The sequence below is a fragment of the Tyto alba genome, unplaced genomic scaffold (genome assembly GCF_018691265.1).
Source record: "Tyto alba isolate M040663 unplaced genomic scaffold, T.alba_DEE_v4.0 Super-Scaffold_38, whole genome shotgun sequence".
NCBI classification, from domain to species: Eukaryota; Metazoa; Chordata; class Aves; order Strigiformes; family Tytonidae; genus Tyto; species Tyto alba.
The window spans coordinates 21,498,809-21,642,987 of NW_024881313.1; the positions used below are offsets into that span (position 1 = coordinate 21,498,809).

The window sequence follows — 144,179 nt, forward strand, 5'->3', positions numbered from 1 at the left end:
ACTAGACATTTCATGTACCAGCAGACAAGCTTATAAGCAGATGGTCTTGGATTTATAGCTGCAAGAAAGAAAAATACATTTTGAGTGCAGAGTCCCATTACTATTGTGCTTGCTTAACAGTTTCAGATCAATTCTCTCTTTCAAAACAAATATAAATTATTTATATTCTGTATATTTTTGGCTGTAGACCTACCAGTTCCTGTATGTAATTGTCAGTGTGGATTTTCCTGAAGGTCCGCTAATTTTTAAGACATTGGTATCACACATCTGCATAAGCAGCTCTCCAACACAAAAATACACCTTCATTCTTCAACACACAAAATGGATAAGATGGCATAAGATTTATTAATATTTTCTTTTACTAAGGCACATGACGTATAGAAATACTGAGGTACAAAAATGCAGTTTCCTGCACATGAGATTTAAAACCCCATTTTGACAAAGATGAGCTACATCTCTTCTGCTCAAATATTCAGCTTTTAGCCATTTTTTTCTTTTGTACCAGTTCAACAAGCAACTTGTATCTTGCTATACACTCCTCCTAAAAGGAAACACAAAAGTGTTAATTAAAGTTTGATATTTTAGTATGGCTTTAAGACTATACATGCTATCTCGTTCTAGAAGAGCTAGGTTCTGAGGGTGGTGTGGGGCTTTAGGGGAATCTTTTTGGTTTTGGTGTTTTTTTGGGTTTTTTAATATCTTTTTAAAATTACACACCGAATTTCAGAAGGAGAGTCTGCACCTATTGAAGAGCAGTTTACAAAAATGAACTTGCAATTTGCGTTTCTTAGTGGATAATTTCTCTCTTTAAAGAGCACACAAATCCAAGAAAACAGTTGCCTGGTACTTCTTGACAATGACTGTAAAGGCAATTATTAAACAGTTGTACTGCAGTATCTATTTCAGCACAGTGACTCTGGTATGAGCCACGCTGCAGAAAGGTTAAGGCAAGCCTTAATGGTCACTGACACAGCACACACTGACACCAGATACTGTTGAATGGCTTCAGAGCCCGAGAAACACTCAAATCCACCACCCGCGTTTCCTGTTCTCTCACACTGTGTTTGGCACAAATAAAAGTAGGATGTTCTGCACCTACAATGACTGAAGCAAGCAATCTAAGCTATCTCAACTACTATGAAATCTAGCACAGACCAACTATACCAATGACAATGAATGCTATTTTAGAAAGATACTTACAAAAAGAACATTAGATAGATTATTGAGCATTTAACACTTGAAGATGGATTACTTATTTTGTTTGTTCATTGGGATGGGTTGAGAAAGGTACTGTAAAAGTGTAAGCAAAGCGGCTCACTAACATTACTAACTTTGAATCAAAATTTGTTTTAAAATCTAATTGTCCTGTAATTGAAGATCTGAAAGGCAGAGGTAGGTATTTTAAATGAAACAGGAGGTATCTCAACATTTGCTGTAATAGATCAAACAAACTGAATTAAATGAAAATATATTTTAAATAAAAACAACAAACATGGCAGTAAGGCTTTCTAGGTCCCTTATGTCAGCTGATAGGCTAAGTAGAGACCTAACCTTTCTGCATGGACCCTCAGTTCTTAAGCTAAATCATAAGTTGGTAGAAAATGTCTCCCCTCAATTTATACTATAGTTAAAACGAAGTATACCTTGCTTTTTCCAGGAACACATTTTGCTATTTTATCCCAGCGATCTGTGGTTCCCTTTGGATACTGCTGCAAGGCCATTTCAAGAAGTTTCTGTTGATTTTGAATCCACAGTTCTTCTGGGACACGGCTTTTCTCTCTTTTTCTGCTCTCATCATCACTCTCTTCCTCTTGCTCAGCGTTATCAAAATCTTTCTGGCGTCTTCCTCTGCCCTTCTCTTCTGGTACCTCTTTCGTTGCTGGTAGAGACATTTCAGGTGCTTTGACAACCTTTCGTTTGCGGTGTCTAGTTTCACTTGCAGTGGTCTCCTTTTGATCTATTTGGATATCCATCTGCTCTGGGATATGATCGTAGTTCCCCTCTTCCTCTTCCTCCTCCCTTTCTCGCTGGGTGATTATGTGGTCTGGCAAATTCACGTTGACTTTGACATTCTTGGAATTCTGGGCCAGTGTTTTAAGTTCAGAGAGCCTAATAATACCTGTTAGAAGTATTGTTGTTACACTTCCAAAATATAAAATAAACCACAAACAAGCAGGGAACTTCCTGCAAATAAAAGGTGCCCAGAATAGTACAGAGAGGAGAAAAAGCTCTTCTGGATTAAGAGTTTAGGGGAAATGCTTATTGAGAAATTGAGGTATTTGTTATCAAGCAATGAACTTTGCCATACATGGTATATGTGAAGTACTAGTAAACTACTGCACTGATATGAACAAACAGAACAGAACAGCACAAACAGATGAACAAAACCCACAGTAAACTGAGTAAGAAAGCCTGGGAGATGTAGGTAAAGGGAAACATTCCCTCAGAATGCCCATCAGCTCTTGTCTTTGCTCAGAGTAAGGCAAGGTTGCAAAAGTCTCTCTGCAAAGCACACCCCAAAAGGTACAGAATGCACTGGATTTGCATTGCTATAATCCAAATACAGTGCTTTTTGTAAGCATCAGTGAGGATCTAGTAGCACACACCTGGTGTATGTGTAACAGAATCCTTCAGTTGTTTGGCTTTCATGGTAACCTGCATGAAAACAACAAGAAAAGACTATTAAAAAATTACATTATTTGGGCTATTGAAGAATTAATTAGAAGCTTACTGCAAAATACCAACATTAAGCATACATTAGATATTGTAAGGCTGATGTTCTTCATCTGGATTTGTTCATGTAAGAATCCCAAACAGGCAAAAAGTAACTTTCTAGACTTTGTCCTTTCTAAAACATACTTAGCTTATTAAAATAATGTAAGCAGTGCTACATGTTTCTATTACTATCACCATTGTTAAACCCAAATTCTCTAATCTAAAAATACCACAAGGAGAGAGGGGGAGAGGAAAAAAAAGAGTTACCTTCTATGTATTAGTTTCTCACTACTGGACAAAAGAACAAAATAACCCACGTATATCCAGATGATGAAGCACACTAATGCACAGGCATTCAGTCCCAAAATAAAATGTAACAGTCTGACTGCCAAAGATAGCAAAGACACCTCCTAAGTCCTGATATTTCAGGAAAAGGTTTATTACTGAGAATCAGAACGATGGAGAGCTGCCTGCTTCAACCACGAATACCAAAATCTGTGTCCTGGGAGAAAAACATCACCAGATTTAGCATTTTCATTTTCACTTAAGTGAGGAAACAGACAGGCCTTCTCCCCACCCAAAACAAAGCGCTTCCCCATCCCAAATTTCTTCAACTCACAACGGATAACAAAGACAACAGGCTTCCTTTAAAATTAAGATCTTTTTAATCACTTAGTGTCTGTGTTATATCAAATGATCTAGAGCCCAAAATTCAAGTACCACCTAAAAGCCTCTTGAAAAGTAGTAGTACTCAAAGAAATACGCACACTTTTAAATTACTGAAAATGTTTTATGAATACCAGATTTCAATTTCAAGTTTTTTTGAATATGAGGTCTTGGTGAAAAAGCTAAAAATTGAAATCAAGTAGTCTGAGCCACTCAAATCAAATAAAACTTAAAATGTAAACAGGCAACGCACTGAATCAGAACTGATACTGCCCAGGGTGGGTAACCTGTGTTTCCTGCTATTTCAGATGTTAACATCTATTTGGTGTAAGGCACTTGGTAACGTGCTGCTCAGAACAGAAATAAAAACTACATCACTTGCCAAGTCAGAAATCCCTCCGCATGGAATTGTATTTTCCCACAATATGAATCACCCAGACCTTCAGAGCCACAGCACAGACCTCTCTTGTTTTAACTAACCAATAGTAACAACAGATTCGTATCTCCTGCAGAGAGAGCATTAGAGAGTGAACCTGCCAGCGGGTTGTACAGCTATTTGCTGCAAGAAGAAGAAACTATAAAGATTCAGGACTTCTATTCTATGACAAGATTCATGAGTACTTTGATAGTTGTGACGGGTTTGTGTGTGTGGCAGGTTTTTGGTAGCAGGCAAGGGGGCTACAGCAGTGCCCCCCTTGAAAAGCTTCTTCAAGCTCTCCCAGCTCCAAGCTGGCCCCACCTCTGGCCAAGGCTGAGCCAATTAGTGGCGGTGGCTTCGCCGCTGTGATAGCGTATTTAAGAAGGGGAACCTGAGAGAAGGAGTGGGAATTGTGAGGAAGAGATCTGTGCAAACACTGAGGTCAGCGGAAGAAAGAAGGAGGAAGGAGAAGGAGGAGGTGCACAGGTGCAGAGACTCCCCACCCTGTATCCCATGGTGAGATGGCAGGGCCCCTCCCCGCCACCCATGGAGGTCACTGGTGGAGCAGATGCCAACCTGCAACGTGGAGGAGCCCACACCAGAGCAGGTGACCGTGACCAAAGAAGGCTGGGACTCTGTGGGAAGAAGCAGCCCCTGCTGTTGTAGTTTGGCACTGGGAGGACTGCAACATGCAGGGGTGACCCATGCTGGAGCAGCTTGAGAAACACTGCAACCCATAGGAGGGACTCACATCAGAGAAAGTTTGTGGAGGACTGCCTCCAGTGAGAGGGGAACCACACTGGAGCAGGGGAAGAATATGAGGAGTTCCCCCAACCCTGAGGGGGAAGGAGTGGTGGGACTGACCACACCCTCTCATTCACTGCCTGCTGCAGGGGAGGAGGTACAGATATCAGGAGCAGAGCTGAGCCCTGGAAGAAAGGAGGGGTAGGGGGAAGATGTTTTCAAGATGTGGTAATGCTTCTCACTGTCCTATTCTGTCTGTTAAGCGCTGTTGTGTTAGTGTCTGAATTAAATTTATGTTATTTTTTCTTCCCCTAAGGAGTCTGTCTTTTGCCTGTGACTGTAATGGGTGAGTCAGCTCTCCCTGTCCTTATCTCAACTCCTGAGCCTTTTGCTTTATTTTCTCCTTCCCAATGCTGGGAGGGGGAAGGAGAGGAGCGAGTGGCTGCATGATGCTCAGCTGACCTCAACAATAGTTAAAATGCTTTGGTACTGTCTGCTTCTAGTCTAGTCTGTTTGGTTCCTCCCACCCACTTTGCCCATGAAATTACAGGACTTTGCTTTAAAAATAGTCAAGTGCTAGATCTTCTTAACAAAACGACAGGAAGACTTAACAAGGCAAAGTGGTCTAAGTTCCCTACAAATTAAGCCTCATTTTCCAGGATGGTTAAGTTTAAATGAAAACCCTATGAACAAAAAAACCCCAGCTCCAACCAAAACCTTTATCCAGAGGTAGACACCTGGCATAAAAAGCTCCAATTTCTACTGATGCAGTATAATAAAGTTTTAATTGTTCAAGGAGAAACCTCCAAATAGTAATACAAACAGGTAATTGTAAGTAGCACTAACACTTCTGTCTGTGATCTGTATGATCCTGATCTTGAAACAAAAGGATGGATCCTCCCTGAAACTGGTGATCCACTAGTAGAAATTTCCTTTTTTGAAGTGTTTCTAGTCTAAAATATTCCAAATTAAAGCATTGGCTCTGTAGAGACACTCTGCTAATAATAAAAATTGAACACTAACATTTTAAAAGGCTGAATGGAGAGGAATCCATTCTTGACTGCAGAGCAGAATGGTTCTTTAGTGGTCTCATGCTACGCATCTCTTAAATAGAAATTATGTTATATAAACTGGATTATAATGCATTATTTTAAGAAGAGTGAGAAGAACTTGTCATGAAAACAAGTAGCTGATCCTTTAGAGCTTACTGCAATGATGCAGTGGATTCATTGTGAACATGTAAGGCACTATCTATGTTCATGTATTCCAGATAACTGTTTCTAAACCATTTTGCTATTTTTAAAGTACTTATTTCAAGGATTTACAGCCTACTCGTAAGGCCAAGAAGGCAGGAAAAAGAAAGAAGAAAAGATTCCCTGAAGAAAATAGAGCAAAATAAATTGCAAGAGAAGACAAAGACAGGTATACCAAGTTGCTACCCCAATGCCCACTTTTCTCTATGTTGAACCTCTGACATTTTTGGAGGTTGGCAATTACAATTTTATCTTGCAAACTGAGACTACACATGCAACATAAACTTTACATTGCAAGTGGTGCAAATCAATATGCTGGATTCAAGCTTCCTTTACAAGACAGATGTTCCCAAATTAGGTTAGTATAGCTATCCCATAATAGATACAAATTTTGCTGCATATTATATCTAATTGAATCACAATCTAAACCAGCCCTCTCCATTAGAACAGTGAAGAATTTTGGTTTATTCCTAGATCCTAATGGCATTTTGCATTTCCTCCTGCATGCAAAAAGTTCAGAAGTAACAGTCTTGCCATAGCTTATCTTATTTTGGACAATAACTTGGTGAACCCAGATGTAGCGTTTGTACTAAGTTACTCCATTTATCACATCTAATATTTTCAAGACTTTCTCTTTTGAAAGCATCATGATATCTGTCCATATTTTGATGGACCTTCAATTTGAACATTCACTAGGTAAGCTGGAAATAACAACTGTGTGTATGCTTTAGATACTGAAAATCTACAATTTCAAACACTGAACAAGCACCTTCAGTTGACAGAAGTTTGACAATTCATCAAGCTTCTTGCTCACAGCTTTACTATCATAATTCACAAATTACATGAGATTATTTGTCTATTCTTCTCCTTTTTTTTTTGGTCATCTTTCTTCATCATACACATGATTTTGCAGGTCCTCTTCCAGGTTCTACGTACAGTTCATGTTTATTCCAGCTCTTCTCACTTAGAGTCCAGGTATCACTTATTTAGACTTAAGATTTATTTGTACATCTGCTTCAAATGTCACTGTCGTTAAAGATGCTGACACAGGGCAAGAAGCATAACATGTCAGTATTAAACTACTAAGGATTATTAGGAATCCAACCTATGGAATTTATGAAATTGTATTTCAATCTGATCTGTTTGAGTTTAATCATTGCTCTTGCCACTCAAATTTGCAGACTCTTCTGTTGCCAGTTCCTCCATACTTTGACACCTTTAATATCAATTTAAATTTCCTCTCCAGTGGTGAGTAGTGTTATCTAGTAGATAGATGTTAACAGTGATTTTTAAAAAAAATCATCACTAATTTATGCAATGTAAATTGCTCCATTGCTTTATCAATTTCTTATCATAACTTGCTTATAGTATTACTTTTTCATTAGGTGACAGATAACATGCTTGGAAATACTGTTATTCAAAGTATGAAAGAGTTGTAGAACTATTCTTCTAGTTATTATTGCTGATTGTTCCTGCATAATTCTTTAAAATTACTGTTTTCATGTATATTAAATTATGAGTTTTATCATGACTGAAAAGTTGTGCTAAAAGCCTGCTGTTATTGACATCAGCTTTCACCAGAGTATTAGCCAACCCTTAAGAAATCCTGGATCTGGGGACACCTTAAATAATAAGCCTCAAGACTATGAAATTGATTTAAAACAGAAGAGAGTAGATCCCATATCCCTGCAAGTGTCTGTACTGCTGAACAGACAAACTGCCTTACTTTATCGGAATCAACTTCAAACATTGCTGTTTCTATGCCCAAATAACCTAGGCATCCCTGTACTCCACCAGGGACAACAGAAGTCAGAAATGAAGTCAGGTAATCACATGCACAGTGAAACAGATTTCCTTAGACAGAGAAGGATGACCAAAAAAATAATGTTGGATGCAAGCAATCAAATTGCTGAAGTAGAAATCTAACCAACTTACTATGGGACCTACTGAAAGAAGCCTCAGGAACAGTTTGCTTCTGAGAACTCCCTTCTGGATTCAGTTTCAATAGCTCTTCAGCTACAAAAATATTTTACTGAAAGCAAACTGGATTAGTGGGATGATTTTATGCGATGAAAGCCAGAGAGAGCTGGTTTCCTCCTGTACTGCTGACAATTAGTCCAGATCACAAGACTAGTTGCTACTCAGCAAGACACCTAGTAGTAAAAACATTCCTCATCATGACCATCCAGATGTTAAATCTCTTGTTACCCTGGACACCTGCCACCTCTTTCAGACATGACAATTGATGCTTAAGAGATACAGAGGGGGAAAAAGAAAATTATTCAGAGTCAGCTTAAAAGACTCTCAGTAGCACAGGCAAAGCCAAATTTTGCTATCACATGAATGAGAGGCTAATCTTTATCCTGCAGGGAAGGCTGACATAAAAAAGCAAGGAATTGTGACAGACCTAGAGGAAAAACTCTGTAAAGTCAGATATAGAGATCTTTCTGATGCCAAACAGAGGGAAACAGCCTTCGGCAGAAGATGAAGAGCAATTCCCCATTCCCACAGCAGCAGCCACCAGCCCATCACTTCAACTGACCCGTCCAGCAGCATGACCACGCCAGCTCCACAGCACAGATGCCAATTTTGCTGTCTTCTGGCAATCTGCTGTGAGTAACAATCTACCTTCCTTCTCTGAATAGGTTATTATTTTGATCAGGACTGTACTAGACAATTACAGAAGTACAAACCTCTTGTGTTCTGACAATATTAGGAGAAAATACCGTGGGGTCTGCAGAGGTAGAAATAACCCACATCGCTTGGCTTCCCACCTGTATATAACCCTCTTCCAAGGAAAAATGACATGTTATTGTGCTACTAAAACCCGCAGGTTCTGATAAAATTTTTTACTATTCTTAACATCTTCCTGAGCAGAAGCTCTCTAAATATTTACTAAAGCTGCCACAGTTTCTCAGCATCAACTATCAGAAATTTGCTGTCCCAGTAGCAGTGTTCTGTTTATCCAGTTATCTTCCTGCATGCTCTGCATCCAGTTATGTCATGCAAAAATGCCAAGTTCTGTGGAATTCTACAAAAAAGTAACGTGGAGACAGCCTGTGAGTAGCTGAGGCTAATATGAAGCAATGAGGAATTTCTTGATTCTTTGAGGCTAATTTGAGTTAAATTATATTTTTCTCATAAAGAAAAGCCAGACACAGAAAGATTTTAATGTCTTCCTGGTTTTGTCATAGTAGGCTTTTGCAGATCTAACCTTCCAGAACAGCACAGAATAAATTGTCAAATCTGAAGTTCTCCCCTTACTACCAAGATATTATCTGCTGTAGGGAGTTGTTGTTCCAATCTATATCTAAATAGCTTTTTCATAGCAATCACAATTGTATCAAGAACTGTTTGACCCAAGTCAGACAGCAATAATGACCTATTCCTTTGTTTTCATGTGTCAGACTCAAAATTTGTTGCTTTATAAACTACCTACATACACTAAAAGGGCTGATAAAATGGTTTTACAGTTTTAACAGATTGGTGAAATTTCAAATACTGAAGCATCAAACCAAATCATTCTCCATTTTTGCAAGTATCCTAATCTACAACTTACCAGATCTCTTAAAACTAAATATTTAAAATCAGAAGATGCATCTTTGTTTTGACACTGCTTATAATAATTTGTTTAGTAGATTGTTACTGACTTTCCCAAAAGTATATATGACTAGTCTTTATCCACCAGGTAAATTACATGTTGGATTTAATGCTAACATAGCAAATGGGTAGTTAAGGACAATGTGCTTTTATTTTTGAAAGAACTAAGAGACATGTTATGAATTTAACTGAATTTGTTTAGGCCAATAAGTTGCAGCCAGCAACAGTACAATTTTCTTATGGTTATGGACTTTGAAGCCATGTGTGATTCTGAACTTTGCCATAGCAGATGGAGAGGAGGTAGATACCTCAACAGTAATCCCCCAAACAACTGTGAGTTTAATTTTGAGGCAGCAGAAGAAATGCTGCTTTTTTTCAGGACACAGAAAGAGTAAGAACTTGGCAACTAGAATTGTCATGGTTTTGAAGACTTCATAATATGCTTTTGTTTTGTTTTTGTGGGTTTTTTGGTCAGTTAAAATCCATGTTTGAGAGTCTTTAGCTCAATACTATGGGCACTCATGTAAGAGAAGAATTTGGCTCAAATGCCCATTGCAACAACTGCTTGGACACCTTATTTTGTGACTGCTGATGTAATGCAAAAAGCATTACCTTTCTTGAGAGTCAAAAGATTTGAATTCTGCAATGGAATTCAAACCCAGCTGACCAGGATGTATGTGGGACATTAAATGAATTCAAGCCACTCTAAGAAGTTGCAGCATCACTGGTCTGATGACCCCACAAGCCATCTATTTGAATTAAAAGTTGGTGTCCCACTGTCTTCTGTAAAAAGCTTTCTCCTTTAAGTGAGAAGAATGCTCTGGTCATGCTTTATGAGAAGGAAATCAAACCATTTTGCATTTGCGTATAAGATGCATTATGCTGCCCAATTCTGCAAAAACTGTAGGGGCGACTGTAGGATTTTACAGAAGAAAACTTTGTACATAGAGGGGATTGTAAACAACCACCACCTTTTCTTCCCCTCCAAGTATCAGCAAAGATATTCTGGTGTGTCTGTGGGATTAGAAAGGTGTTTCGAAGATTTCACACTCAGATTGAGGGATCTACATGACCTACATATGATCTAAATCCCATTTTAGATATTCATAATGTCTTTTGGATCTTGATCCAGAGCTAGGTCTTTATATTTCAGTAAGCAATTGGAAGAACTATTGATTACATAAATATATGCAAGCTACTAAGAGTGAATGTTTCAGAATATCCACAACTGGAGAGCACAGTAATTGGGTTAATACAGACATAGTATTCAAAGTGAAATGTAAAACAGATTTAGGAAAACAATCTCCAGAAGCAAAACCAACTAATTAATGAACTTTTACATATGGATCATTTCTCATATAGATGTTTTCTTGCTGGTAAGGTAATGAGCTTGCATTTGTCTAAAATAAGAAATCTATTTTAGAAAGACATATAAAGTACAATGAATAGAAACTCATGCAGTCAGACCTAAAGGCTGAACTTGTTGCTTGGACATACACAAGAGATCACAAAATAAACACCCCCCCAAACCTTATGCTTTCGGGTTTCATGGTAATTCAAAATGTCTGCTCAAATATAGCCACCTGTCTATTGTTTTGCTGTCTACCTTAGTGTTTTTCTCCACAGGCAGCAAATCCCAATCAGTCTGTTTTTGCAACACAAATGCATGAGATTAGTGACTGCAGGAGAAAACAGAATCAGTTTAAATCCTGTAAGACAAGTGAATGATATTACTTCCCAAGTATGAAATCTGAGATCTCTTTGCCTTTAATTTAAAAAACCTGTACCTAATAATCACATTAAAGTCTGTTTGGCATGCCAGACAGCTTTTACTTCCTCTGTTATTTTTACAATTTGAACGTCCTTTGTAGTTACTGAAATTAATTTATGCCTTTCAGCAAATATTTTTTTAAAACTTCTTATCTATAAAGGTAGGTATTGTCAACTACATTATAATTCTGTAATTTCACATCTAAGTGCTTTTTCTCAATTTTTGAATTCAGCAAAAGCTGACAATCATTATTACAAATCTTCATAAGGCTTAGCATTTGTTAAATCAAACAACATAATTTTTGCAGAAATAGTAGTCTTGAAACTCCGTTCCATTCATTATGTGTACTATGTTATAGTGTGTTCACAGTGCTTAGGAAATTCAAACATAACTTTTTATTTTGTTTTAAAGGGTCAATTATTTCCTTGAGTATTAGAGGACAGGAATGAGAACTAACCCTGGAGCAACAAATTCAGCAAGGAAAATGGGTCAAAGAACAGATGTTTAGAGGATGACAGAGAGCAGTGGTACAGGTAACCAGGTCAGCAGGCAGGAATCCTGATTAGAGTTAACTGAACTCCGTTTCCCTTTCATAATCAAAATACTTGAAAATCTAATTTATAACACCAGCCAATTGCAATAAAAATGACTTTAAAAGATGTAGAAGCTTTCAGTTGTGAAAGTAGTAAGATTTCATTATACTAAGCTGGCTGAAAATCATCTTTATGGGAAAAGATTTCTAAATTCCCAATATACACATATTAAAATGACAATTAGGAATTCAAACAATTAAACATACTGATAAAATGAGCACAACTTAACCTCATCTATTTTGGGTTGATTATTCATTGGCTGTTAAAAGATGTCTTCCTGAAGAGAGACAAGATAAACATCCTATATTTAACATGACAAAAGTTAAAGTAATAAGCCTTCTTACAGTATTGTCTGCACCATGGTTGCAAGCTTAACCTGAGCTGAAAAACTTAGGAATATGTTGCAAAGATACTGATGCTGGTATCGCATGAGGCAGCATAAACAGAAACAGTAAAGCTGAATGAGCTCAGGGGCATTACAGCAGGGACATAGCTGTTTATTGTTCGATTTTGGCTGGCACTCTCCCAGTGGCCTGCATCACATCATGTGGATGTACCTCTTTGGATGGGGGATCTGGTAGATGTGCCCATATAATGGGCCTTACAGAAATCCTTATTTGTGTGGTATTTTGGGAAATAACAAACTTAAATGTCTACAGCACCCCAATTTGAATAGTAGTAGAAAAGAAAAAAGATCTGAAAGAACACTTTGTTGGGAATTATTTAATTTAAAACCAGTCAAGCTAAGATATACACAGTGATTACTAACCAACTACGGTGACTATCTGGCTTTAATTTTACATTTTTTTAAAATGAGTTCACACATGCTTCCAATTGTAGAGAAGGTTTTGTTTCCTCCCCCTTTCCTCCTAGATAGCTTGCACTTGCTAGTCTAATCATAGCCCATATGAAGAGAAGGGCCTAACCTCGGGCAGAATCACTACACATGATGTTTCTTGCAGATGTTTGTGTAACCTCTTCTTAAAGGCTTGCAAATTTGGAGACTCCACAGCAGCCTACTCCATTGCTTTATCATCTCCACTGTAATTCTTTGCCCCTCAGTGTCTAACTCCAAAGTAATTACTTCTTGCCCTATAAAACTAATACAGTGCACAAGCCCCTTCCTCTTTACAGTTTTCTTTCTATGCAGTTGAATACTTATATCCTCAGTTCATACTTTCTTTCAGTTCAACAATATGAATTCCTTCACAGTCTTTCCTTGTAGTCATACTTTAGAGACCTATTATTCTCTTTATTCTCATCTGGTCTCTTTATATTGAATCATGTGCTTAAGTGCAATACTGAAAACTAGACACAAACTAAGGAGGTAGATGCAGGTTTACCATCCTCCTGCTTGCATATTCTCAGTAATATGCTTGTCTTTTTCACAACTCACTATTTGTTGACTTACATCTAGCTCATTATCTCTAATCCCCACATCCCTTTAACAGCTACCCCTAGCCAGTTGTTTGGCATCTTTTATTTGTGAACCTGATCACCATCTTGCTGTGTCCTTGCATATATTGTCTGTTTAACTCCACCCTATGTTCTCCATCTTATTTTTCCAATTTGTCCTGAACTTTTTGAATTCTACTTATCTTCCAATATACTTTCAGTTCCTCTTAGCTTTGTAAAATTTACATGTGCTCACCAGATTCTGAGGTATCAAAGTCATGTTCTAGCAAAAGCAAGGAAGAATTTTCCAAGCTGAACAAATCTCTCTGGAAATGAGTCACACAAACTTTTTGGGCCTTCTTTGTATGTGAAAAAGACCAGTATCAAAGCGCCAAGTATTAGAAGCTTTTCTTCATATTGTTCCAAAACTCATTAACATAATGTCAGGAGGAAAATTCAGAAATGTATTAAAAGAGCCTCCAAAACAAATGAACCCACAAAACTAAGTTAAAACAACACTGTGAAGCTGAAAAGTTCACAGAAGTCAAGGACAGTCTCCATTTCATCCTGCTTCAAAACTGCCAGTGGAAACAAATATAATTTGATGTAGGCATTTACTTTTTTAGAAAAGGAAGGAGTTTAAGACAATTTAAAATGGAATCTTTTTGGGGTGGTTAGAGGAAGTGAATTTCACTGATGCTCTTCTGGTATATATGAATGGTTCCAGCTTATTCTTTAAAAAGTATTGAAATATTTTTCTAACCTTTTTTTGCTGAGGAAGAAAACTTTGAGACAGAAGCAACAATGGAGAGATCATTTTGGACTGGATTACTCTGTACTGTTTTTATTAACATCTAATTAGCTAATATACTATTAAAAAGGGTTTGAATGCTTCTAATCACATGGAAACTAGCACACTGTATCTTGTCAATCCTATCATAGTTTTCTAACTGCGAAAAGAAAACCAATCCTTGCTGCTCTCAATACTTTACAGGAAAAGAAACTAGCAGAAAGCAAGTTTTTAAAAAGTATTCCCCGTGTCGCAGAAAATGTCAGAAAAACAAATTCAAATTTGCCCTTGAATATTTTTCTTTTTTAAGATATAGTGCCCTTGCCAGATAATACACACCTCAGTCTCTCTGACTTGACTAATGTTAAATTAGCTATAAGCACGGGATTCCCACACTGCTACACAAACTATTTCAAAACAGCACCTCATGCACCAAAAATTAACTCCCTGCACTTCTCCCAGTGGAAACAGGGAACAGTTGTTTGGGCAGCAAATGCTGCCTGAACATGCAAACACCTGTATTTCTGTGCACAAATTTTAACAAAACCGAAAGTCTTTCCTGAAGCTTTAGCATAACATTTCTTACTCAAGAAATTCATTGGTGATGTCTAAGCAAAATAAGAATTCTTGCTCTGTTCCATGTCATCTTTTATGTCACCTGACTATTCTATGTCACCTGCAACAAATATAAGGGATAAACTGTACATCTGGTTCAATACCTGAATGGATATATCTGAAGTAGTTCCCAGTTTCAACATTTCCATTTACTGATGCAATAACAGTTTGAGATCCAGATAAATTTCCAGGAAGCTTTTGTTTAAGTGTTTCCTCTTAAAACCTGATCACTGCAACTCTGTGCAATGCGATCATAAAAGTAGCAGAAACTCGAATAAGTACTCTATGTCAGGGAATCTGACCTAGCATTACCAGCAGTTGGAAATTTTTAGAGAACTAAAAACTCGCATAGGGAACACTTACATTAATCATATAGATGGAGGTCACTGGAAGTAAAAAGGATTACACGCAGACCTTTCTCCGCACATAAAAATCCCTGAAAATGCCTTTTTTTCATACAAGAAGATGACAGCTCTTAGAACATATACCTTTCTTTCATTTCTCTTTCGAATTCACTGAAAAGAAAAGCATGTTGCTCAGGACTTCTCACCTAATGGAAGAAGCAAGCAAGCTTTGATTTTTCTTTCCAGTACTGGATGTAAGTACGGTCACCAAATATATTACGCAAAGGATTCTTAATAAAGAATATTTTTACAACTACACCAAGGAATAAAGCAGAAAGTGGATGCAAAAGGCAATCTTAAGATAGTGTCAATTTTGTGATGGGTGTATGTGAAACCATTCTGCATGTCTGTGTTATAAGTATCAAGAAAATTAATCAGTTTTTCCAAAGTCATCTCAAAAGATCTTTCCCATACACACTGCATACTACCAAGCCTTGTGAAATATTTTTGCTCTTAATATCTACGCTTAGTAAACCATAGCACCTTTTTAATACACTCCACTTCAGTAGTACGAATACTTCAAGGAATATGATAAACAACATTAGGCAGAATAAACAAACAAAAAAAAGACTTAATTTCATTTGCATGGGAGGTTAGTAACTACTTGCTTACATCCACTTATATGCAAATAGCGTGTTGTTCTACAATGATAAGAATGCAAATGGCTTGTTTTCTAGTATACGTAACAATTGTATAGATGCATTAAATCTTCAAAAATAACTTCTAAAAATACCTTTTTGTGATTATATCAACAGGGAAAAAACCCCAAATACTTAAGAAGTATGTAAATTGCCCAGAAGGCTACAATGGCTTACATTTCACTCTAGCCAGAGCCTTTGTTTCCCATTATTTAAGATAATTCCTGAAATACAATAAAGAACATGTAATCTCAAAATGTACATCAACAGATTTAAACATTATTCTCATTAACCCCTCCAGAGCCTATAAAATAGGGTCATCTGAAAGGGCTTTCAAATGGTCCTCAGCAGACACTACATCATGTTCTAGTGATCTATTGCTTGAAAAGGAAAAGTCTTTTATAGCCTAACCCCTATGGGGTTTAAGATCATAACACTTGAAATCCATAAGTACAAGCTTTCTTTGATATCTGGTATAATAATATAAAATATGAATTAACAAGGATATTAATCATTTTTACACAGTATCCTTATTAACCATGGTATAATCCAGAAAAGGGGACCAAAATAGTATCATATGTATAACTTATTTTAAAGTTTGCAAAGATATTTCAGTTTAATTAATGGAAACCACCTGTCTAAATATCATTAGCTCATCTACATTTTTTAAGGACTGGCTTGAAACAGAAATGTAATCTTTAACCAAGTTGCACAAACATTCACTTGCAGTGAAAGGAGGTTGCTACAAAACCCAAAGTGCATTGTTTTTCTGTTATTGGGCTACAGTAGCTCAAGTCTGTAAGCACCAGAATCCCCCACCCAGCTGATCAGTTACAGCTGTTAATTGTGGAGGGAGAGACTGGCTGACATCTGCTTCTTGCATAGTTAGTTAATGGTTCACTTCCAGGTCCTAAAAGGATTGTAGCCTCTCTCAAAAGACAATGTCAGCCCCCACATACGTCTGCCTTCTACACTGTCTGTCTTGTTCTGGTTTGTCACTCTCTATACTATGCAAATCTGAGTGAACTCACATCTGCCACTGATCGACCCAATTCGTGAGCAATCTTTTCCCATCGACCTGGGGTCCCCCCTGGGAACTTAACCATACTTCTTGTCAGCTGGCTGAGGTCCTCCTCTGTCCATTCAGGTGCCTGTAAAACATTTGTAAAACATTCATTACACTGGAATATTGGACATATTTTTGTGAGGTAATATACTGAAAAAAACCCTTCAAACAAATTAATCAAATCATGTTAAAAGAAAATAAATTAATAGTTTCAATGATCTGGGTACCATCTCCCTGTACTGTTGCTGGAAACACACAAAACCAACAGACCAACAGGAAGATACCAAAAATTCTTAACCCTCCAAAAATGCATTTTGTATATTGTACACACTAACATATTTAATGTCTATGAACGTTTATACAATGTACCTAACACTATAAAATGTAGTAAAGGTAAAAAGCAACAATACTTTTATTAAAGATTAAATCACAGTTTAAGATGCAAAATTTTATACATTTATTTAATTGTACATGTAGGATTTTTCAATAAAGACAAAGAAAATTTCCTCATTTTTGCATTTCAAAAAAAGCTTCTAAATAAAACAGAAGAGTAATTTTATCTTTGTTGTCACCATAATCATCCTATGTTTTAGCATTCTGGAATGATTCAGGAATGAAATCTGTTGATTTCAATATTTCATTAATACTATTAAACACCATTCTCCCTGCAGCACGGTTATGCCACAAAACCAAACCGGATGCTTGTACTGCCCAATAACCAAAAGATATAAAAATGGTTTGCTCTAACTGCACAAGACAATCTGTTAAAAATAACTGTCTTCGCCATGGCCATATAGAAGCGAACAAAGCCAGGAACACACAGTTATAGCAATTTAAGGCACAAAATCACGCTTGCCTCAGAAGGCAAGACGCAGTAACCATCTTTGACATTTGCAGCATCTTTGGCAACGACCGCAGAGCCAAATCTTTGTTACCATCAGTGGTTTGCCATTTTATTTATTTTTAAGGAATTCTTTATGACATACCTCCTCTAATCACCATTTCCGATAATGAACAGCCACATATCAAGCGGTTTGCATTACAGAGCCATCAGCATAGAACAACAGTCAGAGGTGAGTGACCCCAGGGACCATCTCCACAACTACAGCAAAGCTTCTCCCTGACACTAATCCTGCCTGTCATTCTCCCACTGTGCTCTAACCACACTGACATCCGCCTGCCGCACTGCAAGCTTAACGGGGCCCTTCCTGACTTTTTACTGTCTCCCCCAATCAATGGTTCAAGCGTGCTCTTTTCACCATGTCCAAATGGCAGCTTCACTCATAATCAAAGTGCATTGCTCCTGTTAAAGGGCTTCCCGAAAGGCTCCACCATTTGCATTCATTTGCAAAGCAAACTACTTTTATTCACTTTGTTCTGCTATCAAGAGTGTTCCCTGAAGCAGATAAATTGGCATAAATACAACCTGCCACTTAAAAGACAGTAAATAATAGCCAATAGTAGCAAGGATTTCATCAATCGTCCTAGTTTGGATCCATGTAGTCCTTTATTCAGTGCTGAAAGCCTCAGACAGTCATATTCGGGTAGTTTTTAATATAAGTATTAAATGAATTAGCTATGATGATTCAAACGCAAGACACTAAGATAACGTGTGTGTATGTGAGAGATCTCGCACACGTTACACACATTATCATACAATTTGTCAGAAAGAAATAATAAATACACAGAGAATCTCCACATTGCACAATAACCTTATTACTTTCATTGTATTAAACAAGTTAATGTACTCCATATGGTTATTTATTATATTATACTCCATATATATATTTTATACTAAAATATTTCTCAGATATTTTTAAAATGGAAGATTTGGGGTACTTAATGTTCTATGTATAAAAATTTTCATCATTGTAATTTAAATAATGAATTCTTCTAAGATTTTTGGTTAAAAGCCTTTTGTTCAAAAATTAGTCAAACTTCATACCTCAAAATTTTCCTTAATATGCAGTTTACCATAATTTTCTATTTAACTTGTATTAAAACTTTTTACAGGGGGTGTCAGGGAACAGGGTGTGGGTGGGTGGGTTGGGAAGGTGTTTTGTTATGCTTTTGGTAGGTTTCTGGTTTTGTGGGGTTTTTGTTGTTGTGGTGGTGGGTTTTGGTTTTTGTTTGGGTTTTTTGTGTTTGTTTGTTTGGGGGGGGGGCGAGGTCGTGATTTTTTGTTTGTTTGTTTGTTTTAAACTAGGTTCACAGCTATTCTCTTACCATATCCAAAACCTATCTAAGCAATTACACACAGAAATCAAGATTACCTTTTCAGTGATGTACACATATCGGAAGCTTCCTGGTAAGTTTTATTTTCAGAATTTTTTGGTAAGCTTTGATTTTCCTATGTGGTCACAACTTTACTAACCACTTGTAAGTATTACAGAACTCAAGGTTATCTTCCTAAATAACAGACAAAACTACAATCATTCTGTAGATCTGTAGTTCATTACACAGCTAATTCACAGTACAAGAATTCATTAGCTACATTAAAATATCAACTTGTTAATCTTATTTCCAGCTAACAATAATTTTAGAATGTGAAGATCTAAAACATTTATAAATTTGGAAAATCTTTGAAAAGGCTTTTAGAAAATCCACTCTCATCTGCTAAAGCTGTAAAAGAGCTTTTGTGAATTTGCAATTCCTCAGCAACAGTTAATTGTGTCTTTAGATGCAACAGCGCCTACTGTGATCCAACTACTACAAGCAGCTATGAGGGTGGTCATGGTGTGAATGTATTCTCTCTGTTCTAATCTGTAGCCAACTGTAACTGCGAGAGTCAAATGAATGCATAAACATACTGCTTTGTCACCTAAAACCATGTGTGTCCAATATTACTGAAACACTGGGCCAAAATTCATCTCTACAGTAAAGCAATGGAAGATACCACATGGTGAGGGGACAGCTGTTGCTACTACACAAGCATTCAAATTTTGCATCAAAAAAAGCCCCATTCTGGGATTAACTCCCCATATTGAATACAAAAGTACAGAGTTATGGTCCACAGTCTTTAAAATGAAAATAAGCTACAAGTGTAGATACAAAAAATTCATAGCATTCCTATAAATAATCATCCTTTAACAAGTTTTACCATACATAGCTGGCAATATTGAAGGAGTCGTTCACCCAAACCACTATACACCTTCTGTAGAAAAGAAATACGAATGTGGTTTACTATTTACCATTACTCTTATATGTGCATCTGCACTTAGCATTTCCATACCACCTCTTTCAGCATGACAGATTCTTATATTATTAAGACTTTTCAAAAATATGAACAACTCTATTTTCAATTACATTAAAAGCAAATTTTTAGACAACAAAGCATTTCTTTTCAAGAAAACAGCCTGACTTGTTTAGACCTGTTAACATTAGCAAGTATAAAACTATATACCCGTCTATTGATAAAATTGGGAACTGGAGAATATTTGAGAGTTTATAAAGAAATTTTTAAAGTTACTAATATTGACTTGACAATATAATTGGATTTTTTTATATTAAATTTTAGCTTTAGACCGTTTCTTCCTTCCATCAATATACTGTATATTCAATTAAAATCACTGTGGCACGGAAGTTTGGCTAATGTTTTCAATCTGGCTAGGACTTTGCACTATGCTTCATCTTATTTTGGTGACTGACTGATTTGAGCATGTCTAGTCCACAATCTTACAAATAAACGAGGCAACATTTATCTAAAGATACCTATGCAAACATTGTAGAACAAGGGTCCTAGTAAAATCACAGACAGTTTTGCAAATCAGGAGACATTTAACCTACAACACGGTGGTGGTTTTATCTAGTAACTGTAAGAACAGAATGTAAAATTTTTCCTAATTTCTTGCCTGTATGTTCTTATTTTTCTTACAGTAGTATTCTATATTCTTACAATTTCTTGCTTTTCGTATCAGAAGTCTGAAGTCAGTCTTGTTTTACATCAAGTCTAATACACATCTGTTATTGTGATCCAGCTGTTGCTGAACACTAAGGATCTGCTACAGTTCTAAAGATCTCTTGTGAAGCTCTAAAGATCTGCTAAAGGGTATTAATGATCTGAACTCATATTCAAAACCACATGTTCATATAACCCTTTGGTCCTTCAAAGCTTTTACTCAAATCCAATTTCCACTAGTATAGCTTTTATTGAGTGAGCCAACAAAACCAAAGACAGCTATACTGTTTCAGAACAATGGTCAAGGTAGGCCAGTAAGTTCATCATTTGTACTCAGGGAACACAGCTGCAGAAAACTTTACTACATACTTTGTGATAACAAGAAAGATTATGTTTATAATTCATCCTTTCCAGTCCCTCTCTGCTCTGAAAAAATAGGGACAACAAGCAGATACCAAAAGTAAGAGGAAAGCAAGCGTATAGGTTACCTACACTTCCCCTAATATTTTCCCAGACTCCAATTATTTTCAGCTCAAGGAATTTCTCTAGGCTGATATATTTTACCTATTCAGTAACTCTCAATCAGTCTGTCTTTCAATGACTTTTCCAGTCTCCCCTGAAACTACGTAAACTTTCCGGATTTGCAGCATCATCTTCATGAGGAGTTGCACACATCTGCTACCCATTATACAAGGAACCACCTTATTTTGTCCATTTTGAAGCTGGCTCCTGCTAGCTTTGATGACACCCAGCTCTTGGCTTTGAGTGAAGAACCAGCAGAGTCTACATCTACTGACTTCCATGTCACTTACAACTTTGTTCAAAATACACCTCTACAGTATTCCCCCTGTAAATTCTCTCTTCCTGGCTAAAGGGTCCTAATCTACACAGCTGGTTTCTCATGTAAAAGCCATTTTATGCATAATATTGCCCATAATGCCTTCTTCTAAATGACCTGCAATTCCATTATAACCAACCTCTTTGAAATGAGTTGCCAAACTATACACAGCAGGATTAATCATAAATTTATGCAGTGGAATAAGGATTCTTCTGTTTTGCTCTTTATTCCTAACAATTTCTAACCTTTGCATTGCTTTTTGGAATGATCCTGAGCTGATGTTTTCAATGAATGTTTTCACTGATAACTCTTAAGATCTCACTCCTCAAGGATCACAGCCAGCTCAGAGCTCATCATCGTGTCCATGAAGTTAGGACAGTCATCCACTATATCAACATTTGCATCACTTCATACATACATACTGGGAAATTTTGCTGCCATTTTACTGCCCAAGCAGTCAAACTCATAAGATCACTCTGCAAGTCTTCAGTGTCTGTTCTCACCTTCACTATTCCAAGTAATACTTTAATTTTTAAACTCTCTCACCTCAAGTCTCATCTTCTTACCATATTATCATGTTCACTATACTATATGAATACACTGAGCAGCACAATCCCTAGCAGAAACTCAGCTGAACTCCACTGCTAACCTTGCTCTACTGAAAGAGCTATTTATTTCTACCCTCCATTCCCCATCTTTTAGCTAATAATTTACCTGGGAAAATATCCTTCCTCTTATCACATGACTGCTTTGTCTCCTTAAAAGCCTACACAAGCCTTGTTAAACCCTTCTGAAAAATCAAGCGGACTTTATCAACCAGATCACCTTCTCCCTGCATATTTGTTAATCCTTCTATGAAGCCCAGAGGGCTTAAGGCAAGACTTCCCTTTATAGGAGCAATGTTCAGGACTCCATGTAGGTCATATTTACCTGGTGCTCACTAAATCTGTTCTTTATTTCAGTATTTTATAGTCTTTCCTAAAGAGATGTCAGATGTACAGGCCTGTAAAGGTCCCTGAATTCCACTGACAACTTAATAAATAAATGACAAGTTTGCCATTTCAGTCCTCAGAAACCCAAGAAAATACTCAGCTAATTGAATTATTTAATCCTTAATTTTTCTTTGAACTCTTGGTTGCATATCCTCTGGTCCAGCAACCTAAATAATTTAATCTTAATATATTACATAGGTCTAAAAGAACATCACAGACTAATTTTAGAATTTTTCAGAGCAACTACATGTAAATATGAAGATAAAATTAATGATCTTCATTTATATCATAAGCTTGTCAAGATAATAACCTACCCATAATCATTTTTGTTTATACTATTCCTCACACAGGAATGCCTTCAGCATCAAAAGCATTAAAACATTAAACAGTATACATAAGCAAAGACAACAACAGCTCTTAGAGAAGAGTGAGAACCTAAGAACAGACACATTAAGTTTCATCTGCCCCAGTATCAAGTCTTCTACCACATGCAGCAGCAAATGTTTTAGGACAGAGAGATTCTTTTCCTCACAGCTGCTCCCAAACTGGATTAGGGATTTCCTAAGCATGAAGTGAAATCCATTTCTGCTCTCCTCATCTCATTTTTGCTCTTAATCAGCGTAAGTTGTACGGTTTCTTTAATTTCTAAACACACAGTTGAAGACCACTTTTCTGTGGTAGGAGAGTCCATAGGAAAAGACAGGGCTCCTCAGGAGAGATTTTTCTAGACTTTGCCTGTTTCAGAACGGGAATTTCACAGACATTTCAACTCATGCTGCCCTGAATAATTCTGCATCCCCCCTTGTAGTTCACCACACTACAGACTACTTCTAGTACTGAACAGTCTTGCAGATATACATTAAACTCCTCTAGTGACATTCTGCAACAACAAAATTGTATCTGTTTCCTGTTCTTTAACTAAGCATTACCCATAAGGTCTTCCATCTTTGTCCCTCCCGTTACTTTGTCTCTATAAGAAGTTTTGCTGACAGAACCTGTCAAAAGTTTTATAAAAATCCAAGTACACTGTAAAGCTCTAATAATGAGGCATAACTTTTCTTTAAATTCCCACTGACTTTTTACTATTATTTTTAAACTGGCGCATCTAATAGTATCATTCATTTAATAATTTCAAGCAGTTACCTACTATGGAATTCATGCTAACCAGTCTGTATTTTCCATAATCCTCAGTGAAGCTCAAAAATTGGTATTCTATTTCCATCTCTCATTTCAAGGCTCATTTAAGTAATTGCTACAATATCAACAGCAGTATTAAATAGATTTAATATCAGAGTTCTTTTTAGGTCAGCTAATGGTGAAGATCATCATTCTAAGCAATTTTTTATTTATCAACTTCAGATGAATGATTCAATCTAAAACACTTCCTCCTCACTTGCCTTTAATATATGATGTCAAAAACTCCCTAAACTCCTTTGTAGTAAACATGGGTGGAAAGGACTTTTAGCCCTAGCATCTTATTGAAATCACTTCAACAAAATCCTTGGCATGTATTTTCTTTGAAAAAAAGGCAATAATTTTTTGCTCTTGGGCTTATTTGGTCTTATGTTGGTCTTATTTTGGATTTGCATTTGATTTGCAAATCTTATGCTCTTTTGCATAAGCCTGTCCCTTTCTGAATCTTTTTTTCCCCTCAGTTAAGCATCTATCTTCATGTTTTAGTCTGAGACATGAATAGCTTAATTCCAGTAAAATAGGTATATTTGAGATTCTTCCACTGGCTACCATATCAGTTATTCACAATTTTGACAATTTTTTTAAAAAACTTCAAGCAGTTTGTTAACCCATCCTAACTGCATGTTAATAGATGATTTTTAAATATTAACAAATAAAATAAAATCTAAGTTCACTTTGAGAGTTTAAGCATATTAGAAACCAAAAGGCAAGTATGTCTATAAATGTATAATATCAATATGACCTTTCCCCCATGCTTTTGGGAAAGCAAAACCAGTTGCTATCTATTCACAAACATCAACTGAAATCGTTATTTACAAGTACATTTCACAGCTAACGCAGGTCAAAAAGGAATTACTATTCTGCCTTCTCATTCCTAAACTATGCATCTATATGGACCTATATATATTGCTTACTTAACCTCAGCAGGAAGCCTGCGTGAGTAATAGATTCTACCACCACCACCTTCTGCAGTACTACATGGTGCTGCCAGGCTATTCCTAGACTTATAATAAGCCATACCTTAACACTGAAAAATCTGTGTTCTAGCAGACAGATAAAAAGTAGGGGAGAAGGATGAGAAGTAAATATAAATCAAGTTAAGAACCAGCTACATGAAGCAGTAAGACAATTTTTTAAAGTTATGATTATATTCAGAAAGTTGCAGATACTCGAAAAACAGTAGTAATCAGTCATCTGACAGAAAAGATGGCAAACAGTGACTTAAAAATGAAGCACTGGATGAGCTATATACTCACAAGATGATTGCTATTATACTAGATTCATTCCAATGTCTCGGGTTTTCACTTTAGACATTGGGGCTTCTGTGTCTTCCTCCCAGACCGAGCAGCCCTTTAATGACAAGTATTTTCTCACATGAAGGCACCTGCTAAGTTAAAAGGTCACTCTTCAAGTATCAGTAGGTATCACTTCCAACCCTTGAATAATTTCTACAGATTTTCTTTATGACTGTTTTCCACCTTTTTCATGTAAATCCCCAAATTACACAAAGCCATTCAGAGCTGATGTTTCCTCCCCTTTCCTACTCATTATTTATTCCTACTTTGAGAATTCAGAGTCAAGAGCAGTTTTCAATATTTTTTTTGAAAGTGCTCCAGTTCTTCATAAAGAATCTGTAGATGAAAGCAATGCTGAGCAGTAATTTTCAGGTTTGGCAGAAAAAGAACACTTAAAAAAAAAAATCTCTAAATTACTTTAATAAAAATATTTTCTTGTCCATAGAGCTGAAATTGCTCTAAAATAATGACTTGTTAATGACTAGTCATTGATATAAGCAATCATCTGGTTAAAGCTACATTACCTGGAGAAACACAGGAGGTAGAAAGAATGAAAACACTTCAGTATTTTATAGTAAAATTATTTAGAAATACGACAGGAAAAGTGAGAAATCTTTATCAGGTGTCTATGGGCAAGATTTTGGTAGCAAGGGTGGCCTCTCTGGAAGGCAGTAAGGGGCTGCCCCATGCTGGACACAGCCAGCTCCACCCGGCTCCAACAGACCCACTGCAGGACACAGCTGAGCGCAACAGCCAAGCTGGTGGCACCTCTGAGGAAACATATTTAAGGAAGTGCAAAATTCTGCACAGCAGTGTGAGGAGTGAGGGAAAGTGAGAGAAACAGCCCTACAGACACCCAGGACAGAGAAGGAGGTGGAGAAGGTGCTCCAGGTGCAGAGCAGAAATTCCCCAGCAGCCTGTGGAGGAGACCATGCTGGAGCAGAGATCCACAATGCAGTCTGTGGAGGACCCCACAGTGGAGCAGGCTGATATGCCCGGAAAGAACCATGACCCATGGAGGACCCACAATGGGGCAGGTTTATCCTGAAGGACTGCAGCCTGTGGGGTCCCATGCTAGAGCCGTGAAAAGTGCGAGAAGGAAGGAGCGGCAGTGAGAAACTGTTACAGACTGACCAAACCCCTCATACCCCATCCCCTCTGCGCCACTGGGAGCAGGGAGGAGGTAGAAGAATTGGGAAAGGAGTGAAGTTGAACCTTCAGCTTCAAGGGGAGTGGGAGGAAGGTGTTTTAGGTTTGGTCTTTGTTTTTCACCATCCAACTCTATTTTAACTGGCAATAAAATTATTTTACCCACATCAAGTCTGTTTTGTCTGTGACAGTAATTGATTACTTGATCTCCGTGCCTTTACTTTGACCTACAAGCTTTTTCATCTTATTTTTGCCTCCAGTCCTGTTGAGGAGGGGGAGAGAGAGAGTGGCTATGTGGGCACCTGTCAGCCAGACAGTAAACTCAAAGAATTATGAAGTAACAAATTGCAACAGTGTGGTTTGTATTTAGGAGAAATTTTGGGGAAGAATTCTTTGGTGATCTACTACAGGAGTAGAAGATTGTCAGCATCTACAATTGCTACTGTTCTTTACAACAGCACAAATACCAGATTTAAAGTAAAACTCTGCTAATAGTACAGTAGTCTGCAAATCTACTTCCACAAGAAATAAAGTAATTATTATCTACTGGTTATAACATACAAATTGGTTGGCTTTCCCATACTAACTAATTTATTTCTCAAAAAATCAAATATACTTTTCCATCACGCAACCCAAACAAAAAATGTCACAACTGAATAGTTCATAAATATAACACTAAAATTACTATTTAAGTCAATATAATTGATCAGAAATTAAAATGTAGTTTTTAATTGCATACTACAACTTAAATGGTAGCACTTAGCAGAAAGTGTTAACATTTATTTTTAAATTGTTAGCTGCTTCATGGCAATTGTTTTAATGCAGAAAAAAGTGAGAATCTCTTCAGTAAATTTGACTGTAGGACACTCAGGCATGCAGATCAAATAAATTATAGATTGAATAGATAATTAGGTTTGGCCTGTGATACGTTAAAGAGGAAACAAATTCCCAAAGAAAGAGAATAAATATTTTTCATTTCATTTTTTCTTAAAACACTACTCTATTTGGATTTTTATATGCAGTTTGGAAAGTATTTCCATTTGATAAAGAACACAAAATTGCAAATCTTCCAGAGTACATAGATCAATGAATTCTTCAGGAAAATAATTTTTTAACTTTCATAAACTTCAATAAATAAATGCATAGGGTAGTAAGTCCTCAGACTGGATGTGGCAACTTTTTTCATAATTACTTGATACATTAAAAATCTTTGGCCATGCTACTACATTCATTAGAGAATGACACATAGATACATTAAAGCATATTATTAGTCTTTATTAGAAAAGAGTGTTTTTCCTTGCATGGTTATTATTTGTCTCATGGAATACTAAGCAGACTAAGCAAGTGTCAAATATTTAACAGCATTGGGCTGTTATATATTGGGCTGTACACTCTTCTTTAATTCACTTCAGTGTAACATGGCATGTTATAGGTATTTTGAAAACATTAACATATGGTATTAAAAAACATTCAGTACACTAAATCATCCTCAGTCTCACCAACTGTGCCATAATAAACAACATATTACTACACAACTAATCCTGCTGACTGCTCCACAGTGCTGTCCTCTTCTGTCTCGTCTGTCCTTTGTCTAGCTTTTCTATCTTGCTTCCTGGCACACTTTATCATAAGATACAGATCTTATCTCAATAACTTTGGGATTTTGTTGGGTTTTGTTTTGTTTGTGGGGTTTTTTTGTTTGTTTGGTTGGTTTTGTTTCTGTTTTTGTCTTTTTTTTTTTTTTTTTTTTTTTTTACCTTCATCTGTTGCTGGCATCCTGTTTCTCCTACCTTTATTCGCCTTAAATAGCTTATCCAAAATTGGGGTGGGGTGTTTGTCCTTTGCCTTCCTTCATAATATAGTTTCAACCATCTCCATCAGAAGTATTTCAACATCACAATTAATGTCTAAATAACATTCTCCCTTCCTCATCAAATGCAACTAAATTCTTTCATTGGCAATGCTATTGTGCTCTGTCAGTAATCAGTTACTCCCTAAAACAGCCTGGATATTCTGATCTCTCAATTTTTAACTCAAATACAGGAGGTACTCTGCATCCCAAAAATGCAAACATATTGCACAATTACAGAGCAATTACCTCCACCACTGGTATTCAAATATTTCTTCTATACTAAGTATGGCTCATCAAGTTAGGTCTACCAGTACGTTAAAAGCCAGAGGAAAAATCCAGCACTCTTCTCCAAATGGACAAGATGTCCAAAGATGATAAAATTCTGCTAAGCAGAATACAAAAACTTATTTGGTTTCAATATACCAGTTCTCTTTGGTGGAGAACAAAAATAGAGAATGGTATCTAGCCTACAACCTAACAGATGATTTGACATGGCTCAAGGCAGCTATGAATTTTGGCTATGAAGGCGAAAAAAAAAAGGGAAGTCTAATTTTGCAGATTATACCTGCAAAAAATCAGGAACAATATGCATTTAAGACCTTAAACAGGTTATCTGGAAAATGTCATGGACATGGCCCACACGGAACTAAATTTTCCATTCTGTTTTCCAATAGTCTGTGTCATGTAATAACATGATGGTGGGGCAGGAATCTGAGATGTTTTCATGAATTCCTCAAACACAGATCTGTGATGGCAACTTCAGGCAACTACACTGTCAAAAGAAACCCAAATTTTTAAATTGTTAATTATCATTAAATAGTATATGTGTAATGAAAAATAAAGGCAACACTACTTAAACTGCTTAACATATAAACATTGAATCTATCTGTCAAATTCCCAAATATAATCACTGCATTAGCGCAAAGTCTGGGCTGATTAAAACTCAAAGTTAGCCTTCATTTTTCTCATAAGCACAGCTTTTTCTTCCCATAATTTGTGGCCATTTGAAAATGTACCATAAACGTCAGTCTCATTCTTCCTGTGCTCACTTTCTCATTACTGGACAAGTCTTCCAAACAAGGACAATAAAGAAAAAGCAGTGAAATATTGCCGATACTGGTAGATATCCAGTCAAGACTAGCATAGTTAAAAAAACAAACACACATACACTAGAAGTTACTAAATTACTACCTAGTTTCTCTGTTGACGTTATTTTCTTTATAGAGCCGTTGCAATCCAGATTTCCAATGTGAATTACAAGTATCACCAGGTAAAAACTGAAGTATTATGTATTCTGTCTTCACGTGCATGTGTTTAAATAAAATAACAAATCGAGGCGCACAGTTTATCTCATGATTAAAAAGAGAACACTAGTAGGAGAACTTTGGATGGTCAGAATGCTGATGTTCCCTGAAAGAGGCCTATGTAAAAAATCTGATGCTATACAACACATCAAAGCTGCTACTTCTGTAAGTGAATGCGTGCTTACTTTGTGAAAGTCCAAGAGCTGCATCAAAACACAGAATTCTCAGTATTCTCACTCCTCTCTCCGGCTGCAACTGTGCAGGTTTCCCCCCCTCCTCCCCTTAAATATGTTATCCCAGAGGCGCTACCACCATCACTGACGGGCTCGGCCTTGGCCAGCGGCGAGTCCATCTTGGAGCCGGCTGGCATTGGCTCTGTAGGACAGAGGGGAAGCTTCTAGCAGCTTCTCACAGAAGCCACCCCTGTAGCCTCCCCACTACCGAAACCTTACTACACAAACCCAGTACAACTTAACTTCAAATACAGACACAACTCCTATTCTTTTAAACAGAATGCAATTGCATACTCAAGTGTGCTGAACTGGGGGTTTGAAGACTAAAGGTCATCTTTTTAAGACTGCATCCCGCCTGCCAAAAACTACACAGAAAATGGCTAGTAATTAGATTGAGATTCTCTTAAAATTCCTAGGTGGGAAAATGCTTATATCAGTAGTATTAAATCATTCCTTGGCAAGTCAGGACTACATATATATCTGTATTGAGAAAACAAAAGCCAAACATCTCTTACACATTGTTCATTTTATTTTTAGTTTCTGGGGTTTGCCCTAGATAACAATTTCTGGGAAAGTTCTATAAATAAATTTGACCAAACCCCACTACAGTCATGGCCTCAGGAAGAAAAGGAAAGCAGCAGCACTGGGCATTGTGAAAAAAGATAAGATGCCAAATCTAACTAGTATAAATTGGTTTGTCTGAAAAATAAGATATAGAAACTTCAATATTTATTTACATTAATAAACTAAAATTAGATTAATTTGAAGCTAACTTAATTCTCCAATTTAAAGACAGCTAAACTCTTACCAAGAAAAGTAACTATTTTACAACAGTCCATACTTTTCAAATTCATGTTGAAAAGCTGAAAAGGGCAGCACTACAGAAGTTGGTGCCATACACTGCAAATTCTTTCTGATTCCTAAATTGTAGATCCTGTGAAAATCCCATTTCAGTGATAGTTAACGTCCTTGCCTCTAATTTATTGATAAAATTCCAAGGCTACACTGTGTCAATGCTGGACTGCTCCCTCTCCCTTCTGTTGGATGGGCAGGAGAAAGTGGGGCAAGGTCACACTGATTAACCAGTTTTTACATTTTTCTCCAGCTTCTATCCCTTATGTGTGCAACTACAGTCTCTTCCTTCTGCTTGTCTAGGTCTTCCTTTCATAATTAAGACAGCAGTGATTTTGTTTCGGGAGGTGACAGGAAGAGAGCACTGCCAAAGAAAATCAGGATTTCTACCACCCCCTGACCCCAACTGGGCTAAATCGAGCAGTACCACTGGATGTTTTCCTACATCTCTTCCAGGCTGAGAGGAAGACAAAATCAGTGCAATGAAGACTACTATTTACAAAGGCAGTGCATGGCTTCTTGCAAATTTATGTGAAATGGATATCAGCTTCAGAACAGAAGAGACACTTTCAATGACAAGAGTCAGATTTTCAGCAGTTGACTGGGGAAGATCAAGTCCCTGTTTATTCTCATAGGCATGAAGTTTGTCTTACGTCAACTACCGTGTCTTCCCGTGATAGACAACTATCATGTTAATCTCGGAAATGAAGCAGGACTCAAGACCTGAGGTAAATTAAGAAGTCCAGCCTGAGTTAGAAAAGTTAATATAACTGAAGCTATATAGCCCTAGGTTAGACCCAGGCAGGTGTCTAAGCAGACATTAGAGTGCTGCTTGATGCAGACACAGCTGCATTTTAAAAACCATGTGTATTTGTCCACACAGATTAACACTTTGCACAATTAATTTGAGCTCTTGGGTAGTTTTCAGCTGACAGACTCAAAAAAATGAGGACTACATACATAAAACACGCACGTAAAACTCGTCAGACTGAATTATGGCAGCAAGTCACATCAATCACTTCTGTAATACAGATTTAGTTGAAAAACTACTGAAAGCTAGAATTTGACACCACAGCATCTATAGCATGGTGTTGAAATCAGTGTATTATTCTTGTCTGTACAAGACAAGAACCTATGCTACTGTATTTAATTAGACAGAACATTTAAAAACTCAATCAAGATCAGGAAATATCAGACAAATGTCAGCTGTATGGCCTTAATTCAATACATATGCGCAGCTGATTTTTTTTTAACTAGTGTATAAGTGTTTATATAACATACTGTTACTATCTTTAGGAAACATCCTTAGAGAAATATATATTTTGGCTGGTTGTTTCCTCTGCAATATAGACTGAACTTTAGTTGTGCTGTGAAACACTGTTTCCATAAAACTTTTTCCCTGGCTGTCATATCAAATAATTTCTCTATACCATTTAGATGGTTTTTAATATTCTCCTTAAAGGCTCACAGTATGACTTTCCTGCTTGCATAGGTTACACCACCTCTCCACCCAAACTATTTCTAGCCAGCCTGAGCATGGCACATTTGAGCGCAGAATATTATTGGATTACATATTCTATAAATACATCATTACTTTATATAAATACAAGAATAAATAAAGAAATAAAGTTTCCTATGTTCTGTTAAACTATTCAACCTAATAGGTCGAAGGCAGAAAAGGAAATACATAAATTCCATATTCTTACATAGCAGTTGTTCAGTTAGTGTTTATTCACAGTTTTTATATATTCCTGATCTATTTTAGGCAAAACTCCATAATTCCTGGTTTAATGCTTACTACTTCTGGCACTTGTCCCAGTCATAACTACTTTCTCTGAATCCATCACTAGAAGAATTTATTTGCTTCACTTTGTATTTACAAATACAATTTGTTCTTTGATGTATATCTGCCGTAACACTGAAAACACCAACTGGAGATGCTAGTCAAAGAATATATCATCATACTATAACTTTATTCTTACTCAAGAAAAGCTGAGGATTGAAAACACTGCATGTTTAACACTGCAGATGAAATTAGATTTCTGACCCTAATTATTTGATATTCACAGCTCAAAAGCAGAGAGGTCTTATTCTAGATTTAAAGATGTGGGTCATCCACTCCAAGGAAAACTCAACAATTATAAATAGTATTTTTTAAAAAGTCACATTTATTGTCTCCTTAGAGCTATTCAAGTCAAACATAAAGATCACAGAGGCTTAAATATTTAAGATAGAATACTGAATAGAAGGTTATTGTCTGCATTTAAGGAAAGATGATTCAAAGAGTACATAAACCTACTGTTTCTAAACAAAGTAAAAGATACCCCAATTGGCTAGAAATATGTTTAAATACACTAATTTGCTACCAATAGACTGCTCTGGTTAATAGTCACATAAAGAAACAAAAAGTTTAGCCATAAAACCAACAAAAACAATGGCTGTTAAGTATGATCCTTGAAAAATTCAAAAGTTTTTTCTAGTTTTCTTTTGTTCATTAGGCTGACTTGGTGGCTAGCAAAGAGGAAAAGAAACAGGAACAGAATCACTAGTATGTATGTATGGGACAAAAAAATTATACAAACATCTTAGAATAACCAATATGCCCATCTACTGGTAAATCAAGTCCTGTTCTCTGCTTCACACACACAGTATGTAACAAAAGGGTGCCTTCTCCACACAGTCCCAACAGTTATCAATATTTTATCAATGTAATTCTGCTACACAGAACAAACACATATACATTGGTCCATACCTGTTTACCAACCTCAGGCAGGAGCCTGAGTATATTACATAGACTTAAACGTTTGTTTTAAAAAAGTATGCATATAGGACAAACGTAGCTTTTTCATTAACACCGATAACTCTAATGCAAACATGATAACTGTAGGAGTTACCTATAGGACATAAACTGTAGAGTTATTTTAAAATGCAAAAACCAATACTCTATTCAGGCTGAGTGTACAATATTTACAGTGACATAAATTATAATAAACCACAGGAAAGCCTGGAGTCTTCTGACTTAACACTTTCAGTACCACTCTAATGCAAATTTTGGGGTGATTTTTTTTTTTTTTCAAATGAAGTATCTTTTCAGTGATATTACATTGCTTAGGAGCTTGGTAATAGAATACTGAGTTTTCACCTCAGGGTTACTAAATTCAATATAGCCCAGATCAATAGTGACTCAAAGTCATCACCATCTGATGAGAGTTTGGAGCTCAGGTTAAAATGTATTATGAACTTAGACTAGCTCCTAGTGAATAGCTTCATAACTGACACTAACAGGTATGGTTGCTGGCAGTCTCAATATAGAGCCTTAAATCCAATGGACACAGTGATTTACTTTCTCTACCTATAGCAATTCCTCTGGGTCAGGGATGAGGCACACAAGCAGGACACCATGAGGAACCTTGGACTGCTGGTTGCTTACCTGTACCTGCCCCAGGAATAACAAATTCAGAATACAGACATACTTTTCAGATGCCATATTTGTTTCACTACTTAGAAGAAGAAAATTAAGTTCTTTCAAAACTAGATGACCTCAGGTAGCACACTAAAACGGAATAACCCTTCCCCTTGAAGACTAATTTATTAAAACATCTGGTTTACACAGCACCTTAATCCTGCTAAGATACAAACTGCTTGCTTAAGGAATTAACATTTTTTAAAAGCCTGGAAACTGTATTCAGGTAATCCGTCATATGATGTCTGATTAGAACAAGTACCATGTTATTTGCTACTAAAGAAAAAGCATACTCAGATTTCAAAGCAGCACAGATGTGGGAAGATTCAAGGCAGAAGAGAGCAGGTGGCAGGCTAGCTGGCAATTATAAAATGTGCAAGATTATAAAATTACTACGATTTAATTGTCAAAACTATACTTTTTAAACTAACAAAATAATAATTTAGCATTTGTATAGCATTTTGCCTTTCAATGTTATAAATCAGAGAGCCCTCCTTTGTACATTTAACGTTGTTATTTTATATTGTAGCTCCATAGCCAGCTTTCAAATAAAACCTTCATGATTAAAAAGCACACTCGGTTATCAACATCCTATCTCTGAAACACAGTGCTTTGATGGCCCAGGCTGAAAAAAATAAAAACACAAACTGCATTTTAACCAGAAAAGCGTTCAGTACAAGATGACCACAGCCTACAGTTCAACAACTGGAAAAAAAAAAGTAACTACTATGTTTACAACATCTACCAATAAATCGTGTAAAAACAATGCTTACGTGAAGTTTTGTTTCACAGTATTTTTAATAATCCTAATCTAAGGGCAAAACATAAAGTGTATCAAATGCAGGAAATCCATGTTGTCTAAGCTTCCCAAGTTCTGTGCACAAAAATAGTTTTTACTACTCCTGTTTTAGTAAAAATCAAGCCAGGTGCTCCTGCAATATCAGAAAAACCCCAAATGCCAAGAAGTGCTGCAGGATAACATGAAAAACAAAAATAATGAGAAACATGATTTTCTATCCATACATCTGGTCCAGCTGGGATCAGGCACTGTCTTTTTCCACCTTTATCTCCCCTTTACAGAGCAAGCAAATATCAAAAGGTCAAAAGTATTCACCCCTCATTGAGGTAGAACTTGGAACTCTATCTTCAGAGACAAATGAGTCAAATAATGATATGGAACGAAGAGGAGATTCCAGTGGGAGATGATGAGGAATCTGTAAACCAAAAGGAACTATAATCCTGGTTGCACTGAAGATGATAAATCTCCCATTGATTTCTCAAGGGCCAAGATTTTCATGCAACAACAACATTATTCACATAAACAATGAACTCTCATGAAAACAACGTGTGTTACAAATCATGTAAAATCAAACCAGAACAAAGAATATGAAAGAAATCCCACTGGGAGAGAAATTACTTGGCAATGATTCATCAATAGAATGATTCCAGAAAGAGTAAATACATATATTCTTCCATGAATATTTGCAGAAAGGACAGAACAAGATGTAGCAAAATATGTCCTCTAATAAGTTGCTCTTTTTCCTTCCAGCTTCACATAATAGGTTGCCCAACAGGAAAGTGAAGTGTTAAATAGCTACAAAGTAACGCAATAATGGCTTAACAATATATGCAGGCTGAGCAATAATGCAACCTATAAGGAAGCCCAGGGTAAAACTCTCTCTAAATTTCCCTCAATTCCCAAGAAGCATACACAGAACACTTTTTCCAGTCAATTTTTGGTGGACAAATATAGAAAAAAAAATAACATCAGAAGCTCGAGCTAAATAAATTAAGCTACTTGTCTCCTCTTAACAACCTGAAAGAAGATCTAATCTGGGAGTACAAACATTCAGCAAACAAAAACGATTTTAGAAATAAAATTTTTCAGTATTTGATTTGAAGAGCTTTGTTATCAGCATAAGAATGAGCTTTCAGTAATTCCTCTCACCTCTACAGTCATACGCAGTTCACATGAATAGTGTAAACAGTGCTACATGAATATGCAATTTAGTGCTAGGTAAGTATATGATTTCCTATATAGAAAAGAAACCAAGAGTCTCCTTACGCTCTGAAATACAATTGAGTCTGCTCACACTTTTTTCAACAGATAGAGTTTAAGAACAGGATAGATGGTCAAAGAATGGTTTCATAAATTGTCTAGGTATCATGCTCTAGCTATGCACCTTTCCCTACATGTGTTCCTAAATCTGAATTTAAACACCTTGGCTTCAAATTAAATTCAGTATTTCTTTCTCTTGAAATTTATGAAAGGCAGTAAGTAATGTTTAATGATTATCGTTTTACCTAAAACAGACTGTAACGGACTGTAAAAATGATGCATCCAGGTATTCCCCAACAGCTTCCCTCTTCTGGTCTAAAACTCCATCTATTTAACCTTTCTTCATTAATACTATTTTCTAAATTCCTTTTATTGCTGCTCTAGTCTTTCTGTTAATTTTTCTTTTTTTCTGAAAAGTGAAACCATCAAAATTATACAAAAAGTTCTATGCCAGAAGGCCTGCGTGGATGAACGAGGCGCTCCTGGACAAACTTAAACATAAAAAGAACGCCCACAGAGGGTGGAATCAAGGACAGATAGACTGGGAGGAATACAGAAACACTGTCTGAGCAGCCAGGGATTGGGTTAGCAAGGCCAAAGCCCTGACAGAATTAAATCTGGCCAGGGACATCAAGGGCAACAAGAAAAGATTCTATAGGTACATTGGTGATAAAAAGAAGACTAGGGAAAATGTGGGCCCTCTCTGGAAGGCAACAGGAGACCTAGTTACCTGGGTTATGGAGAAGGCTGAGGTACTCAACGACTTTTTTGCCTCATTCTTCACTGGCAAGGGCTCCAGCCACACCACCCGAGTCACAGAAGGCAAAGGCAGAGACTGGGAAAGTGAAGAACTGCCTGCTGAAGCAGAAGATCAGGTTCGAGACCATCTAAGGAACCTGAAGGTGCACAAGTCCATGGGACCTGATGAGTTGCATCCGTTGGTCCTGAAGGAACTGACAGAATAAGTGGCTAAGACTATCCATCATATTTGAGAAGTCGTGGCAGTCCAGTGACGTTCCCACTGACTGGAAAAAGGGAACATAACTCCCATTTTTAAAAAAGAAAAAAAAAGAAAGACCTGGGGAACTACAGGCCAGTCAGTCTCCTGTGCCCAGCAGGATCATTAAGTGAATCTGCCTGGCAACTATGCTAGGGCACATGGAAAATAAGGACTGGTGACAGCCAACATGGCTTCGCTAAGGGCAAATCATGCCTGACAAATTTGGTGGCCTTCTGCGACAGGGTTACAGCACTGGTGGAAAAGGGAAGAGCAACTGGTGTAATCTACCTGGATTTGTGCAAAGCATTTGACACTGTCCCACATGACATCCTTGTCTCTAAATTGGAAAGACATGGATTTGACAGATGGACCACTCAGTGGATAAGAAATTGGCTGGATGGTCACACTCGAAGAGTTGAGGTCAATGGCTTGATGTCTAAGTGAAGACCAGTGACAAGTGGCGCTCCTCAAGGGTTGGTATCAGGACCAGTGCTCTTAAACATCTTTGTTGGCAACATGGACAGTGGGATTGAGTGCACCCTTCGGCAAGTTTGACAATGACACCAAGCTGTGTGGTGTGGTCAACACACTGGAGGGAAGGGATGCCATCCAGAGGGACCTTGACAGGCTTGAGAGGTGGCCCCATGCAAACCTCATGGAGTTCAACAAGGCCAAGTACAAGGTCCTGCACATAGGTCAGGGCAATCCCAAACACAAATACTGATTGGGTGATGAGTGGATTGAGAGCAGCCCTGAGGAGAAGGACATGGGGATGTTGGTTGATGAGAAGCTCAACAAGACCCAGCAATGTACACTTGCAGCTCCGAAAGCCAACTATATCCTGGGCTGCATCAAAAGAAGTGTGACCAGCAGGTCGAGGGAAATGATTCTCTCCCTCTACTCCACTCTCATAAGACCCCACCAGCAGTACTGCATTCAGCTCTGGGGCCCCCAACATAAGGAGAACATGGACATGCTCAAGGGGGTCCGGAGGAGGTCCATGGAGATGACTAGGGGGCTGGAGCACCTCCTCTATGAGGACAGGCTGGGAAAGTTAGGGCTGTTCAGCCTGGAGAAGAGAAGGCTTTGGTAAGACCTTATAGGGGTCTTTCAGTACTTAAAGGGGGCCTACAGGAAAGATGGGGACAGACTTTTTAACAGGGCCTGTTGTGATAGGACATGGGGTAATGGTTTCAAACTAAAAGAGGGTAGATTCAGACTAGATATAGGAAAGGAAGTTTTTACAGTGAGGGTGGTGAAACACTGGAATAGGTTGTCCAGAGAGGTGGTAGGTGCCCCATCCCTGGAAACATTCAACGTCAGGTTGGACGGGGATCTGAGCAACCTGATCTAGTTGAAGATGTCCCTGCTCATTGCAGAGGGTTGGACTGGATGACCTTTAAAGGTCCATTCCAACCCAAACTATTCTATGATTTTATAATTCTATAATTCTATTCCAAAGCTATCTCCAGATCATGATCAATCTTAATTCCAGGCTCTCTGCCCAATTCCTCTTGACCTATTTCTTTACATCAACATTTATCTTTTTCTACTATTCAGTTACAATATCTACTCACAAGCTGCACTCTATTCCTATACCTCCTGACTTATCATACTGATAAGATCAGCAAAAACTTGTGTTGTGGTTTTTGGGTTTTTTTGGTGTTTTTTTTTTTTGTGTGTGTTTTTTTTTTTTTTTTTAGTGTTTTTTTTTTTTTTTTGGAAGCCCAGGACACTGGCCTCTGAAGGCACTAATTATAAATTCATCAAATCCTTGACAGAAACACAAGTATACTTTTTTCTTTATAAAATACAGAATTCCAGTTATAATCAATGATTAGTAATATTTATTTTACAAAGAAAAATGTTGTTTTATTCTTCTGTAGTGCCAAAGCCACACTTTTGCTCTACAAATAAGATGCAGAGCTCTTATGTAACCTTAATGAAACAATAGTACTTCTGAAAGCCATTATATCTTCTCCATGGTTGCAAATCTACTTAACAGAGCTAGTTAGTCTATGATAATTCTAATTCTTAGATTAAATATCTGTCAGAAAAATATGTGGATTCCTGTTGCAGATGGAACAATAAAAATCTGAATTATTCTTTTATACAACTTTGATGCACTTAAATTCATAACCTTAGACTTCCAAATTCACTCTTCCAAAGAGTGCAAATGCACTCCTCCAAACTGGAAGAAACAATAGTAAACAGCTTACAGGACTGTAGCCCATGAGCCATTAAAGCTTTCAAAAAAACCAAAAACCAAAACATCAAAATGAAAGGGACCTAAGCATTTAAATATCATCATGTATTTAAATAAAAAAAGAATTAAAAATAAAATAAAATCACAGGGACCGCCGTCAAACTAACAACTGCACATAATATAAATTATTATCAAACTGGGCACTCTGCATGGTACAGCACTTCCAAACCACTAGTCTATGGATTACGGGCACCTCCTAAAGTATGAGTGTCAACAGTGCAAAGCAGTTCATGAGCAATATTAAATTAATTGTAATCATCAACAAGCGCAATACAAACATCAGGGACACCAACTCCAACTCCTTATTTCTAGATGAATGACATTGTAACATACTACTTTATCAAGCTACTTTGACCTTTTCACACAGATAACTGCTATCAAGCCTGGTTAGATGTACATAGTCCACATCCCTGAGCTATCATGAAAGAAAATGAAAAAAAAAAAGCTAACAAGCTTTTTCATGAGTGAAGTATGACAATCCCAAGAAAAATTCTGATGACAAAATGATTTATAGAAGAGTGACTTTTTCCTAAGACAAGAAGAACTGAGAGGTGAATGTTACACACCACTTTATTGCACATCCATGCAAGAAGCAGAATAGGGAGGTAGAAGAGGGATGCTGTCCCAGTTCACATCTATGATGTGTAGTGGAGGAAAATACATCTTTCTAAAATGGAAAATGTGTCGAATGACAGTTAGGAACAATTTACTTGTGGTACAGCCATTTTTCCAGTGAGCTTACTGCAAATCATATGACACAGGCATTCTCATATTGACATACAAATGACTCCTACAAGCTACTAGAGCCAGTAACATATATTCTCCATTTCTTTGTACAGTATATGAATCTGTTTCTCTCCACTACTGTATTAAATGTCGATGTTGCATTATGGTAACATATTAGCTGTCAAGGAAAGGAAGCACACCGCATCACAGTCTGTTCAGGTCAAACACTTTACCCAGACAGTATACCTGCAAATTGCCTGCTTGTCCCCTGTTTGTAACAGAATATATTCAAAAAAAAACAAAAAAAACCCTCACAAATTAAAGTGATGAGATGCAATAGTAAATGTCCAGGTGTAAGTAGAAATACAAATTACTTAGCTTTTAATAGCAATTTTTTGGTATATTTTAATTTCTGTGACTCCTGTTTCTGAAAGAATGTACCTACAACTTGTTCTCTTAGCAGTGTCTCTGAAGACACAACTTCTATATACTCTCTGTAGGATGTGTAAAATTACAGATGGAATAGGCCCAGTCTTATTCAATTCCTTCATTTTCATAGAAATCCAAAGAAAGAGTTTCCATTAGAGGGGAAGGTGAATTTGAGGATCCAGGTAGTCAAGCATGCAAACAACCCAAGCTACTGTAAATAAACATACATCTTTTCTCCTTTAATCATTTGCCCACGCAGCCTGGTAAGCAAAGCTGGTTCACAGAGATACAGCTAACAGGAATCCAATCCACGGGTGCTTCTTGAGTTAAGGGAAACAAAGCAATGACTATATATGCTCTTACCTCCTGGGCAACTCATCTACAGAATCAAGGACCTGAGTTTTTACTTGCCCCAAGTGTGTGAAAATAGGCTCCAGTGTTTAAAGATTCAGAGCGTCAATCCCTTACACAGAAGTCAAAAGCTACGTACATTTGCAGAATGGATTTCTTACAGAAATATAAAAGTAAACATAATGTAGATGTCCTAAGTAATATAGAAAGACAAAAGTAACAGCAAGAGAAAACTGACAACTAGGAAGTCGTGAAGCTTAGGAATTCAACAGTGGCAGATGATTAAACAGGTTATGCAAAATTCAAATTATTTTAGTAAAAATTTTAGGTCTGCCTAAAAATGGGAGGGAGTTTTTTTCACAGGTTTGAAAATAACAGAGTAAGCACATCTGCAGCACAGATGAATCAAGCAAATGGCAGCAGGAACTTCTTTCATTGTTTTGATGCTGAAGTCAATGTGTTGCCCTAACTCCACTCCAAACACACCATTCTTCTCATTTCAGTCTTTCAAGCAAGTCAGATTTTCAAGTCAGGAGACCAATCTATAACATTTGTCACCTCTGTACCTCAGTTCTAAAATGAAAACTGTGAATTTTCAAGCCAGTATGTTTTAATAAAATTTATCAGAAGATAATTACACTGCCACTAAGAACCATTATATCTAAGTAGAAACAACATTAACAATAGGCCTAAGTTGAATTGTTAAGACTTTTGCATAAGTCAGATGAAATGCACAAAGTACATAAGCAGCTCCATAATCAAAAGATACTACACCTGGATATTAAGAAGCAAATGTTTCTTTTTTTCTTTATCCCCCCCCCTTTTTTTTTTTTTAATAGAGAAGAATCTATTCTTGCAAGCAAAACGTTATTAACTGCAATTAAGAGAAAGAACCAAGCCTCATAAAACTTGACTGCATTATGTTATACTAATTTCTAGTGAGCAAGAACAGTATTTATACTAGAAACCATAGAGAGGTTTCAAATATTTTAATCAATGACATCCTATTATAACAACATTTCCAGTATCATTATACAAATTACATTGAACTTCAATATAATCTTTTCCATTATGTCTCTGCCTGACAATTAATACTTCTCTAGACTTCAATGGCATATGAATATTGTGGTGGTACACACACAATATTTCATTTTCTTAAAAAAGCAAGCAAATGAATCAACATTTAAAACATGTAACAACATGAAAGATTTTTAACTTACCTTCTTTTTTTGTGTTCTGTTCCTGCCTCCCAACCAATCATCCATCTGCTCCTCAATCTCTTCAATTGAAGCTCCATGATCATATGATGGTATGTATGCACTTGACTCCAGAACCGTGTATATAGGAAATTCAGATTTTGGTTTCTTGACTTTAGACTTCTTCTCCTCTACAGAAAAGTAAAAAGGAAGAAAATAGTAATGCTACTAATACAGCATTATTATATGAAGTATAATTCAGAAGCAGGCTTAGCTACTCAACCCTTAATGCCAAATTAAAATTTCCACTGAGAAAGGGACTTCAATTTCTGTGATAAAAAGAGAATTCAGAGTTTTGCATAATAATTATATTTTTAAGAAAAATAAATCACAATGTACCCACTTAGACCCTCTTCTATCTGAACTATGCCTTAAAGGGCCATATGAGGAGCCCCTCAAAATCACAGTTGGCTCATTACTCCTACACCACTTGGCAATTAAGGTTAGTAGAGACAAAAGCATAGGGAGCTGTTAAAAGATTTCAAAAGTCAAGCTGGCTTCAAAGAAAATGGCAAAGGTAGAAAGGTGAGTTTCAGACAATTTTGTATTACTTTACGATCAGCTATGCTGAGTAAAAGCTGCTGAGTCAGTAGATAGCTTCTCTGTTCCCAGATTTCTGTAACTACAAATAACTCTGTTCTAGCCCTTACAAATTTAGGAAAATTTAGGTGTTGGACCTCATTTCTCAAACTAACCACTGTTTTCTGCTCTCTCTCTGTCCTTCAAATTCATTAAATGGGAGCAGCAAATTTAGGGGACAGGAAGGAGGATGACAACAACCACCACCTAAACCCCAGCAACTGAAAACCTATCTGCTATATAAGGTGATCTCAAAAGAAAGATTTAAGATTGATTGAAAATTGCCAAAACTTGAAGAAAGACAAGAGGATGAGGATCAGAAAAAGAAGCCTGAACACTCAGAAAGCATCCAGAAACTTCAGGTATGCCAAGTAGGACTCCTGTTTTTTTCTAATTGTTTTAAAAATATGCCATATTCACAATAGCAGGATGCTACTAAACCAAAGGGAGCTGATCTAATGGCTGGCTGCAGCCAAAAGAGAAAAGTTCTACTGTGCCTCAACCTTTCTACTCTCTACTGCGTGCTTACGTGCTCTTCTCTCTTCTATTCGTGCTTCAACAGTCATCCATCCACTTAGCAAACTAATTCAATTTACTAATCTAGTAGAAAATTATTCCTTTACACTCAAACGAAAAAATCCAAGTCATTTAAAAGTGGTGGGCAAGGAAAAGGAGAACCATGCTTCTCAGCAGCAGTGGGCCATTAGATTAGCTTATCTGCCTTTGCTACCATGCCCTAATACTTTTCTGAGCATCAGAGGAGAAATGTCTATTTTTTTCCATGGAAACCTTCTTAAAAAAATTCCTAAAGATGACAGAAAGACTGTTCCCTACAGACTCTGAGGTAGAATTCATTTTCCTAACAGTATTTGTACAGGAACAGCACAGTGAAAAGACTCCACAGACTTGACAAACTCCTAGGAACTGACTATTTAAGAAAACTGAAAATGGAGAGAGAACTATTTCATAGTACCTCTTAAAAGTCCAAAAAGAACAGGAAATTCATACAGAAATATTTAACAGAATGACTACTGATCTTCTAAGCTTTTAAATGTACATTGTTCAGAGACCTGTTTTTATGAAGTATCTCTAACTTTGCTTGTAACTGTCAAATTACTAAATGAAATATTAAGTGAAAACTTGTATTTGAATTTTTTTTAGCATCATTCTATATTTATGCATCATCAATATAATGAAATTACATATACTCCCCCCCAAAAAAAAACAAAACTAAAAGAAAGCCCAAAAGCGTTAACCCGCATTTCTCTCATTGTTCAGATGTTATTAAAGACAATACTGGTGCAAAATTATTTTATCTATTTCAAAAGGTAATTTTTATAGTCAAGTCACATATATTAACCATTATCTCATTCTTCTCCACAGTTGCATATCTAATAGCTTCTGGAGTCAGAGTTAAGATATGCAAGGATAAGTAACAATGGCTTCACCAGCTATTTACTGCAAGCACATATACCAGCAAAAATATCCTAGGAAGTTACCTTAAATGACAATTTCCCCTACTGTATTTCAATCCTGCAAATAAACATGCACACTGTGTGTATTCATTTGGAATTACTTAACAGTGGAGACACACCGAGAAAGTTGGATTTTCCTGTATCTTGCACCCCATCAGCTACTGTTTGCTAATTTTCCCTCTCAAAATATGCAAAAAGTTAATGCCTGAATGCATCTAGCTAACATTTAAAAATGAAGGGCCTAGCCTGCAAATAGGTCATCTGGGTTCTTTCTGTAGTTTTAAAAGTAATTTTGTAACAGTCTTTCCAGAAGACACTGCACCCTACTTTAAAATGAGGTATCAAAGATGGTATCTAGGCTTTCTTCAGGCAGTTAAGTGAGAGAGGAAGACCTAACATAGATAAGAAACCCTGCTATCAAAGGAACGAGAAATTCCACCTAGAGAAGATGGCTGTACAACCTCAAACAAGCACTCAACCAGAATTAAAAAACTTGTCTCTACAGTCTCCCATGAATATACAAAAAGGTGAAGGAGTTCAGGATATCCCTTACATACCACAATGGTTGTCATATTGAATTGCAAAAAATAAGCAGAACTGAAGCCACTGTACCTTTGACATCGGGCTCTCAATAACCCATTGAGAAGAGTTTTATCTCAGGATTTTTGAAAGCCACTTTTTAGAATAGTGCAGCACATAAAAATGGTTTACCAGTAACATCATAAAGTATTTTAAATAGGTGAAGTTCAGAAGTTATGTTCAGAGGTAATGAGGTACACTATGAAACCTCAACTTAAGGCAGCAGAGTACTGTTGTTCTTTTAGGTGAAGATGGAGAAAGCAAAACAGATCACTGAAACAATTTCATCCAAACAACAGAGATCCACAGCAGATACCCAGGAAGAAAACCTCTCTCATGTCATCTTTTCATTATCAGCAATTCAAATGGCAGCCCAAAAGACACTCCCAAACTGACCTGGTGCTTTCCCTGAAGAGAATGAGGATCAGGTTTTCCAAACAGATGAGGCCTAAGGCAGCTGAATCCCACATCTGCTAAGGCTTGACAGCCAGGAAGCTGGTACTGCTGCCACCACCACAACCCAAAGCAAAGATGTGTTTGATGGTGCTGACAGTAGCCACAACTGCAGCTGTGATTCAGAGTTTTGAAACACGAATGTTCCCTTAATACTTAGTGTCATCTTCTAATGGTGCTGGGTTTAAACTATGCGGCCATCTGCTGTAACAGAACAGGCCTTTAAAATGCAATTTTCTCCTCCAGTCTCAAATATTTTTCTAGTATTGTTGTATATAAACCTAACTGAAATTCAGGGAAAACATACAGAAAAAAATTCACAGGTTACTCCCAGTTTTGTAACAGCCTACTCACTGTTCACTGGAGACACAATCTGACCACTGTATGGGCACGGATATTCAGTGAACCTTAACTATGATCAGTTACTGTTGCTCATACAACTAAATGTAGCGGAGAGAAATAGTCTTAGTGAAACCAGTGCCTGACTTCAAGCTCAATAGGGTAAATGAATAGCTTGCTTTCACCACTATTTCTGGAGAATGTTATGTATTTTAATTGCCAAATTACAGTGTAGCAAATTTTCTAGTTTATTAAATTAAAAAAACAGGTAACAGCAGAAAATAATTGGATAATCCAAGATCATAAACACTATGGAAATTGTTTGACATCTACCACTCCAATGTAAAATGATCAGTATTTTACATGATTTATGATTTTTACAGTGTTTCAGTCCTTCTGTGGCAGAAAAAAAATTTGGTTTGTCATTTGATGAATTTGTACTCCAATTATACTAATTTTCTGAGTATCTTCCACCTTTAGATCTAACAAGTTCTTTACCAGAAGACTAAATTTGACTGTGTATTTAACAACTTAGAGTAAAAAGAGAGATATAACTTGTCCCCTGTTTGAACAGCATATAAACATACCCATCACTGGGATCCCTAGACTTTAACAGATAACAATTAGCTAAGTCTCTTAAAGTACAGGACTTCATGTTTCTAAATGCCTCCAATACTATTCCAGTACCGGCTATACATTTTATTAGTTTATGGTGCCATGATCTGGGGTTTGAAGTTTGATGAATTACTTGCTCATAATCAGATACTTGGACCTTTCTCATTAGTCTTTCCACATTGTTACTACATTAATTTTATCAGTGGCAGAATTAATAGTATCTGGCTAATGGTTATTTGCTTTAAGATATATCAGCTGTCATTTTCAAACCATAAGGAATCAGCTAGCATTTTGGATTCAGTACCATGTAATAAAACAGTGGTGCTTTTTCCATAATAAATATCAGAGGTCCGTATTTTAGAGTTTTCAGAAAAGCATATAGTGATTTTACCTGCCACTTGATGTAATGTAAAGAATTCAGAGAATTTCTCACAGAAAAATTGACCACTTCATATAGAAAGATACAAAACAAAACGACGTGCTGAACTGTTGCAAAGTAAGTATGACACATCAAGCTGGAGCTCCCTCTCTCTGCAAGGTTTCTAAGCTTTAACTTTAAGCATGAACAAGAGTTCACAAAACATGGTCAAAAAAAGGACAGTGATGTCTTGTAAATCACAGAAAGAAAAGGGACAAACTGACTCATATCTCAGATGTTTATAAGCAAGAAATATGAACACACACAGAGGTAGACAGCAAATATCTTTTTGGAAAGTCATAAGATACTGCACTGAGATCTCCTTTTCTTTCAACGTTGTTCACTTACCAATGTAACTATGCAAGACAACCAAAGCATTAAAGCATTAAAATTTGTTTAACACTACAGATAAATTCACTTGCACGTACAACACAGTCAGATAGAATACAATAGACCCAAAAGTCTGGAAAAAATTATACTACGGCTTTGACAGTCTATTGAAAAAAATGGAGCAAACTATATTCAAAATTAATGCAAATATAGGGCAAACATATGTTTAAAATATATACATTTTTGTACTCATAATAAAGTCAATGGGATTACATGATGCATCACGAGTTAGAGACAGATATATATATATATATCTGTTATACTGAGACCTAGAGGCTAGTTTATTTTTGAGCAAACTGACAAAAAACATGCGGAGTGATGAATATATTCTCAAACTATAAAAAACTTTTCCACAAGCTGTGGGGTTTGATGTCTTTCATCCTTTTCTTTGAGTATCGATCCTCCCCAAAACTTCCTATTCCACCAAAATACCTCATCCACACAATATGAAAAGGTTAGAAATAAACCTTCAATATTTGAGAGCTAACTTGCCTTCCAACAAACATATAATGAAACATGTAAGCAGCTTTCAAATGAGCCTCATAACCCTGTAAATTAATGGAATATTTTCCATAAAATCTGAAGCAAGTTTTGTAGAAAGAGGCATCACATAGCCTAGTTGAAACAATTGGAAAAAGCACACAAGCTTGAAAGTTCAAAATCCTTTCAGCAGGCCTGCCAAAACAGTCAGTGAAACAGATGATACTTAGTTTGCCATAATTAGGCTTCAGAGGTAACAATTAAGTGATCAGAACATTCACACCCACGCCAACCAAAAAAGCATGCATTATATGAATTAATTCTCTCTGAACCTGCCTGTCAGCAAATCATTACTGAGCAGGCATGTGAACACTGCATTTTGGCAGGGATTAATACTAAATACAATTATCCAAGGTATTTGTCAATTATTTGGAACTAAATGTAAAGTCACCTTCAGTATAGTGCTAGATTACATAAATTTGGTCGAAATGGCTTACAGTGAAGAGGGAAGTACAGGAAGAAGTAGGAATATGGACTGGCTGGTAGTCTGAACCCATCAAATCAAAAGAATTTTTTAAAATTACACTTAAGAACCTTATGCCATATTTGCACTTATGAGGTACTGTGTGCAAGGAACCTTTGATGCAAGAGCTTGCAGTTATGGTGGACAAGCAATCTGAAACGAGCTATCAGAGCAATGGGAACTAAGGTAATCTATGATTCTGTAAACAGAATAGTAATATTAGAAGAAATGTGATTTTATAATCAGATGACAAACATTAGAACACTACATACAAATCCAGGGTTCAATACTTACAGCTACATTGGAAAACTAAGTAGATTACAGAAAATACACAGAAATTAAGGGCTAAAGAAACATTCTATATAAAGAAAATCTGCAGACAAATGAAACTTCTTTTTTTAAGCACAGAAAAATGCTAATAATGACCAACTGAGAGCTAAAACTAGATAAATCCACACTAAAATTAAGATGTAACTATATAACGGTAAAATTAACTGTCTGAACAAACCATGAAGAATGGAAGACATCTCAGGGTTTTCTAATCAATACTGTAAGTTGCATAACAAGATGCTAAAAGATAAAGTGCACCACTGGTACAGATCAAACAATACGATTCATAAGAATCAGTATTTTTCACTGATTTCTGCCTTCAAGGGTCTGAAATAAACACTTTATACTAAATGATCTAGGTTTCATGAAACAGTATTAAAAGCTACCCAAGGACTTGCTGTATTCGAATCTGTCTGGAAAAGGAGAACCACCAAGCCTAGCCAAACTTACTCAAATGGATTAAAGGTTTCACTACCGTTCTAGATTTTTCACAGCAAGCACTCAGGTCGGACATGTCTTACTATAAAGCACCATATATAGACATATAAATACCACTATAGATACCATTATAAAGCCCCAATAGAGAAAGATTAGACATGCAGCCATTGGGTTAGTAGCTGTATATCAGTTAAAGCTTGAATGATGGGGGGTGAGGAAAAACCACAAAACCCTAAGTACTATTCAACATGGTTTGTAACTAGAAATAAAATAGTTTATTGCCATGGATTGTTCCAGATGCCTTGTACATCAGAGAAGGAATTCTGGGTTTACAATGCAAATACTTTCGTAACTGGGATGCCAGTGAAGAGTTTACCTGCAATATCTAGCAGGCACTATTTCTTTAAAAAGGTATATTTAAAAAATAAATTTAAATCTTCATATTGAAGATCAGGAAAAACAAACATAAGAACAGAAAGTAAGAGAACTACCAAGGCTAAGTATAAAGAAAGAAAAATAGATGAGCTTTCCCCCAAAATGGACATGGTTGAAAGAAGTACTCGACGCAAGAATAGGACCAGTAGAGCTGCTAGAAACCTTACAATTTAAGTTTAAAAGCTGGCAGAGTCATCTGTCCTGATAGTGTATGCCTAAGTCTTCTCAGTTTAAGGACTAACTCAATTCAGTTAATACATACTCTATTTTACAACCCATGACTATGAAGAACTAGGCTATCTATTGTTACAGAATCATTCCGTGATGCACAGGTTATACGTATGTGTGACACTACAGGAGTGGGAGAAGTTAAAAGAAAGTTTATTAAAGCACTTTAATTTTAAATTATATTTTATGTTCTGGTATCTAAATGTGAAGAGGGCATCAGAAAATGTAAGGCAAAACACTTCCGGCTTTGTGCATAAAATGCACAGTTATCTGTAATTCCATACAAAACCACATTTCCTACAAACATAAGTTTCTACTTTTTTGTAAGGTAAAGTGGTAAAGCTGCTATATTTTACTAAGGTAGTAATGATATTTTTGAATGGATTGAGAAGTGATAAGAAACACTGAAAAAGTGCCACAAAAAAAAAAAAAAAAAAAAAATCAAAACTGTGCATAATCTTGACTTACCAAGAAATTACTTTTTCACATTCCATACAAAATATAGCACTTTAATGACATCTCAATACTGTCCTCTCTTGCCTACTCTGCAAATTATATTTTCCTCCTCCAGTACTCTTCTCTGGTTTTAGTTCAAGCTGCCTACGGAATACCACACAGTTTCAGCAGGAGAGCAGATAGACATGGGGGTAAACTAGCAATTAGGTCATGAAAAAACAAGCACTGTAAAACAGCTATTGCTAATCTGTATGAGATACATTTACTCAATTAAATAGATGGAACTGTTATGAACTTGCATTCCACGGGTGGTCTCTAAAATTAAGAAGAATGAGGGCAAACAAAATGCACATTTGTTGATTTACAACCTTTCTATGCTAATTGTCAAGTGACAACGGAGAAAAATATAATGAAATAAACAAATTTAACGGATGCTTTTCATGCAAGCCTCAGGAAAAAACTATTTCTTTGGGTTTTTTTTCTTTGCCTACAGTAACATAGATACATCTCTTGGGAGTCACATTTCATTTTAAAAAAGGTAACTTACAACTCATTCTGCTGCCCAACGATAGCACTGCTATGCCTGACCAAATTAATTCCATGCCAAATTTCAAATTCTGCTGATTACAGGTGGTGACGCTCAATCCTTCCTCTTGCTGCCTGCCAGCAAGCCTACCCAGGGAGGGCAGGATGCCAACCAGTGAGACTGGTGAGGACTGGCCCCTGCTCGCATGACATTAGGTCACCTGGCAGACATGGGGATAACACGCCGTGTTGCACCCAGCAGCATGGCAGGGGACAGTTTGGTGATTCTATGAGAGGTCAGGGGTGACCTGGAGGGGGAAGCACGCCAAGCCTGCACCTCACATATGAGCACTGCTACTGGAGGTAACAAAAAAAAAAGTGACTCTCATGTGATACCTGGCAGAGGAGAAATAATGAAAAGTTCACACGTGGTCCTTCAGTGAAACACAGGAACATGCACACTACAATTTTAATGACTTTATACTTTCACTTGCACTTCTCTTTTCAAAAACTAGTCCTTCTAAAACAGCAGCTCACAGATTTCAATGAAGAATGTATGCCAGCTATTTTGAACAATGGCAATACATTACTATCTGACAATTTAACAAGTTTTTAATAACCCAAGTCAAGACCCTTTTGAAGGGCCCATTTTGTGGTAGGTATCTCAAACATAATGGCAGGCCTCCCTAACAAGCATTAAGTGCACTCTTTTGCTAGATTTGGCCTGGGTCCACGATGCTCACTGAGGTGCTGAATGTCATCCATTTTCTCAAAATAGATTCAGCTACAGATAAGTTGGGAATTATTGCTGAAACTGGATCTCTTTGCCGATTTTACAAAATTAAGCTAATTTTGTAAATATAAATAATGCAGCTGTATTTTAAGTGCCTAAAGACTTATGCATACTCAAAGCTGGTAAATTATTATAGGGCACTCAATGCAGTTGTCAGAATAAAGGAACTTAAAAGCATGCACTTAAGTACAGTAAATAAAGCAAGCACGCACATACAAACACAGACAAAGAAAACTTTTTAAATTGTCTTCAGAAGAGGGTAGGTTTAATGACTGTCAAGAGCAAATAACTGAAAGAAGAAAAGAAAAAGTCACCTATAATTATTCTGAATACTTTATTAAGGAAAATGCTAATTGCCTTATTTGGTCTTTTATGAGAGTATAAAGACTTTAAGACATTTATTTCAACAATAGCATGAATCCATCTCTGAAGTCTGCATCCATGCTTTGGCAATTCAAATTACGTCCAATTTCTATCACAAAAATCAACTCAATACGCACAAAAGAATTATTAAACATATTATCTTAAAAAAATATTTGCGGACAAAGAGAATACGAGAATGCTCAAAATGCAAGAGGTCACTTCTGAAAATGTATACTTTAAGATCTATACATTTGAGATTTCTCCCTCCTGCAAAACAACATTTCCAGCACACTATGCTTTTCTTGTTAAGATATAACTATCATCTGAGTTTTATGCTTCTATAGGAACAAGCCAGCAGCCTACTGCAAAATTAGACACATAATTAAAAGCTTATTTAAATTTAACAGCATTACAGAAATATATAAAGTATGTATTTTAGAAGATTATAAAAATATTTGTTCATATACATCCTGTGTAGTAGGTATATCATATTACATCTTTATTAATACAGTGGTAAAAACTCACTCTGAAGTGTTTCAAGTTCAGCCTTAGCCAGGGCATCTTCTCTCGCCTTCATTTTTGTTTCTTTATATTCTACATATAATTGTCTGGCATCCTTTAAGAAAATGTTGCAATGGCATTAGCATCCTTATACAAACAAGTTATTGCAATGGCTCTGTTTTAAGTTCTCAATTAACCTTGCAAAAAAATTCAAGATACATTTGTTTCCTTGAGTTACAGCAATTTTCAGTATAGAAAGTATTTGTTTAGAATGTAGAATTTTTGTGTAATAAAGGCTCAAATGTAACAGCATTGACATTATAGACTATGATGCTCACTGACAACCTGAAAAGTAAGATGGTTAGAAAAACATTTCTTATCACTACCAACAGCTTTGTAAGAGGCCATGTACCCACTTTGCTTGTATCAGCAATCTAGAAGTTCAGGGAAGAAAGAGAAGTTTTTAATTAGAGTAGTGTGTGAAAGGACAAACCAAGGCAATTGCTAGGCAGCAGTACTCTTAGTGTGAACTCATTATGGTAACACTAACTGTATGTTAAAAAAAAATTATAACAAGTTGGATTTTGTAACTTTTTTTTTTTTTTTAAACAGCTTCTACATTGCTATTAAAGTGCTGAAAATATATATTAAATTTTTTCTCCAGGGTTAGATTCTAATCTGAAATCTATTTGGCAAATTTACACATAAAACCAGAAGTGTTGTCACAAATCTCACAATAAGGTACATATTTCCAAAATCTGATGATTTAGTAATTATAGATTTGTGCTGAAAGCTTTCAAATATGAACAACCAGATTACTCAAGTAAGAGGTATGGAGAGTTTTCTTACTCTCACTTACCAGTTTAAGAGATTCCTATACTCATTAAAACCCAACAAATCTATAATAGAAATGCTGAAATAGACATGGTATTACGTATAAAATTTTCAAGCATGCAGAATATCTATTGTATTAAATCAAAATTAATTATTAGACGAACATAATTTTAGTTCTTTATAGCCAAAAATAATTTTATTCTTGTTATTACATTAACAGTCCCATTTTTTACATATAAAGGATTAAAAAATTGATATAAAATATATTGTAAAACATAAGTAAATATTTTTATAATTTCAACTGTAATCCCATAAATTTGAACAAAACCTAGACTCATTAAAAATTAAGTAAAACATCTTAATAAATTCTGAAAATAAAAAACGGAGTTAAGCAGTCATTATTGCTGTCTCTAATGGTAGAAGTCACCCAAAACCATTGCTTCCTGCAAAGACACTACTACACAACAGTTGTTCTTTGCATTATACAGGCATCTATGCCTTTAAAGATATTTGAGGGAGGTGAGAAAACACAGGAGAGACTCGTGATCCAGTTCTGAGCAGAACTTTGTAATATTTTGGAGACATCTCATCAATGTAAGTCAGAGCTCCTGAGGACAACTCTGACAAATTCCCACAAAAGATCAGTAAGGTTTCATCTCCTTCCAAAATAACCATTCTTATTCTCTATTTGTCTTTACATTTGGGTATGGGAAATGGGAAGTTATATTTTTCTGCCAGGTTTATGTAGGAGATCACTGTGCACAGAAGAAATCTGAGAGAGTTTACATAACTTTTTGCTGCTAGAACATAACAGATGAGAGCATCTCACACTTTTGTTTTGGGGGACAGGGAAGAAGGGGGTTTTGGTGGTTTTAGTAGAGTCGGGGCTAAAAAAACATGTGTAGGTACAAGAGGGCTACCATTAACAGCAGATATGAAGGTTTTGAGGAAACGTATCCACTTTCTCTGTTAGAACACTGAATTAAAAAATTAGAAATCAACATTGGTTCTCTTTTCGATTTACCCAAAATATTAATTCCCTACCACATATAGAAGCTTTCCTTGTACTCTTCAGATTTGGCCTGTTTGCATTATTAAGAAACAGAAACAGCCATAATGTAATGGTTACCTTCTGCTATAAGTTTGAGACATTTTGTTTACATGGCATACACAGGACTCAGACATACTGATATCCAAAAAAATGCTTTTGTTTGAGGCTATGATTTCAAAATGGCTACAATTAACCAGCATTTAAATTTAACCCATTTGACACTGAAAGCCAATATTTGATGCTAAATTCTGGTGTAAAATCCATTATTGCTTGTGGGATCTCCAGACAGCAGGCACTAGGGGGTAACTGTCAATCTCTCCAGCATGTCAATCACAGAACAATTGGAAATGTTGCTCAGATGAAAATGAGACACACTAGCTGAACAACAAAGAAAACTAGTCAGAAGCACGTAAATGAAATTTAGTAGTATTGTTGCTTTATAGATATAAAATGGATTATCACTGCAAATGGATTAATATGAAGGTAACAAAGGCAATACCAGTCCTTTATCTTATTAATAACAGTTTGTTATGGCTGATACCATAATCACAAAAAAGGGGAGACTGCACATTTCTGAAGTAGACATAAAAAAATGTATACATATAAAATAAAGCAAAGAAAAAAACAACCAAAAAAAAATCTAATCAAAATGGATTTTTAAGATTTGAAAATCAAATCCTTCCCACAAAAGCGTAAGAAATAGCTCTACGGGTTGTAAAGAGAAATTAAAAGACACACCTGCGTAAAGATTTTAGCCACATAAACAGACTATATGGGTATTAAACCTTATAAGTAAAAATTAAAACACACTGGGAAACAGTTTAAAATAGGAAGTTCTTTGAAGAAAACTTCTGCCTTAACATACAGAAGCACATTTTAATTTGCTCCTCGTTACCTTTCAATAGTATCACTCTAAACAAGAATATGAGTTTTCAAGCATATTCAGTTTTGGTAATAGAGTATTTCAAAATAGATTTCTGTCTAGATTTTTTACTTTTCTAAAGTGGTAAATTTAAGCAGTCATTTCACCTCAGTACAAATATTTTAGGGCCCTAAAACCACTGGCAATATAGATAAAGCCTCTTCCCATCTAATGCTCATCCAAGATTCAGTAATTATTTTTCTTGTAGCAGATCTTTCCCCAAAGAGCTCAAAATATGCAAAATATCAAAATTTTATACGCGATGTATACTTCATCTTCAATCAGTAATAAACATAAGAAAAGCACTATTTTTGTCTTTCTGGGGGTGGGAAGAGACAGAGAAAGAGAGACACACAAATACAAAGCTTGGAACTGTTCTAACTAAAAGCTCCAGCCTACCTAATCAGAAATACTTTGTTCTCATTTGCAGGAGTTTGAGAAGTTTTCAAAAAAGAACATCAACACAAATACATTACTTTTCTTCACCATCAAAACAGTAATAGGCACGTAGTTAAGCAAACAGAATAATGAAGAGTGCTAAAATATGCTGGTCTATTATACTATGATTTCAAATATACGCTTTTCCAAAAAGGAACAGAATGAAAAAAGACAGTATTAGAAATGGAAAATTCTGCTATTAGTATTTCTAAATTGTGTTTCAGCTCCCATGTATAGGAAGTACCTGTGACTACCCTCATATTTAACCAAAATTTCAAGAAGTTTTGTGGAAGAAAAATAAAAATTGACAAACAACTAACATATTTTCAATATTTTAACCACAAATGAGAACCAAGAATACTGAAAAATTCTTGTATTTCAGTTCCTCTTTATATCAGTATCACCTCATGTTAATAAATTTGAGGCTACCCAGCCAAAGCTGTACTTAAGTTATGCAAAAATACAGAAATTCTTGATACTGGACTTTTAGGGTTTGTTGGTTTGTTTGTTTGGTTTTTTAATTTGTTTGTTTGGGGGTTTTGTTTTGTTTTATCTGTCTGGCTGCTGTTTTTAAACCAACTGATACAGTATTTATTCAAACCGTACTAATTCTGGAACTAAAAACTTCAGTTCTGACTAAGATTCAGTCACTCCGGCCTCTCCTTGAATTTTGCGTAGAGTGATGAGGTTTTGTTGGTTTGCTTGCTTTGTGTTATGTTTTGGTTTTCCCCTTCAGTTAATCTTCCCAGCTTTGTGGTCTACCTCAAAGATTAGAGGTCAGGAAAAATAGGGCAAAGGTTGGAAACAACTTGCTGTATTTGCCATATGTGAAACTATCACAAAATCTGTGATGAAGAATCAGCTTCATGTTTTAGTTCTCTGGGTGAGGGACTGATACAAACAGAATTTACAGTTACCTGAAAACTTTCCTACAAGCACTCTATGGAATTAAAGACAAATATTTGTACAAAGTTCTTGAACTAAATTTTTGTCTTTTTGGAGTACAGTGCTCTTGTACAACTGGTACCAAAAAAAGGGAGAGAAGCAGTAGTCAAATTAAAATTACCGCAACATCTGACATTCAATTTGCTATTTCTATGCAAGCCAGTAGACCACAGCAAAAACACTCATTTGATGGGTTCATAAACTAAAAATATCAATGTGTTACGGTAAGAAATAATGTTAAAAAAAACAGTTAAACATGATGATTTTTATTTCTCTGGCATTTTTACATGCTTACTCAAAGGCAAACTAGTAAATAAATAGGAGTTGCATTACTTCCTCCTTTATAATCAGAAAATTATGCTTTGCCCTTGGAATAACACCAGGTACGGCCAGGCTCTTCAACTGTGGGCAGTTGAAGCGTGGTGCCCAAGCCTCGGATGCACAGGGTGATCAGCAGCAGGCTGTGCTACTGCAGTTATCTGCTGGGTATTCCACATCCACAGTGGAGAAACAAAGGCAGCCAGAAGGGGGAACTGAGGTCGATGCTGCAAGGCCTCCCTGGGACCCATTCCCACCCCATGAAGTCTCATACTGCAGCAGAACGGCACCACTGAGAGCCAGTACCACCTCATACACACCAGCTACTCCTGGAGCTACGCGCCTCTAACCTGTGTGCTGGGTTATGCAGACATACAGTAAGTGATTTGAAGGAACAGAACAAAGCTGTCTGCCACAGAATAGCAGGCAATTAAAGGCAAATGGCTTTAGTGTCTTACATTTACTCAAAACTTCTACTATGCAGAAAAGCACATTTGTTTCCAGAGCCTCAGACAGTACCCTGTTAGACGCAAATTATTTTTGCTCACTTGCATACACCCAGAATACTTGTTTTACCATCTATTCTCCTCTGACCTGCTTCTAAGCTTCTAATTGACCTCAGGGTCAAGAGCTTCATCCCTACTTTGGTTCTCCCAACAGCTGCAAAATAGCAAGAAAGAGAGCAAATGGACTATCACTCGTGCCACACATCCTGCAATTGCTCGCTCCCCAGAATTTGTACCAACATTGATGCTGTACAGTAAGTTGGAATACTTCAAAACCCTTTAAAGCTCAGAATTAAGGAAATATTTAACCTTAATGACCTGAATAAATCCCTTCAAAAAAAGAAAATCTCTTTTTTAAGGCATACATTATTAAATGCAATACATTTATTTTAATCTCACACGTTGATTTTATATAAAGTCATATCTGAAGACAAAAACAACCCACATAAATGTTTGCTGACCTAATCAAATCTTGCTTAAAAGCTAACTTTGCCAAAGGAGATGCCCTGCTGGCAAAGCCTCTCGAGTTTAATAACACATTGCCAATCCATTTAAGGCCAAAGCTGAACCATCTCTAAACAGGTGTTGAAATGTAATCATGGATTAAAAGAAAACCTGAGGAAAAAATGCCAAGAAATTAAACACCTCTGGGTCACTAGTTTGAATCTATTCCAGGCTACTAAATCAGCTACAGTAATTACCATCTGGTAGTCTACATAAAAATAAATTACTGGCCTTTTTGTTTTAATTCACTTTGTGCTACACAAAGGTCTTAATAAACAAAAGTTTCCATTGTAACTGAAAGCTTTGTTGATAATCTCACTAAGTTATACCCAGTGCAACTATATATTGAGCTTGAATTGCCTTCTCATTACAGGCGAGCCACCAGAAGTTCTTCCAACAGATCACTGCTAGGGTGTATGCACTACACCTACCCTATCCTATTATAGAGAGAAGATAATAGGAAACATTATTTTCTTAACAAGAATCCATTCCTGTCTGAAACAAACAAGAATGCTTTCTACTTCATTACATTTGGGACAACAGAAGGCTCATAATTTAACTAATAAAAAGTATTGCCTAGTGCTGACTGGCATTAATGAAGTTGGTATAAAAATAAAGACATTAATTGCTAAGCTTCACCAGATCAAAGTGGAGGAAAAGTAGTTGACAGGAACACTAACAAACACTCCTATCTTCAGTTTTCTGAAAGAAATATTTTGTGAAGAATAATTAACAACATTTTTAAGAAAGACCACTAAGTTGTATGTCTGCACATCCAAAGAAAAAACACTAGTCAGCTGTTTTGGGAATAAACTGCAATTTATATATGACTGTTCTCCCACAAAAGAATAGTATACTTAACACAACTGTCTATCCTGTATTACATTCACCATTTGAACTATAATCCCTGTATACTATATTTAGCTGGTTTATTTCTTTGTAAGAACAATTTTCAGTTCCAATAAGCATTTTAATTGAGTTTGGGGGGTTTTTTGTTGTTTGGTGGTTTTTTTGTTTTTGTTTTTTTTTTTTTTTAAATATATAGCCTTCTTCCAGGTCATTCTCATGAAAGAGTAAACTATAAATGACCTTAGAAACAATTTGCATTCTTTTTCTATCTTTTCCTTGAGCATACATTATAAGAATTAAACTTGGTAATAGTCAAAGTAATTTACACTCCACTTAATGTTTCTTTCACACCATAGATATTTGATTTATGATATGTTTTATGTATTCTTTTCCCTTCACTTCCTTCAAACAACCTTAAAGATGCCATTTTCACCCCCAAATTTAACTAAACTAAATGCGTGGATATAAAAACCTATGTAGTCTCTCAAAATACAATTGTCAACAGTTTAAAAAACCAATCATTTTGTAGTTTCTCTCATCCTCCTCTCACCCATTTTTCTTCCAGTTTCTTGACAGAAAATGCAGACTACGATAAAATGGCATAGGCCATCACAAGGGCATGCAAACAAAGCATTTTTCTTCAGTAAAGGCCCACCTTAATTATTTTAAGTGCCTCCTTCTGAAATCTGACATTTTGAAGGAGGAGGGGAAGTAGGAAAAAGACACTCAATTGGATAAATGAGAGCCAGGCATGGGCAGAAGCTCAGCAACCTGAACCCTCAGACAGAGCTGTTATAAGTAGAATATTCACATTAACGAATTGGGGGCAAGAAATGGATACAATACAAGAACTGGCAAAAAGTTTAAATTGACCTCTCCGTGTATTTTTTGTTTTATTGGTTTGGTTTTTGTGGTTTTGTTTTTTTGTTTTGTTTGGCTTGGTGTTTTTTGTTGGGTTTTTTTGTTGTTGCTGTTGTGGGGTTTTTTATAAAGTTCCCTTTGATGAAAAACTTGTGTACATAGGCAGGTGGTTTTGTTTCCTTATTTTGAGGAAGTAGTTCAGCTATTTCACTGACAGGGTTTTGGAAAAAACTGAGCGGCAAAAGCAACATTTAATTAAAAGTATTGCTACCTCTTACCCTTTTCTCTCCCAAACAGGGTTCATTTAAATATGGATGCATTTTTAGATGGTGATCTACAATTGCATTATTTGCAGATAAATGACAGCCAACTTTGAAAAATAATTTGTTGGCTCTTAAATGACTGAAGAAATAATTTAAATTAACTCAATAAACAACTAAAATCCTTAACACCCATCCTTATGTAAACCACTGTAACACCTTGTTAAATAATTTGTATTTGTAACTAGCACATATAACACTACTCAGTATCTGCAGGAGTCTTATCTTCTAGATAAGCTGCCCTAGTGATTCTACTTATACTAAAAGCCTGAAATACTCTGAAATCTCAAGCCTATGTTAGTGTATTATTAAAGAGAAAAGCACTTATATTCAAAACAGGATTTCTGTATGAGGGTAAAATCATGTAAGTACAACTACTTTTCTTCTACATGTTGATAATTGTAATTAACGTAGAACTTGCTAAAACCTTAAATACAACTCAAAAAGAGCCAGAGGTGTATCTGTCCAGGTAGCTATAACATAAGGAGTATCTTTTGCACTGTCATTTCAGAAAACATCTCCAACATGAGGTCACTGCTGCTCTTACGCTCTTCAGAAGAGGTAATACTTCTTTAAGTATTGTTAATTAATAACCTATAATAATTTATATCAGTTACCTGAAGTCCTGCATATTCTTAATATTGAAGATTACTTATATTTTACTGCATTTTAACTTACATAATTGGCAGGGCATCTTAAACAGCAAGAAAACAAACATTGGAGCTAAGCAGTAGTGTAATTTACATACAGAGTAATTTATTCTAGAACCCCACCTCATCACTTCCTCCTTGCTCCAAAGCCTTCCTGCTCTTAATTCCTCTACATCATGCTTCCCTGGCCACTAAATCCCTGCTTTCTAGTCTCCAATTTTCCATGAGTTATTGAATAGCTGCTTTTCCACTACCATTAATTTAATGGATTTTAAATCCATAGCAAGAAGAATTGGCTAGGTGTCTACAAAGTGCAAAAAATCACTTATAAGATTATAAGAAGTCCTAATTTAAAATTCCTCATGAATCTTACTATATTCTGCAATGTTTTGAATATTCTGCAATTAAGGCAAAAGGGAAAGTACTACAATTATGAAGAAAGTGTCAAAAATGCAGCAACAGCAATGGCTGAACTTAATTCTTTTCCATCTGACCCACCTCAATGAGGGATGTACACCAAAGCTTAATTTGTACACAACAGTTGATTTAATTAAGCACCATCACTTTTGCTTTAAAAACTTGCAAAAAGAAAGATTCCTTTAATAAAATAGCCACACAATTCTGATGAAACTTTTAAAAGAGGAAGAAATATTAACTTTTGCATCTCTTTGTAGGAAAAGTTAAATCTATAAAAATGCATGCTGAAAGAGCAGAGTTTACTGCATTTAAAACTTTTACAAGCCTTTCGCTAACAGATTAGGAATTATATGTTTTTTCCAGCCTGAACACAGACAGAAATTGAACACTGATGCCATTTATAATATTTATCTTCAGAATCAATACTCAGTATTTCCATAAACCAAAGTAAAAACCACCTTACATTCCCTGATCCATATTCATTAGCAATGACAAGGGTATTAAAAACAAATAGGTATATTCAAGGGAAATGAGGAGAGAGTATGTGATATTTAAAAAGTTATTCCGAGAACTGATCTGACATTACTTACACTGGCCGAGTATCAGCTACATTTTACAGTTTTTAGTATTAAATTAAAAAACCACGACTGTGGGCAAGTCTGACACATTTATGTTTATAAATAACAACCATACCTTTGTTACGTTACTTTAGTAATTTCAGGTAACAGTTTATATCATTATCCAGTGACTTACAAAAAAGCTCACTCAATCAGAAAAAGTAATTTCACTGTTTCTCCAAGTTTAAATGACATAACATTTGCCATGAAAACATAGCATTTGCTTATTTGAGATAAAAATACTTTTTTTAACAGATTGCTTAAAAGACATTGCTATTCCTAATTATATGTATATACATCACCTCTCTCACTTATTCTTATAATTTTGCCTAATAGGAACTGCTGCTGAATTCCCTAGCACATTAAGACTAATATCCATTTAAAATACAAGAATATTTTGATGAACTTACAATATTAAATTTGCCTCCAAAGAGTAATTTATATATATATATATATTTATATATATATATATATATATATTTGTGTATGTATATATATATAAATATATGTGGTATGTTCTAGAGTCAAAAAATTCTTAAGAACAAGTGCTACACATCTGATTATGCATAATAACACCATCAAGAAAAATAAAGTAATATACTTAAAATCATTACTATTTACCTGGAATAGCTGAGGTAAAGCTTTCACAGTGAGACAGAACCATATTCCCAGCTTGCATGGAAGTAAGTCATGCCACTGTGGTCTGTCCAGTACTCTGCAGTCAAACAAAACTAAGTTTTTCGTTACTGCCACACAATCTCAAAGTCAGAACTTTCCCGTTATCCTTTAAGATGATTACCACTTGTTAACTCCTATAAAAATGTGTAACTACATAATATTAAAAATACATTTTGAATATTTAATTCAAATTATGTAACAGATAATTTCTAATCATCACTGTATTTTAAACTCTTAAAAAGAACTTTTCTTCAAGAAAGTAAATGCATAAGCCCCATAATCATTTCAGTTTAAAAAAAAAAAAAAACAACACAAACAAAACCAACCAAACAAAACAAAACCAAGAAAACCTCAAGCCTCAACCAAGTGTTCACAAGTGCTGACAACCAGATATGAAGACTGTAGCATAAACAAAACAATACATAAAAATTAATGTCATTTGCAGTTCACTGGAGCATTACTCACTGATGTCATCAGGAGAGACGACAGGCAGAATGGTCTCTGATCTCCATCCTGCATTGATCCAGTTCATGCCCCTGCTGTGTGAACTATTTAAACCCTTTATTTCTTTCTATGAATCAATAGAAGAAATGGTGGTATCTTTTGGAGTGTCCTGAAAGTCACTATTTCCCCTACGTGTTTCTTAACAAACAATGGTATTAGACGCCTTTACCAGCATGCTTGTTTTTAAGTTAATCAGATAAAAAGCATTAAATCAGACAAGCATTAAAACCCCATAAAAACTCCTTCCTTGGTATGGTAATAAACTAAAGCTTAAATAAATTGAAATTTGTTAATTGTAATCAAAGGTAAAAATTTTCAAAGATGGAAAAAGTTGTAAAATCCTCTAAAAACAACGTGTAGAAATAACACCCTTCTATAAGCCAGATACCATTAATTCTGCCTTAATCTTTCCATTATTGTTGATCTGCTGAATAAACACCACACATTTATTTACAAATCAAAACCTGAAAACACATCTACACTGGCACACTTTATATGAGAAATGGCTGTTACTACAAATAGTTATTTTACTCATAAAATATTTCAAAGATGCAAGGAGAAAATGATAGAACTAAACCAGTAGCTAATAAAATATCTTAAAATGCAGAAAACAAGAGAGTTCCATCCCACCTTTCGTTTTTGTCTAGAACAGCAAGTTTGGCGTCATCTGTACTCCTGCCGCCTGTTTTTTTCTTCTTCTCCCTCTTTTTTCTGCTAAGCAGTTCATCCTTGATGTAGAAAGAACTATGGTTACAGGTTATCATTAACATGTAAACTACAAATGTTACTGGGACTCTTCCATGAAGGGTAAACAGTAGAGTAGCGTTTATGCAAATGTATCTAGGGGTCCTACATGATTAAGTAAAATGATCTATCTTAACAATAACTGTTGCCATGGTATCCAGTCTTTAAACACACATGAAGTCCAGTTCTGTCACTCATGTGTATCTCCATAGCAATCAAAGTTTTCTAAGAGGAGAAAGCATTCAGCTTGCCTCCTTTCTCATTCATCAACTTCAATAATGCAGTAGAAAATAAATAATAAAAAAAAGGTAAATAGATGTTAATATATGAATATTTTTCAAGTTATGCTTGGGGTTTTTTTCTAGTCTAAGTGCAATAGATTTTTATATGACAAAAAAATAAAATAATCAAAACCTTATGTGGTTTATACTGCTTACCAATGCCTATGCTGTTAACAAAAACCCAAAACAAAAAAGCATTTAGCTAAGAACAAAGGCAAAGCAAGTATGACTGAAATGAATAAAAGCTGATTATTTTTAAACAACACTTAGGAAAACCATAGACATGACTACAGTGGCATATGATTCTGCATCAATAGCAGACAGGAGGGTTTTTATTCCTCCTCTTCCTTCCTGTTAAAAAACAAAGCATCATCTCTTGCTATTTATTACCAATTCTAGAAAAATCAAGTAGTTTTTAGATTACTATTTCTGATATGTTGAATATCTTGTTCTATAACTAATCACCATTATTAATATAATCCTTTTAAAGTATGAAAAATCCAAATTCAAAATAGGGGAAGTGGTAGAAATCCCTATAATGTGCAAAGTTCTGCAGGAAATTCAATACTAATAATTGAAGTAAGTTTGATTTATTACCAATACTTACCAGCTGTTTTTCCAGGTAGATTGACCAAACCACAGCATAATGACCCACTGTGAGTATAATGAACAAGAGTAATGCCAGCTCAGCATTGCTCATTTTTCTCACCCGCCTGTAGTAGAATACAGGCTGTCGCCAATCTGGTAGTCCATTGATCAGAATATCATCATACCTACAGTAGCAAATATAACAGGCTTTCATGGAGCACTAAAAATTAAAGCCAAACCATCCAATTATAAAACAAAACAAATGATAGTCCACAGACCACCTGAATAATACACACACAAATGATCATTTACTAATACTTTATTTATTTATTTTTTAGAGAGCAATGCCTTGTTTTGTCAGCTTCTAGGCTTCATCTGGAAACGAATGGAATCCAGAACTCAATGTTGGGGAAACATATCTAGTCTTGAGCGTGGAGCGGAATGTAATTTGCTCCTGCAACATCCCTCCTCCAGTTCATTCACTTCTGAAATAACAGACTTCTAGAAATGCAGGTGTGTTCTACCTGCCTAGTAATCAGCAAGCAGGTCTCCACAACAGAAGTGAATAACAAGCCACAAACTACTAAACTGGTACCAGAGAACAAAAGTCGCAAGCACTAGAAACCCTTTTTTTCTTTTACAAATTAAAAGCACAAATGTTGGGGGGAGGGGAGAGGTATCTTTGCTTTTGTTTTGTTCTTTAGTAGCACGATATCCATTAGGTAAAAATGCTGCCAGACTTAACATCCATTCTGTGTCAGACATGAATTTAAGTTAAAGGCTTGATTTTGACGTTCAAAAACAAAGTTCACCACAGCTAGACAATTTTGATTTTCTATTTGAAAAGCTGTCTCCAAAATCAATCTATTTTAAAGCTGTTTAATTTTACTAACACTACTGGCTGTACAGATATTTTATGACAATTTGTCAGTTTTTCTTCACACAAATGTACTGAAATATCTTCGTTTGTCTGGGGTCTTTTATTTACAGTATGTTATCAATTTAAAAAATCAACAAATCACAGGCATGCAAAACAGATTTTTCTATTTGTTAACTGTCCAGAGTAAAGTTTCAAACAAAAATCTCTACAGTAAACTCAAAAACCTGTATGTTCAAGATGCACAACCTGTTAATCTTAAATTGAACACAACTGATTACATATTCTAATCACACCATTTCCAGAATTAAATCTGCACTGAAAGGCCTAATTTGGTGCAACACATTGACCAAAATATTTTAATTAAAAATATTCTGAGTTAGTCGCAGGCCTAATTACAGGAATAGAAATAGGGCCTATATTGTCATGCAGGTCAGTAGAACTCAGTAGTAGGTTTTTCTCAAGTAAATTGACCAATCCAGGAATAATAGCGCAGCTGCTAAACTGCCAGTCTTGACATGTAAATCAATTTAAATGCAACAACTGCACTAGCTACTTTGATAGTTATTAAATTGATACCTTGGAGATGTACTAAAAAAAATTTCCACAAGCAAATTCATTTTTTTCTTGAAGCAGAAAAAGAGGCAATGGCCTTCAATGAAAAAAATATACTTTAATTCAGTGCATCTAGAAAAGCTGACTTCTGATAAAACATTTGTTCAAGCTGGCATTGTTATTTCTATGCAAGAGATTTAACACCTCAGGATTCTGCAGTGTTCTAAATGCTACCAGAACTAAAATTCATATTACAAAACTCCATCTTCCATGACAACTATGAGAATACTAACATTAATATCTGTTATGGTAAAATTTGAAGTAGTAACTTTTTTCCTTTCCCAGTAAATCAGAAGAAATTAACTACTGATGTCTTAACTCTTAACACAAATTCTGTTCAGAAAAATTGCTTAGGATGTTATGTCAAAACTAAGACTTCACTTTTTGTTTAAGAATTAAGTAGAAGTTTTAGCATTTAAAAATAATAATGTACTCGCTAAATATTTTATTGTTAGAATACAAGAAAAAGCTTTAGAAACAAAACCATTTTTAAAACAAATTTGGTTGATAACAAGATTTCACAAAAGATGTTCTTCCTTTGAAAACTTCAGAGAAATATATGTAGACACAATGAGGAACTTAATACTACTACAAATTTATTAAGCACTTGCCTACCTTATACACTACGGCTTGTTAATTGATGTACTGGAAACATGGCTACTGATTAAATAAGCAATACAGTAGTATGTAAAACAAGATTGCAAACTAACCTTTGGCAACCACATTCTATTATAAATTATCTGTTAAGAAAAAATAAATTAAGACAGCAGAGTCTCTTGCACTAAACACTTTAAACAGCACTCTATATTTACTAGGCTATGTCTGCTGTTCTGAACAACAGTCTCCAAGGATTAAGTCTCAGAATCAATGCTCTATTGATTTTACTATCAATGAGCATTATGGCTCACACGACTGGCCATTTTAAGGGAAGATAGCTTCTATTATAACCCACTTTTTAGAATATATACTGTTAAAAAGATAAATCACTGCTTTCAATAAGTAATTAAGCTCTGTATTTGAAAAATAAAGATATCAATGATTTTTAGGTTTTCAACTGGAAAATGATCCTACTGAAACTCAGAAGCTTCCCATAATTCTTAAATCTTGATTTCCAAATTTAGGATGTGGTTTAATTAAAAGCAAGTTTCTCATTAAAAAGTTTCTTTATAGAAACCTATATTAACTATGAAAGATAGTTAATCCACATGCATCAAGAACTACAGTCAAAATATAATTACAAAACATTCTTTTGCCAACCTATATTAATTGTTACTCTCTATAAGGGGGGGGGTGGGGGAAAAATCAAGCTGAAAAGAAAAAAATGCATCTGCAGTACTTTTTCCCTCAGACACATGTACATAGAATGCAGCAAATCTTTGACGTATGAGTATGCCTGCCAGTTGCCTCTGAATGTAGCAGTCAGCAAGCTAAAAAACCCCAAAGCACCAGTACAGAAACAAAAAGAAAGAAAGAAAAAAAAAATATCCCCATTTATAAACTTAGATTGAATCTTTATTTTAAACTCAGGATTCTATACAAGACTTATTAGTCTTGTACTAACAAGTAACCAATTGCAAGATTATTAAAGTTTCATTCTTCTGTAAAGTTTCATTAAACAGTTTTCAGAGCTCTTTGTAGAATCAATTACATTGCAATCCATTAACTGTAGTAGCTAATTACAGCATCATCTATTTTAATATAATTTACTTTTCCATTTAAGAGAGCCACTGCATTTCATGTTTCACATAATTTCAGAGATCTGATACAGTTTATATACTATAACCTTGAACTAATGACATCTATTCTGAACTATGGGAACTATACTGGCATTTTTTTTATTTTGGGGGCCTTTTTTCCTCAAGCTGTCAAAGACATCCAGTGCAACATCAGCCAGAACAATTTATACCTATGAATACAGACATGTAATTATAATGAGAGCTAAGATAAACACCTTTCTTACTCTAAACAAGTATATCTTGATTCCTTTGCAAATGCTTCCTGTAATCAAGCCCACATTGTTACTGAGGATATGCCTGGTCGGTAAAAATGCTCCTTGAATTGGTAACAAACAATGACATTAAAATCTAAGATTTTTGCCTAATTACAATTAATAGAAGTGTGTAAAACTGTATACTTTTTCATAAATTAAAAATAATCTAAGGCAAATAAAATTTATCATCATCGAGGTGATTTACCAATAAATGTCCTAAAGTAAAGTGTATTACAGGAAGTGCACCTATCTCTACATAGCCTAAAGAAACTTTTCTGTAAAATTTCACACACTCTACAGTGTGTATACAGAACATAAAATATTATGTTCTGCTGCATGTATGTTTAATTAAATGTTAAACACTGTTCCATTAAACAATGTTGCATGTATGTTTAATGTTATATTAGAATGTTTTGATTATGTATCAAAGTGTGTAAGAGAAAAGTATTAAGACAGTAATATTACTATATTCTGTAGTACTAAAAATAATATTAGTATACTTCACAAGCAACTATATAACTTTCTCAAAAAAGCAAACCATATTTTAATCATAAATCCCTGTATTATAAGTGCCAGTAGAGGAACCATAATATTTTAACAAAGGCTTCTGCCATCAGGTAAAGTAAAAATTCACTGATAAATATGAAAATACAAAGGTTTTAGAAAATTACATATAACTGGCCAACAGATCCGCCTTTTCAGAACCTTGTTTCTGTACACGCACACAAACAATTAACACTGACATTCACCAAGACATAGAGGGAGGGTGTAATTAGACCCAGTTTTAGTGTTTCAAAATGAGTTAATCACTCACTCATACAGTGCAGGACTTTATTCTGCCTTTACTGGTTCCACTCTCTGTATGCACACCAGGACCAATCCTGGATTACACCACTTGAGATGAACAGTAAGAAGCAGGTACAGCTGACTTCACTGTAGAGAAACAAGAGCCTGCAGCTCACTCCTGGAAGTGGTGTAATCCCATGTCACAAAACATTTAGGTGTCCAGTTGTGAAGGGATTCCCAGCTAAACTGCCAGAATTTCTTGCCAACTGATTTCAAAGAAATTGAACTAGAACCCCATCAGGTCTTCTAGTTACTTCAAAAATAAAAACTACCACACTGCCAAGGAGGGGTCCAGGAATTGGGCAGAAAGCCTTGTTACAGCAGACCTAAATAAGTGTTTCTGGAATGAGGATAAAACTGAGTTGATGAGCCCTAAGAGATGAAGGGTGCAGCACAGTTTCTCCCCAGTGTGTGAGCATGACAGTAAACTTTGAGCCTGTTCCACTAGGTCCATCACCTCATACAATGCATAGCCAAACATCAACATCTAAAGTAGCAAGATCCCAAAAAGCAACGATTCTCCCCTTTCTTTTGCTGTACGCTTGCAAGAAATCCGAGTTACAACGGAAACAATATTACAGAGGGAGCAGCTCCTAGCACACCTAATTAAGACTTGCTTTATAGACATGCTACAACAATGCCTTACAGGATACAGGACAGAACATCCTCCATTTACAAGCTCAAATCAGAGTTTATCATTAAGCTGTGGGATAAATCTGATCAATAAAGGTTTTCTCAAATCATTGAGACCACATATCTCTGCTACTATATATGTTACTTCTAAACTCTAGATTTCCAGGAAATTCTAGAAAATTCCAGAATGTAAACATTATTTAATCTACTACGTCTATATTTAATCAATTAGAGAAGCAACATCAACTATATATCCAAACTGCGCAAGAAAAATACAACATTGTCTATTTACAACATAAGTTATTGACAATGAAATCAATGTAAGCTAGAACAATCTATTGCTGCTTTAACTTCTCATTTGTAATCACTATGCTGCACTAATTAACAATATTCTCACAAACAAGTTGGGTAAGTTAGTCACATTCATAATGTATACAAGGCTTAAAAAATGCAGTTTTTACAAGCTACTGCATCACAGTTCCATGCAAAAAGCTGCTATTACAGCTGCAAAGAAAATCCTAGAAGTTCCATGCTAGAAATAAGTTTCAGAGAGGCAAGATCATGAAGTATGTATAAACAGTTATAAACAAAAAGGTGGGAAAATTTGGGGAATAACTCACATTTCAAGTGGTCTGAAATCACTTAACTAACAAATTTTTTTAAACTTTCCTTGAGTAGAACTCCACAATGAAATTCTCTCATGAGAGGTGAAAAAAAAGATTTCCAAAAAAAAGATTTCCATAAGTACTTCTATGAAGTGTGTTTTCATGACACTTCAAGAGAAGATTATCAAAAAGTAGATAATCTGTACTATAAAACCTGGACTCCTGCCAAGACATCTACAAAGACAAAAGCCCTTCAAGAAACATATCGTGTTAAAGACTTGTAAGTAGAAAGATGATTTACTAAACTGAAACCCAAAAGCAAAACTCTTTCAGTATCCCAGTTTTCTTCATAATCATCAGTTTAAATGGTCATCTGCTTAGGAAAAAAAAAAAGTTCAGAACAGTCTTCCGCAAAGCAGATCAGCCCCAGGTTTTCAGTTCTTAATCTTATCCCCTTCAGGTACTGCTGGATCTGCTCCTGAAGCAGCAAGGACAACTATCATTTATTTAAAAAAAAAAAAAAAAAAAAAAAAAAAAAATTGATCGATAACAAAGTCTATGGTATTATAGATAATGTATCTGAAAGAAAAAACAGTGAACTAAGCAACAGAAAACAATGTTGAAGACGACATACACTGGAAATAATCCCATGCAACAAATCTTCTACTGATATAGTGAGATACAACTGACAGTTAAATCAGTGGCCTATATTTTCAACCACAACTTTAATAAAACAAGCAATGATAACTGACACAACAAAAAGTGATATAATTATTAAGTGTTCAAAATGTTGCTCCAAACAACAGCTAGCTTTTAAAATTCTTTCAAATACTAATTTTAAAGGAGAATAACCAGTATATCACACAAAAGTACGTATCAACTTCCCCTTCAAGCCACATACAATCTTTAATTAAACAACTACATAGGAATTACAAACTTAAATTATGCAAAAAATCATCTTAAGTGTTACAGCTAAGTCAAACAGGACTTCAATATATCACTGTCATGAATGCTTTATTTAAGAACCCATGCAAATTAACTCACCTCTGCCTCCTTTGTTCATCCTTTAAAACCTCATAGATGGCCACCAACTAAAACAAAAACAGAAAGAGAAAAAAAATTCACAAAAGAGTTTACTTTAGGATTGAAATTATGAAGTTTGAATAGTAGTATTATATTTTACATTTGACAACATGACCTTTGCTAGTTTTCCCTTTTCCCTAAAACGCTCAGAAGCAAACTGAGTATGCAAAAGAAACAGTGACATATTCATATACAAAGTGTCATCAAATATACAAGCAGCTCCTACAAAAGACTTTTTTTCCCCTCCTCACAGCTGTCAAACGGAGTCTTGTCTTAGTTACACCTTAAAAACAAAAGGTATCATATGTTTCATCCTAAAGATCTTACTGAAATGAAGTAGCCTGTGTTTAGTCATCAGAAGTATGTTTTTAATGGTAGTGCTCATTACAACAGCCTCGTGGTTTCATTCCATAAAGACTCAAAAGGCAAAAATTCAAAACCTAAAATAATTTTCAATAAATTATGCCTGCATATGGCTTGCATCAAGAACTGATCAGAAACTTGCCCTGTAAAGTCTTAAATAAAGTGCAAAACCTATTTTCTTCCTAAAAGTCTAAGTACTATGTTCAAAGCATTATTAACATATAGGTAAATACTAAATCGGAGTTATTCAAGAATTAAAAAAGTGTACTTGTTTTTAATCTAGCTACATCAGGAAAAATGTAATTCAATGTTCAACTCTGTAATTTCAAAGGTGTACCATTATTCTTAGTAAAATAGCATCATCATAAAAAAATTCTATTTTCCCTAAAGCTTTTATTGCCACACATTGCACTTACTTGCCTAAACTGTGTTTCTGCGTTTTCATCTTTATTCTTGTCTGGGTGTAAAATTAGTGAAAGCTTTCGATATGCTTTCCGAATGTCTGCAGATGAAGCCTCCTGAAAAAGGAAAACAAAGCAAACTGTCAGATATTAATTCCCAGAACTTTAAGATGTAAAGACAGCCAAACAAGTACAGGAACCAAGGCAACGTAATTTGAGACTTCTAACAACCAAACCATGCAACCAGCCTGGCCTAAATAACTGAACAGCCATGCAGTCCAATTCATTTTTCATCTTAACTTTCTTCATGACCATACACCCATTACAATGATATTTGCCAAAACTTCCGAACACTTTCTTGATTAAAAACTAACCTGGGCACCTTCTGCACCACTTAAAAGTTCAAATAAAAACTGAAAATTATTGCATCTGCATATATTCAAGACAGACATCATTTGAGCAAATTATCATGCTCAATTTCCCAACACAAGACTTGCTATGAACTCTTTCCTTATTAATATTTACATGTAATTCACCACTCACATGACTTTCATTCAACTTCAGCTTCACCATATCTAAAGAATTATATTTTTCTAAAGTAGCTTCAAATTGAAGTCTTGAAGTTATACTGTAACACTGGCATCAATCTACACCTTAATCATTGTAAGAATTGCACACATTTGGGGAAAAAAAAAAAAACTCAGAACATAAAATGCATCAATGACGTACCAATTTAGCTGTTCAATGCACAAATTTCTGAATTAATGACTGCTATTTAGTACATGCTATAAACATATCCAGAAATGGAAGGTTTTGAGAGTTGTATTATATACTGTATAGGTGTTACACTCACCAGAAGATCCACAAAGCATTACATTTAAACAGAACTACTTGCATTCTATTACTAACATGTCCAAGGCAACATTTTAAAAAAGCAACTGTTTATCTGAAAATTTTTATTTCTCCATTTTATATATATTGTTCCCCAGTATATTCTCACTCTCAAAATTACAGTGTCAATAGGGATTAAAAAAACACCAAAACTCAGATCTGAATTAGCTGTGAGAGGAACAGAGCTGAAATAAGATAATTAATGCAATATTGTAATTAGTCTGTCAGGCTTTTTATTATAAATCATTATTTTCATTTTTAAATTTTCAGTTTTATAACATGAGGCTATAATAATGCTGTATACAAGTTTGTGCCGTGAGTGAATATTAGAGAAAGTCTGGAAGAGGTGAAGCGGAAAAGGACAAAGCAGGGGAAAATGCAGAATTTGAGAAAATTCAACTTTGAAATTATATTTTAAGGAAGCTAGTATTATCCCCTAATGCAAGACTAAAGTTCCCATAGTCTCTTGTCTGTCAAAAGAAGGTGCTTTTATTACTTACAGGGAAAATTTATCCTGAAAAGACCGCATATGCATTTTTTAGTTTTTTAATTTTCCAACAGCTACTTCTAAGGTGTGTGCACACCAAAGCAGAATTCCTCTGGTTAAGTACTAGCCTGCTTCCAGCTCAATTACTGCCAGTGAGTTGTTTCATATTGCCGTTGCTTTATAGGTTTATTGTTAACTCTTGGGTAAGAGGAAGGAAGAGACAGTAACTAAATATCTACTCTTAGCACAAAAAACCCATTAGATTCTTGAGATGTAGACAATAAAAGCGTATGAAATAAATGAAAAAGTGCAAAGTAAGTGAATCTTTTAAAAATTACAGACTGAGACCATGATAATCTTAAAAAATGATTACCTCCAGACTGTGCACTGGAATGAACAACAGCTTACTCCTTCTCTACCACTATTTAGATGTACTTGGTGGTATTTTTGAAGCACTCACGATGAACAGTTAAAAACGTGATAAAAGCAGATTAAACAGTTGTCCCACACTATTCTCTGAATTTTTTAAGCAACAAACAAGCAAAAAAAAATACAGTGTTTTCAGTTGTATATGAACAATTTAAACTTTAGTTTTATTTGGAAGCAGCACGATTATTTGTGTAAAATATTAGGACAAATGGTAGTTTATCTGTTTCATGCTTAAGCAAAGCAAGAGATGCCAAGTCAACTCTGAAAGAATAAAGTTGCTTAAACATTTACATTGCTTCACCTTGAGAAGTTGAAACAAAAATGTATAAACTTACAAAAACAGATTGTTCATTTTAGTTACCAGAAATAAGCTAGAGATTGTTTTGTTTCCCCTCATGTACCAACCCAGTCAGCCACTTCATAAACAATGCGGGCTTGTCTTCAAAGCCAAATATAATATTCCAACCCTACTTTACAAAATATAAATCAGGAAATAGTTTACTGGCCATGGTTTTAGTAAACAATGAAAGTGATCTGTATGAACATATCAGCTAATCGTAATTAAGCCCCTCAAAGGTTGAAAAGGGGACAGTAATACCAATAAGTAATTAAATATGGGATATTGCTGTAAATTATTTAATTATAACTGATCCATAGACATTTCTAAAGTGACAGTAAGTATGCCCGCTAACCAATTCTTCACAATACTGTCAAACACAACACAAGAAAATGTTGTATGTTCCAAACATTTTGCTAATTAATGCTACCTACAGGTAATGTTAAGCATCTTCAGGCAAGGTTCCAGATTTTCTAGGAGCTGCCCTAAACAAGTGATTGGTTTTTGAGAAAGACCTCTCATCACTACAGAGCTTCCTAGTAGTGTATGACCCAAAGAACAATTATTTTAAAACTAATAAAGAAACATCTACCATACTGAAAGTCAGCTCTAAGAGACTTTCATTGATAGCTAACTGACTCTGCTGGCCACTTTCAGTAACATTTCCATAAAGACTTAGCAACAAATCACTAAGGTAAGAGTCAGTGTTTTCTACAAAGATATTATATTACATATTAGGGCAGAAGTCCAAAGACTAGAGAGAAAAAGCCATGACCACCCTAAGGTTTTGTTTGTTTTAAAGAAAAAGTTCAGAAGACATGTTGGATGGCTTCATTTACAATTCAGAAATCTCGATCTGTTACATCTAAGGAGGGAAAAATAAAATCTGTATAGGCATATCAGTTAATAGCAGAAGGAGGTGGTAATGTGAAAGACAGCTAGTGCATTCAGTGATTTCTCCGACCCTGTGATTCAGGTTGGCAACTTTTTCCATCAATTAAGGTAAATGAACCTGTCACACTGTCTCCCTCATGTGGATACAAACATCAAAAGCATCACCCTATTTCTTGATAACTATCTTTTCAAAGCAACATTGTCTCATCGTGCTTCCAAAGTTGAACATGTCTTTACATATCCATTTCTAGTTAAGGGACCTTACAAGTTGAGAACTGTACTCACTGCAACAGCAGCACACACTTCCAAATGCAGCATCTAAATTCACTTACATACGAGTCACTGCTGTTCAGGAAGGAAAAAAGGCAATACTCCATCACATATATAAAAGCAAAGCATAATATAAGCACTTATATGAAAAGATAATGCAAAATAAATGCTCTATGCTAAAATAAAAACTGCTCAGCTCTCAGCTCCATAGCTGGAAAAAATGTGGACAGTAGACAAGTCAATGGAGAAAAAGGTGTTTTGCGCTGGAATTTTCTCAATATCAAACTGCAAGTCTATATTTAGGCAGGCCACAGTATGGCCTCTTTTGTATGCAAATACACAAGTATTCATGTGGTAATTTTTAAATTGCTAACACTTTACTGAACAAGCAGAGTGTCCATGTGTCTAGTTACATGACCTCTAGGTATAAAAGTTCAATCTTTTACCTTTTTCGCATAAACCCTTATACTACAGACAAGCATTTTAGCACACACACAAAATTACCATTTGAAGTAATAGACAGTATGTCAAAAATTAAACACCTTTAAGGTACTTTGTTGGAATTTTAAATTTTTGTCTAAAGGGTGATATTCAGACTCCCAAGATAGGGGAGAAAAGGAAACATTCTTCTCACTGTTTATGTTGTTTACTTTTGACAGCTTGTTCTATTCAGACAATGAAAAACACATTACTAAATTTTATTTTACTCAGCATCATTTTCATATTCTCTAGTATTACCAAGAACAGTTCTATATTAGACTATAAATACATAAGGAGAAACAAAGAAAGGCTATTCTTTCACAACACATTAAAAAAAAATAATCTAAATAGGTATTTGCCTTCCATTTTTTTAAAATTAAATTCTTGCTGAAAAATGGTCTCCTCCTCTGTCTATAGAAACTCTTGACTCCCACCTACAGAATTCACTTCCATTTTTACAATAAACAGAAAAACTGGTGTGGTGCAATACAAGTATATCACTCCATTGCCTTCTATTCCTAATGTAACTATGATTACTAATGAAGCTAAAAAAAAAAATCCCTCATTGTAGTCCCAAGACAATTCTCGGTGAACACATAACATACCAGATATTGCCATAGGCAAACAGTGATTAGGTCAAGGGGAAAAAATAATCAATGTCTACATAGTTTTCACTTACCAACATATACAATTCAAAACCTAAATTGTTCCCTTGAGTGCAATGCAGTTATACAACAAGACTTAGTTACTTACAATTTAGCAACTGCTTCTAACACAGTAAATGTGCTCAATTTATCTTGGGTTTTAAATATGCCTGCCGATGTCTTCAAATAGGTGGCATTATCTTTATTAGCAGTGGGAAGGCACGTGGTCCAGAAGACCAAGTATGCGGACAGAAATCACATTTCTATTCACTTGCAGTTTGTCCAATCACTAGTTAATGGGTGAAAAGAGAAAGACATCAATATATCTATTTCATTGCAGTGCCGCTTAGTAGCCACGTAGAATTTTCCACTGTGTGTGTTACTGAAGCTATACGGCAACCAAAAGTAACAATAGTATAGAGCACCAGCTGACTGTATTTCAAGTGTGAACCATATACCTGTAAATAATCTCAGTGCAGGGAGGCCTTTTCCAGCCTTCCCTAATTATAAATCAGACTTACATAACTCTTGCATTTGGTTGGTTGCTTGTTTTTGTTTTTGGGTGTTTTTTTTTTTGTTTGTTTGTTTGTTTGTTTTATTCAAGAGCAATTCACATGTATATGGTTTCTGCAACAAAATATTCCATACAGAATTTTTGTGTAGAAGAAGGGGTGTAAGTCACTACTTTGCTTTTGGTAACCATCAGGTATACAAATTGAAGCAGAATGATACGGAAGAAGAAACAAAAAGAAATTATAAATTTACAATCACATATTTTTCTTCCATGATTTGAAACTGCAGGATGCACAGGCTGTCCCACAGAAATTCACAAAACAAGCAGGGGCAGCTAACTGACCAGAAGCTACAGCTGCCTATTAAACATTGTGTCAGCATTGCTGCTTTCTACCTGGTTGCTTTCACGTGAAGTCCACAGAAAATTAATATCCTGAAGTGTCAGAGACCAAACAAATATGACAGTAGGCCAACAATTAAATATCCAGAGTCCTCATTCCTTGAGCAACATCAAGGAACACAGTGTGACCACTTTTAAGTGTCTCATTCTCCTATGGGGACAGAACCACGACCACTGTTGCTCCACAACCCTTCTCTAGATAATTCTTAGGATGGAAACCATATAGCTGTGACCCTTCTTCCAACCTGATTCTCACTCCCACTTCGGTTCAGCATAAACTGACACATACCTCTTCAGACTGCTTGAAAGCCATTCTGACTCTGAAAGCTTATCACCAAAACTATAACTCAATGGCTTGCATTCACTCTAGACTTTGTACCTTTTCTTTTTTTTTATAAAAACATTTTAAAAAGTAAATGAGACTCTCAGAAAAAAAAAAACTCCCACCATCAGTACCAGTAGCCCTAAAAGTCACAATACATACCTTCTGTGCACAACCACAAGCATCCCCATTTCTTCAAACACGTTTTTGGAAAGTAATTTCCCCTTAAATAATAATAATAAAAAAAAAAAAAATCACACCTGCATGCTGTTTCTACACACAAAAATTGCCCAGTAGCACCAGGAGGAAAAGCAACAGTTACATAAAGCAGACATACCCGTATCTAACATGGTTGCTCCTCTAAGAGCAGCAACATCACAATACTAGGAAATAAATGAATCTTTACCCATATCAAACTTGATTAAAATACCACTCCCATATTTGCTTCACATGCATCCCTTGCAACCTGGTCCTAATTTAAACTCCCATGACCAGATTAGTTCCAAGAAGTACACCTGAGTTTGCCAAGTCTGCACTTGGAAAAACATCTATGAGGGAAATAGAGCCTTGTAGCAAATTCCAGCGGTGGGAAGAACCTGCTGGCAATCCTGAAGAATATAACTCTAGGAAAGAAAAGCAAGTGTCTCCCAGAAGACCAAACATTATCTGTGAACTTCGATCGTTAACAGATGCCAGCTGAATTTTGGCTTAAATTTCTTGCTGCATAACATTTGTTCAATTCACCCTTTATTTTTATTGAACTTCTTTTCTAAGACACTCATCTTTTTCAAGAATGCAAAATGAGTTAAACTCAAATTTGCTGCTTCTCTACAGATGAATGCTCCAAGTATACCCAGGCAGAAGGAGAGATCTGCTCTGCTGCAAACCAAGCCATGTGTCTCACAACATTCCATTGATTTAAACTGAATAACAGCACAGCAGGGAAATATGTAGGAACTAAAAATAATGCTAAAAAGGTGTTTTAATGCTTTTTTATGTTGCTAAATTTTAAAGCAATTCATGAAATGAAAATGAATACAAACCAGCACAATGTATTCCTGTGAGCTTCTGATAACTGGCACAATCCCTTCACTGGCATGTTTGTTTCCAGGGGAGTGTGTCAAATGAAAGAAGACTCTGTTTTCAGCCTAGCGTGCCAAATGAATGAAAATTCTGCTGCCTCATGCTTGAAAAACCAAAAAAAGTGTTCTCTTCAGCACATGTGCACAATTACACGGGCTTAGGTTTTCTTGACCGATTAGAACAACAGTATTTATATGTCATTTTTTTATTGTGTTGAAACTATTTTAGCCTTTTACCTTTTTTTACTTAGATTTTCAGAAACTGATTACTTAGGAAACATTAGATTGCCCAAGAGAACACTGTCGTGTATAACCACAAGTTATTATCTAACATGAGCTTTGTCTCCGAGAACACTCACCAACTCTCAACATTCTTACAATTACTCTTCAAATTCAAAATGGAGAAAAGCTATCAAACAAGTGAGGACATTATTCAAGCCAATACTGACTAATTCAAAATCCTGCCTACTGTTACAGTCTATTTCCACTTAGTTTTTCATTCTAGTATTTCAAAAGGAAGGAATGAGTACGTATCCTTTATTTATTTCACGTTTTTCCAGAGACATTATTACATATTAATTTTTACTCCATTTTATATATTACATTTATTGTTTACATGTTTAGATAATGTTTTATATGTTTATAATAGATAGTTGTATATATTTATATACATCTGTGTGTATTCCCTTATAGGCTAAAGAAAGTTGTTTTCTAGGGAGTTCTCTTCAAGAACTGCTTATTGCATCAAAGATTTCCATTCTACTCAGCTCTCAGATAAAAATATTACCTACAAAATTCCTGATCCTGCAACATATTCACAGGAACTGTATTGCTACAAAGATCACTGCTTTTACAGTCCAGGTTGGGAGGGAAAGCAAGCTGTGATGTCTCCTGCGGTGCATTTCTGGCTCAATGCATTTGCCCCTAGATAGCACAGCTCCCTGATTTACAACAGAGGTGACACTATACCCAAGGACAGCTGAATGCAGTCCACACTCACCACTGTGTGACATCAGTATAAGACTTCAGGGTGTTGGATCACCCAAGTTCCAACCCTTCCTTCAAGGAAATATACTGTTATTTGACTGTTTAGTTTTCCTGATACACTACAGCTTTAGTATGTTTTTAACTTCTTTACAGAGGGCAAGGAATTAAAAAAAATTAGAGAATCAGCAAGGCTACATCTGTATCAGGCCTTTACCTCCTCCTCCTCTTGCCTATCCTGTTCTCATTACACCCTTCCACCAGAGCTGACATTACTGACCCATACACTCCTACACCCCTAACCTGTCTTTTCAAATAACAGCTTCCCATATCTCAAGAGTAACTTTTTGGAAGGAGATTACTAATGACCACAGACTTAGGTCTTAAAGAAAACCAAAGACCAAAATAAATTAAAAAAAAAATATATATATATATATACACCCTACCTCCCACCCCCCAAAAAATACTTGGCTACTATTTACTGAATTCCTCTGTCACCTGAACCATTGCTGTCACTTTTGTGACTACATCTTTAATTGATCTGTAATCTCTAAAACTTTTAATATTTTTGAAAGGTGTTTCTTATCCTCCCTTCTGATGTCCAAAACATGAGGAAAGGGCATACAAGAGACAAGATACAGGATATAGGACTGAAAAGAAAATATTATAAAGCCATACAAGAAACCAACAGAACAATTATCTCCAACACAGAAGTTTTCAAAAATCTACTCATCTTATTAATCAACACATTTACATGGTGAATAATCCCCACAAGCATCAACTTTCAGAATAAACATTAAGTATTTACTAGCAACTTCCTCAGCCCTATCAGCAGTGAAGGACACCAATTCATATGCCCATATACCCACATATATCAATCATGTACATTTTCATATACACATACACAGATGCTAGTATAAAATCACATGTAAACAAGCACACCTCCCCAGCAGTCCTTAATGTTTATACAATGCCCTAATTTAGACTTGTATTTGTTGCTCAACTTCACAAAGTATTTTAAGAACACAGTTAAATAAAAGCTGTTACATAAGCTTGGAATGAATAGACAGTGATCATTTTCATCTTTTAATGTTTTTAATGCACAATGGTTTTTAAACAAATTACAAAAACATGGATATCACAAAGCTTCTCTTGCAGGTACAAAAGAAGCTGGAAAGAAAATAAATCATAGCTCAAATAGCTAAAGGAACTAACTGTCAAAAATTAAAGAGTGTATCAAACAAGACTTTATGAGGTCTGTGCCAGGTCCACTGATACTCAACATTTTAACCAGCAAGCTGAATTAGAGAATCACTATTAAACTGGTAGTTAGCACTAACCTGGGAAAGCCTACAAAGATACTGTCAAAGAGAATAAGAATTTTAAAAATCTGGACAAACTGGAGAATTGCGCTAAAAAAAATATGAAAGACTAATGGTCTACATCTGGGCAGAATTCATCAACTACACAAACACAGGATAGAAAAAAGCAGTTAGGCAGAAGTGATCAGTGAATCACAAGCTGAGCATGAGTCAGGGGCCTGATGTTGCCTTTCTGCGCAGCACAGCCCACTGTGACACGAGCAGTATGGCAACAAGCAACCATGCCATTTCACACAGCAATTTTAATATCTCAGCAGTCTGCTGCGTCCAGTTTAAACAATGCGGTTTAAAAAAGCTATAAGCCTGTTCAGAAGAAAAAAAATCTGAATAATAAGAAGTCTAGGAGAAAAAAAAAAAAAAAAAAAAAAGACTTGTTCAGAAAAACTGAAAGAACAAGAATGACTTGAGACTAAAGAAAGGGCAGCTGACATAAGGAAACTAACATCTTCAAATAGGTGAAAGGTAGCTATAAATAAAAATGGAATAATTGCCTTGTCTGATCTATCAGGAGGACTAAGCAGCAACAATCGGATAACAGCACAGGATTATTCAAGCTAGATACCAAGAGAACTTCCTAGAAACATCTCTAGCATATCACCAGAACAGACTACTGAAGTCTCCTTCCCAGGCAGCTTTTGCATACATTTATCTCTCATGACTTAGTTTTAACTGGTTCTGTCACAGCTGGGTATAATAGGTCACTAACAGTCCTATATTTTTGAATTTAAATATCCATTGATGATCGATTTAATAATTACTCTGAAAATATTCCAACTGGATTTACTGCATGTTTATGTAGTTTAAAAGATCCTGGATGAAAGACAATATTCTTCTCACACTGAATATGAAAGATGCTCATGCCAGAAGAGTCAGTGAGATTTTCATAAAACTTAAAAGGGCTTCAAAAGGAGTGGCAAGTATCAAGATGTGGCAGGAAACACTTCTTTGCTATGAATTTGAAACCACATAGGGCTCTGCGCCATGACTTGGACTACTAGGCATTAGGCGTATTTTTCCTGTTACATAGCAGTTACTCTAAACCATTAAGAAAGTCATCCTGTAGTAGATGATCACTAATAAGTCATCTACATAATGAGTTTGGAATACTTTCTCCATCTGTTATCAGCTTTATCCTTGAAAGTTAATATGGAACAAATATTTTCAGAAAGCTTCCTTGAGAATGTCCGATGAAAATAAGGACTAAAATGAACAAGAAAAGCAAGCAGGAATTTCTACAATTAAAACTTTAAAAAAATTAAATTATTCTTTTTAAAATGTTCTGTATTTGGTTTATTATAAATACGTACTTAATTCCTGCAATAACAACACCTAAATGAGAATATGGTAGAGCCACTGTAGTAAACCATGTCTAGGCAGAGCAGTTACAATTTCTTCATTTATGACAGAAAGCAGGAGTACCTATCTCAAAATCATATATATATGTATTATAGGTTTACAACATATTTATATATTTTTATAAATATACATAATATATTTTATATTTGCTTTCACTCTCCTTTTCATATTGTTTACCTAGCTTCCTTACCATATGATAATATTTCCGAAGGACTCATTTTGTAAAAGCAATGTTATTTTTCTTAGTTTAATGACGCTTAAGAACAGCCCTGTTCACTCAACTTGAGCTTTGAGATCCAGGCATACCAGAGTCTGTATTCTTTCATTTGTTTGTTTGTTGTTATAAAGTCTGAAAGAAGACATGAAACATTTACTGAGATGAAGAAGTTTTTCATCTCACTGCTACAAAATCCACATTGTTCAGTCTGGATAAATTCTTAACACCTTTCTCCAGAAAATAACTAGTTAAATGAAAGGCATAAAAAAGAAGAGCTCATGTGTGAGGTGGTTATGTTTTCCACGAACAAAATCATATTAGGGGAACATTACACTCCTCCTCCCTCAAGGAGAAATTGTTCAACCATTTATTTTTGGCATATAGAACAGAAATGTCTAGAGATCTTGAGTTCTTAAAAAAAAAAACAAATCCAAGTAATCAGGGGGGGAAAAAAAAATTTTTTTTTTTTCCTCTTAACTTCCAACCCAGCTGGTCAGAAGTGGTAAAACACTGCATGTTTTTAACCAAAGATGCTTCATTACAGACGATATTAACTTTGAGACTACATAGGATACCAATACCTCTGAAAGCCCCAAAGTACATTTACAAACCTGTATTAATTTATTCAAAATGCATTTCTATGAGTGTTTTTTCAAATGCATTACTTTAAATAGTTAGGTTTATGAAGCACTTATCAAACACTACCAGTGGCATTTATCAAATTCCTTCCTTCTTTATTTAGAATACTTTCTACTGAACTAGTTAGGATTTAGCCCTACCTGTCATGTAGGAGAGTCATATAATGATCCCCTTATACTCATTAACTACCATTTTAATGAGCTATTACTACCTTGGGACTCAGAAGACCTCGGGGAGGTTGTAACATGCCACTACCTATATAGTAATTCACTGCTGAGTTAGTACATAGCCTCCTTGAAAGGATATAGGAATGCCCTCCATCACCCTGTAGCACAGATGCCAGTGTCAGCAAAATTTCTGTGTAAGACACAACCTAGCCTAAAACTTAACAAACATCTCAGTTAAACTCCAATAAACTTAACAGATTGCCTATCACTATGGCCTGCCACTTTGCTAAAAGTTAACACACTCCTAAAAGTGAGCTGAAAGCATGAGCATTACCTGACCACCTCAACTCAGTTTGATGGCATCAAACATGGCAAATCTGATAAAGGGTCAGGGCAGAAGGCAGGGGACACTGACATCCCAAAAGGCTATTCACAAAACCTGCCAGAGACTGTATGAGCCAGCGAACATTCAAAGATACCTGGATAAAGAAATCACATTTAGCATTAGGAACCATCAATTACAATTCAACCAAAAAATTAATTTATAAGCAACTGAAAGCTAAATAAAAATTAAAAAACTGTTCCCATATTAAAAAAGTCACAAATATGCAGTGACTTGGGATGAAACTGACTGGAAGACAGCCCTTCCTGTTCACTAGCAATTTTGTATGGAAAACTGGTATTATGGTCACTAATAATGCTTATCTGACATTATTTCTAGTGAGAATGAGCCAAATAATCCTTAAAGAAGATAATTACCTCTCAAGATTTATGGCAGCTGTGGGCAGATACTGTTACACACAGTGGCACATTGTTCCCTGAATCACCCTCTATGTTTTTCAGATCCAAACCTTTGAACTGAACCACACAGGCCCAAGTGAGAGACAGAAAGATCACTGCCCTGCTTTTCATAACACCGTTCACTGCAAGCAGAGACTGCTCTTCTCTTCCAGTACTACCTCGGAGGCATCATTTGCATCAGAGAAGGAGGGGAGTAATTCATCCAGATCCATAAACTGCCTCTGTCTTGGCCTGCAAAAGCCAGAAGAAGAGCAGAAGACTCTATCCAAACTGGGAGACCCTCACAGCAGGGCATTCATTCCCCTGCAGAAACCACCTAGGGAACAGGAGGTAGAGGCAGTGAGTGTCGAGCTTCTGCTCTCACAGCAATATCCACAGCAAGGCTGCAGCTGAACCATACGCTCCAAAAACCCAGACAAGTATAAAAGACACAGCAAGCAGATCTGCACAAGGAAGAAAATCTGAGAAGGTAAGTGTGAAGCAAACACTTCTCCCAATCTACTTTAAGCGTTATTCAGTTAGGTGAATGCAACACCCAACCACCTCACCACTACAAAAGGCAGGGGCTATCAAATACGTATGTGTGTCTGCTTCCCTCCTTATACAGACAAAATAATTCAGCAAAAACAAGCCTTTTTGCTGGGGAGTTAAATAGCCTGCCACCACCGTCAGAGGGCCAAGAGAGGCAAAATATGTTATTCTATGAAAATAATAGCTCTTACCCAATATTCCCTCTTAAGTCACAAGTGAAACAGATTGGGAAATGCTCCCCACTCCTGAGAGAAAAATAAGTAAAGAGGTGAACATATGGTCAGTTTTTCAGCCACTGATACTAAAAGGCAGCAGTTGTATGGAGTGTATTTGCCTCCCGTCATCTCTCATCCATCCATAGAGACCTATTCTCAGGTCACAACAGGAGAGTCAGAACTGAACATCTGAAAAGAAGAGAGCTCTTGCTTCCTCCATCTCCATTTCCATTTCCCCACCATCACAAGCAGAAGTAACAGATAAGGATAGCTCCTTAGTCTGGAAGCAACAGTACAATGTGGGACAGAGAGCAACAGTCAACTGCAGGAACTACAAAGTTGGGTGAGCAGAGCTGGTAGCAAGACAAACACTGCAAGAGGAGAAAAGACCAAAATAAAGGGGGAAAGTATGCCTCTTTCTGTGCCTGTGAAAAAGAAGAATCAGCAGTTCAGTGAGCAGCAATAAAAACTTGGCACAGGTTGCATCCCATTAACTATGCTACCAGAAATCTGTTTCAGCCAACTGACTGCAGAAGACAGTGGCTATTACCAATTCATTTACTTGCCTCTCAACATGGGATTAGAGGATTATCAGCATCAAAGATAACAGTGAAAGTCGGAAGATAAAACTGTGGTCCTACTGCCTCAAGTAGAACCACTGACAAATGTAGAACATTTCAAATGAAAAAGCTACAGGAAAAGTTTTGTAATCACGGCACTTAAACGAAGCAAATACAGATCCTAACATGGGTTCTCTCCCAAATTTTCAAATTATAAAGTCAAGACTAAAAGGAATATCAATAGACAAGCAAGAATATATTTAGTAAGTAACTTTTGACACAGGTAGAGAAGAAAGGACTGAAACTGCAAGTCCGCAAGCTACTACATGGAAAAAAGTATTCTGTTACTGACAATCCTACAAGCATCAGTAATAGGCTAAAGCTGCATTTCCCTCTGTCTCACAACCCCAGACATGGAATCAAATCCAAGAAATGAAAATCTGATTCCATCAGATGCAATTTCTTCTCTCATAACTTGTCTTTTTTGGAAGGAATAAAACGCAAACACAAAACAGTGGCGGCAGAAAAATTGCAAAACCATTTCGAAAAAAAAAAAAAAAGCACAGTAAGTACTACTGGACAAAATAAAAGAAATATTTATTGCAGGGTGAAGAAACTGAGGAAGCATAAAGAAAGGAAGAAGGGGACTAAAATTAGTCCGTTTCCTCATTTAGCTCCCCTCTTCCAATTAGTCCTACAGAAACCCTGAGCCAACTTTAGGCAGATGCCAGCAGTGGAGGCTGTATACCCTGTGGCAACATCAACAAAGAGCACAGTGTTGGCAAACAGACCAAAAGGATAAAAATTTTTGGTCAGGTTCTATTTTCATTCTTTAAATCAGGAGACAGGAATGGTAACTTTTTTTCCTTGTTCTTCCCCCCCACCCCCTTTTTTTTTTTGAGTAGCAAGAGAAGCTATTGTTAAAAAAATAGATTGTTCAAAGATAAGATTTGAGTTTATTAAAATTGAAAATATAAACTTACAGTTTAAAAATTAACAGATAACAGAAATATGATAAAGATAAAAAGACAATACATACTACAGGCAACAATGAATATTTTGAACACGTAAAAGATTTGGGAAGAACACAGTGGTTCCCTGAAAAGGAACTACAATCTGTTGTCGTTACTCCTGCCACTCTGTCTTCATGCAACATACAGAAGATGACTGCTTACCCAGTGAGCAGCTATTCAGTATTTTTCTCCACACATTTGTTCATGTGTGGCCTCATCTGCTCTTAGCTGCATGCTGTTTAAGCACATTTGGAAGCCATGGTTATTTGTTTTGAAGCCCATTACAATGGCATCAGAGTTCATCAATAATATTATTCACCATTGTAATATCTTAAGAGACAAGCGTACATTACTTTCCTTTTTTTAAAGATTGCAAAATGAGGCACAGATTAAGGTAAAGTCTTCAGTAATCTCAGGTACTAATTTTATCTCAGATATGATTTTTCCAAGTGCTCAGTATCAAACCACATTCCATACATTCAGGGCACAGACTTTAATCGACTTCAGCTGCAGCTGCAAACCCTCAGCATTTCTGCATATAAACCCCTAGTATCTCAAATTATGCAACCAGAATTGCAGAGCACTCAAATCAATTAGTCACCACTTGGGAAAAGTTTCATTTAAACGACTTGCCTAGCATCACATAGGAATTCTGCGGCAGAGTGAGGAACAGAATCCAATCCTCAAGGGCACTTTTCATCTGACTAGCTTACCCATGAAACCTTCCTCTCCCCCCTCCCGCCCCCCCCCGCAATCTTCTCCCCCAGTCTCTACATACCCTCAACATCTACAGGTTAAACAGTTTTTACAGACAACAGTCTCTTTCAATACATAAGCCTGAAGCTGCACTGGGGCCAGATCTCTCCCTGAGCCTGAATAAGTAAAGACCCTGTAGAATATAATGTAGTGAATTAAAAATCATCACAATGAACAAGCACTAAGAAACCAAATTAAGATTTGAGACATTCTGAAAACTGACATTCCCTAATTTTACAGTATGCAGTCCCAGAAATGTGTTACTAGTCTTTGAAAGCAGTATTAAGGTACATGGCTGTTGAACAAAAAGACAGAGAAACAAGTAGATTTAAAAAGGAAGAAAATATTTGCATAAGCAATGCAGACCTGCTTTATAATACTAACTCACAAGCAGTGCTTTTTCCCCGCCCTTTCAAATAAACCTCAGCTCTCTGAAGAATCATTTTGATTCTAACAGGCTCCACTAAATTGAAGAACAATTTAGCTAGTTATCAGCTTGCCTATTTCAAATTACAAATCTTAACACAAATATAACCTAAAACGGGTTACTCCTTAAAACAGTGAAACTGTAATGTTTCTGAGAGATATGCAGTAGGAGACTGGTATCTGCACAGAACTAAAACCCAGCATAGGCTGTATCATTTTAGAAGTGCAGGGAGAAATCAGTAAATCGAGTGCATCAATTAGTAAGGAGAAGACTGCACGCGTTACCAGCAGATTAACCCAGGTGTAGACACAGTTCTGAAACACACAGTGTCCAGGCAACTGACGATTCTCTTACAGGAAAGTGTACGTTTTGTCTCAGAAGACCCAGAAGTATTTACCAAGCACTTTCTGCAAGGCATATGTATTTTTATAATCTAAGACAAAGAAGCACAAGACCCAGCACCTTGCAAAATCTCTCGAGTATAATGAAAATAATGAGATTCTAAAAAATAATGGCAGCCACATGAGAAAGTGGCTGTTTTAATTACCAATTCTGTTATGGTACAACAAAGTTCTTCCTTAATAATTCAGTAGAACTTCTCTACACAAGGGTACTCCAGAAGCACAAATAGAGATGTCTACTTTCAGCCCACAAATGACTGCAACCATTTTTTAATCCAAACTACTTGGAATCTTGTTGAAATATAATTTAAGGCACATTTTCAGAACTTATAAATAATCCAGAACAGTTTTGCTTATATGAATAGCTTTGTTAGCATTTATCAATACAAGACATATAAAAGTACTGCAAGTATCACCTCTATCTCATTTTATCACCAAATTTAATGTAAAACACTTGACTAGGAATTAGAAAGCCTTATGTACCCTGCAAGACAAACACCATCAAGCTGAATAAACATGAATAAACCAAGTCTTTTTCTTAAAAAAAAAAAAAAAAACAAAAAAAACCACACAAGAATCTAAATACATGTAGTCATATTTTTGAAACAATATTTCATGTACTTTTTATCTGATGTAGTTTTCCTGCACTTTGTAAGAATAAAAGAATAACAAGAATAACTTAAAATATAGAACTATATTGTTCCCACATGGGGCAATCAAAATTTGCATGCAATTAAAACAACACTGTTTTAAAGATTAAAATTCCAACTCTGTAAATTGCCAGGAATCCTAGGACTCATGCATGTATTTAGATGGGAGTTAAATATGACTGCTGCCTAAACACTGGCAGAATTATGCTCCCAAATAAACTGACAGGCATGCTAAGCTTTTATTCAATAATATTTATAGATCTAGAGTCAGACTTAAATATCCATGAACTGAAAAATTACAGGCACCTTTACAAGCAAGACAACTTTACATACGGAGAACAGTTTATCTTACCCAAGAAAACCTTTCTGTTTATATTGATCTAGAGTTGCATGAAAGCGTGTTATTTATCAAGCATTCTAAGCATAGTAAGCATTCATTGAAAAACTGAAATGAGGAAAATTTCCACGATCATCTTAAATTAGACTGACTTTACACACAACACATAGGTTATAATCTATATGCATACATACTTTACATAATGTTCTTCACCTGAAAGACTTTAACAAAATTTTTTAAGTCTTCATTACCACTTGCTTCTTTTCAACTAATAATGATAGATAAGACGAAGCAGGGATCTAGGACTGAGAAGCAACTGTCAAAAATGAGGAAACAACAAAAGGAAATCAAGATATGGTCCACCGAGATACAACTATAATTAGTTTCCATATTTCTATATCAGCATTTGTACCGAAAAAAGTGAAAAGAAAAATATTTTTAAAAGACAAGTAGTCAAAGATATTTGTTCAGTTAATTGTTATTATTAACAGGAGGTACAAATAAAACTAGACATAAGAAGTAAAAAAACTATAGTGACAAAACAACAAAAAATAAATTATTTTTTTTTTTGCTTTCTTCACTGAACGAGTCTCCAGAAATCTTTAATTGGGTCTGAAATTTAGGTGAATATTGAATAAAGGCACACAAACAAAAAACTTGCTGCTCACTGCATTAATGAGTTACAACACAATGAAATTCAAATTCTGAAAGGCTCTCTTATGGCAAAACAAAACAAAAACAGGAAGAGTTCATTCTATGAGCAATTTTAAGTTCTTCATACTTACTTGTTCTGCTCTCACTAAACATTACTACAAGAAACGCTAATCATTACAGTTTTAAATGATCAGCTTTATCAGCTTTTTTTCTTTTATTCTAATAAAGTAAAATAAAATCATTCAGAGATCTCTTCACAGAAGTGAAGCTTCTGATTATTTTCACTAATTGAGCAGTTTAAATTAATGAATCTCTTCCCTCATTATTTAAAAAGTAAGCTAAGGTTAAAACATGAACTCCACAACAGTATCAAGCCTTCGGTTCTGGTAGGGCATTTTTACTTTTAAATTACGAAGTTAAGTATTGCCCACAGATACAGAATTAATTCATTGTTCAGAATACAGATCAGTAGTGAATCCAGGAATATGCAAGGCAACTTACTCCATATTTTAGTTCCTATTTTGTGAAATTTTCTGCCTTTTCCAAGAATTCACTTGTTCCTTTAACCCAAACAGGAAGTTACCATTTGAGATTTGCTCATCAGTCAAGGATAAATAAAAATCCCATCAATGGTTTTTTAATGCCATCAAAGAACCTCAAACTTTTAATGATAAAGTTAATATAAAGATATAACTAAGACACAATTTCAAGGCAAAAATGACCTCAAAGTGTTAGCATAGTAAAAAAAAAAAGCCAAAGGATTTTTAAAAGATCAGTATGAATTTGCTGACTTTAACAGAGATGAAACTTAGATATTGAGACCTTTACTATTATCTGCAACTCTTAATCAGATAAGGAGAAATAAAAATAACACATTGCTGCTAGAGAATTGCTACCACTGCAGTGGTTAATATAGGGACTATTTCATACAAACTAGTTACCCTCCAGGAAGTGCAAGACTTGCATTAGACCCACAGCTTTTCTTTTTTAATTCCACCTTTTACAAAAAGGGATTTCCTGAACACAAGATTTAACAATTGCATGCAGTCATAAAACATAAATCCCTAAATGGATAAATTGCCCATCAGCTAGATAAGTTTACGTCTTGGGTGGAGAAAAAAAAAAAAAAAAAAAAAAAAACAACACAAAAAAACCCCCCCCACACCACAACAAACAGACAACCAAACCGGGTATTTTTAAAGCTACATTTGCTAAAATTCTTGACAGTCACCTAGAAGAATAAAATTTATTTTGGACAAATATGTGTATTCTTCCCATATCTGATTTTTTGACAGTTATGCTGTTCAGCCTGGCAAGCAAACAGAGCAAGATTAACACTAACTTCCTAAACCAAATTGATTTAATGTTCCAAATGCTATGATAATTTTCTTTCTACCTTTCAAATTTCAAATTCCCTTAAATCATATAGTAGCAGTTGGAAAAGCTTGCACTAGGTTCTCTTCAAATTGTACTGTAGCACAGGAGCTAATATTTTCCACTCACATTAAAATAAATGCAACCAACCCATATCACATAATTAAGTAAATTTTCATTGCTTTCTAACAAATCTTACCCAAAACTGCCTTGACAAGAAACTAATTTCAATACCATTTTATGCCACATGATGAACTAATGCCATAGATGAGGAAATGCTACAATCTCACAAGGGCATTTCCAGCAAATCAGTCTCCCCTGGATGAAATGTTCATTCTAAATACTGCACTATCTTCAACTCTGTCTTCTAACCCTTTCTTTTTATCACTAGACAGAATATGTATTTGATACAATAAACTTGAATGTTGCCCTGTAAGTATGCTCTGGCTGCCATTATATTAAAACAGCAACAGCAATCTGTCAATTAGGCTAACAGATGCCAGCTAATACTAGAAATAATGCGCTTAAATGCTTTTTCAAAATACGAATGGCATCTGAAACCAAAGTAAATATTTGATAAATCTGGTAAATTTTCACTTATTTTCAACTGTGAGTTTATGTAGTACTGCTTATTATAGAACTAGAATAATGCTGCTAATGATTAAGATATTCAATAAATACGCAAACATAATTTGCTTTTTCGATATTTTCTAAAATTAGTAACAGGCTTTACACTCACAAAACTTAACAAGCCAAGTACTTTATTTAGTATTCAACTAAAAAGATAACTGAAAAATATTAGCTATGTGTATTTTTAACAAACAAGTTCAATCAAGTTGCTTGCTATCATCTGCATGGATGTTTTTGATACTCATTCAAAATCACTTAAATGTCAAAGACACTGCATGAAATTGAAACCTTTCCTAATGCCAAGGTTTGACCCAGGATCCAAAATAAATCTGCATGTACAGACCCTTGTACCTACACAAAGCACCAATTACTTCAAATAAGGTTTTGTCTGTGCGCTAGAGTCCACCCATGTGGAGCCAATTACTATAGCAGGGCCATTATATGGTTCATTTCCCCATACCAGCTTGGCAAGAGGTGTACATGGGTGTAGGAAGTGCAAAAGAACCTTCACTAATAAAGTGACTCAAACACACGTCTGTGCATTGTAATATTTAATGTTACAACAAACACTTCTTCACTGGGACTAGACCATGCAAAACAGTATATACTGCAGGGCACTTTCCAAACTGAACAGTATTTTTCAAGTTTCTCTTTTTGGTCCACCAGTAAAATCCAATTATATTTTTTTAAAAAAGCTTGAATAATTATGCTGATCCTTAATCTACACCACACATTTCTAACAGTATCGGAGAATTCCTAAGAGTGTTGAGAGGCTGTAGGACTTGAATGGAAGATGTGAGAAAAATGTCAGAATTTCATGCTCTTCAAGAAGTATAGTATGTTTATAATGGCAGAAGCACTGATATTACTTATTGATTATGTCTGGTATCATTCCATTCCTAAATGGGAAAGTTGTTGTTTGAAATAATAATTATAAGTAAGAGCAAACCACTTGAGTATAAAAATCTCTCCCCCATTGGAAGTACTGAAGCTCCATCTAGAGGCTTTTCTTCCTCTACTGTCATTTGTGGTATATGTAATATCACCTAGAAATGTGAACAATATTAAATGTCAGAGGCTTCCTTTGTACCTCCTCTTTTGTTATTCATAATGGGTTCTTGCCCTGAACCTTTGCCTGGCAACACTAGCTCCTTCACTGCCATCAAGTGGTAAGAAACCAAAACTGAATTTAAGAATGTAAAATCTCAATAATCAGATTAAATGATCAGCACAGTATAGAGACAACTATAAATACTGAATATTGAAAATCTGTATGGGCCTTTTCATTGAGGTTCTGGTATATCTACTCCAGAGCACTACGAAGCCTCACACAATAATTCAGCAATGATTTCAAATCTCTTTTTGTGAGGTTAATTTTTACTTCAAATTGCACAGAATAAAAATCTACATTCATATTCCTCAACATTATATTTAGAACAAAAAGGCATCACAATAAAAGAATTTTTAAGCAATCATATAGGTAACGCTTAACACTTCAAAAATATTGAATTTGGCAATTAGGAGGAATTCTATAATGTAATTAGAAGGAACAGAACAAATGTCTCCTCAGACTTAGTGTTGCCTATTGGCAATATCTCAAAAGAAAGGACGAAACACCAGCCCATCTCTTCAGCAGTGTCTAATGCAGCAAATATGCAGCTATGTCAGTCTCTCCCTTTGTGCTCTACAGCTGTAATCAACTGTGGACATTTGTTATGCCAGGAGAAGTCTTAATGCTGTACAATCAAAACTGACCTATGGGGAAACACAACACACCAAAAAACTGGGAGGGTTTGTCTAGATCAAACAAATAGGAAAAAGAACTAATAAAGTAACAGCAGAATGGAGCCAGGCTGCAAGACCTTGATTACTTCAATTTCAACCCCTTGAGTGACTTATGCTACAACTACTCCCACAGTCGCCCATCACTCTCACATACAATCCTTCAAATTACAGAAATCCCACAAGGTCTCCTCCATGACTAGGAATACCTCTGAAATAAACCTCCTAGCATACATACAGTGAAACTGCATTAACTGCCTCTATTCGCTCTTCCATGCACACAATCTTACTTCACTGTACTTTTTCTTCAGCAGTTACTCTGATTGGATATTTTGCCTGTGGCAGAAGTTAAAGTACTAAGACTTCTTGGTCTTGTCCTGTTAGACAGAAGAGTGACTAGCACATGCAATGAAGCTTAAGAATTCAACTTCTGGTACAGAAATTTTAAAACAGAAAAAGGAATAGGTACCAGATTAAAATTAACAGAAAATATAGTATTCTCTATACCAGTGATATTTTATGCCTTATCAATATTTCACTGGTAAGGAAAGAACTATATCTATCAAATCCTGTGTCTACTAGTTCGCACATTAAATCTGCACTGTGTAAGTACTGCGTGGCTGCGTACCTACTCCTAACTGAGCACAGCCAGCTCTGCTGAAAAGCAAGCTCACACAAAGCAGTCTGCTAAAACTTTGCCACTGGGAAAGCAACCTCCAGACAGCCAAACTTTCCAGCTGGAAAAGGTCAGTCGGAAAGATCTGATTTCTGTGTTTGCTTGGCCTTGGAACCCAGCCTGCTTGTCCAAAGACACCTCGTTTCTAGACCAGCAATTTTCAAACACAGTTGTGAAAAGTCCTCCTTCAAAATAATCATTGGTATAACACCTACATATTGAAATTGAGATTACATCAAATATTCGTTCAAGAAAGACTGGAGAAAGCTGCAAATAAGAAAAGTATATATTATGAAACTTAGGACAATTATTTATTCTGCATTGCTGAGAAAGCAAAAACAGTACTGATCCTGACATGCAAAAGTAAAAATGGATATTCAGAAATGGCACGAGTAAGAAGAGACCAAAAAGTGAACAGAAAGGGCCAAGATATTAGTGAACAAGAAAAGAAAAGAAAAAAAAAAAAAAAACAAAAAAAAAAAACCAAACCATCACCAATAACTAAAGTATGTGAGGATTAAAAAAAAAGGCAATAATAAAAAAAGGTAATATAACATGCAGTCTAAAACCACATACAGCTTTAAACTCAAGGCAATACTAACTGCCTGTTGGTTGGCAATTCAATCTCGAGGTCCAACTGAAAAGCCAAAACCAATTTTAGACAGTCATTTTAGTTACAGAAAGCATAGGGATTAGACAAAGAGGCTGTTTCTGAAGTAATTGAAATGTAAGTTAACCAGGGTGCATACAACCACTTTAGCTCCTGAGCTGAAATAAAGGACTGAATTTATGATGAGCAGTGAAAGCCACAGTAAAATTTGATGGCAGCAGGAATACATTTAAAAACAAACCAACCAACCACACAAAGAGAAAAGATGACCTCCAAGACTAAGAGTGACAAACAGAAGTAGAAGACAATGGATATTTAACACAAAAAAAAAAAAAATCCTCATTTTTTCTTCCCAAACATGATTACATGTAGTTCAAGCTGATGGCAGATCTCTCAAAAGGATGTACCGCATACACTAGAAAGAAAAAGCAACCAGAGAAAGGGTGCTTTACAAGTTACAGATATCCCTGTATGGTATCCCTGACTGCTAACTATAGTTCTTAAAAAGGGGACAAAAAAAAAGGAGAAAGAAGAATCAGAAGACAAAGTACAGTATATACTTGAGCAGGACAGAGAAGACTGTCAGACTGTTCACTCAGACTCTGAAAATCAGAACAGCAAAAAAAACCTAGCACAAAAGCCATGTAAAGTGTCATCAAAGAAGAGAGAAAAACTATTAGCTTCAGGAGCTGCATGGACAATCATCATGAACTGCAATGCAGGATGTTCCTAAAATGTATTAACAAAGCCCTAACAATACTCAAGCATCACAGTCAGCTTGGCAGTTCTCAGCTGTAGCCACCAGGGACCCTATATATTGCCCTCATTAAAGAAGAACACTCAGTGCAGTCCCTGCAACAATGCTGTCTTGGTGTAAAATAAAGTTTTAGGCATAACAAACAACAAGATGACATTCAGGTAACTCTCTTGTTCTCCATCATTGTTCTAGGATTGACAGTTTGAAGACAGGGATTTAGTTTCAGGGGAAGAAAGCCAAAAAAAAATCTCCATGATGCCCAGTGAGCTAATGGCTAGTGAAAACTATAAACCTGTTGCCAAGTATTAATCTAGAAAACAAAGCCCTGGTAGGCAGGTCTAAATAGATCTGCAATGATGTCTGGAGAGGAATGAAGAAATTGAAGAGGGGGCGGGGAAAAAAAAAAAAAAAAAATCAGCACAAGTCATTCACTTTGAGGTTTGTTTTCATCTTTTCTAGGAAATAATGAAAAGCAACTAAAACAAAATATGCAGGAAGTCTACAGCAAACATCTGCTTCCTTTTTTGGTGACAGGTGTTTATTCCAGTAGTAGCTGGAAGGAGACCTGCCTTTGACCTCCTCTGTCAAAAGAGAATATCACTGGAACTCTAGAAGGAAGGCTATGGCCTAGAAATTAAAGATCAACTCTTCCAAAACATTGTCTGGACTTAGCTTTGTCAGAAAATGGGGTAGGCTTTCCAAATAAAACTACCTAGGTCCAACTTAAACAGAAATCAAAGGGCAGCATAATAAGCAACATGCAACTTAAAATATCAAAAGACCAGCAATGATTCTTTTGAAGATTGGCTCCTTTCCTTGGACTATATTATCAACTGCAATACATTTTCCAGGCTACTGATGCTTGAAATGAAACACAATGTTAGAGCTTTTATACCAGAGCACATGCAATAATTGTTGCTAAGATCACCAATTCAGTATTTACCTTAAAAATTTAATACAGAAGAGCTCGAGCCTGTTAAACAATCATCAAGAATGACCATAAGAAACATCCCTGGAATAACCTGCTATTCCAAGCACATGCTGGCTCCAGTAGATTCTCCTGCTTTCCTTCCTCTCACCAGTGTGTTGGGACTCACACACTCTATCAGCTGACTAAGTGATAGATTTTACACTAGTGTAACTCATCTATTTTTTCACCTCTTCTAATGATGTTTTTCCTTAACCAAGTCACTACAAGACAGATCTTTGTGAAAATGAGTCCTGTTTTCAAGGTGCCTACTGCCAGTATATGAATCTGTTACTACTGACTTTCAACAGATCCCAGAGAACAAGCATTGGGCTGAGTCAAAACAGCATTTTACAGACTGAATGATTATCTCAAATTCTCTTACCATAGCCTAGCACAGAAACTAACAACCTGTATAGTAACTTAGCTACACAAAAAAATCCAGCAAATATTGGTGTGGGGGAGAATCAGTTTAATTCCCACATTTCACAAGACACTGGTTTTCTTTCATGCTTTACTCTTACAGTATCTGAGCAATCAGCGTCCTTCTTTTGACCACCATTTCAGGACTCATACCATCTCACCTTTAAATGACACACTGGTTTCATTATATAAACTGGACAAAAGGTCAAGTTTTTACCACTAGAGTTCAATCCTTATATTCCTGCTTTGCCAACTGTATCGTGGTTTAAACCCAGCTGGCAGCCCAACACCACACAGCTGCTTGCTCACCCTCCCCCAACCTGGAGAACAAGGGAGAGAATTGGACTGGTAAAGGTAAGGAGACCTGTAGGTTGAGATTTAAAAAATTTAATAATTTAAATAAAATTAAATTAAAATAATAATTATAATAGTAATAACAGACTATACAAAGAAGTAATGCACAATGTGACTGCTCAGCACTCGCTGACAGATCCCCAGCCCATTCCCAGCTAGCGACCCCAGAGGAGGGAAAAATCCCCAAACTGCAATCCCAGGAGAGCGAGGGCCAGCTTCCCGGCCAAGCCTCATCTATATATGTTACATGGGATGCAATATTCCATTGGCCAATTTGGGCCTGTTGCTCCCAGCTTCTTACGCACTTGCACACTAGCAGGACATAATAATCTGAAAACTCCTTGATTTCTTAGCAACAACTGAAAACATCAGTGTAATAGCAGCATTCTTTTCATACCAAATACCACTGTGAATACACAGCACTATTCTAGCTACTAAGAGTTAAAAATTGGCTCTATCCCAGTCAAAACCAGGATACCAACTTATACCAGAAACCATCCCTCTAGGCATTCCTACCTTCATGCCTAAATCCATTAACAGAAAATTTTTTGGCGAGTGGCAGTTTTTTTGTGTGTATTTTTTTTTTATCCTCCTACCTGCTGCCAGTGGAGAGTCCATAAGACACCCCCCTTGAGCAAGCTAGCCCTTAAGAATAACCAAAACAATTATCTTACTAAATTGTCATGTGAACCTGATACTCAGATGAAGAATGGAAATTACTGCAATATATGAAATTCTTTAAGGCTTACAGCCAAACAAGCTGGGACTCCACAAGCAACCCTTGTGCAAGTTGAGAAGTGTTGGGTTTTATGCTAATGGAAAATTCTACTCTTGCAGCTGGAGTGAGAAATACTCTGTATATTTGTCCTAGCTGGACTGAAAATATTGAATACCTAATCAAGATACAATTCTAACTTGACTGAGAAATCAATTTCAGAAACCAATCTAGTCCAGTACTGTATTTCTTGGCCATAGTATCAATCTGATCACATCTAACCAGCTGTCATGTAAGGCTCTCATATCTCATGACAGCAGACAGGATAACTAATACCCTGATAATAATGGAATACTGTTAATTCAATGACAGTGTCTTCAAGTTAATTTGTTAAAAAAGAGCACAGAAGCTATAAGAATACATCTTACATATTACAGAAGCAAAGAAACTCACATTTTACAGCCTGCTTTCTCTAGGTCAGAAATTTAATAAGGGACCATGCCTCTGTTAACAGTCTTTAAATACCAGACAAGCTTTAATTTTTAAAAATAATTTTTTTGTTAAAAATCTGAACTCTGAGGACGGTAAACACATAGAAAACAAATGAAAATATATATTAGAAAGAAAATATTGATATCCACATTCAATGTTAAGTAGTGTTTATATTCACAAATATATTTATAAGAGAAGTTGACATTCTGCAATGCAAAATGGCAGTCTATACAAGAGCACTTTCTAAACAAAAACAGTACCCCAGTTTATTTTACAGACTTCAAATGCTACAAAATGAATGCAAACAAATGTTTTGTACTGAAAACTTTAAATCATCATGGTTTAAAAGAGGATTTGTAGTATTGAGATTAATGTTCTGTATAGCTAGAATATTATTTTTTACTTCAAGTGCGTTTCTCTCTAACTCCATTGCTTTTACAGGAAGAATGCAGTATTACCTAAACATTTTGGATTTAAATACAGTCTACTCAAACTTACATCTTCAAAGACTGACCAAATTAAACATTATGGCTTTACCCAAAGATCAAGCTAATGCCAAGACATGTGATAAAAATCAACTGCAACATTAGATAATGTTTAATTACACCTATATATTGCAATTTGCTGTCACACTATGACAAATTGAAGCCTACACAGGACAATCCTAGGTCCAACTGTTAAGGTAGCTCAAAATAAGTAATATTCAACACCTCTCCTATGAAATTGTCCATCTGAACTCTACACCCAATACATCGTACCTACAAAACCAGACTTCCCAGAAAATGCAGTTTCATTTAGTCCTTCATTACCCCATACCTTTTTCTAGTTACTGTTACTTTGGGTTCTCAAACTCGATTTCTCAGTGAATCACTTCAGATACGTAGATGTTAGCAAACAGCCAAGTCAACCCTAAATTCACATCTCTTGACATTAGTTGAGCACACACAGCATGGAAGCAACGGGTAGGATTAGACATAGGGTTTAATTACTACTACCTGGAAGTATGAGTTTATCAGGTCCATGAACAACAAACAGATCAACTCTGTTTAACAGAAAAAGAAAACCGATTGTACACTGAAGAACTGTATTAAAACCTTAAAACTAAATACATTTTAATCAATACAACTTTTAGCTTTAATATATTCCCTTAAAGTTCCTGCATTTCAAACAAGTTCCCTGGTGCAAAACTTATTTTGGCAAGTTTCTGTCTTTTAACAACTTCTGGAAGTGAGAGCATTTTGTAAAACCTTGTCATGTCTTTCTCCTCAGAATATTAGCATTTGATAAAAAACATAAAAATTTACATTTTCACAGTGGTTTATATAACTGAAAAAAGCAATATCAAAATCTTGCTTAAACCAGTAGGAATGAGCAAAGACATCGCTAATAAGTGGTACCATCAAAATTGGATAACTAGAGTAAAATAATCTCATTGTTTCCAAAAAAACAAACTTGTGTACACCACAGTAAGAAACTGACTGGGAAATTATTAAATCCACAGAATTACTACGGTATAAAGGAACCATCAATTAAAAAGGGGGGAGGGGGAAGAACACAAACTAACTCTGCTTAAGACTTAACTGAAGTAGTAATACAAACCCAAGCCCTCCATTTTACCTTCCGAAAAGAGAATTTCTGTCCAAGACTGAGATGTTACAGAGTTAATGCTAGTTGGTAAAAAGTGACCAAAAAAGCAAAGTAACCAAAAGCAGATGATACATTCCTGAACTCCTTCTTAGTTAAAGGCGTGAGTTCCAAAGAAAATGTGCTTAATCATACATGTGTAGCAGGTAGTATAACAGGAAAACTGAGTAACAGCAGCTATTCTTACTTCTAATGGCAAATAACTACAACAGCAACATGGTGGATTTTGTCCCAGTTCCAGTAGAATTCGAGGAATGTATAGCTAAAAAAAAAAATGCATGGACTACTTCTAACTTGTTAATACAGACTTTTGTATTTGTCCAAGCAAACCAGAACAGCAATTTATTTGATTTTCAAAACCCTTGTATTTCTTTAAATGTAATCAAAACCAGGATGCTAGCTACAGACTGCTTGATGATGAAACTATGGAAAGTTTCATTTAGGAATAAAGCTACAGCTATGCAATTTAATAATTTGTTTAATGAGTCTTTCCTGTTGGAGATGTTCAAGAGATTCTCACACCAACACGTTCATTGCAGTAGACAGGTAATTCAACTTGAAATAAATATACATATTGCTCCAAACAGACACATTAGACACTAAGAAGTCACCAGGATCATGGCTTTCACCTGAGATTACTGAATTAAATTTATTTACAAAACTGCAGAGGTGCATGTAAGAAAGGTAACCCCGTACTGCAAAAAAACTGCCACCAGGCACCTGGCAGGCTGCCAACGTGATTCCCACCCATAAACAAAAAGAATAAAAGAAAGAAACCGGAAGATACCCTGGGAATTACAGACCAGAAAGTTTGTCATCCATCCTTACTAAAGGCAGAAAGGGCTATAAAATTAAATCACTGTAGGCAGGGATAAATGTGGTCTGTTGGAAAAGATGTTGCATGGCTTCTGCAGAGAGAAACCCTGCCTCACCAACCCACTCTAGTCCTTGAAGTGCATCAGTAAGGATAGAGAGAGGAGGTCCAGCAGACACACTACAGTCCAATTTTGAAAAAGCTTTTGACAAGGTTCCACACCAAAGGTTAACAAAGAAACTAACTTGCCACAGGATAGGAGGAAAGAGTCTTACAAATAGAAAATTAATGAACAGCATACAAAAAGCAAGGTTTAATGGCTAGTTTTCAGGGCAGAGAATAGGCAGCTGAAAGGTCTCCTGCTGGGGGATTGGTGATGGAACTGGCTTTATTCAGCACTTTCAGTGACAACCTGAGGGGTAGTGCACGCAGGGAAATATCACAGTTCATAGGTGACACTATACATTTTGGGTAGATACCAGACACTAGCAAGGGAATGCCTAACAAGTGATCTGGCAAAAAAAGTGAGTGGTAAGATTCAGCGTAGGTAAGACTGTCACCTTAAACTAAACCATGCCTATGCAAAGCAGAGCTTAGAGTTAGCAATTACAAGTAATTAAGCAATCCAAGACACGTTGCTGACAGTTCTCCAAGCCCACTGTACAGCACCAGCTGACTGAAAGGCACCACCAGGAATGCACCTTTTAACATTACTGACCAAAAACTGTGGAGGCCGAGAGGTACAGAGGACAAATGGACTGTAAAACATCTCTAGGTTCACACGCTCTCCCCAAGCAATACCATCTATTGCCACTGACGTTATGATTTTTATTTAAGAAAGAAGTGCAAGTGTTATACAGAAGTTTATAAATAATGAGAAACCAGGGTGAAAACCAGACAGAGCACATTGACAGCCTTGAAGGTATTCAGTGAGCTTGTGGATGACATGGAGGGGTACCCTAACTGGAGACCGAGAAGACCAGGGAATGGAAACTGGCCCTCACAGGCACAAGGATCCATTGCTTCAGACACAATACTAGACTGTTATTAAATATCTGTAATCAAGACAAGTCGAGGGTGTTTGGTACTCTCAATTTAAAATAAATAAATAAATAAATAAATATCACATTATTTCTTAACACATATACGTTTATCCAAAAAAATAAATCCTCTTCAGAAGTCATACTGCGTGACACCACTGAGGAAAATATAACAATTTAAAAATACAACAGAAGAAGGTATCTCCAGTGACCAAAAGAATATCTAACCACACCGTGATCAAAAGAGTATCTAACAACACAGAGATAGATAGTGATTTTCACCCAATGAATCACAGGGCCCTGGAAATCAGTAAGCTACTGGTCTACTTCAGCTGTCCTTAAATCTAAGTTCACTAACCAGTGGTCTATACCTCCACCAGAAAATTAAGGTGTCTATAAATCACATCCATTTGTAGGTAAGAAAGAGAAGTATAATTGTATGAAAGACATAAATCATCATGATTGAGGAAATTAATTCAGTAACTCATTGACAGGTTAGTCTCTCTCTGTGCAGCAGAGGATTAGATTTTTTTTTTTTCTTTTATCAAGTTTAACACAGCTTTCTGATTAGGCACCTAGTATTACTCAGCCAGAAAACACAAAGGCCAAAAAGATATACTAAATGGACTGACTACTGGTGCACTCCAGCATGGGAACTCTGTATTATGTAACTGAACACAAATGCAAGTCAGTTATACCTAATTTTTAAATACACTACATAACTTCTGCACAAAAGAGGTTTGTTCTTTTGCCACTGTAGGCTGCAAGAGACAACTGACTGGCTGAAACCCTCAATCTATCTCTCAGCCATTGAAATAATATATTCAACAGATACAGTCCAACATTCAGATTCACTACTTTGTTTTGAATGTTGCTGGGTTAGCTTGTAGTGTTGAAAAGATACTGAAGCAGAAATAGAAAGAGGAAAACATTTCCTAAAACAGAAGCTACAAAACACACAGGTTACAAATTAACAGAAGAAATACTTCCTATTCACTGGATAGGTAGACTCTGATTGGAAAACAAGTTTATGTCAAAATTTTAATCAACTGAGAGAAGTTACTGAATTGAGTATTTCCTTTCCATTGAATAAGTTTTTAAATAATTCCTAATAGGTAACGGGAAGAGGCTTCCATAAAGTATAAAATTTTACAGACTTTTTTTTTCTACTGTAACATTGTAGTAGCCACAATGCCCAGTAAAGCAATTATGAATTTGATTGTAAACTGTTCACAAAATTAAATGGCATACAGCTCTTCTATTTCCCATCACAGCATTTATATCCCATAAAAGAACACTATAGGAATCACTGACTACAAAATGGTGATTATTAAACATAAAAGCTAGTCTAAATCAGTTTCAAATTTAATAAAACTTTAATTAATCAGACTACAGAATCATCTGCAGTATTTTCAAGGGTAGGTAAAAACAATTATTGCCCCTTAAAGGAGAAGCTATTCACCCCAAATCTGTGCAATAAGGCTACGTCACAGCTTTCTGTCCTCATCAGTACTGCATGCTTCCTTCAACAAGCAAAAGCACTTTACAGTGTTGGAGACAGCAGCATTTCAGAATTACAGCCCCTATGTAAAAGCAAGACTCCCCTAGTTCTTCCTTCTCTCTTTAGTCAGAGAAAGACTGCAGAGTGACTTTATTTCAATAGCTCCTATGCATCTTATGGTTTTCTCTGCAAACTTTCCAGATTAACACTGAGAAGGAAGAATTTCAGATGTAGCAGAGATGAGGGACTGCTTATGAATCTTATTCTCATTCCACTTCTCATTTATTTGAGATCAAGAACAGTTTGTGAGCAAGCTCATTTAAGAAATTTGTGTGTAAGCAATCCATCAAATGAGAACCCAGTAATACATAATCCTTCTTTAAAGCGTTAGATTCAAACTGCGTTATTGTTTGCGTAACTGTAACATACACCACATGTACAACACATTGCCACATACGTAAGAGTGCTTACAAATCACTTTTATACAGAGCTCATAACATCCAAACAAGGCTGACAGACAAACAAACAAGAAGCAAAAGAAACCCAGAAGCCCCAAATCTCCTCATAATTTAGGAAAAAGCAACAATTTTAAACTGCAGGGGAAAAAAAAAAAAAAAAAAAAAAACAGCTACTGTTTAGGAACCCTAAATTGAGAGAAGCAAACTTTTAACAGGCACAGCATACAGTTAAACAAAAGCACAAACACTAACAAGCAAATCAAAAGCAAAACTGCAGATTTTCATATGCCACATGAATTTTGTTAGCTCACTAGGATGCTGTCAAAAAACAAAACATTTCAGATATACACTCATTTCCTCCTTTTATTCATTTTAATATCAGACCTACTCTTACAGATGAAAACCCCTTTGTTACCACTTATTCTTACTGGCTCAGCTGCGCAACAGCACCACAGGCTCTTTGTTACTGGCTCTGCTGAGAACGCAAGGAGCACCAACCCAACTAAGGAACATTTTATATGTGGAATTTTCATTTTACTTTTTAAATTTTATCAAGTACTAATAGTTAATATAGCACCACAGAAACTTCTAAATATCCCCCTTAAAGCTATAGTTTTCTATAGATCTGATTAGAAAACTGTGTGTATCTTAATTTTAAAATTACTCTAGATGGAGCATAAAAGGTTTATCATTCAACATAATGAAATTAAGGCTGCCTCTAAGATTTTTCTGTACATAACTTTACAGACAAACATGATGACCACAATCCACAGCAGTCAAGTAGTAAAAATCCCACTGGGAAGTAATTTACAAAACTGTGTATTGGAAGATTTATGTGGCTGTTTTAGATATTAACATAGGCACATACATGAGAACTTCAGTAAAGGAGATGAATTTGAAACAAGCATAAAACATACAGCCTTGTGTAAGCATCAGAGGCCACCAGCACGGTGACTTACCATTCATCAACAAGAAACTGGTCACTCCCTTCAATGAATTACAGGTCAAATACAGAACTTCTGGGAAAAAAAATAGCCCATTTTTTAATTTTGCAATTTGAAGATCAAGCTATTACGGATACATCCTTAAAGGATTTGTGAAGTGGGAAGTAAAGAGAGGAAGAGCTGAAACATTATTGCTGCTGCAGACAGAAAGAAAAAAAATTCAAGACTGCTTGTTTCATCCTTTTCACAGCACTTTGCATACTGTTAGCTCCCTTGGGTTCCCATACATAGTAGTTTCCTATTGCTATATGTCCTTCTACACAGCAAGGAAGAAGAAAAATATAATCTGAAAGAAATCAAGAAAGTATTATATGAATGAATTGTCAAGGAATGTTAACAGTAAATGTCTTTAAAACTACTTATAATGGTAGATTCTGAAACACTTTTGTGTCTTTAAGAAAGGAGCCAACAATGAAAGCAAAAAAAAACCCTGGATTTCCTTGGACAACATCCAAGCAGAAATTTAATAGGAAACAATATAGAAAACCCATTTTTATGGAAAATACAAGTTTTATAAGTCTAGATGTCTGATAATTTTTAAATGCATCAACTGTGAACAAAAACATCAGTGAACATTATGCATAGATGATACGTGTCAGGGCATTTACAGAATGGATTACATTATGTATCAGCAGTTTACCTGGAAGTTCAGCACTTAAAAAAAGGCAAAATTGAAACACACACACATATCCTGCACCATTTTCAGTTACGAATTTGAGCAGTTATCGTAAGTGCATCTCCATGGTGACTTTTGTGAGCAATTAAACTACTCTGCAGTTTGGAACAACTTTGTTCAGTAGGATCCAACCGAACAATCTCAACAATGACCTCACACAATTTTAATAATTTATGTTTCTTATGAAAAACAGAGCTCCCAGAACTGCTGGAATTCTCACTTCCATGTATAACTGAAGTAACAAACAGGAAGTTTAAAACCATGAAGGGATGCAGAATTATGTCTCAATAAAATACTGAGAAAAAACACACAATTACTTATATTGAATGAGCTGAGGTTACAGCTAAAACCACTAGAAACAAATATAGATTTTTCTTATGCTATTTTTGTTTTTACTATGTTTGTCTAATACTGCCTCAAAGTTGATAATATATTCGGGGACTTTGGGGGGCTTTTTTTGGTTGTAACTGCCATAACAGGAAGTAATTCTTAAAGTAAAAATAAATAAATAAATAAATTTTTAAGAACCCCTCCCTCATTCATCACTTAAAAGAAATTTACAGTTTCAGGAATTACTAAGATCCCTCACTGTCTAAATAAAACTCTGCTACTACTATCACCGAGTTGCGTATCACAGAGCTTAACTATTTTTGACTGTTTGGAGCAAGAAAGTTGAAACATATTCCATCTTTCCAACTGAGAACTCTAATGTTGTGACTGACAGTGCATTAAAATCTAATGCCTTCCAAAACTACTAGACCTGCTTAACATATATTTTGAACAAGAAGTAGAAAACAATCTTGATATAGGCTTAGACCATTAGACGTGATGTTTAATCACCAGCCAAACAACTTCCTTAAAGATGAGTAACAGATATCAAGCTGCTACATGGCTCCATGTCACTTCACGGCACAAGACTTTCAAAGGTCAGAGTGAATATCCTATTTTGCATGCAAAGACAAAATAATCTTACAAAACAAAGCAAGAGAAGCCTACAGCTTATAGTTTTGACACAATCATCAGAAAAAGTGATGTCATAATTGCATGCATGTGAAGCTCCATTCCACTAGATCAAATACTTCCAAAACTTGGAAGACTGAAGCGGTATTACCAATCTAGACTTTCTCTAAAACATTTGCAGATGATGCACACTCCACAATTTTAGTAACACTGCACCCACATATGTTAACCTTAAAAAACAGCAGGGAGGAGAACAGCCTTAAGTGTTAGAAGAGCAACCAAAATAAGTCTTTGGAGTGTGATCCAGCTTGTCACTGTATGGTGGTTTAAACCTAGACGGCACCCAAACACCACACAGCTGCTTGCTCACCCTCCCCCAACCTGGAGAACAAGGGAAAGAATTAGACTGGTAAAGGTAAGGAGACCTGTAGGTTGAGATTTAAAAAATTTAATAATTTAAATAAAATTAAATTAAAATAATAATTATAATAGTAATAACAGACTATACAAAGAAGTAATGCACAATGTGACTGCTCAGCACTCGCTGACAGATCCCCAGCCCATTCCCAGCTAGCGACCCCAGAGGAGGGAAAAATCCCCAAACTGCAATCCCAGGAGAGCGAGGGCCAGCTTCCCGGCCAAGCCTCATCTATATATGTTACATGGGATGCAATATTCCATTGGCCAATTTGGGCCTGTTGCTGTGGCTATACTCCCTCCCAGCTTCTTACGCACTTGCACACTAGCAGGACATAAGAATCTGAAAACTCCTTGATCTCTTAGCAACAACTGAAAACATCACTGTATTATCAACATTCTTCTCATACCAAATCCCATATTTAATCCAGAACACAGCACTACTCTAGCTACTGAAAAGAAAAATTATCTCTATCCGAGCTGAAATCAGGACATACCAGGAAGAAGAAACAAACTGCCAAGTTTCTGGTCTGTGACTCCTTATTTTCCCTTCCTTATCCTTCCTATGTGCACCTTGCCTACCAGGGAAGGCAAAAGACCTATATGAGTACAGGTAGGCTGTTCTTGCTGAGGACTTGAGAGCATTCCTTGAATGGATACCACTCTCCCTCATACACCTCTTCCCACTTGAGGCGACCACTCTGTGTACTCAAAATTCCAAAAAAAAACTCTACAGCAAAAATAGTGTCATCTAATTTTTTTTTTTTCTGGACAGTGACTCATTCAAAGCCAGAACTACAGCAGTGACACATGATATAATGCTGACAGCTTCAGAGATTGACATTCTTTCTGAAAAATAGGTTACCAGATCTATGGCCAAGAACTTTACTTGTATAACATATAAATCCACAACCTTAGAACTGCAGTGATGTATGCACTGCATGTCATCAGTCAATACACCTGCATAAAAGAGACTATGCAAAAACCTATTACTGAGAATTTTCTTAAGTCTCCTGTAATGCCTCATAATACCATAAAAGCCACACAATTTGTCATGGAGCTCATTCCTGGTAAGGTTCCTACAGGGCAATGCCTAGAAGTAAAATCTACCTTGATTTTTTAATGCAGATCAGGAGTGTACACGTAAAGCAAACCTCCTTATTATACCCACTGACTGAGTATCATGAAGCGGTCCTTGAGTGGATGAACTGGATTCCTTTTGGATAGAACTGAACTGTAAGATGTAAAACCATGAGCACAAAGAGCACACTTCAACACAAACAGGCCTTGAGTGTGTGCAGCCAGCCTGGAATTAGTTCAACAACAACAAAAAAAGAATCCCTGAAATGCAAATAGTATGGACACCGATGCCTCACCACCAAACATTGCATTCTACAGATGCAACCCTGTCAGATGCTGCTACCTGCCACAGTGCACATAGCTCCTCTGTCACAGTGTTCTTCAAAAGAGCCCATTAGCCCTGTACATCCAGCTCATCTAGAGGCATTGTGGCTTCCCACAGCCAAAGAAATATGACTCCTTGGTTTTTACATCTTGCGCTTTCTTGGAGCTGCTAACATACCAGAGTCTCACAGGCTGCAGGACCAAAATCAGGTTCTGTACATGCAGTTCTGACTTTGTGCTACAGCATCATCTAGCAAACCCACCACCTAACAATGACATGGATACAATGCTCCTAGTTCTCTACATGAATGGATTAGAGCCTGGTTCGAAAGAAATCTCTTTGCCACAAGGAAGGTATAAGCCAACACTGAAGAAAATATCTCTCAATATTTTTCACGGGTTATGTGTTTATCCACAGTGTCAACTGCAAGCCCCATCCATGTGTTAACTCTCCCTTCTTGGGAACCTGAACTCCCTGGGCCTCTTCTACTATCTCAAAGGGCACTTAGAGAAACTTTCTGTGTTTGCTCTCATACACTGCACAAACCTAGATCTTTCAATACAAACCTGTTCTTTTATCTGATTACCAGTGGAAGCCAAAGCCTTATTCATAAATTCCTTGGTCCTAACTGATACATAACATACTGCTCCACACAGGCCAATTCTAGTAACACAGCTCATGTCTTTTAATACATTTAACAAAATGTTTCCTAAATATTTCTTGATCAGATCCCTCCTATCCAAGAACCATATCACAAAGTTTCAAACGACACTCAGAGGCCTGTAGTGCCTTCCTTAGGGCAAGCCAAAAAGAGTAGAGGAGCAGGTAATCCCCTTGAAGCCATATAAACACTTATAATCAAAAGCCTATTTTGGCAAGGAGATCCACAGGTTTAGCTGATGCCAAGTTGATTCATCCAGATTGTATCATATTTATGCAGGTATCACCTATTGAAAGCTGTAAGAGACAATAAAATTAACTTGAAAGGTTCATTTGTCCACCATATAAGACTGTAGCTCCCCAGATCCTCCTGGAATTTTTCCAAAAAGTTGATGTCACATTTGCATGTTCTCACTCTCAGGAAACAGGATAATTTCATTACTGAGTCTGCATAGCCTCTGGTTTAATTCTGCTGTTTCATCTAAGTTTTTAGATTAATACTATTTGGTCCTAATACCCTTGTCAGTTTGAAACTGGCTATACTGAAGTTATTACTGAAATGATTATTACATCTGATCTGTCAAGAGTTTATGATTCTACTTTCTTCAGTAACCAATTGGGGGAACATGGAAACATAATCTTTTCTCGAGTCAAAGGTTATCTTATCCCCCCATTCCGCTTGGTCAAACTTTTTGAGAACAGCAATGTTTTAAATGAGCCATTCAAGTTAAGAACATCATTAACTTAAGAAACAGGAAGGTAGAGCAATTCCTAAGTTGTTCAGAACAGCAATATTAACAATGTATCAAATTAACAAATAGATACAGATTGTGTCCTTGTATAAAAATCAGACACTTCTTAATCTAGATGCTCAACCCTAATGCTTGGGGGTTTGACAAGGTGACCTCCAGAGGGCCCTTCCAATTTCAACTATTTTGTGAGCATTTCCAGATTTCTCAGCCAACTCCTCCTTGAAGTCAAGCACTACAGACAGCTATTCTAACGCCAAGGCAGTCACAATTTTACTCTTCCTCCAACATTCCACCTTTACAACAAAAATAGCTTCCATGAGATCATCCTCTACCTCAGTCACTGATCTTGGAAAACACTACAGCAGCTTCAAACCTAACGCCCTGCCAATGCAGGATGACAGTTACCCGACAACGCCAGGAGGCTTCCACAAGACCCTCAAAAAGACAAAATGCAAAACCCTTACTCCCACAACCATAAACTAGTAACAAAACAAAACAACACAAAAATAATCTTTTCTCTGCAATCCCAGGCAAAAATCCCTCAGCCAGAGGCTTCATCAAAGCACGCTAGAGAGCTCTGGGACTTCCCAAACCTTCTGAACCTTGTCAGTTGAGGTCAACATCAGCTTCTGACATCACATGAGAGATTCAACAAGCAGCCAGTACCACAACTCTCCTATCAAAGCCTAAGCTGCTTTAATACCTTAAAGGAAGCATTGGAGTCATTCCCTGTATTTTTTCAAAACACAAGATGACATATTTAGAAAAAATCTGGCAGCTCTGATATACTACTGTTAACAAACAGGGTTGAGCATCCGTATCCCAGACACGGAAGTTACATCCTACATAATGAAGAAGTACTCTCACCCCCAGAAGTACATGAAGGAAGAAGGGATTATCAGTACCTGATACAAGGCAGTGAACACCAGAGGAATGTGGAGGGAGGGAGGAGGAAGAGAAAGCAAGCTTTGATGAATGAAAGGTTATGAAACAATCTAAGGGTAAAGCCACAAAGGCTACTGTCACACACACTGTCCCTATTGTGCTAAAATGCCAAGGAAAACACCTGAGCACAGAGAACAAAACCACTAGCGCCAGAACCACAAAAAGTTAATCACAGCATTCTAGTCAGAAGCATCCCAACTAAAACAAGTGACATCTAAAATATCCACTAAGCTCCGTTAAACTATAGTTTTAAAAAATTGCAGAAAACCTGAAGAAACATGCTAACAGCACATAGAGACATTATGGTAAAAAGCAGCTTTGTGCTAACGCATACAGCACACCTGAGATTTGTGCACTCCCCTTGACCCTATTACAAGACCAGTTACTCTTCTCACACGGTAACTTGAATGGCTGCAGCTATCTTGTGAGTCACTGCAATTCAGAACCCTGCTTCAGGATCTTGGTTGAAGCTTCAGGTATAGGTCAGAGCTGGAGAAGCAAGCAGCAGGAGTAAAGGATACAGTGCAGAAGAACCTGTAAACCTATCCAATGCTTACAAATTTCTATTGAAGCTCAACGTTAACACTGTATATTCTATTACTGTACTCACAGGTATATTCTGCTGCATGTGCAAAGCATCTAATAATATTTACACTTCAAGTCTTGGCTATGACGACATTATGACTGACTACTCTATACTTGCAAATAACAAAACTTTGTTTCATTTGAGCTGCACTTCCAACCAACTTTTTCCCTGCTCACACATTACAAGTGATTCAAGTTCTCCCTTAAGATTAGAACTAGAGTAGAAATGTGAAATAGCAGAATATTCGCTTGCTAAAAGTAACATATTTTGCTAAACATATTGCACAAGGGCTGCGGAAGATATTAACAATGAGTTGCATGCCAGACCTGAACATCACTAATTGAAACAAGAAAGCTTTGTATCCCTACGCTATCTAACACTAAAATTGCCTTTCAGGAATTAAAACCTGGATTTTTAGGCTCATGACAGTGAAACTTGGGTAGCAGCGTTTGCTATGTTGTATGTATGATGGCATTCCATAGTATTTAACACCAGATGCTTAAGAAGGAGTAAAAGAAAGAAAGATGAAAATGACTCAGAATCCCCCAACTATCATTAACAACCACAGCCAGTAGTTTCCAAACCAGGACCCTTAAATACTGCAGACACCTTCCCTCTCTTTGTAGACGTGGCCCTAATGAAATGCACCTGAAAATACAACTATTACTTTCAAAAGCTACAAGAACTACATCAGAATAAATTTTAAGGTTGTCAGGGAAGCCATTCAAATAGTGGGATCGCTCACCAGAACACAGAGGTGCTAGGAGACAAACAAAAAATGTCTTTTGGGAACTCTGGGTGAAGTAACAGATTATACAGAATTGCATATTTAATTACTGAGGAGAGGAATACTGACTGGAAGAAAGACAAAAAGAAGATTGCTAAAAAGCACGAAAAGACATCAAGCAAGATCACACACACAGAGCACAGCATCTAGAGATGAGGAAGGCCATCAAGTGGGAGCCAGTACAAGTGATACAAGTTGAAGATGCCATGTGGAAGCAAAACCAGAAACCACATCTGAAACATACACAAGAAACATGCAATAAAAGTGTTCAGAACAGGAGTTCCTGTCTTGACTACACATGTGTGAAAATTAACAGAAGGTGCATAATAAATGCTTTAAAATAATTTTAAGTGTTGCCTAGCAAACAGTGGTGAAATCCACACACAGTAACCAAGATACATGGAAAGTAAATATAACAATCTACATGCCATTACCATAGCAAAGGGTCACAGTCTACTACAAGGCATGCATGAGAAAAAACAGGAGGCACAACACATGGCGATGCACTATCTTAAGAAGATAAGGAACCAGCAGCTATGCAGAATGAGGGAAAGATGAACAACAGCCATATCCAGGATATGTATGGGAAGTGGGACAATCCCACGAGCTACTTTTGTCTAGCTGTAGACGCATTTGGAGAAAAAGAGATATATTCAGAAGAGCAACAGGCAGTACGAGCATGCAAAGGTACCGTGGGAGAGGGAGAATTGATTGCTGGTGGGACCAGAAAGATAGAAAAACAGAACAGTACCTGGAGGAGAGCAGAGCCCCTGCAGCGGGAAGGAAGAGTATGGGGAAGGGACAGGAGCCTTGCCCTGAGCCTCGGGAGCCGGGGCACGGGGTGGGCCCGGACTGCAGCGGCAGAGCAGGGAAGCCCCACGCGTGTCAAGGCAGGAGGCGCATGACAGCGCCAGACGAGAAGGCAAAAGTGGCCGGCGGCGTGCCCAGCGCCCGTGTGCCGCGGGCAGCGGCCGGGCGGCGGGGGAGGGGGGAGCCAGCCAGCCATGTTCGGCGGCGGCAGGGGCGGCGGTGACAGGCGAGGCCCGTGCCCGCGGGAAGGGTCGGGGGCAGGGGGCGGCCCGGCCCCTCGCTCACCTGCTGCACCCCCAGGAAGTCATAGAAGTTCCGCGGCACCTCCTCCACCAGGTCGAAGAGCTCCAGGTCGCCGCTGTCCCAGGCGCGGGCGCGGGGCGCCAGCAGCGCCAGCAGCGCCAGGAGCGGCAGCAGCCGGAGTCGCGGAGCGGCCCGCGGGCGGCCCATGACCCCCGGCCCGGCGGCAGCGGCAGCAGCAGCGAGGACGTGGCCGGGGAGGTTCCGCGGCGGCCGCGCACGCCCCGGCAGCGGCTCCGCACTGAGGCAGAAGGAGCCAGGCCCGGCCCCGCCGGCGGCCCGTCCCGCGGGTGGGGGGGTGAGGGGGGGGGGGGGGGGGGGGGAGGCAGGGAGGGAGGGGGACGGTGGAGGGAGCGCTGGCCAATCGCCGGCTCCGCGTGCTGTGACGTCAGGTACCCCGGCAACCGCTGGCGCTCGCGCAGTCGAGGAGCTGAGGGGGGAAGGGCGGCAGGCGGTAGCCGCAGCCGCCTCCCCGGGCGCGCGGCGGAGTCGCAGCAGCGGCGCGCGGGGTCTCCGCGCGGCCCCGCCCCTTCCCGCCTCCTCCCGGCGCCTCCTCCCGGCGCCCGCGCCCTGCCCCGAGCCCCGGCCCCCCCCGGCACCCGGCGCAGCCCCGCACGGGCAGCGTGTGCGTGTCCACACACACACGCGGACCTGTCCCGGCGGCTGGGAGCGGGCCCGGGGCCCCCCGCCCCGAGCAGCCTGCCCTCAGCCGGGGAGCGGCGGCCTGAGGGGCGGCAGCCGCTGCCCCAAACCCCGCTGCCAGGCGCGTCCTCGGGGGCGGCAGCGCTGGGGAGGTTTTGGGGTACCTGTGTCCAGCCTGCGCGGTGGCGCGGCCGGTGCCTGCCGCGGGGAGGGGGCGGTGGTGGCGCGGACCCCACGGCCAGTCTGCGGGTGGGGCCGCCGCTGGCCCCCCGCGCACTGGAATCTCCGTCGGATTTATTAATGCTTTAAGGGTGGGTTTGATTATTGTAACCTGGTTTACCCTAAAATCAGCCCAGCCAATTTTCAGTAACAACTCGATTTTTAAGCTGTTTTTCCTGGACCTTTCGTTCTTGCTTAAGTTGAAAATGAATGCTAGATGAGAAATTAGAAGGAGACTTAATGGCTTAACGATATAAATTATCAACATTAAATCACTTTTCTCTGGTATGGTCCTGGAACACCCCATCTGTTTCACCCCTCCTGAAGCTAGGCTAGGCCTTGTTAATAACTCACTGTGAGAATTTTCAAGAAAAGACAGTTTCACTCATTTAAAAAATACCTATGAACTGAATCAAGTTCAGAAAGGAGTTTTTCCAATTAAAAAAAATCCCAAATACTGATTTTACATGCATTCGCATTCACCTAAGAGGAGCTAGGCAGCATTTACAAAATCACTGTACAATAGAGCACAGTCTTAGATGCTCTATGGGAATAGCAAGATGTGGCTTTAAAATATACCCTGGTTAATGCAGAGGAAGGACTTGACCCAACATAACCATTATCAATTTTCCAACTCATAAAGGATAGAGTATTTTTATGTATTCTCTTCTATTGAAACTGTTCCCTTTTGTATAAACTATTTAAATATTAATTAGATTAATATTTAAACTCATGTTTCCATATCCCATATGCATGCCCACTGGGCTGTTAGGATCATGATTCTGCCTCTGGCTCTATTTTCTGAAGACACCTAAACTCATTTGCCAGGAAATGATAATTTAACCAACAGTGTCTGACGCTGACTGTTTTTAATTCACCTTTCTCAAAAAGGAGCATTTAACTGTTCATTTTAATCATCTTAAAAAGTACATCTCCCACTTGATCACAAAGCCAAAAAAATAATCCTTATCTAGAGAACGACAAAGAGAAATTCATGGCCTAGTTAATTTATCAGCTGCTTTGTTTTGCTGGAGTAACTGAACCTGGTGTAGATCAATTTCTTCCCTTGTCCATCTTTTCTTAATCTGTTCTGTTTTGCACACAGTATTCATAGCATAAATTCCCTTTGTTACCTAGTGTATCCACATTCTCCTTGCTCTCAAGCCTCAAGCTTTATTGCACAAAAATAACAGCGTTCGATTCAAAAAGTTACCTACTCACAAGGTTTTTGAGCAAAGGTTAATGATGCAAAGTACCCTTAGAAACCAGGGGCAAATGAAGAGTTCAATAAGGTAGTATTTTTAAACCAGGTTAAAGATGTTTTTAAAATGTGAGATTAACATTACTCCATTCCCCTTCATAGTTGCTCTCCAAATTCTCCTTTCCTCTGACTCACTGTGTATTTTCCACATCTACTTTCATCTTGCCTCATTAGCTTCTAAGCCTCCTTAGTTAAGTTGATCTAGTGTAATGATCAGCCTTGAAGAGAAGCATTTGTTATTTTGATCTTATTTTTCATTATTCAGAATTTGTTATGAAGAATGACCCCTTTCAAAATCCACCTCTGGCTGCTCTTGCTGAAACTGCTAAAAAAGCCTTTGAAAAATCTGATAAAAAGCAGGTGATCTCTTCTGTTTCAGTGAGACTAGGAAAAACTGACCTAACACTGATCACCAATTGCAGGTAGCTTGTGGCTTCAATCCTTTTGAGATCAACAACAACAGATTATAGCTATTTTGAAAGAAACATATCAAAATTCTTCAGATAAATTATGGTTTCCTTCAGTCAAGAGGAGTGTGAATTTAGAAAGAATGATAGGAGAAAAAATGCACTAATGATAATGGGAATATGATTATTTGAAATACATATTTAAGAGACATCTTACACTTAAGTCAGCATACTTAAATGATTCCAATCAGTTTTAACAATGTGGGAAATTTGAATACTCATTTTTATTCTGCTCCTTGAACTATTAGAAGGCCTGATACTATATGTAACCTTTCTAAAACGCGTTTTTTTTAAATCCTAGACTATGAGATTAGTTTAAATGTTTCCATTAAAATAATTCTGTACTCCAAGAATAAATACTGAAAATTTGGGAAGAAAATGCTAAAACCCCTATTAAAATGATACAAGCACCACCACAATAATGACACATTATTATTTTCTCATTCCTCTGTTTTCCTCTTTAGAGTCACTAGAAGTTATTTTTTCTTGGTGAGCCATTAGAGTCCTTCCACCTTCTCCGACACGTAATTAATCGAAGTCACACTAGGCTTCCATAATATAGAATAAATCAGTTAAATTAGAAGTCAGTTATCTCTCCTGGTTTCAGAGAAGGCCTTAAAATGCAAAACAAACATAATAAAATTCAGCAATGCTTGCCTTCGCTATGAGCCTGCATCGATATATGTGAGAAATTTCCAGTGACACATACAATGACTGGTGAGTTGGGTGACCAGTGATGATTTAAATCTTAGTACCGCGAACCCTGACACAAAGGTAGAGGATTACACGTGGCTTTTTCGTTACGGTCTAGAACTACTCATGTTGGGAAGTATTAGTATTTTTTTCTCAGACGTGACATTTAAATGGCTAGAGGATCAGAGAAAGGTTTTCAATTCTTCATGTAGTCTCTGCAGCTGGGCAGCTCCTTTAAGAATATGGAGAACTGTGAAGGCAATGATGGCATTTTCTTTCTCTGCCCTGAGTTTGTCTGCACACAGAGGCAGGTATCACTGAATCAGATATGCTCAGTCATGAAGCTCTCCTTTGCAAACCGTAAGGGAAAGCAGCATATACAGAAATAATTTGTTTAAATAAATCTCTGTTCTGATGCTAATTGACAATAGCACTCAAGGCCCGAGGCATGAACCAGTTATTATTAGCGTTTTTAAGAGCACTGAAAGACCAACATGCTTCATAAGCCCAGTAGGATTCACACAATCATATTCTGAATAGTTAAACAGCCTGCGATTTCGATGCCTGGAATGGAAGACGTCTAGGGGAAAAAGCTTATTAAGGGACCACCCCTTCCTAAAGATAAAGCCTTATCTCCAGCAATTCGAGAGCCTGGCTGCTCTGCAGTCTATTCCAGTTTTTCTATTCAGGCTGTTTAGTTTAGGTGCTCTACATGGTTTTGTACTGTAACAGTAGTTTTCTCTGTTAACAAAACTGGCTTAAGGCTTTCCTGCACCCTCCCCCCCTCCAGGCACTTGTTCCCACCTCTGTGCCACCGTTTGCTGCCTCCTCAACTGTTCTAATTCAACTCTTTGTGAGCTACATTATAAATCAAATTACTAAAATGATCCAGGGTTTGGTTTGGTTTGTTTTTTTTTTTTTAATTAAAAAAAAAAAACAAAAACAAAAAACTGTTCATGCATACACGTATGCACATACACAAAAACTCGGATTTATTTCGGTGATCCAATTTACAACACAACCCACAAACAGCTGCATTCGCACAGTCAAGGGGACAGCGAACAGTGATGAAGGAGCAAGAACAAGAGGGCAGAGCAGGCAGGAAACTGCCTGGCTTAAACTGGCTTTCCCACTGGAAAAAAAAAACCTTTGTATAACTACACCCGGAGAGCTGAAAGCAAGCTGTTCCCTAAGCAGTGAGGCTAAGCAGAGTGGAGGGAGGAATTCTGTTTCACAGCTGGCAAGAACGTTTGAGGGCTTGCACCGGAAGAGAGGGTTCTCGTGCAAAAGCAGCGAGGAAGGCGACAGTAGCCTTGCTCTGAGCCGTCCTGTGGTGCTCCATCCCGATAGGCGAGTGGTCTGGTTATTGCCTTTTTAAGGGATTTTTTTTTTTTAAAGCCAGATCGTTTTGCAAATGCAGTTTAGAGTGTAGCCACACAAACAGACAAATGCAGTGGAGACCGAGGGAATGTAACATCCAGCCCAGCAATGGGAAAAGAAAGGGGTACAGGATCACTTTATAGCAACCCTGCCCACTGAAAGATTTGTAAGGAATATGCCATTTGTGTAGACCAGCTGTTACGTTAGGCAGACATAAGTCAAAGTAATGAGAAAGAAATGTGGGAATGGAAAGAGAAGCAAAAGCAGCAGAGCTAAAAACAGAAAGCTATTACGGTCCATCAGACATGAAAGAATATTTAGGAAATAGCTAATTCATGCCTGGTCTGGGCAGCTCAGTCCTCTCTTTTAGCTATGTTACTCTTTTTTTTTCTTTTTCTTTTCCTCATGCTACATCATTAGTGCCAAAACTCAAACAATCCCTGCCTACTGAGCATGCCATACCCTGTGATTCTATTTTCCAAACCAAAAAAGTATCTGAAGCCACATTAACATCATATGAGATGACTCACAGACTGTAGGATAGGAAAAGAGGGTTCATCTCAGAATATCAACCATATCCTAATAGTATAAAGCCAACATATGAAAGCCTTGTTCATTATAAATGGCCCTTTTCCAGCATAAATGCATAATGTTTTGCAGTATGACATGACAATAGTCTGCAATTATATTTTAATATGTATTTTCCCAAAGAAGAAAATCAACATGGGGAAATACTGTCTTAGGCAGAAGAAGTTTAGGAGGTACAAGAATTAAAAGACAAAACGGTGGTTAGAAGGCTTGTGCCATCTTTTTAAACAATGTATTCTTGACATCTTCCAAAGTGATCTTAAACTACAACTGGATGACTTCCAATCTCAATTTTGTTATTGCTATTCCCAGATCAACATCCTGCTACTCTAGTCACATGTGGAGATGCTCAGCATACACAACCTGAAAACCTCTAGACAATTTTTAGAAGTATGTACAGCTCTTTTAAAATTTTCATCCAGAGAATGTTATTCTAGTTTCCCAGAGTGAGAGCTCTCACTGTATGGACAACATTACTAATCTCCAGGGAGGGGCATATCTAAAGATGCTGTGCAGATGAATATAATTAACACAGTCCATAATGTAAGAACACTGGAAATCAGAGATTCTCAAGACTCTACTATGTTCTCAAGACATTGGTGTTAACCCTCCCAAAAAAATCAAAATAAGAAACACGATTTTGAAATGTTGAAGGTCTCGTACAGTTTTCAAACAGTGATGTTGATTCCTTTTGTTCTATTCTGCAGTGACTATCAAAGATTGATGGAGCTTGTTCATAACAGAATTTTTCTTAATCATGTTTGACACATTAAGCATTGCTTAGTAGTTTACTTTTTATTTGTATTCAATGAAGCAATTATCATCTCTTTTAAATTTCAAGTAGATTTTCCTAAAAGTGTTTTGTAATATTTGTCAAAATTAATTCACCACCAGGGGGCAAAGAACTGTTTCTCCGGAGGGAACATTTTCTATCGGTTTCATAGATGTGTGACCCTTCCAAGGTCCTTTTCTACTTCATAGTAATTGCAGATGTGGTTAAAAAAAAAAAAAAAAAGTGTGCAGACCTAAAAATACATTAGAGGGCATATTTACCATTTTTTCCAACTTTGACTGCTCTAACATTAAGACAATAGCTGGGAGACCGAACTGGAGGACCATGAAGAGCTGGTACAAGATGGCTGCTATGTGAGAGCTGCTTCAGTCCTCGTTGTGCACGTGGTCGTACCATGCCTCTGTCAGGTCCCAGGCTGTCTTGTGTCTTGTACAGGAAAAACAAGAACCATCTAGGCACTAAATAAGATAACAATAGTAATTCAGTACTCCAACCAGTATCCTAACACTTAGCATAGGATCATAGAATCATTCTATTTCAGCTGATTTTAATTCCCTGCACAATGCTTTCAGTGCTATTTATTTCCTGCTTGGTCCCTCCTTGTATTTGTTGCTTTGCCATAGAGGAGCTGATGTTAGGAATAATTTTTAAAATAATTTGATTTGGCAAATTAAAAGGTTTAAATACTGTCAGAGAATTTGCTTATTGTTATGAAGATGATACAATTCCATTTGTCAGTACATAACGCTCATCTGTTTATTAAAGTGGTAGGTAGGTATGTATGTTTGTGACATTTGCTAAGGTACCCTCCCAAGAAAGGAAGATACTAGCGGCATAAAATGTTGGAGAAGAGAAAAACAGTCAGGAAATTACAAAACAAAAAATATCTCATCATAAAATAAGTTAGTACATGTAACTAAAATAAATTGGTATGTGTAACTATGACCATGCATAGAGAGACTGTGCAGCCAGAAGCACACCATGCTAACAGTACAATGGAAAAGCTTGTTACAGCAAATGTATGTAGGAATTAATTATGGACAGCATTTGGTTTGTGGGATATCATTTCAATAAAATGATTGAATCCATTCAGAGAGCAAATTGAGAGCTATGAGAGATAAGCATAAATTAGAATACTCACTCAAAACTGATGTTTCTGTACCATTTTTTTTTTTTTAATTGCTGTCCAATTCAAAATTGGGGATAATACTTTGAAATTTGCTCAGGATGTTCAAAATGTTTTCTTCATAAAATGAAGTTAAATTTCAAGTTACATAGTTTTCACATTTCAGGATTGCTTTAACAAAGTTGGCAGACTGTGGTTAAACAGTGCAAAACCAGTAGAACTAACTAAACATTTGAAGACCATCAACATTATGTATGTGTAGATGTGTCTTTCTAAGAAAGATACTGTAAAAGCTCTTCAAATTCCATATTAAATATAACAGCGCACTTAATTGTCATTAGAAAAAAAAAAAAAATCCACTGATGACAGAAGAATTCCATTCTATGCAGATACCAAGAAGAAATTCCTACGAAGACCAGTCTGGATTGGATAATCACAATTACACACAGAGCAGAAAAAGTAGATAGCTAGAAACCGATACAAGGAAATAAGGTTAGATTATTCCATGATTATATTTACCAAAAGGACACCTTTGAAATCCTAGGCACAGCTACATATGCAAACACACATTTGCTCAAATAAGCATTATAATGTCTGATACAGCTTTTAGTACATTTATGGGATGTCAGGTAGAGAGATATTTACTTTTTGCAGTCAGTTGCTTTTATAAAATTAAAACTTCAGTGTTAAACATATCACACCATCTTGCTGCTGGTTGATTATATTTGAGTTTTCTTCAACTCATAACATAAATAGACAAAATCTTCCCTCTACTTGTACAGTCATGACTTCTGTTTGTTCTCAAGGAATATATTTCAGAAAATAGAGCAAGACATGTTACTTTCATGACAAGTGCAAAACATTATTTTCACAAAAACAAATTACTGCCCAAAACACTTTCTTTGCCAAAATTCTGCAATACAATTTCTCACAAAATCCCATTAGCCAGTACAATTTCTCCATAACTAACCTCGCCAGTAAGTAGTCTCTAACAGAGTTTTAACAGCTCTCAACAGCGCAGGGATTTTGTTGTTGTTGCTGTTGTTGTTAGATTTTGCTGTGGTATGAATTTCACTCACTACATCACAGACTAAAACAATAGAAAAGTAAAAATAAAGGTTTCTCATACTAAGAACCTGTCACTGAAGATAAAAAGTGCACTAAACACAAAGAACCCAAATGATCCAGATCTTAGAGAAGTGGTTCACCTCTGGAGATCTCCCAAAGCTATATATTTTTAGCCAAGTCATGTGTACTGTCAATAGTCATTTACAGTCCTGCCTAAATTTTATTTGTTACTTAAAATATTTAACTTTTAAATTCTAAAATCCAAATATCTGAGCTTGTCTTGCTGATTACTTCTTTCAGAATCACCTTAGTCATGTAGAAATATTTCATGTTCTGTCTATGTATGCCCTTTAATCACTTTTTCTTCCTCCTGTATTTGCAATCTCTCTCACCTCCCCTGTGTCTACTGTGTTGGGCTACCAAATAAATATTAAATATGTTGTACTTACTCATTTAGTTCTTCTTAACCAGGCATTCAATTCACATAACAAATACTTCTTCTGTCTGCAAATATTAGACAAGAAATATGTAATATAGAGTGTTACTTAGCAAAATATACTTAATGAATTCTATCCAGGGTGAGGTATAAATATTGACTTCTCCATATAGCATGTACAGGAAGAAATCACTTAGGTAGTGGGTGCTCCTGATACATATTCTTGGTCACTGTCAGGCTGAGAAGGTAGCTTGCAGCACACAGAGTAGGAACCTGGAACCTGCACAGTGGTATTACTTGGATCGGCTTTTATGTGAGTCACACTAATGAGTCATACTTTCAGCCCAAAGTATCGAAAAGTTACAAGACAAAAAAGACTATATTTAATAGCTTGTCAACACCATGGCAATCCTCCCAAGATCAAAACTATCTGTGAAAACTGTGAAAAGCAACCACCTTTAATACCTGTGCTAATGGATGTGATAGTTAAAATACAGATCCACTAATTTGTTTCACTTGTGTTGCAGAGGCCAAACAAATATTCTCTTTTTTTTTTGACTCATAATGCAAGCTCCAGAACTCTCTTATATCCTGCAAATAACAAGGAATTTTATGTCAAAGTCCCTTGCATGACTTTAGGATATCCTTGAATACAAATATTAAAGAACAGCTCTCTTGTCGTTATTCCTTTTATCCCAGATTAGCTTTTATAGTAAAATTCTATTTTTCAACTTTATTTTTGTTGTAAAATATTTATTTTAAAACAGTAAACAAACATCAGACTAACATTTTTAATCAGTGCTAGATCAAAGTGCTGTTATCTCTGTCTACAGGCCAGTGAAGGACTCCATTATATCACTTAAGCACCATTTAGAGCTGAGTAGGTGATTTATTCTTGCAGCATGTTAGAGGAAAGGGCAGAAGGAATTCTCTCTGCAGTACCTCCTGCTGGGTGCAGGCTGCCCTCCCACAACTCTCATGTCAGTGACAGATAATTTATGTGCCACCAGCCATCCGTGATTGCGGTCCTATCCAACACAGGGCTAGAGATCATAAGTATAAAGCCAGGACAGTCCCAGTTAGCTGCACTGCACGTACACGCTTGTGTGCACGCACAGCAAATCACACCCAGGGCAGGTGAAGCAGGCAAACTGAGCACGTCCAAATAAGCTGCAGTCGTGAACCTAAGTGCTATCAACGTACAAGAGAGCTTGTGTCCTACATGATGATCATACAAGGTGCAGAACTTTCAGGCGGGATGCTCTGTGTTACAAGGGATGTCTGTCAATCCTTGCTGAGGAAAGGCATGGCGCCTGCTCTTCCCTGTGCTGTGTGGTGTGAGGTTTGCCTGCAGGGAGCCCCTGATCGCCCAGGAACGGCCATCCTGCCTGCCCTTCAGCTGCAGAGATCACCAGCAGCTCCCTGCAGCCGTGCTCCCCTTTCCTGGCACCATCCCCCGCTGCTTTGCAGGGCCTCCTCTCCCTCCTGCTCCCCATCCACCCCAGCCCCTCCGCGTTCCCCCAGCTGCCCGCTCAGCCCGGCACCCACACCAGCCTCAGCCTGGGCTGTGGAGAAGGGACCTGGGCATATCTGTCCTCTGTTGGCATGTCCACGTGCAGGGCACAACCCGGAGCCGGGGCCCCTCTTGCTCTCCCCTGATCCATGCCAGCAGCCACTCCTGCTGTCTTTTCCAGGAGAAAAAAAAAAATATTTAGGCCACACAACTCGGGAACAAGTGTTTGGTAACCTTTCAGAGACTACTCAGAATGGACAAGTTCTAGCCAAAAGTCCTACACTACCATCCAACTTTACAAGGTAGCTTTTCCTTTTAAAGGACCGGACTTTGGGGCAAACCCACGCTGTTCTGTCAGCAGCACAAGCTGAGAATGGATCAAGTCCTTTGGCCGTGAAAAAAAAGCCAAAGCAGGTAGTGGAGCAGGAGATGCGTCTGTGACCACCTGCCCTCCAAACAGCTGACAAGAATGAGAAAGAGCCCTCTGGATGCGGTAGCTCATGACAGGCATAAGAACAATCCTACCCTAGTTTTCTGCTGAAGTTTTACATTGATGAATGCAGTACATTCAAACACAAGAGGTAAAACATAAAGAGGTTTTCTGCTTAAAAGATTAACTGTGGTTTTTTGGTCTCTGTTTTGATTTTTAATGACTTTTACTTATCCCTTGGGTGCATATGTGACTGTTAGTGTTGTCTGGTTTCCCATGAGTATTAAAAAATGTAACCTAGGCCTTTCTGCAATTAAAAGCAAGCCAACTCACCACAGCTGCGCCCTGTGTTCAGGCCCAGTAACAAATTCTGTCCCTGCTCTCCATGCTACTTTTCCTGTTCCCACAAGACTAAAATTCACCAAAATGGTGGCACTTCCGTAGCTATAGTACTTCCCATCTGTGCCAAAATCCCATCACCTCTGTGGTCTTTTTAGAGTACAGGAATATTGAAAACAAAACCGATCTGGAAAGAGGCACAGGTGCGGCAATGGGTCACCCCTGAGCTGGAATTTCTCTGCGTCTTTATAGAAAATGTTGCAAAGTGTTGTAGTCAGCTTCCTGAAATTTCACTCCATGGCTCACTGCTGAAGATAATAATCTCTTAATTTACATTAAAAATATAATTGCATCATAGAGAAGAGTATTCAGCGAACATTTTGCAGTAGCATATACAGGACTACTAGACACATCATCTCCTCCATATTAAGAATGGCAGTCAAGGTAAACTGTAAATAGTGGTCACTATACTCTTCTGGCTATTATTTACATTTACCTCGGTTATCATATAGTTGATTCTTTCATTTTTTTGCCCATATTTTTGAAGGCTGTCTCCTGAAACTGCACCCCACTACAGAAAATCTTGGATATGCCATCAATCTATGTGCCTGTTAATAGAGTGATCTTGACCTAAAAGGAGAGAAATCAAACTGGTCAGTTTAAATGTTCTCAATTGCCTTTAGCCATCAGCTCTCTCAGCCAGAGAGCTGTAATTACCATGAAATACCCAGGGAGGTACTTATCATTGTTACTTTCTTTTTGTACTTCTCTGTTATATTTGGAGTTATGACAGATTATACTACAGTTACTATAAAGTAATATTTCCCAAGTGAAAACACTCTTCACAAACTATTGTCTTTCTTCCTGTTTTCATTTTTGCCAGCAATTCGCCAAAACCCTCGTTAGAAGAAGAGAGAAGCGGCATAAGGATTTATTTTGGAAAAAAGATTTTGCAGCTGAGGAATGAGCAAATTGAATCTTATTGTTTTCTGGTTACATTTTGCCTTTTTCCTGAACAATAACTGAAACAAAATGGTGGTTTCTCAGCTACTATGATTTTAGAAATAGTATTTAATGAAATCTTTTCTACAGCGAAGTATTGTACCTGTGTTCTTGTGCTTCTTTTAGACCTGAGGCTTGCCACATTTCACTCAATTAGAAGGAGACCAGTCCTTCCAGAACCAAAAGCAGTTATCTGGAATATCTCTATAAAAAAGAACACTGAATAACTTAACTGAGTGTAAGAACTTCTAAATAGTAAGACATTACAAGACAATTTTTAACCTTGGTCTTTTGAATTTAGTGCGTAAGTATACCATTTCATTCCTTTCTCATTTAACTCCAGAGACAGTTTTAAGTACATAACACCTATGAACATTAAATAACACTCATTGTAAAAGGCACTTTAAGAAGCATTATGGTCTGAAGTAGTTCTTGCTATACTCTCAGTGCTATCCACCTGATGGAGAAGAACATGCAGATCTTTCCCCAGCATTAGTTTCTCTTTAGTTATAGTAATGATTTACTGTACTTTAAATCCTGATTTGGAGTTCTGTTTCATGGTCACCTCAGAAGATGATTTGGTACCAGCAACGGAATAGATACACAAGTAAAAGAAAAGATAGCAAGTAAAGGATATCTTAGAGAAACCAGTAATGGCTACACAATTTCTCTAACATTTCATAAATAAACTAGAAAATTAAAGCAAAACAGGGCAAGAATTTTTTCTATTCCCAAGAAGATTAAAAAGTGGCCTAAAAAATACTGCCAATCAGGTGTAACAGATTAGATTAATAACCTCACATGCAGGTGAAAGGGAACAAGACAGCTGTTGCACAGCACTAAAGTAATTAAGAGTATTCTTTAGTTACAGGAAGGTGAAGTTGACAGGTATCAATTTCCTATAAGAAATCAAAAAGGAGATGTGTGGTGCTTTATATGTATTAAACTATAAATCCATAAAGAGATGCAATTGCAAAACAAAACTGAAGACTCTATAGAGAAGTCCACAAAATACAATGAGTGGATTTGCAAGAAGTCACATAAAAGATTGCACAAAGGTTTGAAATAAAATATAGACCAAAGCAGCCTTTGGACAAATCCATTATGTTTGGAAGAAGTAAAACAATTCTGCAAAACTCTGCAGATGAGAGCTGAAGAAAAGCAAAGAAGAGCTAGAAAGAATAAATCATAGCAAAAATTTTGCAAGAGACTGCTACGTGCAAAGACTGGATTATCACTTTGAATATGAAAAGGCTACATTCTATTTACAGTTGGACACAACACACAAGTAATACTATATTTGAAGTACAGCACTTTTTAAATTGAATTGTACTGAATACAAACAACTCATAGGAGTGATGCCGTGAATGTGAACTGCAAGCCAAGACAAGACAAAATTCGGAAAAGTTAACATTTGCAGCTGTTTGAAAAACGAAGCACTGTATCACTTTTAGGACTGGAAATGTTGGATACTTGATGATAAAGCAAATACTCAAGAAAAACACAAGTCCAGAAAGCAAAAATAGAAGGAGAAGCAGAACATAATGAAATGGATAATTGAATAGAGAAGTAACATCATAGGAAATGTAGCTTATCTGTAACTCTTTTTCTTTGAGATATGTGGTTGAATGTCACTCATACTGTCAGTGTAACAATATCCAAGCACAGTTAGCCAGATAATTTTTGTCTTGGTGCAAGAGACACAATATCAAAGGTACGCCAGACAGATCAGTCCTGGAAAAATGCAGCTTAGGAACAACTGATAGAAGTCAATCTCCCAACTAAGAGAGAATTCTGATACTGCTTAGGAAGGTACTTAGGATGAGTATAGAGGGTAAATTCTAAAAGAGGTAGTATACAGGAGCCTGATTATAAAGGCTACCATCTCCTTTTACTCCCCTGACTGAAATAACTGTGAAGTTGATTTCACTGAGAAATGAAGAATAGAACAAGATTTAGAAAGTGTCCTACCAAAGATGTAAAGACAAGCTTACAAGGAGCAAGGCCCTTATGGGAAGAAACTTGGGGGAGTTTCAAAAACATTCAGCAAACCCCAGTGGAAAACCCTCCACTTGTTGACACAATGTGGGTATGACTGTCAGGGGCATTTCAAACAAGCTGATCAAAAAGTCCTGTCCTATAAATCATCATTATACATCAGCACACTTGCTACATGTGCCCACCGAAATCTTGATGTTGCTTATCAGGGTATCACCAACCAGGATAAACAGGTAAACTGTAATCCAGAGAGCCATTATCTACTGCTGCCTGGAGGCAAGCTCAGCACTAGGAGGTCTTGGCACTGGAAAGCAGTGTTGTAGGGAACTGTACCGAAAGATGAGGAGTACTGGAGAAAAAACTGCCTTAGGCCATGGAAGAATCACTACAGTCATATATTGTCTTACCTACTGGATGACTATGGTCATGGAAGAAATTTCTGGGAAAGCATACTCCTCTAGCTGAAAAACCAAGAAACCACCTAACAAGAACTATAGAGACCAACCAGCTCTAGGGCAGAAAGACTGGTACTACCTGTGGACATCAAAGGCATAGGGACAACCTCTGGCTGGTGGTAAAGAATATTCAGTGAGTTGATTAAGTGGAATTCTTTAAAGGGACATAAAGTATCCTTATTAATCTGAGGAAGACTTTTAAATTAATGATGGATTGAAGGGGCTTGGTCTATACAAGGAACAAGTCAATCTAAGTCCACAAAGAATTCCTCTGGCTGTATTAGGGTGGAGGAATACTGTGATAACACAGCCCCCTAATCATAAAAATGAGAGACTTTCAGTCTGCTCTTGTGTCTTGAAGAACACTGTGGAAACTGAACCCACTGACAAAAAGCTTCTACCCTTACTCTGTCCTGTTTCAAAAGGACAGGTCAGTGTATAAGGAACACATGATCTTTTCCTTGTGCTTTTGCTTATGGAGTTAGGAGTTCCTCCAGGAATATTTAACAAAAAGGAAAGCCTTCTTGACTCCCAGGAAAGATGAGGAAGAGCTCATGAGTTGAGTCCTCTGGTTTCTCTTCTGAACAACTTTCAGTGTAAAGGAATGCTCAAGTTATAAAGGTAAATGCTGTCAAGTCAACAGCCAAAATAATACAAAGAAGGCTGGTAAATCCTAGGACACAAACAGAAGCTATTTGAAGAGAGTCAATGCCGCATGCAAGGACCTCGCTATGAATGAGTCTGGAAGGAACAAAGTGAGCACCACTGCAGATCTCAACAATGTGAGAGTCACGGCTTTTCTGGAGAGCCTCATGAGGTTCTGTTCCAAACCAGGAGGTCTTGGAAGATGTGGTCTGAGCTAAAGGTGAAGAGCCAACCTTCGTAGACCTACATCTGACCAAAACACATCTTCAGAGCCAGCAGTCTCTTTGTCAAAAGCTTGTTTCTTCTTTCTGGTTGTAGAAGCATGAACCAATCCAAGAGCTGCCGGCTGGATAGTTTGTTCTCCAGGCTGTTTGACTTTGTAGAACCCTCTGATTTCCTCATTAAGTGTTCTTAGAGATAACACCAGTGATCCTCACATGTCCAGGACTTTACTCCAACTTTGAACATCTTACAGGGGTGTGCACTTCCCTAGGGCATTTAAGACAACAGCAGCCATCAGAAGTGGAAAAACAGGTTCCCCAAGGAAAAGTCCAGCAGTCTATGCCAAGTAAGAGAATGAGGTAACAGCTGGTGAAGTTTTGGCCAAAAAAAAGCTGAAAAATTGAGCAAAGTTTAGACCTATATATATTTATATTGATATGGAATTAAAAAATCTATACTTCAGAGTATTTACATATGCTTTATGCATACATACATATACACATCTATGTGTACATATATACATTCTATAGAGAAGCTATTTTTATAAATAATTATGTATGTACAGAATTCATACAAGGATCTGGGGTATTGCTCCAAATCAGATGGGCTGATAAGATGGGGTCACAAAAACCTTCAACACTGAATGCCTGGAATGGGGATGGGGATGGGTTTCTTCATCTCTCACCTGGATAATTTGCTTCCTCATCAGTACATGACAATGTAAAGATATATGTAGATAGGTTCTCAGAAGAGAAACCCAAATTCACACCAAATTGACAAAAAACATAGATGCAATAAGATCATAAAAATACTTCTAAAGTATGCCAAAGAAAAAGAAAAGACCAGAACCTGATGGTGGAGACCAAAATGTTGAGCATAGCATTTTCAACTTGTAATCCTTAATGATTAGAAAATTGTATCAGAATTGTTAAAAGGTGATTTTAAAAAGATCCTTGGAGATGCAACCTCTATTTAGCTCAACTAAATTACAGAGCAGAATTCCTGAAACTGAGATTGTAATCTGCTGAAATACCTAATAGAAATCAATAAAACCACCCAGTTAAGTAACTAGCAGAACTGGTGGAAATGCAAGTTCTTTATAAGTACCATAAAATCACTATGGTAAAGTATATTTTAGTAACCACAAGACAACATTTATATATATACACACATAACAGCAAAGTAGGGTCTCAGAAGGCAGTATTGTCTCACAGAGATGGTCTTTGTCACACACAGACTGCAGAAGGGTAGGAGATATCCACAGCTTCTGACGGAAAAGAAGAAGAAATTAGTAAGAACCTGAACTTACACATTCCACAGTAGAGAAAGCCAGAGACTGTAGAGAAGCCAGAGGATGATCAGCTAATATGAGAAGACTATGAGCAGAACAACACACAAAGTAAAACCCAGTGGGTGCCTGCTTGCTCTACAAGAATTCAAGCGCAGGCTCCATAAGACGGAGAAGACCAAACCGACACTGACTGAGAATGGTTAAAATTCAGAGGGGAAAGATGTATGGCGGCTGGCCTTTTAAAACTTTCAGCATCCTGCTTTCATACAACCCCTGTTAGGGTCACTAATCATTAGCTGCCTGACAGAATGTGGGTCTTTCTCACTCCCTTGCAAATTTCTCCCCCTTTTATGTGATAGTTTAATTTTTATTTGCAATAAGAACTCAATTCTTCTCTCTTTCACTAACATGTAAGAATATGGATTAAGTTGCAAAATTTAATACACCCGAAAGATGAAAATGTTAGTGTTCACTTTCATATTTCTTTTTTCTTAGCTGTAAAATGGGAATAGTAAATTTAACAATACAGCTCACATGAGTCATTAGGCTTCATTAAGATTTCCACAGATTGTATTTTTTAGCTACCGAGTGTTATTATTTTTATCTCTCTCTCTCTGATGAAGGGCTTTAGAATGTCTTTCAACATATTTCTTATCTCATTTTCCTTTTTTTTTAAAAAAACTCAGACATTCAGAGTCCTGTTTCTTGAAAGCTCTGTATAATATCTGGGCTGATAACACATCTTGGGACTCTTCTAAGATAGCCCCAAGTATTTTATGCATACACTCAAATTAACATTATTTTGTTTGAATTACAATACAACCCAAAATCCTACCTCCTTGGCTGAGAACCACAAATACATGCACTTGTTCTTGTGATCTGGAGGAGCCTGCAATTTATGAGTCTGGCCATTTAAATTCACATTATGCTACAAGCTATATTTAAGAAATATTGCCAAGGTTGTGAAGACAAATATTCAAAAGTTAAATACCAGAATTAGGACCAATTCCAGAATAACTTACTATCCATTCATTTGACATTAATTTCTAGATACTAAAGTAAGAATTCTGTACTAGGTGCTTAGAAGTTGCTTTATGGTACTTGCTCACCTGAATATTGCTGTACCTTCATGTGTCAGCACAATTTTTTCAATTCTTTGTGAATCACACTTCTGCATAATTCAACACACACACACACTCAGTTCATGAATGCCATCACAAGCCCACTGTACTCCCTCCACATGCCTTTTCTCAAGTAATTGAGTTGATTATTTTGATGCCAAAATGAAAAGGTATGACAGAATTTATGCAGTGTAGTTTTCTTCTGTGCACAATAATATTCTAGACTATGCTGACAATTTTGGGGCTTTAAATCACCAGAAGAACAACTAACAACTCTTTATTATCCCACAAAATGGCTGTATTATATTCTGACTGTAAAAGGCTGATGTGAAAATTATAGCTGAGGTTTTACGTCTGTTGTTTTTTTTTTTCATTTCATTTATCTGTTTTCAGGCTACTTGCAGATGGATTTTCACGACATAACAAGCAGTGGCAGCAGTTGAACAGATCCTTTCTTTATAATGAAAGTTAATATCCTTCAGCTTTGGATAATTTTGAAGTCGAGGTGGTTCCTTGGCAAAATTAAAATCACAGAAATGTTTATTAAAATAAGTAAAAAATAAAAAAAAACATAAATAAACATATTATTAAATATTTTGAGCTCCTTTTTTTCTGCTAGCACTGTTTTCTTTGTAAATTTTGATCTAGTAAAACCTTTCACGAAGGAAGCCCCAGCAGCCTACAGGGATAAAATATTTCTTCTATGTACTGGATTCTCACTCAGCATTATGAGGCTGCATTATCAGTCACAGCCTCTCCTTCCTCACTTTTTTTTAACCCTAAAGTTCTCCCATTACAGAGCACCCAGTGATGCTCTATGAACCACTCATATTCCCAGTTAAGCTCTACTTTACATACCTTAGTGGGTCTCAAATGATATACAGATGCTAGCTTGACATTTTGCCCATTACACAGGTTTGGGAGAACTGGATGAATGGATTGTTAAAAAAATCACAAGGCCCCACAGTGCAGAGAGGCAGGAGGACCCTGAGCAAGCTCCTTATATACTGCCTTGGCATCCTACCAAAGGCATGAGGAATGGGAAAGTAAAGACTTATCAAATGGCTGTGAAAACATGATCCAAGATGAAAGTTGGAAGCTAACATTCAAATCTATATGCCATTTTATTTTACTGGGGGGGAGGGGGGGGGGGGGGGGAGGGGATCAGATTGCCCACATCTGGATTGCTGAGTAAAAGACCTTTTTGGCAATCTTGAATTTAGATGAGATTTTTTTCAAAATGCTGTTTTTCATCCCTAAATCTATGGGGCAAGCTAGATACTTCATTTAGATGAGCAGCTTTTGGGCATGAATGACAACAACTGTTCATATGGATTTTTATTATGCAGATTAAATACTCTCTAATTACACGTAGTGGAATACTTCATAACAGTCTGCTGTGTTATGTCAATAATCCATTACGATATGAATGGATGCTTACTAAAACTTCTGCTGAAAGCAAATGAGTGCTTATAATCTTGTGGGAGAAAGCACAACAATCCTATTGACAAGAGCCCAATGCGATTGCAGAGATATAGTCTCATGGACTGCCACTGAAATCCAGAGAAAGGTCCTGTAGTGCTAAAGAAACACAGCTGCTAGCAAAAGCACAGAACTTCAAAACTAAACTTCACTGTTTTCCAGATTCATTCCTCGTGTCAGTAGTAGCAGCTCCACTAAACCCCATGGTGCTTTATCTCTTCTTCCCACAAACAAGTTTAGACCTAATTTTCAGTGGTTTTGTCTTCATCACATAGCTAATCATATAGTGATAACTTGTGAGTATCCCTCAGTTCAGATCTAGAACAAAGGAGGTTTGAGAGGGGAACCAGTTCTGGACGAGATTGGAGAGTATCAAAGGATACCCATGTTCTTTTCTACTATTTGCTGTTGCCACCACTCTGGCACTGAGTCAAGCAGAAAGGATGGGGGATGTTCAGAAACAATGGTAAGCAGAAATAGACGTTTTGGAACATTGCCCTGATCTGAATCCTAAGCACATACAAAACGAATCAAATATCAAGTTATTTCTAGGTTATATTGGCTGACCAAGATCAGCAAGAGGTATTAACTTAAAAACAGTAAAACTCATCAACTGCTAATATAATGATCCTGTAATTCTGGCAGCATGGCAAAGCCACTCTACTGCACACTCTTCTGTACCTCTCCACCACCCTTCTTGTCCATCCAAAATGGAAGATCCCTTGGGAAATTTTTTTTACAGAGTAGATTGGTGTGCTACAGGGTTGAGGATCATGGGATCTATCTCAAGAAATACTATTGCCATAAAAAATTCTCTTAGTACTGGTGTAGATACAGCACCCCAGATGAAATTTTATGCTGCAGACACCGTCACCTGAATTAGCATAACACAGGACAAGCAGCTTCAGTGTTGAAATCTGACTTAACTATGTTGCAAAAGGTTGTGAATACACCCAAAGGTGGTGTTCAACCAGATCACTCCCATGAGCCAGCTGACGGGATGGCCCTGTAAGCAGTTGTATCAGCCCCATGTGGGGAGCAGTGAATTCACACCTTGGCAGGAATAGATGTCTGGGGATCAAGAAGCAGGGGGAACAATAGCAGGACAACCTTCTTAAGGCAGCTTGGTTTAGTTTTTGTGTCTGTTTGCATTTCATTAAAATCTAGATCTAGAAATTGAACAGATCTCCTAAACCCTGACATTCACTTTGCAAACAGAGCATGCTCCATCTACTTGTAGCTCCGGTGTGACTACAGCATGTGTCATCCTCCTGCACTGCAAAGTATTTTCCATTGCTTCCAGAATCCTATGTGAGTATACCATGCGTCTGCTGTCACTGGAGCACCTAAGCATGCTTTTTCCAACCATATAAATATATTCAGGCAAAGTTGTACTTTCCCAGCATTAACTACTCTGAACATGTAGCGAGAAAAAGTAGCGTGTCATTTCTGTGTTTACAGTGACTTCCATTGCTTTCACACAAGTTGCAAGAGGAAGGAGCCACTTGACTCAGAGCAGAGACAGATGATGACTGGTGAAACTGGGACCGGCCAGGCAAGAAACCTGGGAGCAGAGAGTGATGACAAAATGAGGAGTGTGAGGCAGGAGAGACTGGATTTAGAGACCAATTGGTTTTAGCCTGCAGGGAACACACTCGATGAAGAGCTATGCAAAGCAGAGTGACTACGTACTGCCTATGGCTGTTCAGTAAAAAGCATAATGTATCACTGATTAAAGACCGCATCAGAAATACTTGTGAAGTGAAATTTGCAGTCACAGGTAGTATCTTTCATGAAATTGAATTATACTGGTTAGAGAAAAAGGTTTTGGACAGGCAAACACTTCTCTCGATCTTAAATAGATCAATCTTTAACATTAGGTGCAAGTGCTAAGATTTACTAGCCATGCTAGTCAAAACTTAGGTACAAGCTCATGAAAGGCTGGAGCTACACAAAACCTCAATTGTGGCACTTGCTAATTTTGGGGTACTTGATTCTGCAACTTCAGTAATGCTGTCATTATTAATACCTATTATAAACCTGTATGGTCCCCAGAACTAATCATAATGAATGTTGAAAGGATACCGTGAAGTTTCAAAGCAGTAAATTTGTGGTAATTCTTGGAAAAAACCTTCTTGTTCTTTGATAAAGTCACTGCGTATATTATGCAAAAATAACAGGGGAAAGAAGACAAATTATTTGTCTGTTGATCCATCATTTATTGGGTTCCTTACACACAGCTGGTAATGCATGTCAATTGTATTTTATTAGTTGGAAACACACAGCAGTTGGGTGGATCTCTTCACTAGCATTAAGGTAGATTACATTTTTGCTCTTACCTCATTAACCTTTATTGTTAGTGCTTTAGTTTACAGAGATAGAGTTTGTCACTCTGCAATCCTGTGTTAAATTAAATAGAATGCTTTGTAGGTTGTCACATTTCACTGTATTCTCCTCTTTAGCTCAGTATTGTAGATTGTTACTCATTTTGAATAAAGCAGTCTCCAGATGAAACAAATAAAGCTTATTTACAATCTAATAGCAATAAAAGTCTGCACAAACAAAAATTTACAGGTTGCTTTTATTTGTCTTTTGATTTCTAAGTCTTCAGAGCATACATGAACATGGCTTGTAGCGTTGTTCTGCAGGCAGGGACTTACTTCAATTTAATTAAAGTTGGAATTCCCGCTGTAATCATATGAATTTAAGAGTTGGAGCCTTAAAAAAAATACTAAATATTCTCAGACTCTCAGCTGAATCATGAGTTATCAACACTCAACTGCAGAGCTGCATGATTCACTGTGAAATTGATTTTATCACATGGTTCCACAATGCATCCTATGGGGTTTTTCTCAGTTTTTTCCATGCATTTTTAATACACTGCCTGCTCTTTGGGTACAAATTCCTTTCCCTTCAGCAAATTCTAACTTTCTAAACACCTGAGCAGTTTCAAACACCTGATATTTAATTTTCATCAGCCTTCTAGGGAAATATTTTTTTCATCTTAAATGTGGATATTTTTCCTAAAATTATATGCTTCCGAGGTACACTACTCAATCTCAGAATATGAGTAGTTGTAGGGCTAAAAATTAGATCTCTATAATCATAAAAAATAAATAGGTATAGTTTCCTTATAGGACTCAGTGCTTGCTTCTGTCACTCGTAAGTCAGTAGCAGGTATCCACCATTTAAATATTCACACTTTCATTAATAGAAGAACCATCCAAAGTTATTTTAGAATTGGTTTGCCTTCAAGTTCTGCTGCTTAATCTCTCTCAAAGATCTTAAGTGCATCTATTCAGGCACATTAATTCCATTGACACCAGTGTAATTCCACGCTGTAATGTGCTTAAATATTTTGCAGAATCATGACCCTACAAACATTGCCTTTTAGGTGGAGAATCCCAAAACATCTTAACACTAATATAGCTAGAATCTTATTAAAAAAAAAAAAAAAAAAAAAAAAAAAAGTAAAGATGATTCTAGATATATATGTGTGTGTATGTATAGTTACATATAAAAATCAATGACAAGTAAGTATTTATTGTTACTTGGATATACACATATATATATGAATAATACGTATATATAAAGATATATACATATATATGTATATATGTATACATATATATACATATATATGTGTGTGTATATATATATACGCACACATGACTAGCTGAGTTTTATAGAGGCTGTATCTATTGTCCAACTATACAGTTGCCAAAACACAACTATTTTTCAATGAGCAGAATAACCACACTCCCTATTTACTTGGGTAATTGGCTAAATGACATAATTCAGCTTCATATTTTAAAAAAATGAGGGGTTTATATTAAATAATTTGAAATAAATCGTGGACCGCTTGAAGGACTGTAAACAATTAATAATGATAAATAGGCTGCAATTTGTTGAAATAGATGCAAAGAGGCATCTAGGGAGATGCTGAAGAAGGCAGTGTTGGAACAAATTTACTATAATCATAAATGTTCTAAAAGGGCCAGTTGATTAAGTAGGTATATGATTTTTTTTTAAATTTCAAATGTAAACAAAGATGAGAGGGGGGGAAGAACCTTGGTAATTGTAAGTAGCAACATGAGGTTACTTCAACTGCAATGTAAGATAATAATATAAGAAAGGCTAATTACAATCATAATTATCTTCCCCTCACACAATTCTCTTCATATATAGTTATGGTTTAAAATACATTCAAGAACTTAAACACTCTTGGCATCAGGAACCTGGTACACAGGCTGTTGAAATGGAAGGGAGCCTTTCCCTTAATAACAGCAGCTTTGGATCCAGCCCTACAAAAACCTCTGGATTTGGGATGGAGTTAATGTAGAGAGTAATAGAAACCGAAATATGTTAAGGAATACAGAATAAGGATAATGTTATCACATAATAGCAAATTCTCCCTGTAGTGACACAATAACAGTATAATTATAACTAAGTTACGTCAGTATTTGTGGACACAGCTTAAGGTCAAATGCTTAAAGTAACATATTGCTTAGTCTTTTCCTTTCGTCATAGCCTGAGTATGCACAGATAAGTGACAGTTCTGAGATTATTATTTAGCATACAGACTTCAGAAAACAAAGTAATTTGTTTTCTATGGATTTTCTTCATGTTAGAGGACAGGGATATAGGAAGTCAAACAGCTGAAGAGACATCTATGTTAAAGTATGAATGTATGAAATTTAATTTTCAAATAATATAATCTTCCTGAGTCTGATGTGCTAAGCATAATAAATGAACAAGCACACAGTACTTCATGCATAAGCAAAAATAAATCAGTGCAAAGTCCCTGTAATTCATCTGGTCAAGAAGACTTATTAGACAAGATCAAATTATATGAAAATCAATCTTCATAGACTGAATCTGATTTGCATTAGTAGATAAATGTTTACCATAATTCCAAATCAAGAGCAAGACTATACAGTAATTCCTTCATCCATGCTCATGATCCGTCATACCTAGGGATGCAGTTACTTATGTAGGCTGTGCTTGTGCTCGGGGTGCCGCGTGGAAATGCTGCTCGAAGCAGAGATACTCAAATCATTTCTGTCTGGCTTTGGAAAAAAAGGGTCCTGAGTTAACCTAAAGCTATTTTTAAATTAAAAACAAGTCTAACAAAGTGTATTATTTTCCTTTGTCATCTATTGTATCTCCAACAGGGAGGACAGCTGCCCTCCAATCCTTATTCTTACTTGCCCAGATTAGGAATTCAACTGGATCTCCCACTTCAGACGACTGTCCTACACGTGGACTTCAGCTTGCAAGTAGTTTGTCACCCTGCAACAGACCTCCTCTTCCTTTGTTGTGTGAGATGCACTCAGGCGTGACAATGAGTCTAGTCTGAAAAAGCTTTAGGAAATGCCTTACTGATCTATTTAGATTTTTTTGGTAATTTGTTTTCTTCTTTTTTTTTTTTTTTTTTCTAATCTGAAGCTATTTGCCAAATTCAACTCATGCCCGCAAATAACTTTGGTTGTCTTCAAATTTATTTTGGTGGATGAATAAATATTGAAATTCCTGAATCTCAGTCTTAGTGCTAAACATTTGTTTTGTTTTGTTTTATTTTATTTTATTTTATTTTATTTTATTTTATTTTATTTTATTTTATTTTATTTTATTTTATTTTATTTTTTCCCCCTTCAGTCCCGGTCTAAGTAAAGTCCAAAACAACTTGTAGTATAATTGTAGTATAACTCTAAGATCCCACTTCCTAAACTGCTCCAAATTATGTTGTGGCAGAAGGCTGAGTGCTCTGTTTCAAGGGCTAATTTGCAGTTCACTGAGAAGTAGAAAAGCGTTTCATGAGAGATACTCACATGAGAGAATCCTCAGGTAACTTTTAAGACAGCTTCAGCACCCAAAGCAGCCAGACACCACATCCACAATAAAACTTCCACATCTCAAGTGCAGCTCGAATAAGACTTACAACTTCTTTACACTTTCTAGTAAGTTTTTCCATGTTGGGCTCAATTCTGATTTTTCCTGCCATGGCTTTATACTGGTGTAACTCTACTGGTGGGAAATAGAATTGCTCTGAATTTCTCCTGGCTTCAGACCTCTCTGGAATGATGCTCTGTCAATGTCAGTAACATGGTCCTGGGTCACAGGCAGGTACCTACCCTCATGAGTTGTAAGCTTAACCTGTCATATAACGTTAGCACTAGGAGAGACTGCACACTTGCTCTCAGGTAAGCCGGGGGGCTGCAGGGTGCTCCTCACCCTCAAAGGATGAGGGTTGCTGTAAGCACCCACACACTGAACATCCACCTTCCAAGCCCTGGACGGGTTCAGCAGTAACAGCTATACTGAATTTTCTGTCCTAACCTTTTACTAACTAAAAAGCTTTAAAACCTGAATTGTGACTGCATATTTCTCAATTAAATTCAAATAACAGGGCTTTTTCACATTCAGGCCAAACTCTAATGCAAGCTGTCTGGCTGTGACACAAACAGTGGACCCACGCCAGTGAAAAGCGGTGTGCATTGTGGTACACTCTGAGCAGTCTTCTTGGGAGGCTGGAAAAGCCTGGAACAGCTGTCTTATTTTGATTTGCTTACCCTTTCCAGATTTTTTCTACCACCACCACTACTTTCTGATCTATCAAAAACACGATAAATAATTAGAGCCTACTTTAAAAATTGACCAAAAGATGTAACACAATTTTACAGGCGCTGCCAAACCAACACTGGAGAGCCTGGCCCACTGCAGGAGCACAGATGCCAACCTGATCAGTGCTTCCTTCCCACCTTTCCCCTTTTATCCTCCTCTTCTCCCCTCTCTCCCTCCCTCTATTCTTTTCTTCTCTGTGCTAAAAAAAAAAAAAAAAAGCCCAACAAAACAAACTAAAGACCTGCTAGTCTGACTGGCATACGTGGCTCACCTCCCAGATCAATCTCTGCACAGACCCCAGGATGGGCTGTCACACGGAACAGAGCCACCTTCTCATGGTTCGTGGAGGCCTCCTTCTCCATCGCTGATGGACACTCCACAGGATGCTCTTAGATTAGAGATTTGTAGTTAATGGAGCTAGAAATTGCTTAAGAAAGGCAGTTCTCACCTACACCCTGCAAATTACATCCTATAGAACTACTTCTTTGTAATTAACAGCCTCCGTTGTTTGTTGCCTAAAGGACCTTTCCCAAAACAGAGGAATCAATACACTTCACCTATAAAAACAGGCACCTTGTGAAAAATAAGAGGTCTGGCATGGAAGCTTAAGAATATGGGGCACCTATGCTGTTTTGCTAACAGCTTCTGTGCCTCCTCTTCCCCATTCCACAGGAGAGAAATTGGGATGGACATGATTAGAGCAGAAAAGTGAAAAAAAGCCACGGGCAGGGCTGATAATGGTGTTGCCACCCAATTTCTGCTGACTACAGCCATTCTGGCTCCATCCACAGCATTTAGTAACCACAGCTGCATTCAGGCTTAAGTGTGCTGAGCCAAATGACAAAGATCAGGTGCCTGCAAACTATCACCACCTCAATTTGTCTTTGCCTACCCTGGTTGTACCCATGCTGTATTTTGGCAGGAACAAACCTAGGCTTAGCAGTCAATACACTTTCGTATTGCCTCTGGCATTCACACCATTTTGAAAGCACTACTGAAACTGCTCTGGGTTGACCAGAGAAGGCAGAACTCTGCCAAGTCTCTTTAAACAGTAAACCACCAGAAGATGGTCTCTAGATACATCTGATCTCTGTAAAATCCTTACAACATGGCATACGCGCCTTGTACTACAAGAGGACTATTTCAGGTCCTGGGAAACTTAGGAGACCAATTTAGGGATTTAATTTTATATTTCCACTGGCCAGACAACCTTTGAATACCATACCTGTCATGAACAATGAGATTCCATGGGTTTACTCACACAGAAAATTTATTTGACAAAGAACCTTCCAGACAGTAACAGAGACTTTCATCTCCTCCACCCGCCGGATTCCCACCTTCTGGGTAGCCAGCACAGCTCCCAGAGACAAGCTCTGAAAAAGAGGGAGAGAAAACCACAGAAGAGATGTAATCCACTGACTGGTGGACTTAGCAGGGAGATGCTGAGGGCAGGGCAGGGCAGGGCAGGTCTGGTAGGTGGGTGTCGAGACCAAGTGCAGGATGTACCTGAAGCCCAGCACCAGGGTGGCCAGGGTGAGCCAAGCCCTGGGGAGCTGTCGCTCGGCTGTGAAAGCCGAGCTCCGGGCTGGGGTCATATTCAGCCTGAGCCTCAGTTTCTTGACCAGAGACCCGTTGGGTTCTCCCCACCCTAGGGCCAGACTGCAAGCCAGGATCCAGGCTCCACGTCAGTGCCGAGGTAATGGCCAGTGCAACTCTGTATTTCAGGTGTTGTTCTTCCAGAACCTCAGTTCCTTCACAAAATATTGAAATAAAAAGTGTTGAGAGGATCCACTACCTTACAGGACTGTGTCCTTAAATTTAAATCCTTAGGCAAATCTTCAACTGCTCCACCCAGGTAGAAGCAGATCAGATCTCCCAACGCCGCCAATACCCACCTCTGTCCTCACACCACCCCCACTGCTTTCCAGTTAATTTATGTGGGAGGAAAGACCCTTGGGAACTGGCCTTTAATACCGCAGCTGTAATCTGCTCCGAGGCCAGGACAGAGAATCCTACTCAGTGATTTGATGGCTGTAGAGCTGTGTGGTAGTCCTGTCTGGTTTTATCTTCTTGCTATATTTTTTGCAATTGTTTTATGTTGTTTTTCTCTTATCATTAAGAAAAAAAAAAAAAAAAGGAAGTATTTTTCCAAATAAATAATAAAATTTGCACTTAAATAATTATTTGCCTAGATAAGACATTAGTACAAATTGATAGATTACATTTCTGAGGCATATTAGGGAAAAAAAAAAAAAAAAAGGATTATTCATTTACTTTAAACTAGACAGAAAAGTTACTGACAAATTAACAATTAGAGTTGATGATTTCCTATTGTTCCTAAGGTATCAGAGCACAGGAAGAAATCACATAATTTTTCCAGACTTAAGCATTTGAGAGACTGCAATCGCACTGCTGAATCATTTGCTGTTCAGCCCCACTGCTTCTGCTCTATAACACAGTGAAAGACCCGACCATTAAATGTTTAAGACAGAAATACTTTATATTTCTTTCCTTTTGTTTTTTAGTTAATCAGGATCATTCTGGTTGAAACCCCATGTACCTCTCTAACAGTAAAAGTTCTGTTCAGATATCTTGAGCTTCTGCCATCTCCTCCAGATTTTCTGCATGGCTTGAGTGGTGGGCTGTATATTCAAACCATGTACAACAATATTTCTTACAGATGTCAAGCATATGCAGTAGGAAAATTAACTGTATGGCAGGCTTAGTGACTGTGTAAAAGTTACTTTTATGTTAAAGGAATTCCCTTTTTATAGGGAATAGAAAGGGCTAGTAAAGGACTTGGAGCTACAGAAAAAAACACCATTCCTTGCTGTCACATTTCTGCTGTGTTCAGGGATTGGGACTGTCTGTGCACGGTCTTTGAAAAGAATCATAATGGTGTCAAAGAATTACATGATTCCATCAGCAATTTCTTATTACAACAAAATACTCTTATGAGGCTGATCTTTGGTTAACCACTCAGGCCAAGTACACAAATAACTCTTTTTTTAAGTCTTGTCTTGTTAGATGCCAAAACGTGTTACCCGATTGCTGCCTTTGACCACAAATGAGGGCTTTTTTCTTTCTTTCCTTTGGTGATAAACGGGCGTGATTACATTTCTTTACATTCACAGGAGATGAGAGTAAGACTGGAAGCAGAAGGCAAGCCATGCTTTTACCTCTGACAGCTGTGAAGTTCATGGCCTCACGTCCTTGAGACGGGAACAGTGATCTTGGCCAGGCACTCCCCTGAAGTCTCATGCTTGTTGGAACAACCTATCACAGAAAAACTAAAAAAAAAAAGGACAACCAGCCCTATAGAGGCTTTTGAGAGTGACTGCAGCAACTTTAAACCAAAACTTGTGGTTTAAGAGGTGGAACAGAGCAGAGCAAATTACCATGATGTGTTTCCATGAGTAGATAAAGGTATTGCTGACGTTTTTTCCTTAGATAGTGAGTGAAGGTAGCTCAGTCTTTCTGTCTTTGAACCTTGTGTGTGGTCCAGCTTTTGCTGGCAGTTCAGGCTAACCCTCAGTTTTCCACACACACCTTAGAATCTATTATTAGTTATGTGCCCCCCTTTATAAGGGTCTCTTATTGCTCTGATTTTAGCCCTTCATCACTCTGTAATTAAGAAAAGGGTCTGTATTCAGCCTTACAATTTACTACTATCTTTCCAAACCATACACACTATACAATCACACTTCCTTGCAAATTCCTGGCCCATTAATTTTTTTTTTTTTTTAAATAATCAGTTCAAAGAGGAACGGAAACATAGTTTTTGCAATATAATATCACTTGTTTGCATATATGTAGCACTTGACACTATTGCATGTCTTTTGTGTGCTAACGTGAAGACTAGCTCAGCCATGGTCTTACTATTACACAAGAGCAAACGAACAATTGAGTGCTACGTATTTGTGCATTTCTCTAGTAAGTGATTGCCTACAGTATATGACTGACACCTGTTTAATTCATACTGGCTCATAATTAATATCCCACTGCCTATTTATACTGAAAGCTTATCTGCTGAAGATTAATTTTAGAAGATTCCACCTGAAAATGTGGCATTTGCCCTGATAAAGAGGGAAGAAAGGCAGTGGTGCTGGCATCTACGCTTCTGCCCTACGTGTCTCAATTCTCATTCAGCCAAGGAACAGAAACAAAACCTTAATTGCAAAACCCTACACGATCACACCTAATCAAGATGACACAACTCCCAAGCACGGATTATGGAATACTTACAGAGAACTCTCAAGTCACTTCATAGCGATTACACAAGTTATGCAAATACAGGGGAAAATGACAAATTTATCAACATGTTTGAAAAAAATAGAGCAGCTCTCATGAGTGCCATGAAAAGGCCAGATCAAAGCAGCAGCTCGTGAGTCAGAGCTGGCTGCCAGGCCTGTGTCAGCTGGCATATTACCTCCCCAAGCACTTCCACATGCCCAAACACTTACTTTGTAAACTGTCAGCCCACCTGTGTCGCAGGAGAACCTTGCTCTGATGGAGCTCCACAGATCAGCTTACAGAGGTGCCCCAAAGCTGGCATTTGGCTCACAGCACCGAAAAGGCTAAACCAGCCTAGACTGGACTTTTATAAATGACTGACTTACTTTCTGCACCTCTTTGTCACCTCTGAATCAAGAATTACTATAATCTTTAAAGATTATTTGTTATTAATGCAACCAGAATTCCTGTTTAGAGACCAAGGCCACCTGGCACTTACACAGAACAAAAGACAGTCCCAGCTCCAAAAACTTACAAGGTAAGCATGTTCCCTGGAAATGGTTTTCTAAGTGACTGAATATCAACAAACTGACTTGCCTTTCTCTGTATAAATCCCATACTCCAAAGAGAAGGAAAAGGGAGCCATAAATGATCTGTATTTCGCTGTCTGTCAGTGGTGGAATTGTGCAACCAATGCAGCTGACAGAAGTCAGATCTGCTGCAAGAGTGTTGTACTTGTGGAAGAACTAGGAAATATTAAAAAGCACAACCTGACCAATATTTTTTGCATATTTACGTTCTTCAGATCTTTATTTCTCTGAGGTGGCAAAGGACATATGGTGAATTGACATAAAATTTAGCTCTTTATGTGCAAACCATTCATTTTTTATTTCCTTTTGCCAATTTAGTTGAAGCAGCATGTTTTATATAGTCACAGCAAGTGAGTCAGTTTGGTCTGATACTTGTAAATCTGTCAGAATCTCACTAACAGTTGTATATTTTACCCCAGCATTATAGTTGGACAAATAACAGCTAAACATTTTATTCTTCCTAGTCTCTTTTCCTCTCTCCTCTGACCCCATCCCCGGTCTACTAGCTACTGCAGTCTACAGTGAGCTGCTCTTTCCTCCTCTTCTCTATTTAGTCAGGACGTCCTCTTCTTTTTCTCCATTTCTCTCTCTCATGGGGTGCCCTTCTCACTCTCCTTAAAAGTATGAGAGTTCTTAAACAGCAACTAAGTTGGTAGAGATATTTTCATAACTTTCTATCAATATGGAATACACCTTTTTATTTAATACACCTTTTTATGGAATACAAAAATTGCTTTTTGGTTTCTAATGAGATATGGATAAATAAGGCATTTACATTATTTTATCTCAGGGATCAGGCTTTTCTGAAGTTTTAATTTCCTAACAGTTGTTCTTTCAGTATGCTATAAACAGAAAGCTATTACTTTGGGACTGTGACATTATCTGTACATCAGTAGACTACATGACTCCAGCACCAGACAATGGAGACTATGGTGGTAGTGTTAAATAAAACAAGTTGCAAATAAGACTGTTAGCTTTCAAGTATATGTCTGGGTTTA

At 36.9% G+C, this 144,179-nt stretch overlaps 1 protein-coding gene across 1 annotated transcript; it reads right to left on the reverse strand.

Moving 5' to 3' along the window:
* Window positions 1–326: 326 nt before the first annotated feature.
* DNAJC1 (DnaJ heat shock protein family (Hsp40) member C1) lies at window positions 327–112,856 on the reverse strand. The gene is made up of 12 exons (XM_032991471.2): window positions 112,549–112,856; window positions 71,201–71,302; window positions 70,383–70,429; window positions 63,792–63,957; window positions 62,790–62,887; window positions 61,599–61,692; window positions 51,770–51,860; window positions 41,790–41,956; window positions 16,634–16,753; window positions 2,607–2,655; window positions 1,644–2,119; window positions 327–541 (listed from the first exon to the last, which is right to left on the reverse strand). Exons 1-12 carry the CDS (start codon window positions 112,711–112,713, stop codon window positions 473–475), a joined length of 1,644 nt encoding a protein of 547 aa, XP_032847362.2. The 5' UTR covers window positions 112,714–112,856; the 3' UTR covers window positions 327–472.
* Window positions 112,857–144,179: the final 31,323 nt, after the last annotated feature.

Coding starts and splice junctions, on each gene's coding strand:
- DNAJC1 (XM_032991471.2), bottom strand. CDS start 112,713: ATGGGCCGCCCGCGGGCCGCTCCGCGACTCCGGCTGCTGCCGCTCCTG. Junction 51,861..61,598: donor CTTTACCTCAGCTATTCCAG/GTAAATAGTAAT, acceptor ATTTTCTTAAAG/GATGCCAGACAATTATATGT. Junction 2,120..2,606: donor TTCTGTTACACATACACCAG/GTGTGTGCTACT, acceptor TACTTCTAACAG/GTATTATTAGGCTCTCTGAA.